The sequence below is a fragment of the Lontra canadensis genome, unplaced genomic scaffold (assembly GCF_010015895.1).
Source record: "Lontra canadensis isolate GAN:19392208 unplaced genomic scaffold, GSC_riverotter_1.0 scaffold23, whole genome shotgun sequence".
Taxonomy (NCBI): Eukaryota; Metazoa; Chordata; class Mammalia; order Carnivora; family Mustelidae; genus Lontra; species Lontra canadensis.
The window spans coordinates 1-144,179 of record NW_022631017.1 but is presented as its reverse complement, the minus strand read 5'-3'; the positions used below and the strand labels follow the sequence as shown (position 1 = coordinate 144,179).

The following is a 144,179-nucleotide window of genomic DNA, read 5'->3' as shown; positions in this document are numbered from 1 at the left end:
AAGCACAAACAAGTGACTTATGAAATGTCCCAAACAGTTCCTTAAGGGTGCCATTCAGTCAAAAGCCTGGCACATTTTGCATAGCTGATCATCAACATATGGATGAAAATTGGACCCTGGATTTCGGTGCTGCCAGCCAGGAAAAGTAGATAATATAGCTATTCACCTTATTATTTGTTGTAATTTATTTTTGTTGTTAATCCTAAAAGAGAACTTGTGCCCTACTTTTAGGGCAAAATAGAGTCCATAGAAATATGTGGAGAAGACTCAGATATAAAGATAGATTTTCAGTAGAGTTTCCGTCCATGTGGAAAGCAGGGCAAACAAGTATTTTATACAGAAGTTTGCTGTCCTCTATATTCCCAAGAGCATCTTTGTAAAATGAAAAAAAAACTTTTAAGAAGAGATAGAGAGGGACTTCACCTCTGGAAACACTAGGAGCTAGAAGAGAAATTTTAATGGAGATTTACACTTACATACTATAAAATTATTGGATATATATTTATATATGAAAACATATTTTTATGTATGGCTATATTATGCATATACATACGTAGAGTTTAGTGGTAGAGTCTCTTTTTCTAATTGTTATTCTCTTTCTCAGACAAGTTTCTTATTTTGACTGTGCGTTTTTACAAGCAACATAGAAGCAACGTAGAAGGAAGTCTCAACACCAAGAGTAACAACTTAGAGAGAAAGAAGCAGCAACAACAAAATTAGTTTATCCTTTTAAAGATTTCATTTATTTATTTGAGAGAGAGAGCAGACAAGCAAGGGAAGTGGGGGACAGAAGTGAACTCCCCACTAAGCAGGGAGCCTGAGGTGGGGCTCCATACCAAGACCTGGAGATCATGACCTGAGGCAAAGGCAGATGCTTAAACAGACTGAGTCACCCAGGCACCCCTAGCTTATATTGTTACTAGTTGAAGCAGTGATGTCTCAGATATACTTGGTTAGAATTGGAGAGATTTTTTGCAGAGTTTTTTATTTTATAAATCTTGAAGACAAAACTGCAATGAGTAATTGGCACATTTACTTCTATTATTGAAAATGGGGAAAATCCAACATCTCCAAATAAGGGAGTTCTGAACTTTGCCAAGACTTTCTCCTAGAGATTCCCATAGACGCATTTGTTCTTTAAGGAAAAAGAACATTCATATATAATGTAAGATAAAATTAAAAGCTCCTAGAATTTTGTTATGATTCTCTTACAAATCTTTCATAGAGAGCTCTGTAAAAGAGAGAGAAAGAGAAAGAGAGAATGAAAATCAAAATCTGACATACAGAGTTTATTTATTTGCTTAATGTTGGTAATATTTTTTATTTCATTTTGTTTGTGATGCTTATTTTGAAGAACTCTGAGTTTTGTTATATTACAGATTTTCTTTCAATAAATAGCAAAAATAGTGTCTCTTGATGGGCTTATTGTATTACTTCTAGGGTCTTTTCATCTATCCATCCATACTGTCAGATACATCCTTGATCTTTAATTACATCAGCAATATAACAGATTTCTTACATTAAATCCTATGTATAGAAAATGTATGGCAGTTTAAGATCCAAGCACAGGCAAACAAAGAAAATGTCACTCAGATTCAGTGACAATGGGGAGCAGAAGGCAAGTGAGGAAATTAGTACAGCCATGGACACTTATAACTATTCATCTCTTTTAGGAATAAGAGTAGGGTCCCATCCATTCTGGATGTCATCACCACCAGTGAAATGTTCTTCCATTCAACAATGTCCACAGATCACTAAAGATCACACATTCCCTAGCAACGTTGCACATTTTCCCAGTATGCTTGGTTTTCCACTGTCCAACATGAACATTTCAAACTCTTCTGTTGACAAGTTCCACCACACATTTCCCCCTCCCTTGCCCCAGCAAATGGCTTTGTCTCTCTTTCATTAGGGGGGAAAAAAAAAGCACCACGAGTAGTAACCACACACATACCAACTCATCTGTATCTCTTTTCATCTGCAACAGCTCTACCTCCACACCACACAGAGTATAGTGTGTGCTCCCTTCAAAGTCTCACACATCCTCTCTCATTAAAATCCCATCCCTCTGCTCAAGAACCTCTTTCAGTTTTCCTCCTTATATCCTACAATACCAGTTTCTCTGTCCTAATGGATCCTTCTCAATCACTGCATACATTATTAACTTCTACCTTAAAGAAAAAAAAATAAAAACAAGCTCAAAAATTATTCATTTCATAGAGCATCCTGCTACCATCTCAACTTTTCAAAATAGCTACTGAATAAATATAACTGAAAAAGAAAAAAAAAAAAAAACAAAAAAAACCCTCTTCCCATGGCAGATTTAAAACCATCTCTGCTGGTTTTTATATTACCTATTTTGCCTCCTTTGCCACCTTCTCTTCTGCTTGACATACTAATTTTGGGATGTGTCCCAAGCTGTCCTGGGTCTCTTTCTCTTCTCTCCATATATTACGCATCTCAGAAAGCCTATCTATTTCTCTTATTTTAAATGCTGCCTACATACCAATGAACCCCAAATTATTCTCTCTAGCACAGATTCTTCATAATATGTCAGAATCTTTCTAAAACTTCCTATTTCTGACAACATGGCCACAAAACTCCTATCCTCCATCACCAACAACTAGTCTTTTTTTCTCAAGAAATGCTTTCACTGAACATGCATTATTTGAAGCCAAATATGCAGAGATTCTTCTTGATTCTTCTTATTCATTCAACCCAGTTGCACTGTAGGAATCTAACTGTACTAGACTGCATAAGAGGTTCATAGACACTTTTTGACCAAATTAGCAGTAGGCATTAACTTAGATAAAAATCAGGCTAATTTATTTGGCCTCTTTTCCAGGCCAATCCACTAAAAAAAACTTCTCAATAATGCCACCATGACAGGAGTCAGATTCAATAAATGAAGATTGCAAGGGATATCACACTAAATGGAGGAAAGTCCATTTTTCTCATCATAAGCTTATTCACAATTACATCATTGATATGTCGATATATTATTGATGCTGCAGATAAAACTTTATGTGATCTATGCAGATCAGGTGACCCTGCCCATGCTCCTCGTTCTGGAAAATAGGATGAAGGAAAGGGTTTAAGGTCACATCAGAGAATAGAGCATGCTAGTCTCATTAAAACTCTCCAAATATATCAGCACAGACACATACACACACACTGTCTCCCTTTCTCTTAATTTTATTCTATTCACTATTTAATGGGCATTTACTTTGTTTTCAGATTGTTTTATGTGTTGGGTGATGGGAGGAGGGGTGTTATTGTCCCAACAGTGATACATCAACATAAAGTTATAATTTGTTGGTTTTGGTTTTTCTGAGATCTAAATTGTGCTTACTTTCTGGTTGCTTGTTTTTCATTCTTTATTCATGTTCAAAATTATAGAGTTGTCAGCTTTGATTTGTAAGATACAATGTACACACAAACTCTATATCTCAGAGTAAGGAGGTGGAAAAAACACACTGGGGTCAGGAAGTCATATTTCTGCCCCTGTGTAGCAACAACAACAACATTTACAGAATGTAATTGTGTTCCTGTGTCTCAATTTTCCCATCTCCCTCTGAACACTCAGAACGATAATGTGAAAATGAAAATATAAGATGTGCCCATAAAAATTGGTATTAAGATTGCCATGGGAAGGGGCAACACTTGTTTCCCTATCTGCCCTGACTCCAAAGAGCATAGACCTGCCCTAATTATTCATGACTTTGGTTTTCTATTTATATTTTAATAAAGATACTGTATAAAAATACACATTCCCCCACACATCTTTGACATTAGCCCTCCTAAAACATTTTTTTTTTGAAAATAAGTGTAAATTCTGAGAAATGGACACATTATATTTATGATCAGGGTTTTTTTGATGAACAGAAAACATATTGTGTGGCTCGTTTCCAGACTGCTTACTCTCCATTTGTTCTCCATTCATCTCTCTAACATCAGGTTGTCAGCTAAAGCACTATCGACATTTTGGAAGGGATAAATCTTTGCTGTTGAGGGTTATCCTGTGCCTCGTAGGTTTAGCACCTTTCTTGTCCTCTACCCCTCAGATATCAATAGCACATATACATGCCAGTTTTAACAATTAAAAATGTTTTCAGACACTGCCAAATGTCCTCTGAGGGAGGGCTGTGTGCAAAATCACGCATGGTTGAGAGCCACTGTTGTAACAGAATTAGAAATGGCCTTCCTTAGAGAGGACTTTCCTGGGAAATAAGGGATGAAATATGTTTCATTACCATTTATATGTGTAAGATGATGTCAATTTGGGAGACCTATTTCCAAAGAAGGATGGATAAGAGTAGTTGAAAATCATAGAGAATCTAAGTGTCAATATATGTTTCCTGTTCACTGTCATATTGAAAATATATCAAATATTTTCTGCTGAATAATAGGAACATAGAAAATTCTTAAGACCTGCACATGAGCTAAGAAGGAATCCAATTTATTGAAAATTGGTAGTCCAAGCACTGTATTTGGTGGTTTTCATATATTATTTGTTCTTCCATTCAGTATAGTAGGGAAAAGCATAGGTTCTATAGAAAACAAATCTGAGCTTGTTCCATCTTAGCAAGTTTCTAGTTGTGCAACATTGTACATGTTATCTAACTTCTTCTGAGCTACAATTTCCTCCTTTATTCATATGGTTAATAGTTTCTACTTCGAGGAGTATTGTGAAATTTGAATGTGACAATGCATGAGCAACATCACAAACTCTCAAGCTGTAAATATGCTCAAATGTTAAATAGGAAAGTTCTTCATCACAATGAAATAAAATAGAGCAACTTATAGGTCCTTTAAACTTCATGCCCTTTAAATAAAGTTTCAATGATTTCTCTCCATATCTATTTTTTTGTTGTTGTTGTTTTGCATACATTGCAACTCTTCAAGTTTTTCAACCTTAGAAGACTAACGCTATATGGCAAATTCTGTCAGATTAAAAGTGATAATATTCTTTGGCTTATCTACAGTAACAATTACTGAGCTATTCTGAGACCCAGTGTCATCTGTAAAAACAAAAGTCTGAATATTCAAGAGTGAATGTATTTTTAATGCATTCTATGCATAATAACAGTGGATTATAAACTGACAATATGTCAAAGAAGGGAAAGCAAGCATTTCACCATTCCTCTCCTGATGTTGTTTATTTTATCTTTGAGATCGTATTTATATAATTATTAAAAAGCAGAATTTTAAACACCATGTTTGATTTTATGAGTATAATACAGTCACTTGAAATGCTCAATTTTTGTCAATTTTGATATCACAATGACACAGAAATAAGTGGTGACCTAGTAATTGTAGAAGCAACTACTTGATTCTTACTTTCTTGAAAAGCTAAATTAAATTGGAAAGCAAGTATAATATCATTAAGTTAACTCTTCATATAGATGAATCTTGGATAACAAATTTTGGTAGGGATTCTAACATGAATTTGGAAAGGATCTAAATCACAGAACAATGAGGAACAACTGAGCAAATGGCATGCTGCTACATTGTGCACGTTGTGTTTCAGTGAGAGAAATCCAATGATAATAATAATTCCTACTATTGACTTAAATATGTCATTTAAGCTTATACTTTTAATCTCCAATATTAGATATTTTTATGTATTAGTTGTATTAAAGATAACTCAGGACCAGAGTCTATAGAACTACTAACTTTCATTTACATTAACACAGTATACAATTCCTACAGAACTCCTATAGAAAAAAATGCATCTTTGTAAAAAACAAACAAACAAACAACGTTATTTATTTATTTTTTTAAAAGATTTTATTTATTTATTTCACAGACAGAGATAGGCAGAGAGGAGGAAGCAGGCTCTTGCTGAGCAGAGAGCCCGATGCGGTGCTCGATCCCAGGACCCTGGGATCATGACCTGAGCCAAAGGCAGAGGCTTTAACCCACTGAGCCACCCAGGTGCCCCAAAAAATAACTTTAAAAAATTGAATCACTTTATCAGGAAAATATATACAACTTTTAAAGACTAAGTCAACTGCAATCATGGTAGTTAACCATTTCCCACATATAAAGAAATTATTTGATAATGGAGAATCGTTGCTAGAACAATGTGCTATTGGGGGTGTTAACTAAAAAGACTGGATTTAGACCACTGTATAATTCTCCTGTCGGTCTGTGAGACCTTTTCAGAATCATCTCCCATCCCACTGCTCATGCTCTTTCATTTGCAAATATCTGAAAGGGTAGGTTTACTCTCCAAGTGGACATTTATAGTGCCTACTTCTGCCCTGATTCATGGTGGCTCATTTCTGCACAGACTCTGTATCAGGATCTCACTGCCTCCAAAGGCAGCCTTTTTGGACAATGTTGTTTGAAAATGGCTCCAGGGCTGCTCTAATGCTCTGATCTCTTTAACTACACTATTTTGTATTCTCCAGAGAAGCTTCCAACTTTGGTCTTAATCCACTTTTTTTTTTTTTTTTTTTTTTTTTGTAAATAAGCTGAAGTAGTCTTGCACCTTGCTTTGAATGTGGGAATTTTTGATATTGATTGTGTGGTTCTGGTACTTGGTATTTGGGATCTTGGCCAAAGTTGCACAGTCACAAATTGGCTTCCTTTTTCAAGGGCAATAAAGAATGCGTTCATACATTCAACATACATCCAACTTAATTTATTGAAGATTGGCTAATGTTTGAGATTCAGAGCAGAGGAAGAGGAGTTAGCCATGGTTATAAAGAAGAATTCTTCCTCCCACCTAATAAGAAAAAAATACAGATGGAGGTAGTTTGTAAGTTTGATGACAGTTTAGTTTTATTTACCATCCCAATGTTTTGTCTTCCAACTGTATATAAAATTTTAGATTAAAATATTGTGTACACATGAGGAGATTCTAGCAGGAAAATTTCCGGAAATAGAAACAAAGTTATTGTAACAATTTTGATGAAAGATGAAATGTTTTTCATTTAACATTGGATGAATCAAATATATTATAAACCTATAACACAATCATTAACCACGCCATTTTATTACTGCAGTACAAAAATAAATTAAATTGGAAAAAATCAAAGGCTACAATTTTAGGGGTATGCAGAAAAACCAGCATACCAGGTACTATTAATTTATTATCCTCAACAAAGTACATTAAGAGAGCAAACTGGTTGTTTTAAGATACACTCCAATTTTTATTAAAGCCCTCTGAGGAACAATTAAGATAAAACATTTGTAATGTGCAATTGATGTCTTTCTTGTGCATTGTATAATTAAAACAGGGAGATCCATTAATTATCCATCACCATCTAGAATGTATAACTCTCTATGCTTGCTCTCTTTTATTTTGATTTGGCTAGAAATTGGAAGAATAAACTTTACTGCATTTTGTGTGCTGCAGAAGGGAATATTTAATATTGTCAGAGCATAGTGTAGTTATGCAGATGCACGAGATATTCCAGTAAGAAAGAAGATTACATTATGTCTCTGGCATGTGAATGGCAAAGGGAAAATTGCTTCCTACTTCAAAGGGAAAAATCACAAAATTATAGAATTTAAAACATTAAGATATCATTAAAACCATTTTCTCACCAGAAATGTCTAAGACTTCAGATTTTAGGAAAGCAATCATTTAGTCTTATTCATCTCACAGTGATGTCTCAAGCCCCAACTTCACCACACAGGTATGACAAAATATTCCAGGGTATGTTGTGACTCATACTTTTTTTTTTTTTTTTTAATCATAGTATCTATTTTTTTGTATTTTTCAGAGGCAGAAATGTGGTAGAAAACATAGACTCAGGAATAGAAGTCCCCAGGTTTACATTCCTGGCTCTAGAAACTCTCAGTTATAAAACCTTGAACTTGGGGTTCCTGGGTGGCTCAGTCCTTAAGCATCTGCCTTCAGCTCAGGTCATGATCCCATGGTCCTGGGATCTGATCCCACATTGGGCTCCCTGCTCGGCAGGAAGCCTGCTTCTCCTCCCACTCCCTCTGCTGTGTTCCCTCTCTTGCTGTCTCTCTCTCTGTCAAATAAATAAAGAAAACCTTAAAAAAAAAAACAAAAAAAAACCTTGAACTTAACAATTCTGTGTCTTTATGTTAGAATTCCTTTATTTGTTAAATATAATAATGCATTTACTCAGAGGGTCTTGAGGATTAAATTGAAATAGTGATAAATACATACCGAATGGGGTGCCTGGGTGGCTCCGTTGGTTAAGCAACTGCCTTTGGCTCAGGTCATGATCCTGGAGTCCCGGTATCGAGTCCCGCATCAGGCTCCAAGCTCAGTGGAGAGTCTGCTTCTCCCTCTGACATTCTCCCCTCTTGTGCTCTTGCTCTCTCTCCCTCTCTCTCTCAAATAAATAAATAAAATATTTAAAAATAAATAAATACATACATACATACCAAATACTTTTTATAAAATTCAACTATTATTATTAATCACAATTCATTAATTTCCCTGTACCAATTTTTGTATTTTCTTGTATTTATATTTTTATATTAAATCATGTCTCACATTCTGAAGTCAGATATTGTCTTTTTTTTCAGATATTATTTTTTAACCTCATCAAGCTCAATGCAGATATGATTGCTCAGCAAACTTGATCAAACAAATGTAGTTGTATTTAGAAACTTTTATATGTCTTGATCAAAAGTGGGAAAAATACATTTTGCACAAGGAGGTAGATTCACTATAAAATAGACTATAAAACATTACAATGATATGTTTTAAATCGATAATAAAATAAATAGCACTTCAAATGGCATGAGCTAAGGGAAGCAGATCACAGAACAAAGAAACCTGGATTTGGAAATTTTATGTGGACTTACAATGTGAAAATGTAGCATGATATTTTCTTTAACTTTGTACTTAGTCTCAGGTTCAGAGAAAGGGAACTTGAAGCAGAAAGCAGGCCCTTTACCCTAACAAATTTCTATGTTGAAAATAATCAAATATTTTTGGTAGAAAAATTAAAGAGAATTAGCTGGTTTTAGAGAACTTTTGAAGAAAATTTCCCTAAATCTCTGAAAAGTATTATGGTTATAAACAAAGACAAATATATTTGCTTTTCAAGTTAAAAGATTTAAAGTCAGTTTCAGGGGTCCTGGCTGGCTATCAGTGGAACATGCAACTCTTGGTCTCAGGGTTGTGAGTTTGAGCCCCATAACAGGTATAAAGATAACTTAAAAATAAGCCTTAAAAAAATAAATAAATAAAAAAGAAAGAAAGAAAAAAGAAAAAGAGATTTAGAGTCAGTTTAGTAGAAGGGCCACAGGATTACCTGCAGCTTTGTTGTATACCAAACATGTTCTTTTCTCCTTACATATAATCTTGAAGTCATCCCTGAATCTCTTCTTTTTCACACCTCATGAACAGAATACATCAGCAAATCTTGCTGACTCTATTTCTAAAATACATCCTATTTGCAATGTGTTCCTCAGCTGACCAAACCCATTCTGCCCCATGTCACTAACACCTCTGCCTGGATTGGCACAGCAGCCTCCTAAAGGATTTTCTTGATTTTTTCTTTGTTTCTCTTGACCTTTTTTCATGAGGAAAAGAAAGAGAGACAGAGAGGGAGAAAAGAATCTTTTGTAAAGAATGCTCATCGATATTCTTATTGAAAATGTCTTCTTAATCCTATTAGACTGACAATTTAAGAAAGTGGAAGTCTGTTTTAAATTTTTTTCCCTCATTTTAGAAATGTCTGTGAGTTTAGAAGGTGCTCCTTTTACAAAAATCCCTATTAAAAATTGAGAGAACTATATTCTGAGCAGAAGTTTAGATACCTTGAACACCTTCCTCATAAAACCAACTAAAAGTGCAAATAATGACTATGGAATCCAGAGAGTTAGAAAGCAAGCAAGCTGAAGTTTCCCTTTGATAGCCACATATGACATGGGAAACCACAAATAAAGCCTGTGTCCAATATGGTGAGACTTAACTGGAAATCCATAAATAAAGTTGGTAGCCTCAGTGAAGAGTAAATAAGATTAAACTACAAATAACCTGACATATATATGGAGACATCAAATAAATTATGTTTAAAGTAAGAGGCTCTCCCTTGAGCCTCAGGCCTTATGCCTAAAATTATTCGTAATACTCATGCAAGCTTATGAATCTCAGTCGGAATTTATCATAAAGTAGTTCAGAATGGTAGTGCTTCTTTGATCCTTCAAGCCCTCCACTCCTACCCCCACAAAAAGCCATAAGTTTTGTTTATTTGAAGGGATATTGAATGGAAGTACCTATAGGCACATACAAAAAAAAAAAAAAAAAGAAAGAAAGAAAGAAAGAAAAATGTCCTCTGAAGGAATTCATCTTCAAAAACAGCTTCAAAAAATTATCTTTCTAATTCTAAAAAGTCTAAGGACCCACAATTTAAAAAAATCATAAAACATATAAGGAAGCATAATATCATGGAAAAGAGCTTTTGAAAGTAACAGACAACAGAATTAGATCTGCAACATTTCAGTACTTAAAGCACCAAAGTACATAAATTAATGTGGCAAATATATTTACAGAAACAAAAAGGAGAGCTATAAAAATGAATGAGAAATAAGTAACAATAAAAATTGACCAAACATATTTGAAAAGAAACAAATATAGCTAATAGAATTTAATACTGGATTTGAAAACACAACGGATAAATATCAATTGGGAGAAAAATGCAAAGGTATTAATGAGTAGGAATTTAGGGGCACCTGGGTGGCTCATTGGGTTAAAGCCTCTGCCTTCAGCTCAGGTCATGATCCCAGGGTCCTGGAATCGAGCCCCACATCAGGCTCTCTGCTCAGCGGGGAGCCTGCTTCCCTTCCTCTCTCTCTGGCTGCCTCTCTGCCTACTTGTGACCTCTTTCTGTCAAATAACTAAATAAAATCTTCAAAAAAAAAAAATGAATAGGAAGTTAAACCTGAAGAGATGATGAAAAATAAGAGACAGAGATAAAAGGGGGGGAGGGGCAAATATGAGAGGCGATGAAACTGGGAGATAGCACAAAAATGTTCTAACATCTGTGGAATGGGAGCACTGGAAGGTAATACTAGAGAAATGCGGAGATGCAGGATCTGACCAGATAATAGCTGAGAATTTCTGACAATTGATGAAAGCACAAATCTATGAAGCTGTTAAATTTCAAGTAGGATACATTTTTTAAATTGGATAGAGAATTCTATATCCAGCAAAACTATTCTTCAAGAGGTGCCTGGGTGGCTCAGTCAGTTAAGCATCTGCCATTGACCAAGGTCATGATCCCAGGGTCCTAGGATCAAGTCCCACATCAGGCTCCTCCTACTCAGTGAAGAGCCTGCTTCTCCCTCTCCCTCTGCCTGCTATTCCCCCTACCTGTGCTCTCTCTTGTTCTGTCAAATGAATAAATAAAATCTTAAAAATAAAAAAAAAAACAACACTATTCTTCAAGAACGAGGATGAAGTGAAACTTCATGGAGAGACAAAAACTGATTTGGCAAGCTGAAGGACAATGACATTCTGCACTGGAGGAAAGTGACACATGCAATCTACACTCTCAAGTTCCAGAATGAATGTTGAGCCCCCTCACCTCCCCCCAAAATGAAGCTTCCCATTTCTGGTTCGATACGTAAAAAGATAAGAAATTGTCATTCCTGTCTCACAACCAGCAAAAATCTGAACGGACTGAAAATCAACCACTCTGCTTAGATCCATTGAGAATCAAGGTCACAGGGCCAGCTGTTGCCTGAAGAAACACAGGCAGAGCGGGGATCCCAGTTTACCAGGAAAAGAATGGAACAGAAACTGCCACTAGAGCCAGCAACCCATAGGAACACTTAAGGGGTCACTGACTAATGCTGGAGGGAGAGTATAGATGAGCTTAAAAGATAAATACTCAGAGCTCCCAGCCTTAGGGGCCCCCTCACTTTTCTGAGTTTCACCCCTTGGTGTCCCACCACATTCTCAGAATGAAGATCAGAGAATAATCTGTCTTCATGCCTGAACAAAGGCCTGCTCTCAAATGAGACTATTTGACAGAGCCTAGATGAACTCGAATTTTACAAGAGCCAAACTAACTGCACTGGAGGAAGAGAAATACCCAACCCCACGTCCCTCTAGTCTTCTAGTCTCAGCTACGAGGGGAAAAAAAAAAAAATCTAAGAAGCTCTTGTGACGGTCACAGCCCAGAAGCTCAGGCCCACCACAATCATGGGATGATATAACACTTCCCCTCTCACACTTTACCATCATATCAATCAGGCTCCCATAGAATCAACAGAGAATTACAGCTAAAAACACTGCAAGGCTCAGACCCATTTTAAAAGAATCTCTGGGGAAACCCAAAGACAACAGAAGAGATAAAAAGAAACACTGGAGGAGATTTTCGCCTCTGATACCTGGAGCTACAGCAAACAGTAAGCACAACCTAACACCTAGCCAGATGAGCATAAAACCTTACACTAAAGGTCTCTTTACTTCAACTCCTTATAACTGATATACCCTGTCCAGATTTCAACAAAAAACTTTTAAGATGAGCTAAAAGGCAAAAATACAGTATAAAGAGACAAATCAAGCATCAGAACCTGACTCAGAGGCATCGGTTTTGGAACCATCAACCCTAATAGAAAATAACTCTGATTAATGTGATAAGGACCCCAACAGACAAAGTGGATGGCATGTAAGAACAGGTGAGTAATGGAAGCAAAGAGATGAAAACTTTAAGAAGGAATCAAAATGTAATGCTGGAACTAAAAATAACATCGTAAGAAAAATGAAGAACAACTTTGCCAGTACATCAGTAGATACTGGTAAGTAAAACTAAAGCAATACAAAAGTCTGTATTCATTTTCTACTGCTGTGTAACAAAATGCCACTAACACCATCTTGAAACAACATACATTTATTATCACAGTTTCTAGGTGTAAGAAGCCTGGGCATAGTTTAGCTGGATTCTCAGATGCAGGATCTCTTAAGGATATAATTAAGGAATGAGTCAGATCTTCCATTGGATCTGTGGCTCAACTAGATCTGCTCCCACACTTATGCTAGTGACCGGGAAGATTTCATTTCTTTGCACTGAAGTCTTAAAGTTCTTGCTTGCAGTTCCTAGAGACTTCCTACATTTCCTTGCTACCTTGGCCTTCCCCGGCAAAGAGAGCTTTATCTCAAGATGAGATAGTGAAAAGAAGGGCCATCTGTACCCCAATGTTCACAGCAGCAATGACCACAGTTGCCAAACCGTAGAAAGAACCAAGATGCCCTTCCACAGACGAGTGGATAAAGAAGATATGGTCCATATATACAATGGAAGATTATGCCTCCATCAGAAAGGATAAATCCCAACTTTTGTATCAACATGGACGGGAATGGAGGAGATTATGCTGAGTGAGGTAAGTCAAGCAGAGAGAGTCAATTATCATATGGTTTCACTTAACCTGTGGAGCATAAGGAATACATGGAGGACATTGGGATATAGAGAGGAGAAGTGAGTTGGGGGAAATCGGAGGGGAAGATGAAGCATGAGAGACTGTGGACTCTGAGAAACAAACTGAGGGTTTTGGAGGGGAGGGAGGGAGGGTTTGGGTGAGCCTGGTGATGGTTATTAAGGAGGGCATGTATTGCATGGAACACTGGGTGTGGTGTATAAACAATGAATCTTGGAACACTGAAAAAAAATAAAATAAATTAAATTAAATGGAAAAAAGAAAAGAAAAAAAGAGAGACAGCAAGGAGGTCTTTAGAGCAAGCCCGCTGTGAAAACAGGTCTTATAGAACATAAAGTAATCATGGAAGTGACATCACATTATATTTGCTATATTCTATTGACTAGAAACAGGCCACTGGTCCCACCCACACTCAAGGAGAACGGATTATACAAAGGTGCAGACAATGAATCAGGGGCCACTCCAGAGTCTGTCTGCTAAAATAGCTAAAGATGCTAAAGAGGTAGAACTGAAAGATAAGAGCCATGTGTATTGGCACTGCGGTAATTGGGATTATATTTTCCTACACTTATATTGTTTGGGATAAAGGTAAATACACTGATTAATTTTCATACTTTGTGAAGTCAAGGGTGTATGTTAAATTCATAGAAACCATTAAAAGAGTGAAAACAGGAAAGGAAAAATTAGAATGAATAGAAAAAGGAAGAGAGAGAGGGAGAAGGAAAGAATGGAGGGCCCAAATATAAGAGCTGTAAGAAATCCAAGTAGGTCAGTAACCTGATAAGAATAAATAAACTAAAACTCTGCAGTAGAAATAGAAAAAGAGAACCAGAGCAAGTTTCTAAAAACCCAATAATATGTAGATTATAAGTAACATACCTAAAGTATAAAGGAAAAATATTTGGCACTGAAAATATAGAAAATGCGATCAAATGAATCAGATTAAAAGAAAACTATATTAACATCAAAGAGAACTTTAAGGCTTAAAAAAAATATATGTTAGACATATCGAAACTTTCCACAATGAAGAAAAGGTTTACTTCACCAGGAAGATACAAAAAATCTAAAGGTCTGTGCCCCTGTAACATAACTTCAAAATACATGAAGAAAAAAATAGAAATAAAGGAACCTGTAAGAATAAATTGGCAAATTACAACCCATTGGAGAATTTTTGAAATTACCTACCAGTCAATGATACAGTGATCAATTTAAAGATCATCAATAATATCAAAGAATTGAACTATAAAAGTTGGAAAACATTGAAGTAATTGACATGAATATGTTACTATACTGCATAAAAGCATCACGTTCAAATATAATAGAATATACATTTATTTTAAGTATGCATAAAGTGACCATATAACAATGTGTAATAATGGAAATGTAATCTATGGGAGTGAAGAGACTCACCCAATATAAAGAGAGATAGAAAAAAAAAAAAAAAAGAAGTTTTAGTCAGAACCCCAAGTATGAGCTTGAATGTAAGGGCAAATACTTGATTGTTTCTAAATCTATTTCCCTAGGTTTAACTTTTTTTTTTTTTCCAGCTCCAAGTAAAAACATCCATCTGGATTTCTATAGATGTATCAAGTAAATTATTTCCCAAACTTAATTATCTAATGTACTAAATGAATCATTTTCCTACATGTTCTATTTCAGAGGCTAAAATCTCTCCCAACTACGCTATGAAGCCTCTCTTACCTCTGACTTCCTGTTGGGTTTAATCAATAGGAGTGTCTGAAAGGAGATCAAAGTGGGGGAAGGAAGGAGAGGGGTTGGAGTATCTAGTGACCCAAATCCCATCGTGCTCCCAGCTTAATTCTGGCAATGGCCCTGCTGTAGCTCTAGCTGCTTCCTCCTAAAGACTGTAACAGCCCCATTACTGGTAGTATCTGGCTGTCTTTTGAACCATTGCTAATTCCCATCACTCTGACCACACCTTTGTACCTAGCTTTGTATTAAATTATTTTCAAGTAACTGAGTGTATCATCTTCTTTCTGTTAGAGACCCGAATGATCCGTCGCCTATAAATTCCAAACTTAGACAAAAGAAAAGCAATCATGTACCGGCAGCCAATCTTCAAAAATACAAAGATTATATATGTGTTGAAAGGCAGGGGTTTCACTCACAGAGAAGCATAAATAATTCAGAAATTACCATCCATTCCACAGCCGCAAACTGTGATTTATATTCTTTTGACTTTTCATACCAGTAACAATAGTATAGTGTTTCTTAACCTCTTTTATTTGAAGTCTGTTTAACTAAAAGTAAAATAGTAATATAGTCTCCTGATGTTTACAGTACTCTCATTTTATCTCTAAAAGATGTGTATCTTTGAATAGCAATTGAGAACACCAAAGCTATTTTCTTGGGGTTTTATTTCTTGTAGGCAACTTCTTCAATTTTTTTTTTCCTTTTTATGTTGTTCATTTCTCTTCCTCAGTGGGAAATCCTCAGTGTCATTTCTTTTTGAGAAATAATTTATCTCTAGTCTTCTGTCAGGACCCTTATCATCTATGGATTGAAATCAATGGCTCCCATAAATCAACCTGATTTAAACTTCCTCTCTTCTTCCTCTGCTTCTTCCCTCATTCTTTTTCTAATCTTACTCTCCCCATTGTCTTATCTCCTTTTGGCTATTAATGATACAAATATTTAGGACATCCATAAAGTTATATGTTAGGAACAATTTTGCCAAACTGATTTATTTTAGCCATTCAGTGTTCTAACGAGGCCAGACACACCTCAACGTCTTACTCTCTAGATAGTAGCCCTATCAATAGAAACCTGGTAAATCCATTATATGCAATCTTTAATACCTAAAGTGATTTGTTTCTGTTCCTTTGGGAAATGAGGATAATCGGAGTCATTTTTGGAAATGCAGGCAGGTTGACTGATTATAACCTGCCAAGAGGAAAATGTTGAAAGACCAGAAGTGGGTTAGTTCAGTGCCCTGACCTCTAGTCCCAGAAAAAAGGAGAAACCTGGAGAAAGACTGGGAGCATCTAGAGATGTCCTCCTTCCCTCTAAGGAGACAAACTTTTTATACGCTATTGGAAAGTATCCATAGCGTGAGTGCATGAGGCTCGCTTTTAAATGTGCACGTCTGAGAATGTAACATCAAATGGATGAACATTCTACCAAAACTCAAAACTCTTCCATCAACTTAATATTCCATGAAGACAGAATGGATGGCTTTTATTTACTTGGGCATTTTACAGTAATGCAGTGTATGATCAAAACAAATTCTAGTGCTTTAGAGTTCAAGGCTTTGCTGAAATGATTAGTCAGTTAAAACCATGGAAGAAATGGAAGAGGATATCATCTTGCATACCAGACTATTTGTAACAAAGTGCTTTATTATACTCTCAAATTTAATCATGGGCTCTGTAAAAAAGATTTTTACTTCTAAGTGATTTCTTATCCTGAGATTTCAAAGGAAACTTTTAATAATAAATGAAATAGAGCCTCTCAACTAAAGAAAGTCATATTCACAGCATTTAACTAATATTGCTACCTGTTTTCTGAGTACAATTTGTAATATTCTCATCTAACCAAACTCAACTGTCCTCTCTCTTTCTAATTTCTATGCAACCTTAAAGAATACGACCCAAACTGTATGGATCTTATTAATAGTACTTTGAGATTTTGGAGACCCACTAGAGAAATTAACAGAAGCAAATTTTTCTTTATTTCATGCTGCAAACCCCCCTACTCTTGGCAGAATATCAAGATGGCTCATTTAGTCACCTGGTTGGATACTAAAAATTCCTCTGTTGCCACACAGGCTGACATCCTCTCCCCGCATCCCAGCACCCTAAGCCCTGTTACTCTGGGATGGCTCCAACATGATATGGACTAACGTTGGCATGGTTTTGGTCTATGTAATAACTTACTCAAGATATTCATGTTATTTCTTTGATGCCTTTACTCAGCCATATGCCATTTTCCCCCCTTGCCATGCACTTTATTCTATCTGAAATTTCCTGATAGTATAATGGACTTGGTTATAAGTTCACAAAATGGTCTTTCAGTTCTTGAAGTGATAAAGGTACAATTCTTTTTACTCACTCTTCCAGCTCCCAAAGAGAAACTCCACTTCCCAAATCTATAAGAGATGGGTCAAAGAACAAATCACACTAGCTCTTTCAAAATGTCATTTTCTACTTATAATCATCAAGTCATTCTGGGCAGAGTTCTTCTCTACTACATAGCTTCATGGTGATGATTAGGGAAAAAAATAAAGCTTTCAGAACCTAACCTACAGTAAATGTATAATAAATATTATTGTCATCATTATATATTATTATATTCATTGTTATAAATAGCTTGTTGTAAGGACTAGAACACTGGATTTCAATCAAGATTTTAACTCTATTCTCTATGGAATGATATATATGTCACTTAACCTCTGTTTGGCCACCCTGGTCAAGCTTCATCTACATAAACACTTTAATAGCACCCCTCTTCCAACCATTAAAGTCCAAATTCCTGTACAAGGTATGAAAGACCCTTAATATGAGCCTTGACTTTCTACTTCATACCACTGTGACGTACCACAAAAACCCATCTCACACTCTAAACTATAAACCATTTGCTGTTCCATATTTGTGGTTCTGCACATGCCACCCTTCACTTGAAATGGCCTTAAACCTTACCTTTTCAAAATAAATTTTTAGTCATGAAGACTCAGGTAAAGTATTCTGTGGATCTCTCTCAAATTCTCCAATCAGTTACTACTTCTAATATGCTCACATATAGTTCACACATGTTAATATATAGTATATTAGCATATATTGGTATATTGTAGTATATATTAATATATATGTAGGTCTAAACTTGCTTATTTACTGTTTATATCCACACCACAATTAAAGTTTTCACTCAAGGACATCAATTTTACCTGTTATCTCAACAACTGATAGTACTCTCAGCACAAAATCAGTCCTAATCATTAGTAGAAAAGTCAGTAAATGAACAAAATGCATTATTGTAGGCCACAAAACTCTCATTTATAAAATCAGAAAGCTATGGTAATGATAATCTTATTCATAAATAATTTTTGTTTAGAAAGATAAATGTTTCAATTTTAATCAGAATCTGTTTTATTCAACCTAAAGAAATTTATTACACAATATATTATTTTTTCCACATCCACAGTGTTATTGCTGCAGAACAGATCATATTGAGAACAATTTTTATAAAGATGTCAGTTTAAATAATATGATTTGGAGAACTTCCATTTCAAAGTGGGATCAAGTAGTTTATAGCAAACCAATACTACTGCCAAGGGCAACCAAAAACTCCAGATACAACTTAAAGTCATCAGTTTCAAGGCACCATGGTCTGCAGAAGTAATAAGGAACACAGGGTCTAAAATTACAAAAAAGAGGAGCCTCAGAGCAGTTATCAAATGGACAACCACCTTTTCCCCATGAGCTCTTGCAAGTTCTGAAAATGGAGTAGGGCCAGAAAATTCCGACTTTGCTTGGGAATAGGACTGCCTCTAAAAGACATAAAAACTAACAAAGTTTTGATGATCTTGGGAAGCCAGAATGACATAACTATTGAGCTGAGAGATCGTAACATGTGTCAGGCTTCTCAAGAAATTTGCTGAATTACTCAACTATGCAAAACAAGGGTTTAAAGAAATGACCTCAAACAAACAAGAAAAAATTCTGAAAAGCAGAAGTGGAATTTTCCAGTCTCAGGGCACTAAGATAAAGACCTCCTGAGGAAATGGACACCAGTAAACACACAGATTATCAACTGGAGCCCCTGGAAGCTATGCCCTGGTAGCAGGGAATGGAATACACTTGGTGGAAGCATACAAAAAGGCAAGAAAAGGCACAGCCTAAAAACAAACAAACAAACAAAAAACAAGCCAACATCAGAACCAAACTCAGATACACCACATGTTTTGGAATTATTGGATGGGGATTTTATTATCACTATGGTTCATGTGTTAGGTCTCTAATGGAAAAAATAAAGAGCAGTCAGTAACAGCTGGATAGTATCAGCAGAGAGAAACTTTATAAAAGAATAGAAAGGAAATGCTACAAATCAAAAACACTAACAGAAATGAAAAAAAAGCTTTGACGCACTCATCAGTAGACTGGACACAGCAAAGGAAAGAATCAGATAGCTTAAAGATATGTCAGTAGAAACTTCCCAGACTGATTATCACAGAGATTATATATCCCATAACCAGCAATACCAGTTGACAGGCTCAGACAAAATGGGCTCAGGAAATGCATTGGACACAAGTTTAGTGATGGGAAAAAATGAATAAAAAGCAAAATTGGTGTGAAGTGGTATCTCATTGTGGTTTTGAGAGCCTAGATGTCTATCAACAGATGGATGGACAAAGAAGACGTGGTATATATGTACAATGGAATACTACACAGCCATCAGAAATGAAGTCTTGGGGCGCCTGGGTGGCTCAGTGGGTTAAAGCCACTGCCTTCGGCTCAGGTCATGATCCCAGAGTCCTGGGATCAAGCCCCGCATCGGGCTCTCTGCTCAGCAGGGAGCCTGCTTTCTCCTCTCTCTCTCTCTGCCTGCCTCTCTGCCTACTTGTAATCTCTGTCTGTCAAATAAATAAATAAAAATCTTAAAAAAAAATGAAGTCTTGCCATTTGCAATGACATGGATGGAACTAGAGGGTAATATGTGAAGTGAAATAAGTCAATCAGAGAAAAACAATTATTTCATGATTTCACTGATATGAGGAGTTTGAGAAACAAGACAGAGGATCATAGGAGAAGTGAGGGAAAAATGAAACAAGATGAAACCAGAAAGGGAGACAGACCATAAGAGACTCTTAGTCTCAGGAAATAAACTAAGGGTTGCTGGGGGGTGGGGGCTAGGTATAGGGTGGCTGGGTTATGGACACTGGGGAGAATATGTGTTATGGTGAGTGCTGTGAAATGTGTAAGCCTGATGATTCACAGACTGTACCCCTGGGGCAAATAATACATTATATGTTAATAAAATTAAAAAAAATAATATAAAATTAAATTAAATCAGTGGAAAATGGTACTTAATTGTTTAATTTATAATAAAACTCATATTCACCAGATAATTATGCAAGATACTGCTTCACTTACTTATCAGAGAAATGAGCCTAAACTAATCTTTCTTAGATGACAACTTAAAGACAATTTCATTTTAGCCCATCGAATTACCACAAAACATTTTAAAATTTATTAATTCTGTGACAACTCTATGTCCCTCTGTCTCTCTCCATTTCCTACCACCAGAGGGATCAAGGATTCTTCACAGACTGTATTTTTTTCTTCTCCAGAAGGGTCCTCCTATATTTTACATTTGTTGACATTTCAAATACCCAAAAACCTTATTCCTAGTTCTTTACAGCAACCAATAAAATCTCCGTTATGCAAATGAAGACCCTAAGGAGCAAAGGGGCAAAAATGTAGGACTTAAAAAAGGACTTAAAAAACTAGGACTTGATGACAGTAACCTTAATCTAAAATCTGTGTCATTTTCATCTCACTACATTGAATTTCACATCTATGGAATTCCTACTGTCCCTTTGTCATTCTCAGCACCATATACTAAGTTTAGATTTTTAAAATGCATGGTTAGCAGAAATGGATTCTTAGTTTTACCATGTCAATCAACCTGCATGGCTGTGAAAGTCGAGTATATTGGCTATTTTAGAAAAAGGTATTGAAACCTTACCGAACATATTTAGTTTTACCAATCCTTCATGCACACCAGGAGTGCCTAGATGACTTCTTTCCAATGTAAAGGGCTTGACATGTTTAATATTACTAGGACACCTCTATTGGGAGCTTAGGAGAAGCTAGCAAGACACTGCCTTGGTACCACCCACTTTGAAAATACATTCAGCTCCTCCTATAGACAGAAACATAGCTCTAATTGTGATCACAGCTTTTTCTCTCCTGTGGCTGAATGGAAGATCCCTGGATCTGAAATACATTTTTTACAACCTTTAGTTGGATTCAATGCTCCACCTTCTAATGATAATACTATATATTTTTTAATTATTTACTATATATAGACAATATTTCTGTTTATTTTGACCCAAGATCATAAAGAGTTTCCATTATTCATCATTATTTTATAAGTCACTTAATATGGTCTATATATTATATTCTGTAATATAAATATTAACAGATGAAATATAAACAGAGATCAGTCCTTGTCCAGAGGGTTCAAAATCTACTGGAGAAAATAGAGATATGCACAAATAATGCTAATATTGGATTATAAATTTGCTAGAGTGATAGATCAAGAATGTAGGGTTAATTTTCCACGTATTCTCTTATTTCCTTCATTTCAATATTGACTACCCTTGATGGCACCAAACTTAATTTTACATTTCAAATTTCCTTGGTTATTTCAGCATCAAAAATTAACATAAAATGACAATAAATAAAAACCAAGTGGCACTTTCATTACTTTACTTCTTAACCAGACTAGTTAATCTTCATTCCCATAAAGATATTACCAAAAGGGAGGGTTTCCCATATACATCACTTTAAAATTTCAGGAATAATTGTAATTAGAGAAATGTTGTTATCTCCTAAGCACAGCCATTTCAACTCTACCAGAGAGTCTTATCATTGGTTTGCTTAATAAATGCAATTCTTAACAGATGTGCAAACTAATTGAGTGAATTTAGTTCATATGTATATGTTTTAATAATAACACTTCAGAGTGATAAATGCAATTAACAAGAGCATACCAACAAGGCATGGAGTATCCTATAATTTCTGTCCATTTGTTATTATTATCCATAAAAAACACCTCAAAGTTTATTATCTCAAATTTGCATGAAACTATGTGATTATAATTAGGAGCTCAATGGTTCCTCCATTTGTCCATTAAACAAAATCTCATGGGCCTTGTTGAACGAGGCATGCTTTGAGAATTGCTTTCTTGGGAAAAATAATAGGCTGAGCAGATATGTATATCAAAAATTTCCAGAAAATGCACTCAAGCATACACAGAAAGAAAATAAAATACAATAAAAATTTAAAATATGTTTTTTAACTTCACTAATTATTAATTGCCACTTATAACTAGTATGTTCTGTCCTTTGATAAATATGAGGGCTATTTTCAAGAGAAATCCAAACTCAGCCAAACATGTGCAATGAATAACATTTGAGTCAATGGACAAAATTTATAAAACTGGAAAATTTACAAGAGAAATATTCAAGGCTGAAAGTCAGCTATAGGACAAGGGCCTTATTGAAAATTCATGACTAGTTTTTGGAAATGTATGCAATCTTCTCTCATAAATCATTCTAGGTTTCAAATGCTTGTGATTCTAAGCATTTGGTTGGCCTTTTCCCATACTCAGATGCTGCCATTTCTGCCATAATGACATTGCTGTTAGGCTAAGGACAAAAGGTTAAAGAAAGGACAGATTGGTAGGCAAATATTTTAGAAAGTACATAGCTAGAAATCATAGCTGAGAAGCAAAGAAGTAAAAATGACCTCTTTAAGGGCATACATACATAAAAATAAATGTATAACTAATAAATGAAAACTTAAAACTAGTAATCTTAATCCAACACCTATGTGACAGTCTCCTACAAAATGGATCCAAATAATGCCTGCCTCTTCATAGTCACATCCTTGTATAATCCTTGTCCACATTGTGCCATCGTTGTTCTGTGTGATCAATAGCACATGGAAGAATTGATGATATATCCCTTCTGATATTAGGCTACAAAAGACATCATGGCTTCCATCTAGATTCTTCTATATCCTAGATCATTTGCTTTGGAGGAAGCAGGATGTCACATCATGAGGAGCCCAGTGGAGAGGCCCATGTTGTGAAGAACTATAAGGGATCTTAAAAGATGATCCTCTAAGAGCTACTTATAAAAATCATTCAAATCTTAAACAGGTAAAAATATAACAATACATGTGAAAGTTCTCTATGCTGAGAATTACAGAACACTGAAGAGAAAAATCAAAGTAGATCTAAATAAAGATATATAATATTCATCGAATGGAAATCTCAATATTATGATGTCAAGTATTGCCACATTGATCTATAGATTCGATATAATCTCAATCAATACCCTGCTAGAATTCTTCGTAGATATCTACAAGCTGATTCTAAAATATTTGGACAAGAAAAAGAACTTCAAGACCAAAAGAATTCGTTAGATAAAGAATGCAGCTGGAAGACTAACATTACCTAATTCCAATACATACTATAAAGCTTCAGCCATTGAGACAGTGTGGTATCATGGAAAGACAGACATAGAGGAATGGAACCAAACAGAGGGTCTAAAACGGACCACATGAATATGGTCAAATTACTTCTGACAATGTTACAAAAGCAATTCAACAGAGAAAGAATAATCTTTTCAACAAGTGGTATGGAAACAATGTATATCCTTAAGCATAAGAAGAAAAATGACCTCAATTTATACCTAAAAACTTGTATAAAAATTAACTTAAATCATAGACTTAAGTATAAAACATAGAAATACAAAACTTTTAGAAAAAAATATTAAAAAATCCTTATGACTTTGGGTTATGCAAGGTATCCGTAAATACAACAAATCACAATCCATAAAAGAAAAAGTTGGTAAGGCGAACTTAATTAAAAAAAAAATCCTTTTGTTCTGCAAAAAACACTGTTAAGAGCAAAGAAAAGACAAGATTCATAGAAAAATATGTGCAAATCACTTACCTTACAAAACATTTTTATCCAGAATACATAGAGAACTTTCAAAACACGAGAAAACAAATAGTCCATTTTTTAAATGAGCAATATCTAATGCCACTTCAGAAAGGGAGATATATTGATGTTAATAAATACATAAAAAGATGTTCAACATCATTAGTTATGAAGGAAATGAAAATTAACATCAAAATGAGATACCACTATGCATATATTAGAATGCCTAAAATTTAAAAATTATAGTAACAGGTTCTGGTGAGAATGAAAGGAAACTGGAACTCTCAGACGTTGTTGATGGGAATAAAAAATGGAAGATCCACTTTGAAAAATAGTTTGGCAGTTTCTGATGAAGTTAAAGAAGTTGTTTAGAACATCTTACCTACTTGAATGGTGAAAGTGAAAAAAGGAAAATATAAGGAAAACTGAGAAATTAAAAACTCTAAAATGTTCAGTCACAAGGTATTACTAAGATGTAGCAAGATGAAATGGAGTGAATAAGAACTCCTACCCTAGAGGCCCCCTTTTGCAATCTCTGTCCTTATTGATGCTCTCTATGCCCAAGGTTTATGTCCCAAGGTAATATAAGCCACCCAAGAGTGTTATAAGATCCAAATCATTTAATAAATTGTAAATACATTAGTAGGGTTTTAGAATTAAATGTAGACTTATGATACTTTTATGATCATACTGAAGAAGTTGAAATTGGCTTTCCTATAATGTAAAGAGAGCTCTCTACAGTAAGAAAATTATTTCTTTTAAAATGTACCAGCATGCTCAATGGATATGCACTTTGTTTTCTCCAAAAGTATTGCCTAAATATCCACATCAGCAGAGAAAATTTAAAATTGGCCACCAAAAGGACATTATAGTATTGAAATGAATTGAATGGAATAATCATTTTGTATGAAATTACTACAGAACAAGGAGGAAAAATAAACATACCTTCACTCCCTAACAATTGTAGATAAAATCATTCCTGCTCTTTTACTTTAGTTTTTAGACCTTTCTGTGGGCATTAATGTGCACAGTGTTAAAACTAAGAAGCTGTGTGTGTTATAAAGAAATTCACTAAGATAGTGTACGGACAAACATTTTTCACATCATGTAATTATTAGCTATATTCAACCCCACAATGTGTTTCTACTTACCAAGTTTGTTAGTGTGGTGCATATTTCTGTGTGTGCGTGTGTGTGTGTGCGTGTGTGTGTGTGCATGTTTAAAAGCATCTTTAGGGGCACCTGGGTGGCTTAGTGGGTTAAAGCGTCTGCCTTTGGCTCAGGTCATGATCCCAGGGTCCTGGGATCGAGTCCCACATTGGGCTCTCTGCTCAGCAGGGAGGATGTTTCCTCCTCTCTCTGCCTGCCTCTCTGCTTACTTGTGATCTCTGTCAAATAAATAAAATCTTTTAAAAAAGGAAATAAATAAAGGCACCTTTATTCAAGGCACCTCTTCTGAGAAAAAAATTAAGCAACTGGATAATCTGCAAGATATGAAACTGTGAAATGGGATATCTTATACCTCAATCTACTTATTATGGAGATAAAGCAAATTTGTTACATTTAGGCTATAGAATAAAATGTAAGAAAAACTGAAATTTTCATAGAAAGAGTGCATAAATTGGAGGAAAAGAAAGAAATGTAGTTCTTATATTTCATTTGTTTGTTTCAAGACTTATTTATTTTAGAGAGAGAAAAAGAGAGCGTGCAAGCAGAGGAGGGGTAGAGGGAGAGATGAGAGTCTCAAACAGATGCCAGTGTGGGCTCGATCTCATGACCCTGAGATCATGACCTGAGCCAAAATCAAGAGTCAGTTGCTCAACTGACTAAGCCAGCAGGCACCCCCAAACAACATAGCTATGAAAAGAAATTATTGTGTAAAATTAGTAAAGAGAAAACTTCATTAAATCTTAATAGCTTTCTTTTTTTTTAAGATTTTATTTATTTATTTGACAGACAGAGATCACAAGTAGGCAGAGAAGCAGGCAGAGGGAGAAGGAGAAGCAGGCTCCCTGCTGAACAGAGAGCCCGATGCGGGGCTCGATCCCAGGACCCTGAGATCATGACCTGAGCTGAAGGCAGAGGCTTAACCCACTGAGCCACACAGGTGCCCCATAAATCTTAATAGCTTTCTAACAAAATTTATGAATAAGCAATATATCTGTAAAGAAATCTAAATATTATAACAGAAAACATAAAAATACATTGGACAATAATTAGAGATGACGTGAAGATAAATCTTACCTTCAATTTCTAGAATTTTGGTAACTTCTCTTCATCTAGACAACTAAGCTACAACCTTTCCTTATCAGTATTTAAGTTAACATATGTTCTTGATTTTAGCTTTAATATAAATTAAAAATTTCCTCCCAAAATGTCTTTAATTTTCTCTTAGCTAACAGATAAAACTAATGTTTCATTTATTTCATATTGAGAAATAGCTATCCTTTTTTAAAGATTTTATTTATTGATTGGTCTGTGTGTGAGAGAGAGCATGCCCAAGTGGGGAGAGGAGCAGAGAGAAAGAGAAAATCCCAAGACTCTGTGCTGAGTGTGCAAGCCAATGCTGGACCAACATGGGTCCAGTGCGGGGCTCGATCTCACAATCAGGAGATCATGACCCCAGTCGAAACCAAGAGTCAGACGCTTAGTCAACTAAGCTACCCAGGCACCTCAAGAAATAGCTATTTCTTATGAAGAAACTAACTTATCGTTAGTTTCTTGATTTTAAGATTGTTCTCATTTATTTAATACTAAGTTCAAAATTAACCTACAATATAATGCAAATAAAGATGAATTATAATTAAAAAGCAAATTCAACAAGTTCTCCAACACTAATTTTTCATTACAATCTCCAAGCCAGAATTCACACCTGTAATACTATAAAATAGTTTGACTCATGACATTAAAGTAAAACCATACTTCAATGTACAAAACAAGGTGGTAATAACCCTACTTAATAATAGCAAATATCAAAACTTCAAAGTATTTAGACTACAAGTAAAAGTTTCAATTATTTTACCACATACACATTTAATTTGGGTCCATATTCTACTCTTAATATTGCCACCAAGTTCTTCAATCTTTTAACATATGCTATGTGTGTTTTTGTTGTTATAGGCAATGTGTGGCATATAAAGAAATAGTAGGCTTGATTTTCACCCCAAGGAAGTTTACAATCTGTTTGTGAGCTAGACCTGCATGTGAAAAATCAAATATCAAGAGTAGAATTGACATTTGAAAATAGTAAAGGTAATTCTTAATTGCTAAATAAGTGGAACAGAAACAAACACATTTAAGTTTAGAAAGGTCCATCAAGCTGGAGTGTTATAGGGGCATCTGCTCGAGGCCAAGGATTATGTTCTATGCTAAGAATATAAGAAAAGCGTCCAATATTCCAGGAACTTCCAGTCTAGTCCGTGGACAGGCAAAATGTAACTGCAAAATAATGTGAGCAGTGTCTAAAAGTATATGTGAGATTCATCTTAAGGTCTATCATACACACTTCCATTCACATTATGTGTGTGCCCCTTCAACTTTCCTCTTTACATTAAATATAGGAAGAAGAGCAATTAAGAGTAATTTGGGGGTACTTGCCTATAACCTCTAGCTAGAGAGCAGGTTTAAGAGAAAGAAAAATGAAGCATTTTAGGTATCAAATTTTGAATGCATAGCTTCCATCAAAAATTACTGTAAAATTTGGATCCATAATCCCTTCTTTGTGAAACTCTAGCTTGACAGTAGGTCTGATGGAAGAAAATAAGAACATTTGGTAAAGGCAGATGCCAAGTGATAACTGTGTCTTAATTCTTAAACATGAGACTTGGGCAGTAATGAGACACCAGACACCATCTTATGAAGTTCTGGTCATGTACTAGTAGTAGCATATGAACGGAGCATCATTTGAACCTCAGAAGTTAGAACGCAGCCAGACTCAATGCTATGTGGGGTGCAGAAACAGTAATGGTAGAAAACATTCTAAATGCCCTATATCTACTAAGAGAGATAACAAGTGGGTAGCCATTCTCTAGATGACTTGTTTTAGTAAATTTCTCTGTGGGAGAGAAATCTGTAAAGGTTGCTTAGTTTGGGGAAAAAAATGCATGTAATGGACAATTGAGTCATATGAAGCTCATATGTTTTGCACGATGTTTAAATCTCTGGTTTGACTAATAAGGAACCCTAGAGGGGATTTTTCAACATTCACTGGCTCACTGCATGTTTATTACTACAGCTTAAGGGAAGCCAAACAAACCAATGAGCCACTACAGTCATGATCTGAAATCTTTGTTTCATGGCAACCCATAGACCTCATTCTAAAATGCACAGCAAAATTCCATCTGAGCGTAAAGCTGACTGCATCCTGAGATCAAACAAAACTAGGTCAACGGATGTGTGACATGCCCAGCTTGATCATTATTTTAGACCTAACAACACCTATTTTGTTCCATATGCATATCGTTTCTTTGCTTTGATAAGTATCTCCAATTCACACAGCAGAGATGTTGTAGACTTTTACTTTCAACAACTCTGATGAATTCACTCTGTAGGTATAAGGAAAGCCGACATTCATCAGGATCAGACATGTTACTTAGGAAGCCAAACGTACCGGGAATTCCAAGTCTTCTTCATGGAGTACATAAGCTAAAGGAGTTACTGTGATAACTCTAGACTACCTCTCGGACTGGAACACACCCATAAAGTTCAATTTCTCTCTCTAGCCTTGTATTTACTGTTGTAATGACTTCTGCACTGAAGAGGGACTAGTCCCTACACAGATATTTTAAAGTAACAAACATTAAGTTTGCAGTGTTCAGAGAATACTGGACTCAGTTACCCTATAGGCTTTATTAAACCTAATTTAAAACTCTTAAATTACATCTTATTCAGCACTCGCCCCTTTGGGCCTTCTAGATATACCTAATCCCCTGTCTGGTAGAATCCTCTTACTGAAGAATTATCAGGCTCCTAAGAGTTTGAAAGAAATTTTGCCATAGGGAGACATACAGCTATGATGGAGTTGTCCTAAAATATGCTGTCTTTATGTATTTCACCATTCCTGAAATACTCTTGGCTGTAAATCTCACTGAGCACCACTGGCTTTTATTAGGGAACTGAAATATACTGCTAACCTCCAGGCATAAGAGAAAATAACCACCTTTTCCAACTAAAATCCTTCGACAAATCAACCCCAAGTTTAAAACTCTGAAAGCCATTCCTTTTGTATTATGTCACACACATAGCCTTATTTATAAAGTGAATTTTTTCTCCAAATCCTCCCCAATTTCTGAAATTTGATTATCATAGGTTTATAACTTGAGGCTTTAATCATAGCAAAATGCAAATATCCCTAGGAGACCAAACACTTTGTTCTAATAGTTTATTTATTTATTTATTTATTTATTGTTTTATAGGAGCAGAGAGAAGATTCTGAAAGTCAATACAAGAAGAGAACATGAGGATATAGGGTACAGGATAAGAAGCTATTTATATCAAAGTTGTTACTTCTTAAATATATCTAGAGATGGAGGTGACAAATCTCTGGAAATTTATATTAGTTATAACCATTGATATTTACTTTATATTAATTAAGTTTTTAGAACCAGAAAGGCATTATCCAAGCACTGGGGATGAATTATAATCTAGTGAGGGTACATCCATGTAACAAATGAATACCTGAAATCAAGTCAGTTTGACTTTGCTTTGTCTTAAATGTTTACAAAATGTCCCAGAAAAGTATACCTGAGACATAAATAAAAAGAGAGAAATATTAGATATAGAGATAAAAACTGATGAGTCCTTAATTTATTAAGGTATTATAACTGGAGGTTAACATTCCAGAGCAGTTCCCTAGAGTAATATCCACATCACTTCAAAACCCACCAGTTTTATTTTTTTAATTAATCAAAACTTCTATAACAACTATAATTGAAGAGCTGTCAGTACTAAAAAAAAAAAAAAATTCTCCATGTGGAAAATATTTATAATGCTATATAACATATTAAAAACAATCTACCTTTTCTCAATACATGGCTGAGTTTACTTTAAAATAAGGAGTATCCAGGCACCTGGGTGGCTCAGTTGGTTAAGCAACTGAGTTCAGCTCAGGTCATGATCCTGGGAGGATCAAGTCCCGTGTCAGGCTCCTTGCTCAGCAGGAAGTCTGCTTCTCCCTCTGACCCTCCCCACTCTCACGCTCTCACTCTCTGTCACTCTTTCTCTCAAATAAATAAAATCTTAAAAAAAAAAAAAAAAGAATATCCTCAATTGAGAAATAGTAAGGAAAAACTGAATCCAGTGAGCTATGCAGAATTGTTGGGGGCTAGTCATCAAGAGGACATGATGATTGGTCGACACATGAGCTGAAATCTGGTAATTTGAAGCTTCTGATCTCTTCCTCTGCCATTAGAATGTGCATTCTGTTTGCCTTCCCAGTTCCCAGAAGCTCACCCAAGAGCATAAACTTGAAATAATGATGTGGTGTTAAGACCATGTGGATAGTATACATGACTAAACTGAGTTAAGGCCTCTGTAAAAACTTTTAAGATTTTGGTGAGCAGAGACCAAGATCTATTCATCTTATGGCCACCCAAGATAAGGCTTGTATGTAAGTTCCTTTGCTTATTAAACCTGCTACCTACCAGTCTGAATGGTCTGCTTCTTTCTGCAGTATGTACCAGCTTTCTTCATGAGGGCTGGTTCCAAATTATATACAGGGAACTCCCCAGGAGGTTGTAAACTAAGAGTTGGTGACCCAGCCTGGAAACTGAAAGAAATGGATTTTGGGGTCTCCAACATCTTTGGGGAAAACCCAGAGTTGGCCAGTAACTTCTACGTGGGGAGGGGTGGCCCATATTTTATGTATTTGTGGACTACTCCATGAGTAAGGGGACACCTTAGAAATGATGGCTGCAGTTATGTGCTTCTTTGAAAACTGTGCATACAGCACTGTGGCAAAAAGAATCCCTGGAAAAGTGAGGAGAGTGAAGAAGAGGATGTTGTGGTGTTTGACAGTGAAATGGACAAAACACACTGATACCCAAACCCTAATACAATGGAAAGCAGAAACAGAGCACAGTCAGTTCTGGTCCAAGATGGTGACCTAAGAAGACCCTGATATCACTTCCTCTATGGAACACACCAACTTACACCTATTAACAAAAACAATTCCTCCTGAGAAAGAACTGAGAGCTGACTGAACAACTGTTGAACAACCAAAAACAGAAAGAATAGCAAGGAAACAACAGGAGAGCTAAAGACACAGTAACAAAAGGAAACCCCCCCCCCTCCAGTACTGCAAAGGGCAATGGGCAGGAATACTACTGAAGGACCAAGAACAAATTCCCCTGTTCTTGGGCACAGGAAAAAAAAAGTCAGTTTAAAGGAACAACTAGCATATAAAAGAGAACATTAGAATTCTGCCAAGTGGCAGAAGAACTGCAGGAACACTCTCCAGGTAAGAGGAACTGGAGAATGACCGTTTATAGTCCCATTCTACCTTAAAAGCCTAGACTGGAGCAGGGTCTATGGACACTGAACAGACAGGTCTAGATGCCATAACTGGCATGTATGGTTGTCACAGGGAATTTGCAACCTCAGAAAGCCCAGGGTCTATAAGCCCACATCAGCCTGGGTCACATTGGGATAGGAAAAAAGCCAGGGTTTAAAGGGACTGAGGAGTTGCAAGGATGCTCTCTTCCTCTTTACCTCAAAAGGTCAAATTGGAACAGGGTCTGGCTTACAGTGAACTTGTAACGACAGCAGTCCCAATGTCCTCAAGCCCACATGAGCCTATATGGTGCTGGAACACAGAAAATAAGCCACAGAAGCTTAAGTTTTTTGTTTTGTTATCTACCTATTTATGTTTGTATGTATTATATATATAATTTTTCTAGTTTGTCTTGCATTGTTTTAATTTTTTGTTTTGTTCTTCTACCTTCTTTTTTCATTTTCTTCTTTTTTCGTTCTTTTTAATTTTATTATTATTTATTATTACTATTAGTTTATTTTTTCTGGAAAAAAAAAAACATGGTTTAAAAGAGTAACTATCATATATAGCTATATATCTATAGCCACAGCTCCAACTAGCCAGCAAAAGTCACCAAGCATATACACTCTGCATAGGAGACACAATACAAAAAGACCACTCTTTCAAGTTTAGGAGAAGTAGCCATTCTGACTAATCCATAAACACAAACACAGAGAGATCTCAGTGAGACCTTCAATAAAGAGATAGAATATACTAAGAAGAACAAATCAGAGTTGATGAACACAATAATGAAATAAGAAAAACACTAGCAGGAATCAATAGAAGATGAGAGGACATAGAATAATGTATCAGTGATCTGGAAGACATGGTAATGGAAAGCATACAAGATGAACAATGGAAAGAGAAAATACTTTTTAAAAATGAACATATTAAAAAAAAAAAAACCAACACAAAAATGAGTACATAAAACTCAACACCTTGAAGACACCTGGGTGACTCAGTCAGTTAAGCATCTGCCTTCAGTTTAAGTCATGATCCTGGTGTCCAGAATCTAGCCCCCATCGGGCTCCCCAGCTTCTCCCTCTAACCCTCTCATGCTGTCTCTCTCTGTCTCTCAAATAAATAAATAAAATCTTAAAAAAAAAAAAACCCTCAATACTCCAAAAATAAATAATGCAATTAACAAATGGGCAGAACACATGAATAGACATATTTTTCCGAAGAAGACATATAAATGGCCAATAGATACACGAAAAGATAGTTAACATTGCTCATCATCAGGGAAATAGATATAAAAATTACCATGAGATCTCACCTCACACCTGTCAGAATGGCTTAAAATTGACAACACAGGAAACAACAGATTTTGGTGAGGATATGGAGGGAAAGGTAGGCAAGCTCTTATACAGTTGGTGGGTATCCAAACTGGTGCAGCCACTCTGGAAAACAGTATAATATTTCCTCAAAAAAGTTAAAAATAGAACTACCCTATGACCCAGCAATTGCACTACTAGGTATTTACCCAAAGGGTTAAAAAACTGATGATTTAAAGGGATACATATACCCTAACGTTTATAATAATATTATCAACAATAGCTAAATTATGGAAAGAGTCCAAATGCTCTTCAACTGATAAATGGGTAAAGAAGATGTGGTATATATACACATTAGACTATTACTTAAACATAAAAAAAAAAAGAATAAAACCTTGTTATTTGCCATGAGGTGGATGGAGCTAGAGAGATTTATGCTAAGCAAAAAAGTACACAGTCAAAGAAAGATAAATACCATATGATTTCACTCATACGTGGAATTTAAGGGGGGAAAAATGAGCACTGTGGGATGGAAGGGTGGGAAACCAAGAAAAGACTCTTAACTACAGAGAACAAAGTGAGGGGAGATGGGTGAAGAGATGAGTCAAATAGGTAAATGCACTTGTGATGAGCACTGAGTGTTGTATGTAAGTGACAAATCACTAAATTCTATACCTAAAATAATATTGCACTGTATGTTAACCAGCTGAAATTTAAATAAAATTTAAATAAAAACTTGGGGAAAAAAAGGAAAAAAAAATGAGGCTAGATTAAAAAATCTCTTTGAAAACATCAAGAAAATAGGCATTCATATTATAGGGGTCCCAGAAGAAGAGAGAGAAAGGTATAGAAAAGTTCTTTGAAGAAATAATTACTGAAAACTTCCCTAACCTAGGAGAGGAAATGACACTCATGTCCAAGAAACAGAGTTCCAAACAAGATGAACTCAAAGAGGTCCACATCATGGCACATAATAATTACAGTATCAGTGGTTAAAGATAAAAAGAGAATCTTACAAATAGTAAGAGAGAAACAAAAAGTCACCTACAAAGGAAAACCTATAAGGTTATCAGCTGATTTTTCAGCAGAAACTTCACCAGCCAGAAGAGAGTGGCATGACATATTCAAGGTGCTGAAAGGCAAACAGAAACAAAAACAAAAACAAAAAACCTATAACCAAGAATACACCACTTAGCAAGGTCATCATTCAGATTGGAAGGTGAGATAAATGGTTTCCAAGACAAACAAAAGATAAAAGAGTTCATCACCACTAAACCAGCCACGTGACAAATGTTAGAGACTTCTTTAAAGGGAAAAGAAATGGCCATAATTAAAACCAAGAAAATTTGAAATAAAAAGATCCAAAATATGACAACATAATCATAAAATGTGGAGAAGAGTAAAAGGGGAAGAGAAAGAGGAAAAAAAAACTTCTTTATTTTCATTTTTAATTCTTTTTTTCTAGAATGTTTGAATTTAAATGACCATCAAATTAATATGGAGTGATATTTACTTTAGAATGTTATACATAAATGTCTTAATAACCACATACCCAAAACTTACAGTATATGCACGAAAAAGAAAAGGTCAAATATCACACTAAAAGATGTGAAGAAAGGGAGAAAGAGAAGAAAGAAACAAAGAGGAACTACAAAAACAACAAGAAAACAAATTTTAAAATGGCAGTAAGTACCTACTTATAAGCAATTGCTTTCAATGTAAATTGCATAAATGCTCCAATCAAAAGACACAGGGTGGCAGAAAGGATAGAAAAACAAAACCCATATATATGCTGCCTACAGGAGACTCAACTCAGACCTAAAAACACATACAGATGCAAAATGAAAGGATGGAAAAACACTCACCATGCAAATGGAAGGGGAAAAAGATTGAAAGAACAGAACTTATAACAGACAAAATAGACTTCAAAACAAAGACTGTAGCAAGAGACAAAGGACATGACGTAATGGGAAGGGATCAATCCAACAAGAGGATATAACAATTATAAATACCTATGCACCCAACACCAGAACACCTATATACATAAAACAAATATTAACAGACATCTGTTAAAGAGAGAAACTGATAGTAATAAAATAATAGTAGGGGACTTTAATACCCCACTTACATCAAAGGATAGATCATCCAGATAGAAAATCAATAAGGAAACATGTCTTTTACACATTAGACCAGAAGGACATAACAGATAAACACAGAACATTCCACTCAATAACAAAAGAATATACTTTCAAGTGCATATAGAACATTCTCCAGAATAGATCACAGAGTAGGCCATAAAGAAGCCTAAAAAAAAATTTAAGAAGATAGAATTCATATAATGTAGATTTTCTAATCATAACAATATGAGACTAGAAATAAAGCACAAGGAAAAAAAACTGGAAAAAACACAAACACATAGAGACTAAATAATATGGTACTAAACAACCAATGGTCAACAAAGCAAAGATGAAATAAATAAATACAAGAAGACAAGTGAAAGTGAAAACAGAACAGTCCAAAATCTTTGGGACACAGCAAAAGTAGTTTGAAGAGGACCACCTCAACAAGAAAAAACTCAAATAAGCAATCTAAAGTTACACCTAAAGGAACTAGCAAAAGGAGAACTAGCAAAAGAAAACCCAAGGAAAATAGAAGAAAGTAAATAATGATGAAGCAGAAATAAATGACATAGAAAGCAAAAAACCAAAACCAAACCAAACCAAAACAAACAAAAGCAGAGAGAAAGAGAGAGAGAATCAATGAAATGAAGACTTTATTTTTAAAGAATTAAAAAAAAAAAAATCGACAAACCCTTACCCAGACTCAACAAGAAAAAAAGAGAAAGGACCCAAATAAAACCAGAAATAAGAAAGAAGTAACAGCTGACACCACAGAGATAAAAAGGATTATATGAGAATACAGTGAAAATTTTAATAATTATAAGCCAACAAACTGGACAACCTAGAAGAAATAGATAATTTCCTAGAAACATACAATCTTTCAAAACTGAACCAGGAAGAAATAGAAAATCTGAATAGACCAATAGAAGTAACAAAATTGAATCAGTAATCAAAAAAATTGCCAAAAATCCAGGACCATATGCATTCACAGGGGAATTCTACCAGATACTTGGAGTTAATACCTATTCTCCTCAAATTATTCCAAAGCATAGAAGAGAAAGAAAAGCTTCTAAATACCTTCTATGAGTCCAGCATTACCCTGATACCAAAAGAAAACACACACATACACACACACACACACACACACACACACACTCCATGCCAACATCTGTGATGAGTATAGATGAAAAAATTCTCAAAAAAAAATGTTAGCAAGTCACATACAAAAGTACATTAAAAGATTATTCACAATGATCATGTGGGATTTATTCCAAGAATGCAAGGATAATTCAAATTTACAAATCAGTCAAAATCATACACCATACCAACAGAAAATGAATAAAAATTATATTATCATCTCAATCAATTCAGAAAAAGCATTTGGCAAGATTAAACATCCATTTATGGTAAATAATTCCAACAAAGTGAGGTTAAGGGAAATAACTCAACATAATGAAGGCCATAAATGAAAATCCCATAGCTAACATCATACTCACTGGTGAAAAACTGAGATTTCTCTCTAAGATTGGGAATGAGACAAAATGTCCATTCTTGCCACTTTCATTCAGAATAGTATTGAAGTCTTAGTCTCAGCAATCAGACAAGAAAAAGAAATAAAAGACATCCATATTGGTAAAGAAGAAGTTAAACTATCACTATTTACAGGCGACATGATACTACATATAGAAAATCCTAAAGACACCCCCCCAAAACTACTGAAAGTAATAAACCAATTCAATAAAGTGGCAGGATACAAAATTAATCCCCAGAAATTGGTAGCCTTTTTATACACTAATAACAAAGTAGTCAAAAGAAAAACACTTTTAAAAAATGTATAATTACACAAAAAAGAATAAAATACCTAGGAATAAACCAGACCAAAGAGGAGAAAGACCTATACTCTGAAAACTATAAAACACTGATGAAAGAGATTGAAGATGAAACAAACTAATGGAAATAAAATCCATGCTCATAAATTAGAAGAATTAATATTGGCAAAATAGACATACTATTCAAAGCAATCTAAAAATTCAATCCAATCCCTATCAAAAGGCCAACAGCACTTTTCAATTATGTTTATGTTAGTGTTGCAATGAGTACTGGGTGTTATACACAAATAATGAATCATTGAACACTACGTCAAGAACTAATGATGTCCTGTATGGTGACTAATTAACCAACAGCATTTTTTACAAAACTAGAACAAATAATACTAAAATTTGTATGGAACCACAATACACCCTGAATGGCCAAAGAAATCCTGAGAAAGAAGAACAAAGCCAGAGGTATCACTAGCCCACATTTCAAGATATGATACAAACTATATAACTGAAACACTATAGTACTGTTTGGTACACAAAAACAGACACACAAATCAATAGAAGAAATAGAGACCCCAGAAATGAACTCACAATTATATGGTTAATTAATCTATGGCAAAGGAGGCAAGAATATACAACAGGATTATGACAGTGTCTTCAATAAACAATGCTGGGAAAACTGGACAGCAAAATGAAAGTGGACTACTTTCTAATACCACACAAAAATAAACTGAATTAAAGACCTAATTATGAGAGCACTGAAACCATAAAAATCCTGAAAGAGATTATAGGCAGTAGTTTTTCTGATATTGTAACTGATATAGTAACATTTTTCTAGAGATGTCTCCTTAGACAAGAGAAAGAAAAGCAAAAATAAACTATTGGAACTACATCAAAATAAAAAGCTTTGTACAGCAAAGGAAACTATCAACAAAACAAAAGACAACCTACTGAATGTGAATATATTTGCAAATGACATTTCCAATAAAGGGTTAGTATCCAAAATATAATGAACTTATATAACTCAACACTAAAACCAAAACTAAGCTAAACCAAAACCCCACAAATAATCCAATTTAAAATGGATTAAAGAGATGAACAGACATTTCTCCAAAGAAGACATATGGATGGCCACAGACACATGAAAAGATGCTAAAAATCACTCATCATCAGAGAAATACAAAGTAAAGTCACAATGAGCTATGACCTTGTAGCAGCTAAACTATCCTAAAACAAAAACACAAGAAAGAACAAGTTTTGGGGAGGATATGGAGAAAAAGAAATGCTTGTGCACTGCTGGTGAGAATGTAAATTTCTCACCATGGAAACAGTATGGAAGTTCCTCAAAAAATTAAAAATATTAATACTATATGATCCAATAATTTCACTACTATTTACCCAAACAAAAACACTAATTCAAAAATATATATTCATCCCTATGTTGTTTATTGCAGCATTATTTACAATAACCAAGACATGGAAGTAACCTCACTGTCCATCAATAGACAAATCAATAAAGAAAATATATATACATAATGCAATATTATGCAATGATAGAAAAGAATAAGACGGTACCATTGAGACAACATAGATCTAGAAGGTATTATGCTAAGTGAAACAAGTCAGGCTGAGAAAGACAAGTATTATGTGATTCTACTCATAACAGGAATCTAAAAACAAAATGATTAAACAAACAAAAAGTAGAATCAGACCTATAAACATAGAGAACAAACTGATTGCCAGATGGGAGGGGGCTGGTGAGTTGGACAAAATGGGTGAAGACAAGAGGAATGCACAGGTTTCCAGTTATGGAATAAATAAGCCACAGAAATAAAAGGCACAGTGTAAGGAATATAGTCAATGATATTGTAATAGTGAGGTAAGGGGACAGATGATTATGGACACTTGTGTCAAACATAAAATAGTGCATAAACTTGTCAAACCCCTAAGTTGCACACCTGAACTAAAGTAACATTGTATACAAACGGTACTCAAATTTAAAAAAAATACTAAAAATAAAAAAAAAAAAGCAAAACCAAAGCCCAACAACAGCAACCCCAGCCAGGAAGGCTGCCCCCAGTTCAGAAAATGTTCATGATGAGATAATATACTCCCACTGAGCTTATTGGTATAGTTGCCACATTCTAAGGAAAGGCCAACAAAAATATCCAGGCATGATTTTTTTTGTTTAAAGATTTTATTTGACAGAGAGAAAGAGAGATCACAAGTAGGCAGAGCAGCCTCAGCTGTTCTGAGAAAGGGAAGAGAGAGAAAGGGAAAGAGAGAAAGGGAAGCAGGCTCCCTGCTAAGCAGAGAGCCCGATCCCAGGACCCTGAGATCATGACCTGAGCCAAAGGCAGAGGCTTAACCCACTGAGCCACCCTAGGTGTTCCATATCCAGGCATGATTAATGCAGCTACAGGATAAAGGCAGTCATGCCATTTCTCTGACTGGGCAAGAGACAGAACAGAAACCTCATGGTGCTCAAGGATGGGGGAATTGGCTCAAGTATTCATTCCCTTATACATTGAAATATTCTAGCTTTCAGGGAAGCTTGGCCCAATGAGGGAGAACTTTGTGAACATGTGGAACCCTAAAAAATCTATACAAGAGGTACAACAAATTCTTAGGGAATTGGAAATGAGACAAGGAATCTATGCCCCTATCTTTAAATTTCCTGATCAGGCCACATTCACTGCAGAAACGACAGCCAAGATACTTCAGTGTGCCCTCACTCTTGGTATGGAAAGCTGAGATCCATGCTAAGCCCAATGGTGGGACAAGACATTAATAGTGTTGGATAAACCATTGATTATATGGGAGTAAATAACAAATCCCAGGAACAGGAACAGGCTATGGGAAAGACCTGAGAGGGTGGAACTCAGAGAGCAAAAATGCTATCCCAATGGGCTATAAAGTGTCCAATAAATATAACCTGGAAGCAAATGTAATTTGATCTCATTGCTGTGGGAACCCCACCTAACCAAATAGATTGACAACCCAAGGCTGTGTTGGTCAACCTGTGGAAAGCCTTAAAACCTAAACAATAGTTTAGACTCCCTCCATCTGATCCTACCATCCCTGACACTCCACCTTCTTCAGTAGAGGTGAACTTATATAACTCAACACTAAAACCAATATAAAATTATATTATCTATTTGTGGTGGGTATCTCCCTATTTGTGGTGGGTATCTCCCACACCCCAGGTACAGACACAATCCAATATTGCCTCCAGGTAAAGGCCATTGGAAGTGATCAGAGGTCTCATCGAAACATCATTATTCACTGGTCCTCCAAAAGTAAATAAGCACTCTGATGGATACTGGACCTGAATATACTCTAAGAATGATAATCCTCAGAGGTTTCCTGGCCCCCTCAGCACCACTGATGATAATGGGTGGGCAAGCAGTTATGGTCAGGAAGGTCCTTTTAACATTGCAAATTGGGCATCCTGCTTCCAAGAATATGAAGTTTGTATTTCTCCAACACCAGAGAACATATTGGGACATTGATATCCAACAAGGCAAACTCTGCAAACCTCTATCAGCAAATTCTACCTCTGGGTTAGCATAGTCAAATAGTGCTGAGGGGAAACTGGGAATTGGTGAGCCTGCTACCCCTTCGAAAGCAGTAACCGTTAAGCAACACAGACTGCCTGGAGTCATGAGGAGATAGAAAAAGCTATCTAAGAACTGCACCAAATAGGTATTGTACTTCCTGTTCATAATGTCTTCAACAGCCTAGTATGAACAGGAAAAAAAAAAAAAAAAAGCCAGATGGCTCATGGCAAATAATGATGGGCTACCAAAAACTGAACAAGGTAGTACCCTCATTTATGCCACTGTGCCCAACTCTGCCACCATCTTAGACGGCTTAGCCACAATTCTAGGATTATAGCATACCGTGCTGGACTCAGAAAAAAAAAAAAATTTTTTTTTTTTCATTTTACTCTTGACTACTGAGTCACAAGAGCAATTTTCTTTCACATGTAAGGGTCAACAGTGTAACTCCCAAATGCTTCCCCAAGGTTACCTGCAGAGCCCCACCATGATGTGGGATGGTTGCCCAAGTTCTGTTTCTGTTCTTCTCCACATCAGTAAAACAGACTCATTACATTGATAATGTACTGTTAACATGTGACTTTGTCTGCTGCAGGAAATTCTGGAGATTTGGCTGGAAAATTTTCATGGGAAGAGGATAGGTGCTGAATTCACAGAAAATTCAAGGCCCAGGCACCACCAAAAGGTTTTGGGAGTCCTTCAGTTGAGTAAGACACATATTGTTCCAGAAGCTGTGACTGATAAGAGACAAGCTTCTCCAATATCTAAGAATGTAAAAGAGGTGCAAGCCTTTATAGGGATATGGGAGTTGGGAGGACTTTTATTCCCTACTTGGAATAGTGCTGCTATCCCTTCTGTCTCCTAGTAAAGAAAGGGCAAGTGTGGTACTGGGAATCAGAGCAGCGAGTCATCTTGGGAAAGCAAAAATACTAGTGAAAAAAATTCAAATTTTGAGCATCTTCCAAGCAGGGCTAACATTTGAGTTAGATGTGCCTGTAACTCTGGGAAGTATGGGACAGGCACTATGACAAAGACAACAAAGAGAGTACAACAAGGATTTTAGTCCCAGCTCTAGAAGGGGATAGAATGCCCCAATGTGTCCCTATAATGTAACAGCTCCTAGCCATGTGCACAACACTGCTCCAGGTAGAGCCTCTTAGGAAGGAATAACCACAGCAGCCAGTGGGATGAACTCAGAGTACTTTGGCTGGTTAAACTTAACACTGACAATTGGGCCATTATAAAGAGCTTAACCCTATAGCTTGGACAATGGGAGGCTGAGGGGTAGATGAACATGAATGAGTCCTTGTGGAGGTCAGGATATGTGGGGTCAAAGATTTTTGGGGCTGCCTATAAAAACAAAAAGGAAAAAAAAAAAAAAAAAAAAAGAACCTGAGGCATTCAATTATTTTCCACATCCTGAATTCATAAAACATTAACACCCCTGGCAGTTAGGAAGTTGATATCTTTTCTTGGGTATAAAATCTAGCAACTGACCCTTCAATAAATACAGTAGAGTAGGTACATAGAAAAAGCAACCACTGCTTTTAGCCCAGGTGGGAAGGCAAATTGCCAAAGATGCTGGATTGTCCTTGAAATACGGTTACTTGATTAATGTAGTGACAGGTCTTGTGTGTTCTAAGCAACACCCAAAGCAACTGTCAAAGGAGTCTGGGACTATCCACTGGAGTTTCCAGCCAGTTAGAGATCATCAAGTTGAGTATATTGGCCTCCTGCCTCCAAGTGAGAGATCTCAGTGCCTTGCTTTACATGGCTACCATGTTTGGCCTAACCCAAGCTTTATTCTGTCACTGTGCACACCAGACTGTCAACATTATGGAATTAAAGAAGCTGAGTGCCATGTACCCTCATCAACTAGACCATGAGCAAGGTCACACTTCAAAGGCCATGGTCTGTCTGCAAGACTGGGCAAAAGAAAATGTTTTTGAATGGAGTTTCCATATCATCCATATCCTGCAGGAGCAAAGTTAGTAGAAAGGAAAAATGGAATATTAAAGCAGCAGATTTATTTATGGACAGCTAAAACCCCCTTAGCCAAGTGGATTAAAGTCCTTCTTAGGTTTTTAATACATTTGCATGATCAGCCAGTGGAGCCTGTTACCCCTTATGTCAGACCAGGGACCCCTGCCAAGGCACCTAATACTATAAATGTAACTTGCCCCTAACGCTCACTGAGGATCAATAAGCTGTGTTGCTGGGAACATTGAGCACTATCAGGCCTGAGAAAGGAATTATATACTGGAATTTTCAACGGAACGTTCCACTGGAATATGAGAGTTACTTCATACCCTTAGGTGAGAGGCATCTTCGATCTCATTGCTCAGCTGCAAGCTGGACCTGATGAAACACACTATGCCTGCAATGGAACACACACCACTGAAAGAAAGGAGAAGGTAGAGGTCCCAGTATGGCATAGCCCATCTCCAGTCATCTCCAGTTCATCTTCTCATGTCTGATGGGGCTGACTCTTCCAGCCAATATGCACAACTAGGTCAAGTATCTATAACTGCCAACCTCTCTTTCCCCAAGACATGGTGGGAATGTTCTGTTTTCTATTGGTATGATCATTTGGCCACCATTTTTGTCATCTCTACTGGCCTGGAGGACATCATAGCACACAAAGAAACCTTTATTAATTTCACACAGCCAGCCTTAAACAATAGCCAACATAGCCTGCCCTTAATGAACACTGTAATACCTCTAATGAGAAAAGTAATCCTGCAAATAACATGGCCTTAATCATTATTATTGCCTCTCAAAAAGGCACTTATGCCATCATCCAAACAGAATGTTGTGTGTTCATACCTGATGAGCCTGCTAATGATTATCTTTATTAGATCACTTGAGGATACTGGTGAATGCCTTGAGTGACCTGAACCCCCACCTAGAAGACTTAGTAAATCAGTGGTTTGAATCATGGGGCTCTTGATGGAAAAAAAATTATCACTGACTTTGGGAATCATTTTCTTAATCTCTATTTTCTCTTGTACGAGCCTATATTGTTACTGTGGCTTCTGCCTCCAAGGCAACCAGAAAGCCACCAAAGGAGCTATTTCCATGCTAGTGAAACCTCCTGCTGACTGCTCAGGGCACATTGTGGAAGAAGGGGATGTGGGAGATTGTAAGAGCTAGTCATGAGGGTTGGAGATTTGGGGGAGGTCATCAAGAAGATGTTACTGCTTATTGACCTGTGAGTTGGATCCTGGGCAGTCAGAAGTTCCTCATTCCTTTCTCTATACTTGAAATGTACATTCTCCTAGTCTTCCCATTCTTAGAAGCTGCCTTAAGGACAAAGCCTTGGCAAGTAAAGTGGTGTTAAGACCATCTGGCTGGTGTACGTGTCTGAACCCAGTTAAGGCCTCTGTATAAACTTTTAAGATTCTAGTAGAGAGGTGCTGAGGTCTACTCATCTTGCTGCCATCCAAGACAAGCCTCATAAACTTCCTTGTTTATTAAAACTGCCACCTACCAATCTGGAGTGGTCTGCCTCTTTCTTTAGTCTGCTGCTTTCCACATATGAGGGTCAGTTTCAGTTTACACCGAGGACGCTGCCAAGGTTTCAAACCAGCAAGAACACTGAAACAGTCATTTTCCCTGGGTTTAAGTATAGGGTGCAAGGGACAACATCTAAAGACAAAAGATCATGGTGACTATCTTAATATGCATGAAAGATCCCTGAAAGGAAGAACAATACTTGCACAAAGTCTACTAACTAAATACTGGTCCATGGAAGAAGAATGTAAACGTACTTGCCCATCTAGACCTTCACTCTGGGGGGAGCTGGAAAAATGAGTTCATCCTGCAGGTTCCAACTCTAGATAAGGAGAAGTAGGTACTCTGTGCCCTGTCTTTCACAGTGAATGCAGCTATAAACTTTGGGCAGAATGCATGGAGTCAAAGAATAAATAATTAACAGGTGGATTGGAAAAGAAGATGAAAATGTGAAATCCCACCAAACTGATGGTGAGTTTCTCCTTTTTGTCCTAAGGTATCACCCAACCCTGATGCAAAGCAGCCCAACACACCAAAGTGCAGGTGCACAAGAACAACAGAGGGAGTTCAAGGAACCCTCAACCTAGGTCTTGAGGGGAACAAGAGACTCTTAATACTCAGAGAAAGTGCAGGAGGGGGAATTCTCCCACTCTGTGTTCACTCATATCCCAGCCCCCAGCCAATCTCACTGCACTGGTCCAAACAAGAGTGCCATTGGCAATTGCCAGGACCTGTAGGAGCCTAAGATGTGAAGAATGGGAACCTTTCCCTCCCTTAGAAGGAGTGATAGTCTTAACATGATAGAGCAGGTAAGCTTCCTTGCTTTTCTCCTTTCTCTGGCTTCTCTCCGTGTCTCTCCTTTCTCTCCCTTTTCTGCTCAATACTTGGACCCAGACACAGGCACAGTGACCAGAGGTGACAACAGAGCAGGATAAGTAAACTCCTGAGTCTAGACCAGAAGGCTGAAAGAGAAGTACCAGATAATCTTTCAGGAAATAAGAAATTAGGGAACTTCCTTAACCCGAGAAAGGGAATTTGTTTAAAAAGAACAAGTTATTACAGCAAATATCACAGAAAATTATAAAAATGTTAGAGCATTATATATTTAAGTTTAAAAATTTAGGTCTGTGGATATCATCACTTGTTTTTAAACTTAATAGGTATGTTGGTGTTTGCCTTATTATTATTACTATATAATGTGTACATTGTATTTTGAACACTTTTATGCTGATGATGTATTTTAGCTAAAAAAGTAAAAAATACTTTAAAGCAAATAAAAATGTGTATTTGTTAACTGTATATATAAAGTTCATGTTGTACCTAGGGAAATGATTAATACAGGAAATATGAAATCAAGGTTTCTAGCCTCTATTATCATTAGCTGCAGGGCTTGTATGAGTAACTTAACATTTCAGAGCCTCAATTTAGTTTTTAATATATTACCTGAGTTATATTCAATATTATTTAATATATAGTGGCACATATTATGATTCTTTTAAACCAACTGATGATCATGCTCTAGGTTTTCATTATTTAACCTGAGTACCTCCATCGATTTAGGGTACAGTTGTGTATCCTTGCCAAAAATCACAAAATAAAAATTATGCAAAATCCAAACTTCAATGTCCACAAAGTTATATTGAAACACTCCTGTGTTCATTATTTATGCTTTATCTATGGCTGCCTTTGTACTTTAACAGCAGGGCTAAGTGCATGCAACAGAGACCATATGTGGTACTCGTGTACTTTTCACTGTAGCTCAGTGCAAAAAATCACAATAACATAGTTATAACTTGACAGCTCTTTATATAACATACATATCACCATGTTGGGACTTCATTTTTTCTTAGTACCACTGCATATTTATCATGTAAAAATAAAAAAAAGAAAGGTAGGCTTTGTACTTCTAAGGCACAGGTCAAGAGTGCAGTGTTTTAGTTCAACATGAACTATATTTATTAGGCAATGACTCTGTAGCTGTGCTAAAAGATTACAATATATATTGACATTATCAAACTAAGTACTTATACATTATTGATTGCAACAGCAGAAGAAATGTGTCAAGAGAAAATAAACTCATTTGTGAATATTGGCCTTTCTGTAGGAACACTTGTTCAAAGAGTGGAAGACATTGTGAGAAGAATCAAATAGTCAATTTCCTAAAAAGGAGACATGTTGCCAATACTACTCAGTTGTTTAAGATGTCAATGTTGAGTTTAAAGTGGCTGAAAAAAATCAGTTTCTGTGAATAAACTGAGTGGAAAGACTGCCAAGGAGAATATTTTAAAAGAAGTTGAGAAAACACTAATTGGGGACAAACTGAAATGGAATCTGCTAAGATGTGTTGCAATTGATGGTAGTAAAAACATGCCTGAAGCCAAAAACGTGTTTAGTTAAACAAACTTACAAAGCTTGTAAAAATGTGAAGTGTTTAAAAATCAATGGTTGTTCATGGTATTATTCATCAGCAAGTACTTTGCAGAACACATTTGGATTAGTCATGTTACTGAACCAATAGGTCAATAGTAAACTTTACTCACTTTTGTCAACTTAACAGTAATCAGTTCTATAAATTTTTGTCAGACATAAGAGCTGAATATCATATAGAATTTGATGGCCTTAACTTTCACTGTAATATTTAAAAAAAAAATTCAGGCCAAGATGAAATTTTTTGTAAATAAGACCTAGCCTCAACCATTATTATTGAACACTGAATGGATGTGGAAATTAGCTTTTTTATAGATTTCATCTTTTCTTCATGAATTCAACCTAAATTACAAGGCAAACAATATTCATATGCAAGACTTATGCTATGATAAAATCATTATAATGACAGATAAGGTTTATGGAATCACATGTAATGTCCTATTATTTTATATACTTCCCATGCAGTCAAAATTTAAAACAAAAAGTGAGATATCCATTTCCACACAAAATTGCAGCTAATTTATTTTATGAGATCACAGTACAGTTGAGCAAATCAAAATCACAATAAGCTATCACTTATACCTGTCAGAATGGCTAGAATCAAAAAGAGGAGAAATAACAAGTGCTGGGAAGGATGTGAAAAAAAGGGCACACTTGTGGACTGTTGGTGGGAATGGAAACTGGTGTGACCACTGTGGAAAACAGTATGGAGATTTCTCAAAAATGTAAAAATAGAAATACTATATGATCCAGTAATTCCACTATTTACCCAAAGAAAATTAAAACACTAATTCAAAAAGATATATGCACCCCTATGCTTATTACAGCATCATTTACAATAGCCAAGATATGGAAGCAACCTGCCCATAGATTAATGAATGGATAAAGAAGATATCATATACATAGACAAAGGAATATCGTTCAGTCATAAAAAAAATGAGATCTTGATTTTTGCAACAACATGAGTGGACCTAGAATGTATTATGCTAAGTGAATTAAGTCAGAGAAAGACAAATGCTATATGATTTCACTTATATATGGATCTAAAAAATAAAGCAAATAAATAAACAAAAACAGAAACAGACTCATAAATAAATACAGAGAACAAACTGGTGGCTGCCAGAAGGGAGAAGGGTAGGGGGATGTGCAAAATAGGTGAAGGGGATTAAGAGATACAAACTTCCAGTTATAAAATAAATGTCATTTCATCAATTGAGATGTTATGAAAATTTATTTTCTTATTGTATAGGTACATATCTAATACCCTTGATTTGGTCTCTTGGCCTGCAAAGCCTAAAGTATTTTGCTATCTGGTCCTTTATAGAAAAAAATTGCCAACTCATAGTCCAAATTATAAAATGAACCATACCCAACATAGCCTAAGAGGACTTTATTCACATTTCCTTTTACATATTTATTTAATCAATTAATGTTGCTGTATCTTCCTCATCAGGGAACTATCAACTCAATACCATCAACATAATTAGTAATATAGCAGAGAACTGGAAAGTTGCTGTAACATTGAGGCAAGATGGAGGCACACTTCTATGCCAATAAGATGAATACATTACCTCCAATAAAAAAAATTCTTAAAAGTTTCCACCAGATCAAATCACATAGTTACCACTGGAAATATTTATTTGCTTCACCAAATATACAATATCTGGATTAGCATATGCAAATTTCATTCATCTCTTGATTAAGATTATTATAATCCACTCTCCTACAGTATCTGTCTTATGTAAAGGTCAAGTTGTCAATTTAAACAGGTGTATAAAAAGATCCTTATCCTTGTATATATCTTTTAAGACTTTGTTGGTGTCACTACTCTAATTCCCACAAGGATCAGATGTTGATTTTGCTTTATTATTTAGGTAATAGTGGGAAATTTCTAGAACTCCCACATGGCCTTCCTTGCTATATGAGACTTCATCCAGTTCCTTAACTCTGTATTGATAGATCATGTATTGTGCCCCCCACAAAGAAAAGAAAAAAAGAAAAGAAAGGAAAAGAAAAATCAATGTGAACAAAGGTCTGTGTGTATGGGTTATTCAATAAATTGATATTGGGGTTGCCATCTGTCAATTTTCAAGGAAACATATTCAGATATCCAACTTGTATCATACAGAAGAATTTCATAGAATTTGAGATACAAATGTAAAAAGTAAACTATAAAGATATTATAAGAAAATATAGGATATTTGTATAACTTCTCTTTGTTTTTCTAAATGTTTTTTTTAGTGTCCTGTTTTTATTTGATGTTTAAAATACCTTAGAACTCTGAAAATAATAAAAGTTTCATTCTTTCAAAAAAAAAAAAAAAAGCTCTTCACAGCAAAGGAAAGAGTCAGCAAAACTAAAACGTAACCTACAGAATGGAAGAAGATATTTGCAAATGTCTTATCAGATAAGGGGCTAGTATCCAAAATCTATAAAGAACTTGTCAAATTCAAAACCCAAAACCAAAAAAATCCAGTCAAGAAATGGACAGAAGACATGAACAGACATTTATCCAAAGAGGACATATAAATGGTAAATAGACATATGAAAAAATGCTCAACATCACTCAGCATCAGGGAAATACAAATCAAAATCACAATGAGATATTACCTCACACCAGTTAGAATAGTTAAAATTAACAACTCAGGATACAACAGATGTTGGCAAAGGATGTAGAGAAAGGGAAACACTTCCACACTGCTGGTGCAAATGCAAACTGGTGCAGCTACTCTGGAAAAGAGTATGGAGGTTCCTCAAAAAGTTAAAAATAGAACTACCCTAGGACCCAGCAATTGCTCTTCTAGGTATTTATCAAAAAAATACAAATATACTGATTCAAAGGGGCACACACACATCATTGTTTATAATAGTAATGTCCACAATAGCTCAAATATGGAAAGAGCTCAGATGTCCATCAAAAATTAATAAAGAAGATGTGGTGTATACACATAATGGAATATTACTCAGCCACCAACAATAATAAAATCTTGTCATTTGCAATGACGTGGATGGAACTAGAGGGTATTATGTTAAGCGAAATAAGCCAGTCAGAGAAAGACAATTATCATAGGATTTCACTCATATGTGGAATTTAAGAAACAAAGCAGGAACAAAGAGGAAGGGAAGGAAAAATAAAATAGGAGGAAAACAGAGAGGGAGGCAAACCGTAAGAGACTCTTAACTATAGGAAACAAAGTGAAGGTTGTTAGAGGGGGATGGGTAATTGGGTGGTGTGAATTAAGAAGGGCACTTGATGTAGTGAGCTCTGGGTGTTATATGCAACTGATGAATCACTGAATTTTACCTCTGAAACTAGTAATACACTATATGTTAACTAAATTCAATTTAAATTAAAAAAAAAATTTAAAGAGCCTTCACTAGTTACTCAATGAGGAGACTCTGTCAGTTGCTGAAGATATTCATTCCTAATATTAACTCAGAAACTTATAAAAATAACCACAGAAAATTTTCCCAGACACTAGGCCCACTGAGACATAGATTTGTTCCAAAACTCCATTTGCCTGAATACCTTAATTTGCCCACTCTGACCAATAGTACTTAGTAGAATTCTGAATCTGTTACTTTGGCAAAAAAAAATGTTGTTAGAAATATGTAAAGGTCTAGGTGTATCACTTTATCCAGTCCAATATTACTTCAGTAAATGGCTGCAGATTTGTAAGAAGACAAAAGGAAGATTTGAAATATGTATATGTAATGGGCCCTCCTCAAGTGTTTCCCATTAGATAGATGAGGGTCTATGAACTGGCTCTCATTTTCATTTGAGGAGAGGACCTAATTAAATTTTGATGACTCAAGTCAGCTTAGAGTACTTTACTTTAAACAGACCAAGATAGGAACTTTGTGGATTGTCCCTCTTTTTCAGTCCTTGATACTGCATGATCAATTACTACCTCCATAAGTCAGTGAAATTCAAGTCATTCTGATTCCTCAGATTATGCCTTATCTGTATAACCATGTCCACCTAATCAGTATAAGTTAAGGGTTCTTTAAATCAGGTAACTCATTTACTGGCAGCATCTCTTACCTTTTTCCCTCTTTCCAGGTCCAAGACAATGACTACAGAATTCTTCAGGGAAGGTGGTGTCCTCCTAATCAATGTAGTTCTTGATGTTTTCATAAAGGAAAAATCTTCTGAGGCTTCTCTTCCTAAACGTTTGGATTCCTTCCTCTACATCATGTTAGCAATTTCTGGAAACCCAGACTTCATTAAATCTAGGCTTCCCTTTAACCTAGTTTTAACTAACCAAGCTTCTTCCAACTGCTCAAACTAGGGCAGAGTCTCTTTTAAGACCCTCAGATTAATAAACCCAGCCTTATTTAAAACCATGTTTCCCTCTCCCTGGTCTAGCATTCTCAGCATTTTTTGCAACACAAATCCACCCTATTTTAGAAGTTTTACAAATCTTTTCTTGGTAAATTTTTCTTCTGGGGTTTGAATTTACAGCTGACCTTGTTCACTTTAGGGATTGTTGGAGGTCATTAAGAGGATATGACTGCCACTGAACCTCAAGCTGAATCCAGGAAACTGGAGGTTCCTCAACCTCTCCCTTATTCTTGGAATATATGCTCAGCCCAATGATCCCGCAGCTGGAGCCATTTTCAAGGATACAACCTTGAGAAAACAATGTGGTATTGAGATCATCTGGATGTTATACATGACTCAGCCCTATTAAGACCTCTGTGTAAATTTTAAGAATCTTGCAGACAGGTGTGGAGGTTTACTTATCTTGCAGCTGCAAAGACAGCATTGTCCGTTAAGTTCCTTGTTTATTAAATCTGCCATCTACCAATCTGGAGTGTCCTGCTTCTTTCTTCTGTCTCTCCTTGCCCTCAGTATGGGGGCCAGTTTGCAAAAACAGGCATTCCTGATTCTCGTTACAGGAGAAGGCAATAAGGAATTGACGAGGACTAGAAATGACAAGGGCATCTGCCTGCCAGATAACAAGATCAGGTGAGTTTAATAGAAGGTCTTCAAGCAATGTACACCAGGTGCTCAAACAGATGAATAGCTTCTACTGACATAGAAAGTTCCATGAAACTTTGGAGTTTGAAGTACTCAGGTGTACTGGAATCTTCCAAAATACCTATTTCTATATCTCATTGTCCTACCCTCCCAATAAATTTTAAGTTCCACAAGAGATATGTTGAGACTGTAAGACTAATCTATGTTTAAATTTAGGAAATGACAAAATCAGATTCCATACCTGAGAATTACCTACCTAAACACTATGGCTATGATAAAAGAGATTTTTCAGTGTTGTCACAGAAAATCTCTTGTTCTTTGATACTGCCTTAAGTGACCTAATTCTATTGTTCTTTTTTTTTTTCTGTAGCAGAGTTTTCAGGAATTATCTTACTCCATAGTCCTTGTATATTTTTATGTTTATCATAATATACTGAGACAATCACTACCTTGTCTTTAATATTTTAATGATTGATGTCATGAATTAATATGTCATATGCCCACCTTCAAATCCAACTGAGTCAAAGAACAAATTTCTACTTCTATTATTTAAGGTCTGTTGCTTATTTTTCTAAAAGCTTATTTATTTATTTATTTATTTGAGAGAGAGAGAGAGAGAGAGAGAGAGAGCCGGAGTGGAAGAAGCAGAGGGACAGGGAGAGACAATCTCCAGCAGACTCCATGCTGAACATGGAGTCTAATGCAGGGCTCGTTCTCATAACCCTGAGACCACAACATGAGCTGAAACCAAGAGTCAGCTGCCCAACCAAGTCTGCCATCCAGGCACCCAAGATCTGTCACTTATAATGTTCTCTACTACCAGACCCTAAATCCGCTCACTGTAACAGAAAGCACTCCAGGTATTCTAAACAGCATGGAGTATAATATAGGGAATTGGGTGTTTACAAAATTATTGTGAGGATTGGAAGTGTTGTCTGTGGTACACTTTTAGAAAGGACTTCCAGGAGAATAATGCAGAACCGGCTGATGAGTAGACTTCTATTCTGCCACAATTAGGCTGCCGCCATCCCGTCTGCTTCAAGATTTCAAAGTCCTGCTCTGATGCAAGATCAGGAAGTGACTCCTACAATTATTTACTGGATGAATAAAGCATCTGCTAGGAAGACTCTTGTGTGGGGATCACTGGGAAGCTAGCAGGCAGAAGAAGATATGAAGAACAATACTTGTATGATATGGTATGATAGGAATACGGTATGATAGGAACCCCAAAAAAGAATTTAGGGGTATTCACTTAGGAAATAAAAGCATGAGAAAAACAATGAACAAACATTATGCAATGTCTCATTCTGTGGGGGAAAGTTCTTATTCTGAATACTTGGTTTACATGGCAGAAAAATGGGTGATAAACCATTAAGTGGGAATGTTTATATGTCTTAAATGAATACAATCACATCAATTTATTGCATAGTGACATTTTATTTTTTCATAGATCTTGCTAGTAAAATTATTAGATTAGACAAAATGGTAAACAGAAATGAAAGAAAAAATAGTGGATATTGTTCATTTTATTCTTCATAAGCATTTACCCAAGCTCTCAATTTTTTTTTTCACTAAATAGGAAATGAACATATATAAACAAATACTGCACATAAAAGTTGGGACTCTAAAACCAAAATGAAGAATTAATTTAATTGAATAATGTCAGTAAAAATAAAATCATGACAGTCAAAAAGAAGTTTAAAAACAGCGTTTCTTTCTATAAAAGTCAAGTAATTGAGGGGCGACTGGGTGGCTCAGTGGGCTAAGCCTCTACCTTTCTGCTCAGGTCATGATCTCAGCAGGGAGCCTGCTTCCCAACCCCTCACTCTCTGCCTACCTCTCTGCCTACTTGTGATCTCTCTCTGTCAAATAAATAAATAAAATCTTAAAAAACAAAAAAAAAGTCAAGTAATCGAGATTAAATGGGATTAGGAGAAGTCCTCCAAGTAGACCCTGCAATAGGAATTACTGGGCAAGTAGTTTATTTGCCATGTGATCTTCAGAAGCACCAGAATAGGAGAGGGAAAGTGAAACCAGGAAGGGAAGGGAGTCAATAGATTATGTACTAAGGAACCAGTTACTACGCTTGGCATCTTGGCCTTGATTATCTTAGAGAAACTCTGGAAGAAAGTGTAAACTGATTAGTCACACCCAAGGAGACTGAGGGATTTATTGTTGGACTTTCTACATCTCCTACTCAGTCACAGGTGCTTAGCATAGGAGGCCAGGAATTTGTCCAGCATTTGCTACTATATGTGTGTGTGTGTGTCTGTCTGTGTTAATTATCTTAAAAGCTCTTTCAATTACTTACTTTTTTTTGACAATGAAGACTTTACCTCTAGCAAAAAGTCTTAATTGACAAGTTTTTTGATGCTCTCAGCTAAGATCTATTGGACCACTTTATGCATTAAATAGCTGTTCAGGGAGAGAGTAAGTGGTTCATTTTACTTAACTCACTGTGTTAATTCTAAATGCCTGAGGATTTTCTAAGTTATTCCTTTTTAAAAATGTTTCCAGTGTCTGCCCCCAAATGTCAGTCTTTCTCCTCAGTTAAATATACTGCTAGTCAATGTCAAGAAATGACTGTGAAAAAATAAAAAGCTGTGTGAATTTAAATTATTAAGGACAAAGTAAATCAAATTTCACCTAAGATGTCTTTTTTCCCTTTATCTTTTTTGCTTTACCTCCTGCTGCATTTTCTTACATCTACCATTCCTATATACTTTTAAATACCACTTTATTTAACAACAACAGCAAAATAACAATCCTAGTGACTTTCTTTTAAAAAAAAAAAAAATCAACATTATAATCTGCTAAAATGTCCATCAGGACACATCCAAAAATATTCTACTTGATTAATAATAATAAGCTAATTTTAAAATTACATTGTTTTAGTTGCTACAGTATATTGCCCCTAGATTTTTCTTCTGTTGGTAAATAAGAAATCAATGACAGTCTCATCTTTGGATTTGAAAATATCATGAATATCCATTTGATTTTTTTTTTTACATTTCCTTCTGACAATAGAAGATGATAACAGTAAATAAATACTGAACTTTTTTTCAAGTTGTCTCCTTCCCAGAGGACTCTTTTTAATGAAATTTAGCAATCTGGGAAGTTTGTCCTTTATAGCTTTCCTCTTTAGGAAATTCAGCAAGGAATTAGCCATTAAAAAAAAAAAAAAAAAGGCGTTCTATTGCCAGTGAGACCAGAGATACCACTTTTGTAACTTAACTATGGGAGAGTTAAAATTGCCCAAACCAACCTGAGTATCATCAGATGCAAGAAAAAATACATTTCAATTATTTAAAATATAGGCATATAATCACATATGATAACAATGATTTCTCTGGTCCAAGAAAAAATCATTTACATGGCATTGATCAAAAGGTGACCTTTCAAAGCTAGTTAATCAGGGATCATGCTTAATATAGTAATTTCCTTAGTAGTGAAATATTATTATATATTTGACAGTACTATTAGGGAGATAATTTGGCAAACTCTTCATTAAAAATGGCTCCTCTCATAAAAATGAGTACCCAGAGAGATTTTTATGCATGCTCTAATTTTATTTTATATGCAAAGAATTACTCTAGAGAAATATATCACTAACTCTTTAGTATTTAAGTAGGCAATGATGCAGGTAAAAAAAAAATCTAACAATGGTGGCCATAGTTTGGGGAAGAAAGGTAAAATAGCAATGGAAACCCATTTTTTTAGAATTACTATTTGCCTATCTAATATCCATTTTTCCCCTTCATTCTCAGACTTTGTAGATACTGGCAATTTGCTAACTAAAATCAGCATTTTTCAGCCTCCTTTGCAGCAGTGATAACTATGTGACACATTTCTGGTCAATGAGAGATAAGCCATATTCTGCCAGGAGTTTCTGGAAATGCTTTTTATTACCGACATAAACAATCCCCCTACTCTTTCTTGTTCCTTCTATCTTTATGCCTGGCATATGGTCTGCATCTGAAGCAGCCATCCTGAAAGCGTAAGTATTGAGAACCACACACCAAGAATGATGGGGCATAAGGCTATATAGGAAGACTGAGACATGGGTGTTTTCAAGAGGACTGGACCACTTGTTTCAATAATTTTTATATTATACAAAAAATAAATTCTTTTTTGGCTAAAGCACTGTAGGCAGATTTCTGTTACATCATGGCAAATGCAATCACTAATTGAGAACCACCTTTAGTGTAACTACTATATGAATTATAACAGCTTGAACGAGGACAGCTATTCATGTGAGCATTTATCCTGGATTTCAAGTCAGATTGGTGGAAAGAAATGCTATCCATAAGAAAACCATGAGCTTCTATGATGGCATTCCACTGATTTTTCTGGAGAATGTTACAGAATCTATTATGGAATAAATAAATTAGGATAAGTTAATTTAAACTGAAAATGCCTCCCAGCAGATGTTCAAGGTCAATTTGCTATAGCGCTGAAGAAATGAAGAGACATCATGATGAAGCCTCTTAAGTGGTCATGACTTGTATTTCTTCCAGCATTTTTCATAAAATACTTCTTCAGCTAATTACAATACTCTCTCTCCATCCATACATTACAACCATTTGGATCTCAGCAGCTCTGAGAGCATAGACTCTAATAATAATAATAATAATACAGGTACTTCTCAGAACTCCTGGGAATGTTGATCATAGGCAATGACAGTGAAAGGACAAGTAGCTCTACTTTCCAAATTGTCAGATTAATCTGTTATGATCCCTATTTCTCAGCTGGTTGAAATCAACAATTCTTACTGCATTTGCAACAACCTCTTTTAAGCTTATTTAAAACTTTCCTCATTTATTTTGCCAACTTTGCAAAATTGATGCTTACAAACTCGGGTGCAATTCGTAAACAAAAAGCTAATCCTTTACAAGTAGATATTTCTTTTGAACCACCAGATCAGCCTTACCCAAATTACAAGACCCATGTATCCATCATCAGTCAAATGGCCAAATATGTGTTATTTGCTAACTTGACATAAAATAATTAATGCAAACGAAATAATAAACCTCTTGGGAAAAATATTTAAATCTTTATATCTGTGGCACATTTACTTTGATAATTCTGAAGAAAGAAACTACAGTTTCAATGGAGTCCTCAGCAAATTCTACAGAGAGCCATATATTTGGGAATCTTCAAAGTTTTCCTAAATTGAGGTGAAGGATCAGGCTTTACCACTACATCTACCAGTAATCAGATGTGGTCTGTCCTAGAGAGAGTAACTATTCTTGCATCAGTCCACTCCCATCAATGCAGATAAATCTGAGAAAAAGAAGCAGCCATGATCTATCCACAGCCACCACTCCAAGTAGTTAGCGGAATGAGTGTCATGACCTGAAGGAGGGTCTGGACAGCATACCTCCAAACCCTTCTTATCAATTGAAGACTTTTGAGAAACATTCCTATGAAACATAATCCCATCACATTCTGTGCCTGTACTATATATCCATCACCCAAACATCTCCACTGTCAATTTTCATGCCTTTAACCATTGTATCTACCTGTAAGTCTCTACCCTTGAATCACTATAGATTTTTACCTCAAGCTGTCTTCCTAGTTGGAGTAAATGAGCAAAGTACATGGGTAAAGTTTTACCCATTTGAAAGATTTCTTACACTACTTTCAGGGCCAATCCTGCTAACAGATTAATGCAGAAACTGTAAAAGCTAGGTCTTACTTTTCCACAGCTGAAGGTGGAGGGAAAAACAAGGGAGCAGTAGGAGCTAGTACAGTATGAGTCTGAATCATTGGTGTTTACTTCTCAACCTTCTGGATTTGCTCACATCCGGTCTCATTACATTATTTCCATTTTACAGTGGAATACTGCTGTGCATGTTGAATTGCATGGGTCTGTCAAACAGATACCTTCCAGTTCAAGACAGACATAATCACTCAACTATGTACCAATCCAAGAGCTGCTTTGTAATTGGTTGAAGGAAACAGAAAGGAGAGAGAGAAAGGTTGGAGTTATTCCAAACTTGTAGGAGATGATGGTAAGGATGATTGGTATCAAACAAGATGAAGAATGGAAGGAGGTTAGTTAAATGAGGCAATGTTGGATGGCAAGCACGGGGATGAGGTTACTTTGATCGTAGTCTTCATGGATCTTTGACAGATGACCATTTCTCTCTAAGAAGTCCATACTTTTGAAAAGCTACATAGGAACAGAAAAGGAGGGAGGGGCTGCAGAGACAAAACAATCACACAACAGGGGATATCCACAGAACACTCATAACATTTACTGAAACTTATTTGCTGGCCCACTATTGGGTGCTCTACACACTTGATATCATCAAATGCACACAACAAACCATTTTAATTAATTATCCAGCAGTCACAAATAAATGACTGACATAAATTTGAAACACAGACCTACTAACCCTAAAACGCACGCTGCCCCTACCATGTCGCTTTCACATTCAATTTTGCTGACTTCACTTCACCTGGGGCCGAAATGCATTTCAATCATAAAAGACATTTTTAAAGAATTCTCGTTATCATGCAGTTATCTAGGCAAACCTGGAATGTCTGAAGTCTAAGAGAGGCCTGGAGACCTCATTAAAGTAGATATATGCTGAGGTGGAGAAAATTAAATTTTATCCTTGATTCCTCTAGCTAAGGAAAATTTCAAGGCTCATTGACATGAAAAGCACTAGGGTACAAGCCAGAAAAATGTTCACTGAGATTAGTAACTTGCCCAGCTGTTCTTCTTCATATTCATGGACTTCAGATATGTCAACATATGTCAACTATATAGTTTAGATTAGGTTTGGGAAAAGAGAAAAAATCTTCCAGGCTGAGAAAACATTTGTGTATTGAAAACATTTCTTTCTGATTAATCTACAAAACCTGTTCTACTTTTCAATGTTATGACTTCAATCAGTTCGTAACGAGAAACACTGTTTTTATTAAATTATGTTTCTGTGAGACAAAAAGGATTAGAATTATTTTTTTAAAACTTACCAGTTTCATAGAGTTTTACCATAGGGTTAATTAATTCCTGCTTTTAGCTAATACACTGGATCTGTACAGAGCACATAGTATTATTGAAATGTTTTCCTCATTATTGCACATGAAACTTAATAAAATCACAAGAAATTCTTTTAAATATGTTCTATGTTTCTTCTATTATATTGACTGACAATGATACATGAGGACTGGCTGGTCCTAAAGAGCATGAAAAAATTCACCGTAACTTAATGTGTCAGGGAGTGAAATTCCACCATCTCCTTCCTAAATGAGGAGACTTCAGATGTGTGGGTCCAAAAGCCTATTCAGAGACCAAGCCCACTTTTTTATATGGGCTGTTGAATAGATAACCATTTAGAATGATTTGGAAGACAAGAACATTGGGGCCAAATATGTTTCCACTGGAGACCCTTTACATTAGCAAATTCAAGCTAGTGTATTCCACCTCAAACCTGAATTTTATCTGGCTGTCACAGTGTTTTGAATTGAATTTGATAATTTCATGCTAGCCAGGCCCTCTCCACTTCTACATATTACCTACCCTGCGGTATTGTTTTATATCCTGATGCAAATAAGGATACTCCCTACTTCACTCTAAAAGCAATAAACTTTGTGTAGAAGATGACACTTCAGTTTTCAAGAATTGTCTGCCAAAATTTCAAAGAATAATGAGATCTAGTTTTGGCAAATATGCATAAAAACAGCTACCTAAAAGAAAAAAAGAAAAGCCTTTTTGGAGAGGAACACAGTTTGGTTATAATAGCTCTCAAATTTTAAAAATGTCTACCTTAAACTTTATAATTCTAAATCTAAGGAATATTTTTCTAAAGAAACACTCAAATAGGCATAACTTTTATGTACAAAAATGTGTTTGGATGCATTATTCAAAGTAGCAAAATCTTGGAAACAATATAGATATGCATTTATAGGAGAATATAGAGATTATGATATAGTCATTATATATTTATATCTATAGATCACATATTGCACATGAGTTTTATGCGTATATTCAATAAATGCTGTATGCTAGATGTACTGGCAAGGAGAGCTCTCAAGGCACACTGTTAAGTAAAAAAAGCAAGTTGCAGTTGAATGGGTATAGTATAAGCCCATTGTATAAAAAAATAAAAGTAAAAAGCACATATGCACATGTATAAAACTTATTTATAAATTCATTAAATTCAGTAATTACCATTAGGAAGATGAGAGAGCAATTTAAGCAAATATAAATGTATATAATTCCAGGTAGTATGAATCATCGATAATTAGAAAAAGTTCATAGACCACTTCTATTATCATAATAATAAAGCCCATGAGAGTAGAGGGCTTCTCTGTTCACACAAAAAAATCCTTGAAGGAATACAATATGATTCATTAACCACCAATATCTTAACATCTTCTCAGCTCGTACTATTTGTTCCCTTTACCTGAAACACTTACAGAATTACTACCCCATCCCTGCCTCCTCATCAAGTTATTATCTACTAATTCTTCAGATCTCACTTACATATCATCCTCTCATAAAAGATTCTCTAGCAAACCCAGTCATATTCCTCTACAGTTCTTATCATGTTTATAATTGTATGTTCATTTGGGAAATGATGTGTTTTTTATTCATCTCTTCAACTAACTTGTGAGCTCCATGAGGTCAGGGAGCATATCTATTTTGCTCACAATTATATATATATAAAACTAGGAACAATGTCAGGCTTGTGACAGACATTCAAAAAATATTTATCAAATGAATACATTTTGAATGAATTTATTATTTAACTGCTATTATCTGAAATCCTGGATTTTTTTTAAAGGTATGATTTTTTTTTAAAAAATCACATAAAATGGATGAGAGGAAAATCAGATTTGGAAAAAAAAAAAGATAAAAAGATAGCTTAACAATTTCAATAAGTTTGCAAATTCACCAGCCTTGATAAACTAATCCTTGCAGATATTTAGAATTATTTCTGTGTATAAGGACTTGGCCTTAATTCAATCATTCAATTTATTTATTAATACTCATTTTTTAATCTTTGAGTCCTTTCAGAAAAAATTATAAAGGCAGTTGTGGATTCAACGTAGTATTTCTTCTTTGGTTCATAATCAGCTACCTAAGAAGAAAATAAAGGCCTTTCTTTTCCTCAGCTTTTAAAGCCATGCATTCCAACTCTTATGAGCCTTATTCACATTATCATCTTCTTGGGTTTTTCCACTAATAGCTCTACACAATCCAAAAGGTGTTTTACTCAGCACATCTCTGATTTTATTTTCCCAATCTCATCCTTTTTACTGCTGTTTATTTCAAGATTTTATCTATTTTCAAACTGGCTTTTTATTGCTGTTTTCCTGGTCTTGCATATATTTGAGGTTTTAAGATGGTCATCATTAGATAATAGTTAAATTCTTAGCAATGTTTCTGTCTAATTTCAGAAAATCTGGTGCCATTTTGTAATAACTACATCTCGTGCCACTCAGGGCAGGTCAATGCATGACTTTCAGGTAAGGTCACTTGATTCTTTTGAGGCAGAATCCCTCCTCTATTCACATTCACTCCCAAGTGGAACTCACCCATACATCTGGAATGTTGAATAATTTTCCTTGTTAAAGAAGATGTGCCCCAAAAGACACTTTCACAAAATTATTTTTGTGGAAAATTTTGCTGTTCTGTGTAATTTGTTGAAAACACAGTAAGTGACAAATATTTATTTTCTATTACTTTGTAGGTAAATTATTTGTTAATAGTAATCTTTCCTTTATAGGTTGTCAAACAGATAATGATGATATCTCATACTTGCAAAGTTCTTCATAATTTGTGAAACACTTTCACTTCTGGATTTTGTCATAACTTTTCACCTCTAATTCTAGTTTGATAATTCAATCACACAAAAATAATCATGTGATGAGGGATTTCTATGTTTAAACATTATACTAAGTCTTGAGAGGCTAGCAAGAATGAGATATTGTCTCTACTTCCAAACCCTGAGAAACTTGATAACTGATGCATTTGAAACAAGGAGAAACTATTGTTGAAATATAGGATACTACAACTTAGTGCAATGAAGCAAAATTGATATTGATATTCAGTGCCAAAGATGATCAAGGATAGATTTATATTTGGCTGGGATTAATGCTAAAGGCTAGAGAAATGTGAATCTGACTGCCTTGCCTTTGGCTTTTAGCCCCAACTCTCTTCTTGAATTATGTCTGTGATTGCTATACTTAATTCTTGTTCAGTATTCTTCTGCTTGAACCATGATATCAACTCTAGCTAAGACCATGATATCAATTCTTAATATCTGACTTTAATATCTCAAATCCAACTTTCTCATTTACTAATGTGTGTGATGATATAGTACAAGACTGCAATGCTGATAATATTTTTCCTGGTCATAATCCTTTCATTACCAATACTTTTTTTGACCCATTACAAAGTGCCCAGGATTGTGCCAGACCCCTAGGGTTATAGAATTGACACACTTAAAGACTTTAAAGTCAATCAGAAGGGTTTGCAACCCAGATATACTTACTTAGAAATTATTTTCATCAATTAAGAAATACACTGGAATTTAAAAATAAATTGGAATTTTCCTGTTCAACTTTCTAACAACCTTTAGTACATAAAAGAAACAAATACTATTCTTTGTATTATATCATAACCTACCAAGGTACTGGATTAGCCAGTTAATGAGGTGTGTGGTAAATAAAAACCCAAGTAAAAGTATCTAAGGGGGCGCCTGGATGACTTGTTCCATTAAGCATCTGCCCTTGGCTCATGTCCTGATCTTAAGGTCCTGGGATGGAGCCCAGCATCTGGCTCCCTGCTCAGTGGGGGAGGCTGCTTCTCTCTCTCTCTCTCTGTCCCTCCCCCCTCCCAGCTAGCTTGTGCTTATGCCTATGTACTCTCTCCTCTCCCTCTGTCTCTCTGTCCGTCTCCCCTCTCTCTCTCTCTCTCTTTTGTGCTCACTCTTTCCCTGTGAGCGTTCTCTCTCAAATAAATAAATAAAATCTAAACAACAACAACAAAAAGTAATAAGGACGATGAAGGAAAAATGAATTTGAAGTTATAGAAAGGTAAAGGTTTATCTAATAGAAAAATAAAATACACCATAGCTCAATACTGAAAACACACTAAAAGGAAAATTAATCAGGGCTAGCCACAACATTGTCCGAAGATTAATGTAATTGCTTCCCCTGGAACAACAGGAATTCCATTCATTGTTGGTGAGAATGTAACATAAACTGTAATAAACTAATATACATATTTTAATCCCTAGCAATGTCGTAAAACAGTAAACAAATAAGGAATTACAGTTAAAGAGCCAGTATAGAAAAAAAAGGAGTACAAAATTTAACAATAATCCAGAATAAGAGAGTAAAAAAGGAAAAGGAGAATAACAAATGTGATGAAATGAAGACAAATAGCAAAATGTTAAACTTAAAAACTAATCACATAAGTAATTTAATTAAAATTATAATATCTAAATATTCTAAATAAAAGAAAGATACCATAAGACTGGATAAAAAAGCAAGACCAAACCAAATTCTGTGTTTTTGTTTTGTTTTGCTTTTTCTTTTTTCTTTTTTTTTTTTACTTTAAAAGATTTTATTTACTTATTTGGCAGAGAGAGAGATAGAGCACAAGCCAGGGGAGCAGCAGGCAGAGGGAGAAGCAGGCTCTCCATTGAGCAGAGACCCTGATGTGGGGTTTGAACCCAGGACCCTGGAACATGACCTGAACTGAAGTTACATGCTTAACCAACGGAGCCACCCAGGTAGCCCCCAAGTTCTGTTTAAAAGATATGTGCTTAAAGTGTGAGGACAGAGATAAAAGCAAAACAATAAAAATTTTTAAAAATAGAGAAAAAATTATATCATATAAATATTAAACATAAAAATGTTATAGTGGCTATAATATCAAACTATGTACATTTGAAGAAAAATAATATTATCAAATATAAAGAGGAATATTTTATAGTATTAAAAGATCAATTCATCAGCAACACGTAACAAACCTAAATCAGGTATGCACCTAATAGCACAGGTTTAAAAACAGTAAGTGATAGTTATAAAACTAAAGAGAAAAACAAAAAATACACAATTGCAGTTAGTAATTTTAATATCCTAGCCTCAGGAATTTATAGAACATGTAATGACTAAATATGGAATATTAAAAAACAAATTGACCAAATTATTCTAGTTGACAGTCATAGAACTCTACATCTAATAATGACAGAGTGCTTAATCTTCTCAAAAGCTGATGAAACATTCACCAGAATGACTATAAATTAGGCTTTTTAGAAAAAAATTAGTAAATTTCAAAGAATTAATTACATAAAATTTTCTAATCTAAATGTAAATTTGATATTAATAATAAGAATATTAGGCAATACAATGCTAAATCACCATAAATGTTTCCAAAAATCACAATGGAAATTTTTTAAAAATTCAAAATAAATGATAATGAAAGCACAACATATCAAACTTTGTGGGATGCAGCTAAAGCAAGCTTAGAGAGAAATTTAGACAGAAAACTAGTATTAGAAAAGAAATGTAATTTGAAACCAGCTACATAGCCTTTTACTTTATAAGTAGAATAAAAGCAAGACAAACACAAACTAAGTTGAAGAAAGAAAATAATAAGAAACACAAATGAATGAAAGAAAACAAATAATAGAGGAAAAAAATTAATGGAACTAAATTTGGTTTTTGAAAAGAAAAATTTATAACCCCTCTGGCTTAATATGTAAGAAAAAAGACAGAATGCAGTCTATCAATGTTACAAAGGAAAGAGGAAACACTACTATATTTAGACAATAGCAGTTAAAAATTACAGAATTGTTATTAAAAACAATAATCCAAATTTAACCAACAACCACTAATGTTTATACATTGAAAGACCTAAACTAACTAAATTTTTATAGGGAGAAAGCAGAAAAATGCCAACAGTCCTATATCAGTTAAATAAGTTGAATATGTAAAAATACAAAATACCTAGCCCAGATACTTCACCAGTGAATTCTATCAAACATTTAGGGTGGAAAAAATAATTTTATTCTGAACAAGGGCTTAACACAAAGAGAAGAGAAAAAATACTTCCAAATTTATTTTGTAAAGCCCAAATAATCCTGATCCCAAAACCTGAAATGAATAAGAAAATGAACAACATACCTTATAACAGAAATATTAACAGCAAATTCTAGCAATATTTAAATAATGATCAAAAAGGATTAACCCTAAGAAAATATTGTTTTAACATTGGAAAATCAACCCATGTAACTCATCATATTAACAGAACAAAAAACAGGAATACTAACTTTGCCTCAATAGATGAGAAAAAAGACTTTTGATTATTCAAAATTCATTCAGGATTTTGAAATGTTTGTTTTATCCAAAGGTACTTGTTTGAGGAATAAGAAGATTATTTATTTACTTTTTGAAATAAATCCTACAAATAAAAATGATTATGACCTAAGTCCAGAGACCTTTTGTTATTATGTATATGTATCATCAAATATGGTGTTACTGGCTAAATTGGGTACTCCCCAAAGTAGTATGTTTAAGTCCTAATACCTAGTACTTCAGAATGTGATTGTATTTGGAGATAAGGTCTTTAAAGAGGTAATTAAGTTGAAATGAGATTAGTGTAAGCTGTAATCCAATATGGTTTATAAAAAAATATTAGAACATATACAGAGGGAAGACAATGTGAACACTCAGGAGAGGGCAGCCATCTATTAGGCAAAGAGGTAGAGGCCTCAGAAGAAACCAATCTTTGTGACACCTTAATTTTAGACTTCTAATCTCCATAACTGCAAGAAAGTTAATTTCTACTGCTCAAGCCACCCAGTCTATGATCCTTTGTTACGGTAGTCCCAGCAAACTAACACACATGGTAAAACATTTCATTTGGACTGATGAATGAAATCTGGGGTTTTTGACACTCTTTTTCTGATTTTTAAGAAGTAGCTTAAGCCAAAGAGGTAAAGGAAGGGAATTACTGCAGAACCATGATTTGGTTTTTGGAATAAATCTCAATGTACATAACGTTGGGGTCCATTATCAAAGGAATGAGACAGAGACAGAGTGAAAGTTATGTAAATCTTTATTCTATGCCAAGCATTAGAAGTCAGACTGACAGGCCAGGGCCGTCTCCGAAGAGAGCGACCACCCCCAGCTTACAGGCTCAACAATCAACTGACCAGTCAGGGCTGCCTCTAAAAAGAGCGACCCCTCCCAATCTTACAAGCTACCTTTTATTGGGTAAAACTGCAACCCATATCTTGGTATCTCAACTCACCGGGTTTGTGTGTCTCTTGTTGATTGGCTAGTTCCATCTGGTCTGGTGACTTGTTATTCAAGATTACCCCGTACTAAGAACTGTTACAAACAGTACTTTCCGGGAAGGCTTAGTCAGCTAACATATTCAGTGTGAATAATAAGATGGTTGTCCTTCCCAAGATGGAGTCATTTTGGTTTGGGCAAGACCTTCTTACTGTTACAAACAGTACTTCGTACTGATTAGATGTTTCCATCTGGCCTGGCTCGTCCTTGTATTTTGCGCTCTGTTATCAGGAACTAGCTGACTACATTTTACTGGTTTCCTGGACTTGCTTTTAAGTAAGTTTCTCTGGGGGGCAGGTCAATTTAAGTTTACTGCACAAACAACAAAATGGCTATTTAACTGAGATGGAGTTGCTCAGGCTAAATAGGTCCTTACAATAACTTGCATGTAGTTCATAGATTCTGAATATGTAGCACAAACTGGAAAAAGATTCTGAAGTTTATTTATCAACATCCTTAATCTTCTGTTTTTTGTTTACATTCTTCTCTTGACAGACAGTAATATGCCTTTGCCTGTAAATAAAATACCTGGATTTCAGGGGAGGGAGAATGGGAAGACCTTGCATATTTGATCTTGTCTATTTGTTACCTTCATTTATGACAGAAATGGTCCAAATTTGTTCTACAGTTAGTGGTAAGAAAGAAAAGCATTGCACAGAATCCCAGATGTTTCTTGACAGTTGAGAGTATCTAATGTGGTTGTGACTTCTATGTGGGAATCAAAGAGACTTCTGTGACTTTGCTTGTTTCTTATTTTTGTCTTCAAAGACCTTTTGAATTATGTACTATACAATAGAATATTCTCCTTGACATTGAAAACTTTGGTCTGTCAGTCAGTATTATCAATCAAAATATATTGAACCCCTTCTGTGTAAAGCAGTCAGAGAAAGGAAAAGTAATTAAAGATCAGATCCTGGCTTTCAACAAAGCTCCTAATCTAAACACAGATAGGCCTAGAAAAACCTTTCGCCAATAAGATAATGGAAAGTCAAAAAGAATACCAAAGGAGAAGTTATGGAAATAGATGGGAAGATCCTCTTCCATCTCCCACCACTAGAGAAAGAGAACGAATAGTTGCATTTGACAATAAAAAGAAAAGTGTTGTACTGATAAGGTCACTTAAGGAGGGAAGGACAATTTGAAACAACAGCCTGTCAATTACTTGAAGCACTCTGTAGAATAATTGGGAAAGTAAAAAATTAGAAACTAAACTATGAAAATTTAGTGTTTGAAATACCTCTATTAATCAAAGTGAGGAAGGGAAATCATCTTCCCTTATCCTTAAATCCCATTTCCCCCAAGTCTTCCCCTCCCTTCCTTCCTTCCTTCCTTCCTTCCTTCCTTCCTTCCTTCCTTCCCTCTTTCCTTCTCTCCCTCCTTCCTGTTTCTCTTTTTCCTTCCTTCTCTATTTCTTACTGTGGTAAGACCACATACCATGAGATCTATGCACTTAACAAATACAGTATTCTTAACTTCAGGCACCACATTGTATTGTAGATCTCTAGAATTTATTCATCTTGCACAGCTAAAACTTTATATACATTGAACAATAGCCTGGCTCTTAAAAATACACCTAAGTCTCAGATCTTGCTAGTATGTTTCCTACTCTCGTGTTGAGCAGAACCTAAAGTGAACAGCAAGAATGGAAAAGAGAACCCTAACCCTTTGTCGCCACTGACTTCCTCAGCTCTGAGCTGGGCCTGGAGGAAAAGCACTTCCTGAAGCATCTAGGAGAGCGGAATGGGGAACATACAGCTCCACTGAAGACCTTTGCAAACAACTCCACACCACTTTCTCCAGCCATCCTAAATCAGAATCGGGAAATGGGAATTCACTGAAAGTAGACATATCAGGTGGGAAATTGAAGTGTCCAAAACACATGTACTATATAAACGATGTTTGCACCTAAACAATGTCTCAAAAAATATAAAAATAATTTTCTTCTCAAGAATCTAAACTTGTTATTAATTTTCTCTGTAAAAATTTTTTTGAATAGACTCTGAAAAAGAATATTTCTGCCCTGTTTCTGTGTGAATTCGTTTAGAACGTTAGTTAAGTGGGGCCAGTTAATAAGATTTTTTTTAGAACTGTAGATTAAAGTGGGGCACCTGGGTGGCACAGTCAGCTGAGCACCTGACTCTTGGTATCAACTCAGTATGTGATCTCAAGAGCACGAGATGGAGCCCCTGAGTCAGCACTGTGTCTGCTTAAGACTCTCTGCCCCTCTCTCTCTGTCCCTCTCCATCCAAAAATAAATAAATAAATAAATAAACAAACATTACTTAAAAAAAACCTTATAGACTACAGAGGTTACATTTTTTTTTTTTTCTCACCATGTTCTGTTTTAAGTGATACAGTACTAAAAATGGTAGAACCTTGGGGAATGAAGAACAACCTTGTCCTATATATTTCTTTTTCTGGCAAGGGTCCACCAACAAAGCAGATGTTAAAAGTGACATTTAGAGTTCTGGGAACAAAACTTGATGTTGCTCCCACAATATGCCACCACCAAATCCTGGCAAGAATTACCTCCGTGAAGAGAACACTGAATTCCCCGTGGAATGCTTTGAGAAAGAAAACAGAAACACTTATAAAGTAGGGGATGAAATATCCAAAAATGTAGCATTTTGGCTAAAAGAAAAGGGTGTTTAAAAACTCTAGCTCTGGAAAGCAAATCATAGTCCATTATTGAAAGACAAAGTAAGGTCACAAAATGCAGTATTTAATGTGTGCCCCTTTATTTACAGAAGTGTAATATATGGATATAGATATATCTATATAAATATAATACACAGAAGAAAAATATCTGAAATTAAATACCACAAGATATCAACACTGCTAAGAGTAGAATATAATTTCTTATATTTTGGTTACCCTTTTTAGTTACTTTAATTTCTAAAATTTATGATATATAACAATTGTTAGAATTTTTTTAATTTTTTGAAGTTTTGTTTAAATAATTATGGATAGTCTGTTGAACCGTTACTTGTTCATCAGGGCTTTACTGTGCAGAGCCCTAGTAACAAACATACCAATCAACACCTGTCTCTCTCCTTCAGTAAACTCTGAGAAACTTGAGGTCACGGACAGGGTCTATTATACCTCTGGATATCCAATTACAAAAAAAGAAAAAATGAAAGAGGTATAATTAACATGTAGGTACTTATCAAACTTGATTATTTTAACAGCTCTGTAATCATTATGTTCTCCGATTTTCAGACGAGAAACTAAAGCTTAGAGATATTAAGTAACACAACGAATGTCCTTCAGTTAAGACATACTAGGGCCAAGATTCAGGTGCACATCTGTCTGATCCCAAACTAAGGTTAGTGTTACAATTTGATGCCCAGTAAATGAAAGACAGGAAGGAAGAGGGACAAGCCATGAAGACCTAGGAAAAGTTTAAAATTATGATGTAAAGCAAATGAATAGAAAATAAAATAAAATTCATAAGAAGCAGTCCTTTAAAAATTTGCATTGAAAATATACACATCATCAGCAAGAATGGTCTCCCTCACTTACATGCATGTGGCAGCTAAAATACTAGCACTTGACACAGTTATAGCAGAGATTGCGGTCATGAGGGGAGATGACACCAGGGCCTTTCCTACTTGGTTCTCCTAGACTATCTTATTAGGGCCATCTCTTGGTTTTTAGTGAAGCCCCCAGGTGATTTTTAGGGACGGATTGTTTCTTCCCCTTGACATCCTCTTTCGTTTGGCAGCAGTGCCTTCCAGTGTTACATGAACAAAACAGCATCAGAGGAAATTCAGCAGCAGTGAAAGATCTAATGAATCACAAGAGAGGGGCCCTGTGTTGCAGTATGTTAACCAAAAATTATGGATGTCAATTTAGTCCCACAGGTTTTGTGGAGCTTTTTAATAGTTAAAAATTATACCATCAGTATTATTTCTGGGGCCTTATGCTTAACGTCTTTGATATCTTTAATTAAAGAAGATATACCCAGAGGTGAATGCTGAGGTAGTCTAAGAAAGTAAGACAAGCTCAGGTCATCCAAAACTGTGGGTGAAGTAACTGATTTCCTCTCTGGAACTTACATGTAGAAGAAGTTTGCTGAAACCATTTATCAGCAACTCAAGAATGTGGGTATCAACTAGAGAGCCCTAACAGATATTATAATTTAGTGTTACCCATTATCTAAGTACACAGGCCTAAGTTTGCCCTGACTTTAAGGTAAGTCCTAAGGTGTACAGTGTGAAGTTTGGGATGAAAAATGAGAGAATTCAGGTTGTTCGTTCTTTGACTGTTTCTCAGGTTCATGGCTAAAGAAAACTATTTCATCCAAAGAATAAAACATGATCTTCTTTCCTACATCATGAGTCTTTGGGGCACAAATAATAGAAGTACTACCTATAGTATTTAACAAATAGAAATATCATTATGTCCTGACTGTTTCTAAGTTTTGGCATTCCAGAGTAAAAGAAATACCTTGTTGTCTCACAATATGAATCCATAGAAAATAGTATATCTTTTCACCTATTTTATTTTTTTAACCTAATTTCTTTTTTCTTATCTAGGTCCTCAAAGCCTTTAATCCCTACAGGTAGCACAAAATAAATAAGTCTGGCAGAATTTCAGTTACTAAATTCGAAAGGTTCTGCCAGAATGAAACAAAGAAAGATGCTTTTCTCCTGAGAAGTCTTTTTGGGAGAGATTATTAAGGGGATTAACTAAACTGATGTTCTAGGCACTCTGCTGGGTTCGGGGTAGAAGAATAAATAGCTTCTGCTCACAAAGAACTTACCGTCTATAATGAATACAGGCCCATAAATGGACAATTTAAAAATTTTTGTGGTGGGTATACTGATGGAGACATGCACACATGTTAAATATGCACTAGGGTGGGACTCCTAACCTGGCCACTGGGGTAATGGGTCGGCTTCCTGAATATACATTTGAGCTCAGACCAAGCTGTGTAGATGTTAACCAGGCAAATGGGGGGATAGAAGGAAATACTGGAGGGAAGGACAAACCAGGCAAAAGGGGGTGTATGAACAGAAGCAAAACAGTGAGAAATGGAGAGGCTCAAAATTAACAGGTTGTAAATTACAAAGCAGAGAATAATATAGGGCTATGGAATTGGGCAGGGATAGACAAAGCACATATGAGAATATTTGTACATGAAGGAGTTTATCCTTGGGGAGTTATTGAAGGATTTAAAGTAATCAAGTGGTATGATTAAACCCAAATTTTAAATGGATTCCTTTGGTGGTCACATAGACAATGTATGGGTAGACTAAGAGCTGTGGGTTGAGCAAGACACTTTGGGAAATAGAAAAAAAAAATTTAATGCAAAAAAGGCAAGAAGAGAAAGAGAAGTACTGAGAGAAACTACAGACTATGTCATGGCTGTTAAAAAAGTAGAACATCATTTTGAAAAGTCAAAAGAGATAAACAATAGCAAATGAAACAGGGCTACCCAAGAAAGACAATTATCAGGAATGTCCATTGAATTCTAATCAGAAAATCAGTAAGGCCTCCAAGAAGAGCAGTTCTGTTGAGCAAGAAGGGCAGAAGCAGAGAGCCATGGGTTATGAAGCAGATGGGGGTGAGGAGGACCTGGTTTCAAAGAGTGAAGAAGATTTAGAGAAGTCTGTGTGAGAAGGGAAGAAAAAGGACCCCTTAGCAAGGGTGTGCATGGTGTCCAAATTAAGAAAAAAATGAAGATATGGAACAGAGGTGTCTATGAAGGCAATGCCCCAGGGGAGATGTGAGAAGATGTGGTCTTAAAAGGTAGAAGAGTTGAAGGAGCAAACCTTAAGGAATGGGGCAAAGGAGCCGCATGTTTATATCATCAATAGGGAAACAAGAATTTAAGGCTCGATTTCTTGGTAAAGAGGTGACATAAGTAAAAGGACTAATCTGATATCAAGACAACTTTAGTTTGTATTGTTAAGTCTTTATGGAACAAAATATTAGACTGTCGCAAGAAAATTCTGTTAACAGTTTTAAAGAGCATCCAGAAGATCATTCCCTCACCAATAACACAACCATTCCTTGATGGGAAGGGTCTGAATATGCACCTTCGCGTGGGAAATATACTTACCAAATTCTATCCAAGTACGTGCTCATTATCACTGGTTCTTTACATGGGCTCAAAACAGCTGGACAGTCATATCCCATACTATGGCTTGACATGCTGTCCGTAAGTCTGTGACAAAGGGTAAAGTCATGTTTTCCCTCCTCAAGGGTAACACCCTCAAAAGAACAGCCTGTTCTTGTTTAATTGGCATCGATTTTCTTGAAACTGACTGTTACTCTCAAGTTGTAATTTTTTTTTAATTGCTTGAGATGAAAAAGCACTTCATTTGGTAAGTCTTGTACAAGGAGCACTCTAATATCTTTTGTTAATTGAGGATTTCACTACTTGTCTGTATCTCACTGACTTTGTGTTTAGATCTGAATATCTTTCTCATTGTCAGAAAATTTTGATGAGTGATGTGCAATTAATACCAGGGTTGAGAGGGTAGTAGTATTATTAAAACTTGAAGTTTCTCAAACCAGTAGATCCATACATAATGCAGCTCTCATCCCCTAGCTTTAATGAAAAAAAAATAAAATCCCATCCCTAGAATCATCCTTACCCTTCTAAATATCTCACACCTTCACTCTGTTAAAGATAAGGATAGCACCAAATTTACCGCAAAGGTTACACAGAAGATAAATGGATCTAAATCATACATGATGAAATAGGCCATTTTTATTTTCAAACATTCTTTCCACAGATGCCCCACATTGTCATTGTTCTTTCTGGAGCCCACTGCTGTGAGTACTAACTGTTACATCCTTCTTAGGAAGACACCAACTCTACTTTACTTTGAATGGCATTGGGATCATCCATCCAGATTAAGAGATAGGGGTCCTGTAAGTGATCAGGTCAGAGAGTTAATAAAGAGCCACATCATCTAGAGCTTTGTAGGTCATAAAAAGAACATTGGCTTGAGAAAGATGAGAAGCCATTGGAAGATTCTAAGCAGAAGTGTGACCTGATCTGAATTACATTTTGAAAGGATACTCTGGCTGTGCATTGAGAATAGATTACACAGGGGCAAGGATAAAAGCGGAAGACAATTAGATACTATTCAATAATTCAGGCAAGTCCTACCAGTGCAGTGGACCAGAACTATTGCACAGGAGAGGGGTGAGAAGTCCTGGGGCATGTTGCAAGTGTAGACAACAGCCCAGGGTGTGTTGGATAAGAGGTGTGACAACAAAAAGGAGTGTCAAGGAGGATTCAAATCTTCGGCCTGAGAAATCAGAAGGATATACTGGCAAGTATGATGCCTTTAGTTTCTTCATTTTGCTGGCCTCAGTTGATACTGCTGCTTGGGCTCCAGGATTGTCTGGGATGGGTTCACTTGCTGTGACATTTTCTGATGGAGACCTGCAGTGCTTCCTTCCAGTTCTGGACAGTTTCCATGGGCCAGAAATCCACTTATAAGTGCCTCTGATTTAGGTTCTCTCAGGATGTTGCAGTGGAAATGGTCATTTTTTAGGGAGAGTGAAGATTTTTTTTTTTTTTTTTTTTGACAGAAAGAGAGATCACAAGTAGGCAGAGAGGCAGGCAGAGAGAGAGAGGAGGAAGCAGGCTCCCCGCCGAGCAGAGAGCCCGATACGGGGCTCGATCCCAGGACCCTGAGATCATGACCTGAGCCGAAAGCAGAGGCTTTAACCCACTGAGCCACCCAGGTGCCCTGGGAGAGTGAAGATTATTAGACTTTGGATTCCTTATTCCTAAGAAGTTTAATAATAAGTAATTTCACATATCTTCTTCCCTACCCCAAAACCACAACTTTGGGAAGATGTGTAGACTCATTTGAGATCTTTATTTCTATGTTCTAGACACTGTCCTAAAGAATTTACATATGCCACTATATTCAGTCCTCACAGCAGCTCTGCGATATATTTGTCACATTTTGCAGAAAAAGAAACCAAGGAGGTTTAAAAATTTTTCCAACTATCTGTAACTAGTTAGTGGCCAAGAAGGACCCAAAAAGTTTGAAGGACCAACTAGTTAAAGGCAGAGACAAATATAAAACCTAAGTTCCTGACTTGCAGGCTAGTGCCACACAGCAGGCTCAAATAAATATCTAACCCCTTGATAGATTTACAAATTTAAAATCTCCAAAAGAGCATTCCTGTCATTGATTGAAACTGACATTTTCAATACCGAGAATGCACTGTCTTCTTTCTCTGGAGACCGAATGCTCTGAAGTAGGAAAATGATCAACCACAGAGCATGTCTGGTAAACCTGAGTGATTATCCCCCCAAATACACTATCCCAGGCTGTCACTGATACATACCCATACCCACCCTGCTGACAAATATATGTTCTCTCCCTCTTTAGGGACTTCACTTTCAAAATCGTTTCAGTCACCTCAGGGATGGTTCCATGTGTAGCCTGGAACACACTTATGCCCCAGCTGTTTTGACTGAAGCTAATGGTAACTTCCCTCCAACATTCCCTCATGGTTCTTTCCTCACAGAACCAGGGCTGTGGTCCCTCTGCCACTGTTGCCCAGATTGCTTGTGTTTCTTCTCAGGACCCAGCCACCTTCCAGCAACAACCTCTGACTACGGACCTTGTCCACCTCTGGTTTCTTCTCTCTGCCTCAGTCTCTCTCAGTCTCTGTGTCCCCACCAGAGGGAAGTTCACAACAGAATGCAAGGAACAGGTTTTGTTGCTCCATTTTTCTTCCCCTGTGGGGGAGGGGCAGATGGTGCACGAAGCATTCATAGGGGTTAGAGTGTTCTAGTACAGTCTCTCCAATCACGACAGCAGCACGGACACACAGGTCAGGCCAGTCCCTCATGTGACTTTTATGATGATTTTTTTCTTCTCATTTTCCCCATAATTTATGTTTGTGTTATGGCTGAATTGGAGGCCAGTGCCATTTGAAAGGGAAACTTACAAATCTTGCAGGTGTAAATAACAAGCAAATAAACAAAAAGATATGTATGACAGCCTTAAGTAAACAAAAAAGATTAATTTGTTCATGTCTGACATCTGACTTCAGGTTCCGCCTGCTTCATCTAGTATTCAAAAGACATCTCCAGAATCTATCATATGTTCTCTTCCTCAGATTTAGCTCCTTTCTAGGATTCTACCTTATGGCCCCTGACAACTCCAGGCTCTTTCCCTTGGGGCTGTAGTACTTTAAGTTTCTCTCAATACCAGAAGAATCTTATTCTCATCATTTCAAATAAAATTCCCGAGATTTACTCTAATTGGATCCTTTTAGCTTTCTTTTTTTTTTTTTAAGATTTTATTTATTTATTTGATAGAGAGAGAGAGATCACAATTAGACAGAGAGATAGGAAGAGAGATAGAGAAGAGGAAGCAGGCTCCCCACTGAGCAGAGAACCCGATGTGGGGCTTGATTCCAGGACCCTGGGGATCATGACCTGAGCCAAAGGCAGAGGCTTTAACCCACTGAGCCACCCAGGTACCCCTCCTTTTAGCTTTCTAATTGGACCCTTTTAAATCACTTGCTATTAGTATGACTATGGAGAGGGCTATCTTGATTTGTTCTGACCAATCATGATCTATTCTTGAAAACACAAGTTTGAAGACTAGAATTCTGGGCAGAAGTCGTTCTCCAAAAGAAAGCTGCGTTATTATTACCAAAAAGTAAGGGGACAATAACTGGCAAACCATACAGTGTCTGCCATGGAATTCCAAGTGTCCTTAGGCATAATTATATACATCGACCTCCTCAGCACATCTTCTAGTGGAACTCTAGCTTCAGCCCAGGTATCATTCTTTTCTATAATTCTAATTCAAATATTTAGATGTGCATCTTGTCTCAGTTGTTCTTCCTGATTCATTCAGAGGTGGGTAAAATACCTATATCCCTATATCCTAATCTCTATATATTCCTATATATTCCTATATCCCTGATATCAACACTATTCTAGACTATCTCTACTAAATGCTTATGTAAAGTTTGTAACTAGTAGTGATGAGATAGCTTTCCATTTTGTAACCAACACCTTAAAATTTGTTAAAGCCATGTGTATCTGGCCTAGAAAAAAATAAGGTTCAGAAACTCATTTAACATGTGTTCCCTGGACACGACTGCCTCACTGATTAAATGAATACCAGCAGGGAGACAGGTCACTGTAGCGAGAACATTTAAATAGTGACTCACAGTCAATCCTCTCACTCTGTCTCCTGGCACTGTAAAAATCCCTCACCCAAAGGAACGAATTGGCATGAGCAAATTACAGGGTTATTTTCCTCTGAATATTTCATCAACTGCTCATCAAAATTCTAGATCACATCTAAGGAAGTTCATCTCTTTATGGGGACAGCACATGGTATCTAAACATATCTGTTCACCTATGCCTTTTCACATTTCATTAGAACTCACCAACTTCAATTCATAAAGGAGATCTCACTTGAGACTAAATTAGTATGAAGTGTACCTTTAAATTACCAACAAATGCCTCCAGGTAAAATATGCATCTGAAGCCAGTATCAGAGAAGCCACATGTTTCCAATTCAAATTATTAATTGGCATATCACACAGCTCCTTTAATTCTCTTCAGGTAAATCTCAAGCCCAGCCTGTGTTAGAGGTTATGCCCAATCACAAGGAAGACAAATTGGTATCGTAGAAAGAAAGTAGACTTCAGCATCACTCACCTGAGACTTCTGAATACTAAGTCTATATTTAAATGCTGGTGTGGGAAAGTTTTTCAACTTCTCTCAATATCAGTTTCCCCAACTACAAAATAATGATGATTAATACAAAATTCTTAAGGTGATTGTGAACATTAAATAGGCAATAAAGGAAATAAGTAGTAAATACAACAGACCTAGCTAGTCATTCAATGAAAGTTGGTTCCCTTGCAATCCCCTCAAAGGGGTACTTGCTGTCCTCAACAACAGTGATAAATCATGTTGATAGTAGGTACCCTTGACAAAACATAATGAAAATTATACTTGTTTCTGTAGCATTCCTCCCCAAAACATATAACCCCAGTTTAATCATGATAAAAATATCAGACATTGAGGGACATTCTTCAAAATGTCCAAACAGTAGCCCTCAAAAGTGACAAGCTCATCAAGACTAAGGAAAGTCTAGGAAGTTTCACAGTCTAAAGGAACCTAAAGAGACATGACCAGAATATCATGTGGTTTCGTGGATGGTATCCCAAAAAATTTTGTAAAAAGGCACTCAGTAAAAGCAACGAAATATGAATAAAATATGGACTTTAGATAATAATTATCAATTATAGTTAATGCACTGTAATGAATAGATCATAATAATGTAAGGTGTTGATAACAAAGCATATATTAGAAACCTCTATAGTATCATTTCAACTTTTCTATAAATCCATAAATGTTTTGAAATAAAAATTTATACAAAAGGTGTATTTAAATAAAATACCTGTGATTTTGAAACAGGAATGCTAAGCAATTCTGAAGTCACCTTCTTTCCATACCTATTTATTCCTTCTCCTTTGGTTTTCTTTCCCTAAATTTAATTCCTGGGGCACCTTAGAATCCATAAGAGCAAGATGTGAGTTTCCTGATGCTGATGGAGAAGGATCCATGAAAAAATGGCATGCACAGTTCACACACAAGATGCAGGGCATCAATTAGGGAGGTTTGATTCCAAGCAAAGCTCTAAACAGGGACTATATCACTGCTGGGTACGGTACTAGATATTTGACAAACATGACCTTGTTATATTTATACTCATAGCAACTGTACGGAGGTAGACACTCATCTAAATTTACATAGGAGTCTTAGTCAATCATAATCCCATGGCTCACAGGAACCAGAGTGAAGCCGCACACTTCAAAGACCACATTTTTAACCTCTGCACATATTGTCTCCCAAGGACACAGTGGGATGATCATCTTGCATTCAGGGACTCCTACTCCCATTTTGGTATACCTCTCTGACTAGTTGCCCAACAACACCAGATGCCCACTAAGCCATCCAGCTATGCCTCCTCTTTTATCCAGAAAGAAAAACAAGAGCAAGGAAATAAGGTAAAAGAGAGAAAGGAGAAAGAAAGAAAGTTAAGATTTATTGAGGAGATACTATACACCAAGACATTTAGTAGGCATTTTACCCACGTTCATTAATGAAGCCCTCATGATATCCTCATAAGAACATAATTTCCATCTTTAGGCTCATTCTTAGTCAGTGATTTTACCTCACGGTCATGAGGGGAAAGTTCTTCTTTTGTTTTTATTTTTGTTTGTTTGTTTGTTTTAATCACTTTCCAGAATATTCCAGGTATACTGCTCACTCCATCAGTACTTGATTCCCTAGGTGTACTCGTCTCCTGCTTCATCTTGCCCTAATCTCTCCAGCTTTTATACTATACTCAGAGAATGTGTCAAGGGCATTTTTGTTGCCCTATTTTTTTTTTGTTGTTATTGTTCCCTCTGCTCTTCTCCTGGTCTTTGTCCAGCTAACTCCTCCTCAATATTGGATCTTTACTTACATGTCACTTTGACAGAGAGGCCTTTCCCAACATCCCAGGCTAACTGAGGCCACCTTATTACTCCTATGTAGAGCAGATTGTTTTCTTTATCTGGAGCTAACACACAAAGTGTAGTTACATATGCAATGATGAACTTACATATTTAGTCTCTGTCCCCCATCTAGACTGCAAATTCCATGAAGAGAGGGACTATGCCTAATTATTTTCCCATATGTGCCTACCACAGTGCCTAACACATAATATGGCTCAATAAATATTTATTGAATAAAGTTTTTTAAATTAATTAATGGTTGTAAGACTAAAGTAAATTTTTCTCCCTTTTGAAATCTACCTTCATTTTGTTCAAGGTATAATCACTGTGTGCCTTATATTAAAGTGATTTATGCACGTGTGTTATTTTCTTAACCAGACTTTAAGCTCTAAAGAGGAAAGGCTCTAGAATGTATCCTCTATCTCACATACACACACTACCGAGAAAATAGTATGTGATAGATGCCAAATAATGATGACTTAAATAAATGAGGGGAAAAAAATGTTTCAAGTTAAGTGGAGAAAAGCTGACTATGGTTTCACATGTTTCTTTTCCCAAGAATATTTTAACTTTAAAAGAGCGTTACTGAAGAGGTATGCTGAAACCCACAAAAATGGCTCTTAATGATGGTATTACAGTCGTTAATAAAGAGCTAATAGGGTTTTACAGAGTTCAGAGGCCATTTTTTTCTTCTTTTAAATCCCAAACCATGGACAGGCTCCTCCTATTGGCCTGAATATGAACTTGGCTCTGTTTGCAAAGACTGAAAATGACCATAAAAGGTTTTTTCACAACCTCCCACTTCCCTGTTCTTCACTTCAGAATGTGATAATGCCCATCCATCCACCATCTGTCCCCAAAGCCTAAGTCTCCTGATCATCATCTCTCAGCTATCACTAACAACTTCCTGCTTGAGTCATGACCCTGTCCCCTATTCTATCTTGATTACGAAATCCTCATCTGATGTCCCTCCAGCAAGATTCAGAAGCATTTCCTATATCAAAGAAACATGTACCTGATTGTTTGAAATTAATTTCCAAGGAAAAAATGCAGGATTTAATTTAAAATGTAAGAGTACATTTAGCTTGCCTTCTTCTATAATCAGAGAATGACTCATTGAATTTACTCTGAATAGCATACTGGGAGACAAGCTAGTTGGTAAGCAACATCAGCCTGTTGTCAAGAGATACATGTGTACAATTATCAGCGATGGCTTGCCCTCAGTAGATGTAAACTGAAGGTTAATGGATCTCTTCTCAGAGATCTGGTAGTGAGTCAACTCAAGGGTGAGTTCTGCTCAACACAGTATGTAATGTCTTGCTCTCTCCTTAGTGCTATGGGAAGGCAGTCCTGTGTTAAATCATGGACTGTACATAATCAGTTCATTAACATGCACTGAGCACTTCAGTGATTTCTCATTGTGCTAGAGGGACCCAGGTTTGGCACTTTCCTCTCTCTAACTCCTCTTCCAAATCCCATGTCAGAGCTGGTGAAGGTCTCACACCTGCTCAGCCAGTACCCTCGGCTATGGGTGCTGAGAGTGGAAGGATGATGTATGGAAGAAGAATATACAGATGCACGGGACTGAGTGGGGACAAAAGGGGACCTCTGACTTTCCTGAGATAGCTTGTTACCATCCTCACCCAGCAGCAAGCAATAGCTTTAGGAAGAAAAATAGAAAGAGAGGCTCTTCAGCACTTGAAGTATATTTATTCCACCAAAAAACACACCCAGGCTACCATTGGCTTCTGTAATGAAGGGAGTAAACCTCTCCCTGAGCTACACCTGTTAGCCCAAAGGCACTGAAGAGGCTGCACATCAAAGTGAAAATGCAAAACAGTTTACCTTCTCAAACCAAAACCCTGCCCCTTTCATGGTATTTTATCCTGTATGCTCATAAATATAAATATTAATTTATAACACAAAATAATAACTTCCAACATGTGGATGTTTAGAAGGAATGTTATAATGAACATTATCCCTTTTTTTTTTCTTTTTTTTTGGATGGCTAGTATGGAAAAAGCTTTTCTTATTTGATGGGAATCTCAAAGTAGAGGTGGAGTTCTAGCTCTTACTCCCTAAAAAACAAACAAACAAAAAACAACAACAACAACAACAACAAATCCTTGTCTTTCCCCGCTCTCTGGTAGCTGTGGCCTGAGTGTCAGGCAGAGCATCAGCCAACAGACATTCCAAATGAGAATTTGAGCCTCTGAACCTTGAAAGAGTAATACAAAATATTTCAGAGAAAATTGGTACCTCAATAAAATCCTAGCGAATAGAATACACAATATACAAAAGGAATTGTACCCCATAACCAAATAGTTTTGACACATGAAAATCAATGGCATACACCAGAATCAATAAAGGACAAAAACCACATGATCATCTTAACAGTTGGAGGAAGAAAAAACAAAACAAAAGAAACAAAAACAAGCTAAACATTTCACAAAATCCAGTACCTTTTTGTTATTTAAAACAAACAAACAAACAAACAAACAAAAAACAAGAAACCAGGAACAGCAGGAAACTTCCTCAAGCTGACAAGTGGCATCTATGGAAAAACTAAGCTATTATCACACTTAATGGTGAAAGACTTAACACTTCTCCCCTGAGAACACGAACAAGATGAATTGGTCTTGCCATTTTATTTAACATTGTATTGGGGGTTCTAGCCAGGATAGCTAGGAAAGAAAAAGGCGGCGGAGAAGGAACCAGATTGGAAAGGAACGAATGAAACTATCTCCATTTCCAGGGGCGCCTGGGTGGCTCAGTGGGTTGAGCCTCTGCCTTCGGCTCAGGTCATGATCTCAGGGTCCTGGGATCGAGCCCTACATCGGGATCTCTACTAAGCGGGGAGCCTGCTTTCCCCTCTCTCTCTGCCTGCCTCTCTGCCTACTTGTGATCACTCTCTCTGTCAAATAAATAAATAAAACCTTAAAAAAAAAAAAAAACTTTCTCCATTTCCAGATAACATCATCTTGCATATAGAAATTCCTAAGAAATCAACTAAAAATACAAATGAACTAATAGATGCATCCAGCAATTTTGCAAGGTTCAAACAAGATCAATATACAAAAACCAAGTGAGTTTCTATATACTAGCAATAAACAATCTGAAAATTAAATTAAGGAAACAATTCATTTAAGATAGCATCATAAAAATAAAATACTTCAGAGAACATTTGACAGAAGAAGTACAAAACATGCACTCTAAAAACTACAGGAACATTGTTAAAAGCAATTACAGAAAGAATTTGTGTTTACTCAGAGCAGCTGAGATGAAGTTGAGTCAGGTAAGCACTGAGGGCCTAAGGCTGAGGATGCTGGTGACAATAGGGACTGATGTCCTGGAGACCAATGTCTTGTGGCAATGCAGCGAGAGATTGCTCCTATTTGCAGAATAAAATGTTGGTTGTGACATGGCTCTAAATTTAGGCACATTTTCTAAGTCTATTTCATCAGCCCTCCCCTAAATTCAGAGATTTATGTACTGTCCTCTCAATAAATTCCATTTAACTAGAGCTGGTTTCTATTTTTTTTTTTGTGACCAGAACCCTGACCAGTGTATTATTGCTGCTTGGTTTTAGTCCTTTCCTAATGATTTTGCTTAGGAAAGGAAAAGTCCTTGTAATTCTTAGAATATATTTTTTACCACTTTCTAACTGCCATTGCTTTAAGGTTTAGCTCATTTCTATAATAAGTTTATAATATTACAACTTGATAATAATAACCATATAAGCTATATATATTATTAACCCTGTCTTTACATGTGAGAAAACTAGGTAAAATAGGCTATACAGTTGTCTAAGAGAAGGTAGAGTACAGATGGAAATCCAAATCTGTTAAGCATAGATCCCAGGCAGTTTCTACTAGACTAGGTTTCTTCCTGGATCTTGTGTCCTCTAAATGAGCTAATATATTAGCTTGCCTCTCCCTAAGGAGGACGCCACGGAGGTCAGGCAGACCCTACACTAAACAATAGAAAAGCTCAATGACGGAGTAGTTACATGAATCACTTATATCCTATTAATAGAATAGGGAGCAGTCATTAACAGTTACGTTTTCCAAAAGTATTTAATGGCAAGACAAAGTAAGGTGATATTAATTGGAAATTTTAGAATAAGCACTGTCAGAAACAAATCTAATTGTGTTGTGTACAAACAGGTACGTGCTCTGTGTGTGTTTGTCTTATATGTGTGCGTATATGTGTGCCAGGAGACATACATAAATACTCTGTAAAGGGCTAGCCATTAATAGCAGAAAGATGAGAAAGGAAGTGTATAAATTTTGAGGAGAAATAGAGGTAGCAGGAAATAGTTGATTATAAAGAAAACAAGTATAACTAATCTTGGACTATGAAGGAAAAGACTAGGCCTACAGCAATCCTACTATGCTGTACCTACAAAAAAATTATCTCATGCTCAGATCCATGAAAGAAAACTACACGTATTCTTCCTGCGTCAAAGATATCTGCCACTTCTTGATTGCTTAGGACTGTCCCAGGCTGAGTCCTCCCATGGCTTCCTGAATGCTGACCTCTCCTGGCCACTTCTGTAACTGCAACCTTGGCACACAACATCAAGGCAATAGTCAACCTGTTCTCTTCACTGTCACAGATGAGCTGATATGACCAGAGGTGCCTGAGATGCTACCCCTAAAATCCCTCTGATGTCACTATTTCCATATCCAAATCCAAGTTTTCAACGGTAGGAGTTCTCTCAAGTTTTCCCAAGAATTCTCTCACCGTCTAGCCCTCAGCACTGAAGATTGCCCTGTTGTGGACACTTTTAGACTAAAGTCACTGAGTCTTTTCTCACTCTCATCTATGTTCCCTGGTTTCACACCTTTCTGCTTATACCTGTGTCCTCCATCCTCCTCGATGAACAATAAGACTCAATTCAATAATTGTAAGTCTCCATGTTAGACAATAAAACAACTGAATTTGGTAGTAATACCAATTATGAGAGAAGGAAGCCTGGGCTCTTGGGGCACTGAAATTGCCTCAATCACTTCAGGGAACTTTCAGCAGAAGGGGCTCTGTCCTAATATCTGAAAAGAGGCTCCCGAGGTCTCCAACTGTGATTAAAAACAGAACCTTTGCTTTGGTCAGTTCTTATGGACCATCACTCCACTACTAAGCAATTTCATGAGTCATAAAACAGTTGTGGCCACTAATGACCGGCCCGCTCTTTGGCCAGACAAGTAAAATCACTTGATAAGGGCATTTGTCAGTCATTCAAGCAAAATTTCCTCTTCATGCTGAGAGTAAATCGTTGGCTAGGATAGAATTAGAAAGCAAAGCTTTAACAATGAAGGTTATCCAACTGGTAAAATGCATCTGATGCCATTTATATTATGGTTGTAGCCTGATAAACAATTTTAGATGGATTATTTTAGGTGATACAGAATTGGATTTTTCTTGGATTTTTTCTTGGATTTTTCTAAGGGCAGTTTCCTTAGAAAGCATATACACAGTTTTGAGTGTTTCTGAGCATATTTGTGGTCAGTCTTTTTCAGTTAAATTATTATATATCCCATGAAATTATATAAATATGATACTCTGGCCCCAGGAATGAGAAAGAGGGGAAGATAGAAGTAAAGAAGAGCCGAGTAATTACACAATGAAGCAAGAGTAGGGGTTCTTTAAGCAAACGTCTCTGGAGCTTTGCACTGCTAGTCTGCAGAGCCACAGTTGGTAGCACTGTCCTTGATCATAGTTTTCATTTTCAGGAAATCTTTGTATCTTGCCTACAACATGTCTGCTTTCAATTTAAGTCTTGTTTATTTCAGGCCTTGGGTTTGTGGAGTCCTGCTAATAATGTGGTCAGATAATCTGAACAATCTGTCTTTGTTTTCCTGGGATGCAATTTCTTTGCCTTTCCAAGGAGTTTAAGAACTTCAGTTCCTTAGAACAGCTTATTTCACAAAAATATGCAATGAAGATAAACATAATTATAATCAAACAGGGAGGATTTAAGAACCTGAACTTGGTCTTGACAGTGTGAAGGATACAACAGAAGTATATATTAGAATGCATGGGAAGTAAGGAAGAGAATATGCAGGTTTAAAACTTGTTTAACCGATAAGAATAAAAATTATTCTACTTCATAGCAGAAGTCCTAGAGGTAAGGCAGTGTAGGACGTAAGCTCTGTGTAGTTGCTCAACAATAGAACCAGACACCCATATTCCTGGCCGCTTTCCACTCTGCCACCTTTAGATTACTGCCTCTCATTTCTGGCTATTCTCCTTGCCATGGCAAGATAGCCATCATAGCTCCCAGCAACCACAGCAAGGCAAAGCAGAAAATGGGATTTTCTTTTCTTTCTTTTTTTTTTTTTTTTTTTAATCAGGGAGTTAAATATTTCCCAGAAATCACAGAGCTGATTTCCATTCAGATGATTTCCATTCAGATCTCATTGGCTGAAATTTTGTCTACTGCCCAAGTCTTAGCTGCCAGAGGTGTAGCAGACAGAGTATGTAAACATTTTCAACTTCTACAGCAGGATGAGGATTCTGCTGGGAAGGAAACACAAAGGAGCTTGTAGGGTGTAGAAAGCTGCTGGATGAGCAGTCAACACAATCCACCAAACAGCCATACAAAATAATCTTACTCTCAAAGAGCTTCCAATTGACTGCTACTAATAACATCATTTTGTATGCTGATTGACCATTCACAAAGCACTTTCAAATAAATTAACTCACTTATCCTCACATTACCTAGCAAAGTAAATTAAATTACTCTTTCCATATTTTTAATGAAGAAAGTGAATCTCAGTTTAGAAAAAAGACTATTCATATAACACAAATTAAGCCTTCTTCAACTTTGTAAATGTAGTAGTATACAAACTTAGAAATCATGGACACCGATTAGAACAGGACTGGAGACGTTAAAACTGGAGACTGAGCCAGGGAAAACCAAGTGCTACATAGTTCATATCACTACCAAAGGTTAGCTCATGGTCTGGGAGAAGAGGAAATTAGCAAACAAGGAAAATTAGCACCCAATAAATGGGTAAATTCTAATACAGGGACCACAAATGCAAGATGAGCCAAGAAGTCTAATTCCACAGTATTTACTGGGAATCTACTCTTTGTGCAAACTTTAGAGTATGGAGAAAATCAGTGTGAATTAGACTTAATCCCTACACTGTAAGAGCAGAATCTGCTACAATACCAGTTAGTAAATGCTCCAAGAGCATATGAAGCTCAGTATTCCGCTCAGTATTCCATGAGTATATGGGGAAAGATGGAAGAAGGCAGGCATGTTTTAGAGAGGAAGCAGCATCTTTGTGTAACATTGAAGAAATAGTACAGATCAGGAGAACATGTATTATAGGTAGAGGCAACACTTACTGGCATGGAAATGACAATAGGAACTAGAGCATGTGGAAGAATAGAAAAAAGGAACCTAAGAGAACACTTGACTGGACAGGTAGAAACTGATGAGTGAGAGACGTCTGGGAATGGCATCTTGCGTGTTCCACCATAAACATCAGTTAATGTTCTTGAAATTAAGTGACCCAGACATAGAGTCAAGCCCTCTGGTTGACGGAGACAATTCCATGGAACAAAATATACAAAAGAGCCAAAATATACAAACAGCCAAACAGGAGTGAGGCATTTAACTATACCTGACAGTGAAGTCCCTGGGAACTGATGCTGAGGTGTTGGACTCTGCTGGACTACAGTCAATTCTGCCCTACACAATTCTGCCAATCCACTTAGATACTGAGTCTCTCCACTTGCATTTACTCTCTGAATAATATCATTGACTTTAGAATTTGGGTCTTCTTATGAAATAAAATCTCTAGCACAAGCTCAAAATATCATGAGTAAATTGTCTTGATGTTTTGGAGAAATTCTGGACCAAATGTCGGGAATGTCAAACTCCCTTGTTTTTGCCAGTCTTGTTGTTTTGCTGATTCTTTCCATAGGGCAGAGAATAAAATTTGCAGAACTTCAAAAGACAAATATCAGACCAAAATGTGTTTCCAAAACAATTCCTTTTGTTTCTAAATCAAGGTAGTATTAAAGAATAATCATATTTGGCTTGCACTGGTTTTCTGGTTTTTCAGGACTCTGTAAGTGAAGAGTCTTTTACTTCCAAGGTCTGGGCAGTAAAGACCATACCCATCTCAGGAGAGATGGACACAGATAAAGCCATCTGAAAGAAAGCTCCAAGGAGACGCCCTGGCCATGGCTCACCTGAGGCAAGACCATCTCACCCCCTCTCCTATGACTAAGATGAACGACCATGCTGGCATATCATTACAGCTTTTCCTTTCAAATTTAAAGCACTAATATTAGGCTTCTATTATTAGTAGAAGAATGATTAGTAATGCTGAAAACCATTAAACCAACAATTCCAATCTTGGAACTTAATTTCAAATAAACATTAAGATTGGTGCTCATATTGAAACAACCCAAATGCTCATCCATTGAAGAGTTGTTCCATAACTATAGATCTGAAATGCCATGAACAATGAACAAGAATGGGGTAGATCCACACACACTGATATAAGACATAATACATGTTTATAAAAAGCAATTCAAAAAACCATAATATAGAATTGCCCCACTTATAAAATAAAACATATATAAGTGATACACATATAACATTTTATAGAGAACACATCTAGAGACTGGAATGAAGTAGGATTTTTACATTTTCTCTACACATTTCCATATTGTTTGCATTTTATAGTGTATAATCATCTGTTTTCTGTGTGATTTGAGAAAGGTTCTATGTACATAAGTAGTGGCATAGCAAGAAGGACCCAGAAGGGCCATGTCCCCGAGTCTGCCTTGTCTGAGCTCAAGTGGGAAAGCCTGAACTAGAAGATTAGGGAGAAGATAGAAGGGGAACGAGGGAGAATTTCCTAGGATGAAGAGAAGACACAGAGGTGAATGAGTTCTTGCCCCACTGCCAAGCAAAGACTGGCAACAATCTGTCCTATGCTACATTGCCAGCTGAGGGTCTCAGATAGCTGAGGGGTTAATCATTATTTCACCACAACTGGGTTGTGAAACTTTCAGGAATTTACTTTACCTTTTGAAGTGTTAGTTTTGTCATCCTTAGGAAAGGGGAAAGGATCAGCTATAAGTAAATGTCACATACCTTGGTAAAGTTGAATTCAAGGGAGCTGTGCTTATTCATTTCAGCTCTGTTGCTCCATCTGACCTTGTGGTACACAATCCACATCTCCCCGAATGAATGATAGACTTTCTTCTCTTCTAAGGATATTCAGAGTATCATGGGCCTACTTCACTGTGCTTTAGTCAGTTCCTTATATCTTCTGGACTATACTCCTGCTGGGGGAGGCCATTGAGAAGACATAACCACTAATTGATTCATAAAATGGGCCCAGGCAATCAGAAGCTCCTCCCCACTCTCTTGTCCTTGGAATGTACATTTCACCCACTATTCCCATACAAGGAATCACTTCAAGGATGAAGCCTTGAGAAAATCATGTGTTATTGAGACTGCCTGAACCCCATTAAAGATTCTATATAAACTCTTAAGATTTTGATGGCAGATAATAGAAATCTACTAGTCTTGCTGGGGATAAGATAAGCCAGGGATACCCCATGATAAACCCAGGAACTCCCAAAGTTGCTAACGTGCTAACAAGCACCCACCTTCCCCTAATTCAGACAGACAAGAGGGGTCGATTCCATTTTGACAATTGAATCAGTGAAAAATGCTTTATTTATTTATTTATTTGGCCTCTAAATGGCTTTAAATTTTTTATGAGAGGCTTTTGGTACAAGGGTCATCTAGATCAAGGAACAAAACAAAGTAGGTGAGGGAGGACAGTCTCTATATACTTGGGGCAAATGGGAAGTAAATCTCAATCGATTCAACACAGAAAAAATAGCTCAGAGGCAAGCTCTGGCTCCAGCTGAAATAGCCTAGCTGAGTCCTGAATGGTTCCGCAGGGAGGAGAAGAAGGATGGGAGTGACATGGGGAACAGAGCGATAGTCTGCGGAAATGGAGAGAAAATCTGGTGTTGCCACTGGTTTCAATGTTTGATTCCTCCGCCTGAATGAAAAGCCATTTTAGCACCCTAGGCCCCATTTCTCATCTGTAATTGAGGATCATAACACATCGCTCTCAGAGTGGTTGTGATTATTAAATGTACAGTGGCCAGCAGGAGAAGAAATGCCATTTGTTCCACCTCTGCTCTAGTTCCTCCTCCCACTCTCCTCCACATCTCCTCCTTCTGATTGAAGGCTTCATCTCTACAGGATATCACAGCCTTTTATCCAGTTGTCTTCTCCCTCCACGCGAGATGTTCATTGCTAATGAGAGTGTATTCTCTTATGACAGAACTATTTTTGGTTACCAGATCATTTGATGTGAACACCAACCAGTCAGCAGAAATACTGGTCACTGCGCCATATTCTTAATGCCCAAAGAGTATGAGTTGAGAAAGCCACATTCCATGCCTCATGTAGGCCCCTTAGAGGACTGAACGACTAGTCAGAAGAGTCCTTGATGTCCATTTCATTAGGTACATTGTTCTCGATCATCTTTAATTCCTCCTATTTAGATCAAGGGCTTACCATAATCTGGCTCTCACATCCCTAATAACCCTTTAAATCAACACTGTCAGGACTTAGTTTCTATCTAAAAATTTACCTGAAATATATGCATTAAGCCCTAACTCTTCTTTATCTTCTTCTTTTTTTTTTTTTTTTCCCTTAAATCTGTGCCACTAGGAAACTCTGGTTGAATTTGCTCTAAGCAGATTGTTATTGAACTCTTGCAACTAGAAACATAGAAGGGCACTGGCAAATGGCAGAGAAGTTCATGGAAAGTACAGAAAGATTTCCTGTAAGCTAATGTAAAGTAAAACTGTGAGTTTCCCTTATTCTCAGTATTCTTAATAAAATTAATTTGACTTGCTGTTACAAAGGAACTTCTAGTTTTAAACATTTGGAATGTCCTTAGTTAAATAAAGTCTCAGTAATTTCTTTCTTCCCATTTAAAATTCTTATGATACATCCCATTTAATGGAACTCTCATAAAAGAGGTCAAAAACAAAAATAGTTTTTTTAAAAAAATCACACACACAAGTGAACAAAAAGGCATGCACTGACATTGTCTGTTGGGTGAGGTCATAGAGAAGACGTGACTGCCAATTGACTTGAGAACTGGACCTGGGCAATCTGAGGCTACTCCCCGCTCCCCAGTTCTCAGAATGGATGTTTGCCTTCCTTTCCCACAGCTGGAGCCATTTCAAAGACATAGCCTTGAGATTAAGATGTTGTTGAGACCATCTGGACTAAATTTGTGACTGAACGGAGTTCAGACCTTTATATAAACTTTTTAAGACTTCGGCAGGCAGGTGTGGAGATCAACTCATCTTGCAGTCACCCAAGACAAGCCTCATAAGGAAGTTCCTTTCCTTATTAAAACTACCACCTACCAATCAGAGGTGGTCTGCCTCTTCTTCAGTCTCTCCCTGCCCTCCAAATATAGAGGCCAATTTCATATTTCATCCGGGAAGCTCCTGAGATTGCAAACCAACACTATCTGACCTTCGTGTAAATAAAGCAAGTTCAGATTTGTGCTCATATGAACTATGCCATACACATGGCATTTCAAAATATGTTTCAGGGACCAGTCCTCCATGTGTCATTTAGTGTCTCATGCAACAATGACAGTTTATTGCATATAAAGACGAAAATTGTTGCTGCAATGTGCACAGTTCATGGAGAATAGAAGCAGCCTCCTCAGTAGCTAATAAAAGACCATCTGGAGATAGCCTTCAACACTAATGTTACATTTCATTTTTTTAATGCTCTAGAGATTGCATGGAAAATTAGGTTTTGTGAAAGCTAGCAAAGTGGCATGTCTGTTGCCTTTCCTTGGGACTTTGTCATTTATATTTATGATATTGTTTCTAAACTGACAAGGTGACTCAAATCAAATCCATTAACAGAACTTTCTTTGGATGTGCTGCTGTAGATCTCTGTATATCACAAATCCACACCTTGAAAACAGACTAAATATCATACCTTGTGTACTGGTGTCCTCTGATGATCTGTAGTAGTTAAGGTAAAATACAAAATCTGATTTTTTTTTTCCTTCCAATCCTGAGTGAAAAATTTGTCCATTGTCTTATTGGATAACCCATACATTTGTTTTCTCTCTAAGGAAAATAAAATTAATAATCTTCAGACAGTTCTCTGTCTGAGACACACATTCATATAAAAAACACTCAAGAAGAGTATTAAGGTATTAAGAAAACTGAGGCTCATTAAGATAAGTAGATAGGATAGCTTGGCCAGAATCCAACAGGTCAAAGAGGCTGAACTGGAACCTAGGTCAGTCTAATGCCCAAGTACGTGATTGTTCCACATCTCCATATAACTCACTGAGCTTAGGCTGAGCTGCTACATCCTGCAAACACAACCATAAAAGCCTACAGAGGAAGCGTGATCAATGGGACAGAAAGAAAAAAGGAAAATGTATATTCATATTGGAACCAGAACCTTAGAAAGCATTATACCCATCAATGCCCACAATTAGGTTATTTCCACAACACCTGCACATCTTCACCACTGCCTAGTGGATCTTCAACAGACCCAAGAAGTGAACATATTTTCTTTTAGCCCTGTGTGCACACATATGCACACACAAATACACACATAAGCTCCTGTTAAAAATACTCAAATTATTTAATGAAAATAAAGAACTTGACAGAGGAAATGTATCCATATAGAGAAAGGATACCTTCAGCATTCTTTAGCACACATCTTTCCACTCGTGGTTCCATACAGAGTGCAGAGTTCCTGTTAACGTCTCTTCAGAAAGTGTTCTATCATACACGTGTTGGACTCTCCTGGTTCTTCAACTAAACTTGACCTCCATAAAGCTATATTTACATTAGGAATAAGGGTGGGTGGTAGGATAGATGAGAGCATAAGGTATGAACAGGTGACTAAAAATATACCTCAGCTGCCAATTTCCTGTTGTGCGGAAAATCCATTGCAAGAATATGCCTCAATCTGCACTTTTTCTCTGTGTCTCTCCCCATCTATTACTCACACAAATACCCTTTTTACTCCTTTAGCTCCTTTATATTCTCTTCCAGATCAAAATGCATGTGTGTCAATCCTGACATGGATTGTCAATACTTCTCCCAGAGTTATTTGCAGTTTACTCTCAGACCTAACCGGAATTAAAGAAGCAGTCTACTGTTAAAGGAATTTCTAGTACAAGCATGCAGGAAAGTGTATTTTTGGGCAACATCTTTGGAATCATAGTAGTTATGGATAGCAACTTTGAACACAGTCAGAAGTTTTGAATGTGTAAAATGCCATCTTTTATCAAGTAAATCATGGTAATCCGAATTAGCCACAACCTCAGGAAAAATACCTCACTGAAAAACTGTTACGCAAGTGAGGAGTGATTCATACTCACAAATTCGCTAAAGTACACTTTAAAGAACTCTTAGCTGAGTTCTTAGCAAATGTAAGTCTAAAATTATCTCAAATGTCTTCTATAATAAGCATTTTGGAGGGCAGAAAGGACACTTGGAATCCTGAGACCAAAAAAAAAAAAAAAAAAAAGCCTTTCTATTCCCGGTTCTTTGCCTCATAACCAAAATAAATATTGTAGTCAAAAAGCCTGGGTTTTTTTGGGGGGGGGTGGGTGGGAAGAGCTGTCTTTCTGTTTGGGCAAGCCAAAACAAGAAGTGATTAACTCCTCTCACCTAAAAAGGCACGGAACACAGCTTGTCTTCATTTTTTGGCCTGTTGCAGACACCATCTCTCTGAACCATTTTATTTAAATGATGCTGCCAACATACTTATATATAACATCACATATCTGAAAGTTTTGCTTTCTCCCCCAAGCTATGGAATGATTCGCTGGTGATGCCAGATTCCTTTGTGACACATATTTACTACAATGATCCTGGATGAATTGAATTCATTCAATCCATGAATGAATTGAAACTAAGGGGTCTATTGTGACCTAAACTGCATTTTTAGTGAGAAATCATTAAGGATTCCAAAACAAGAAATATCTCCCTAATCCCCACTGCCTTGGCCAATCCTAGGCAAAAAGGGAAATGCAAAATGTCTCCTGGCCTCCTATCTCATTGGCATTTGAAAAAGGTATTCTCTATCACAAAGGCCTTAGTTATAGAAAAGGATGTGAGAGAAAAAAAATTCATATAGCTCAGATAAGAAGAAAAAAAAGAAATATATAATTGTGTGGCTGCTTCAATAATATACAAATTCATCTTCTACTAAAATCAGTGAGCTACCTGGAGGAAATACATTTTTTTTTAGAAAGATTTCATGGTAAGATGTTAATAAATGATAAAATCCATATCCTATTTTCAACCTTATCATGAATTACATGCTTTAAGCACATTGACTGTCCTAATTTCCCTGAATAAGCTCTGTTTCCACCCACCTCTTTTACATACTCACACTTCTGCCCACTTAACCTCTCTTATTGTTTTAGGCTCCTGGTGTTGTCTCCTCTTTGAAGCTTTCATTTCCCCCACAGGAGAACATTGGTGACTCCTTTTATGTTGTCACAGCACTACGTGGAGACCTCTTTTACAACACACAGTCACAGTCTCCTTAGGAGTTCATCTGCTGCAAACTGGCTAACAGCCCCTTCAGAATAAGAAGCATGTAATATGCATATATTAGTTTTATTTCCAAGGGCTAGAAGTGAGGCTAGCATAAAGCGTAACAATAATAATTACTATAGAAAACATTTATTGGCCTTTGTCTGCCGCAGAGTTCAAAGCAGGTTTCACGCATTATCTCATTAAATCCTTAAGACAAACATTTGATGTGGGCTCTATCATCATCCCTCTTCGAAGACAGAAAATCGCAGCAGAATCCTTGCAGTTCTTGTAGGACTGACAACATGAGATTACACAGTAAATGGCTCCCCCTGGAGTTCGGTAGTGCGCCCAAGCTATGCACAATTAGCAATGGTCTCTCAGTGTTTTTAGAATCAAATTTAAATGTTTAATTTAATATTAGGCTTTTACCAGATGAACCTGTAATTAAAAAAAAATATTTTTAGAGGTCTTGGATGCCTTAAACGGAAGAACATGGTTGAGGCAAAGAGGATCATCTGTCTAGTGTCCTTTTAAACTTACTGTCTACATAACCATTTATTCTGACAGAAAATTGTCACTAAATTGCTCGGATGACCATATGGTCTAATAAAATGACAAAACTAAAGGAGACAAAAGGACAGACTCTTTGAAGTCAAGTAAAAACAGTCCAGAAAACCTAAGAATGTTATCACTGTTACTCTTCTTTTTTTTTTTTTTTTTTTAAGATTTTATATATTTACTTGACAGAGATCACAAGTAGGCAGAGAGGAAGGCAGAGAGAGGAGGAAGCAGGCTCCCTGCTGAGCAGACAGCCTGATTCGGGGCTCAATCCCAGGACCCTGGGATCATGACCTGAGCTGAAGGCAGAGGCTTTAACCCACTGAGCCACCCAGGTGCCCCACTCTATTCTTTTACCTCAACCTCCACCCCAAGCAAGCTCTATTCATTCACAGAAATAATTAAACAGCAAAACTGTCTTTTTGCTATAGACGTATGTAATGCTTACTGTCTCTATGCAGCGTTGCTAAAACACAATGAAATCTCATATGTTTAGAATCTAACAAATGGTAACCACCCAATGAAAGTACATAATCACATAAATTCATAACATTTATATTTTCCCCATGACCTCAGAACCAAAAGGATATTAAAAGAATAACCCTGAAAGAAGTTATTAAATTCTGCATTGCTCTTTTTTAAGGGGATTCAGGGAAATTTGTGTTTTGTGTTGTGTGTAAAATACTCTTAATATCATGCCCTGATCTCATGTTAAGTGCTAAGAGGAGGTCAGTATAACAAGAGGTTTGAATGCAGAGGGAGGAAATAGGCCATGAAGAATTAGTAACTTAAAATGAGTTAATGTGAATTAAGAGACAAATTTACTAAATAGAATAATAATCTCATATCTAAAGTCATATTCTAGCTTCACTGCTAATGAATGAATCATCTTAGCACAAATGCAGCACAGTTCATGAACAATTATCAACATGTATAGTTGTACTGACCACAAATCACAATCACAAAGGATAACATTAGGTACATCTGGCAGACTATTAAAGAGATGAGCTTTTCCGAACAGTGTTTACAAAACCTATGGGTCTCTAAGATGGGCTTCTTTTCAAATGTTTTTTCAAGGAAATAGAATAATCCTGAACTTAGGGAGACACCTACAGGTACAGCAGAAAAAAATAAAAGGAAGATCAGGGAAACAAAACAATAGCATTATGTTTATTCCGGAAAACCAAAATGATTTTTCTCTGAAAATTTTTTTGAATGCTGAGAATTTTTCATCACGTTAGTCACAAATTTTTGTCTAATGACCTAAAGGATGGTTCATAATTCTTTGGAATTGGAGTCAGGATTTGCCTATTGGTAGAAATAACATTAGCTGTTACCATCATCAGCATCATTTTTACTATATCTTCCGGAGTAATAAGCATATTTACATATTCATCACTTTGATGTTTTCCCCCCCTCATTTAAAATAAAAATATCTGTAAAAAAATTCTTCTACATTAGCAGTGCCTTAACATAAATGGTTTTATTAGATCCTTTTTTTTTTTTTTTTTTTTTTGGTAAAGGAAAAGTTATTGAATAGTATGAAGTGGATAGGAATTTAAAGATGCTAGTGGAGGGTGGGGGGGACCCATGGCATAACCTTGTCTTGTGGGTAGATAACCTAGAGCTATTTAACAACCTCCTCAGCTCTCGCCTCCATTGTATGAATCCTCACTCCCTAAAATGGAAATCAGAGGAAGAAATTATCCTGTTTCTTTGGTTTTGTTGCTTTAACTCTTCTACTACTGAACAGCTTTTGTTCAGAAAGAATGTCTCTTCAAAGCCTATACTATAGGCTATACTATACTATGATCATATTAATGTAACACTGACATTTTCATTAAGTTGCAGGGAAAGGATTTTGATGTCTTCATAGTACCCTAAAGACATCATACTAGTGTGCTTCGAAAGCCAGAAAAACTCTAGTGCTGACAGAAGGATCACTGGAAAACAAATCCCATGATTTTCCTTTCCTCATTTTGAGATTATGCCAGTATAACCAGTCTCAAAATCACTGCACATCAAAAACAGCCCACAAAAGAATAACCCAAATAGGTGAGGGGATATAGCAGATGCCACACAGTGAATAATACCCAAGGAGCAGGAGCTTTTTTTTTTTTTTTTTTTTTTAGATAAAAGACAGATTCTGACAATTCAATCTACCCAAAATAAGATCTTACCTCTCCATGTTTGTCATTTCTGAGCAGTACCTGAGCAGATAAGTTTAGATACTGAGAATTTCTCTAATACATTATTCTAATAGTCTTCTCTCATAGACAGTCTTGCCCCCATTAAAAGGCATCTTCCACACAGCTGTTGTGCTAAACACAAATCTTATCAGATTATTTCCATAGTGAAAACCCTTTATGATTCTGTCTTTATCTTTAGGATGAAGTCCAAATCCCTTAACTTGCCTCTAAACATAATCTGGCTCCTGCCTGCCTTCCCAGTTTCCTGCCTTACCACTCATTCTTTTTCAACAACAATAATACAATAACAACATTATTAACATTTATAAAATAAATGCTACATGTCAAGACTGTCCTAAATACTTTTACTGTGGTGAAATACATGTAACATAAAATTTACCTTACTTAACATTTTTAAGTGTGCAGTTCTGTGGCTCAAAGTTCATTCATACTGCTGTACAACTATTACTACCATCCATCTCCAGAACTTTTCATCCTCCCCAACTGAAATTCTATAACCTTTCAGTTCCTTAATTTCCCATTCCCTCTCCTCAGGCCATGGCAACCACCATTCTACTTTTCTGTCTCTATGAATTTGACTATGCTAGGAATCTCATATAAATGAAATATTTTGTGACTGGCTGATTTCACTTAGCATATTGTCTTCAAGTTTTACCTATGTTGTTGCATGTACCAGAATTTCCTTCTTTTTTAAGGCTGAATAATATTCTAAGTATATACCACATTTTACCTATCTATTCATCTATCAAAGGACACTTAGGTTGCTTCTACTTCTTGGCTATTGTGAATAAAGCTGCTATGAACATGGGTGCACAAGTATCTATGTGAGATCCCACTTTCAGCTCTTTTGGATATATACCTAGGAGTGTAATTATTGGGCCATTTGGTAACTATTCAGTTTTTTTGAGGAATCCTATCATTTTCCCCAATGGCAGCAGCATTGTACATTCCTCCCAGCAATGTACAAGGGCTCTACGATAATTTTAAGTAATAGGTACCTATAATAGGTAATCCACTTGACTGGCCATGGGATGTCCTGATTATATATTATTTTGGTGTGTGTATGTTCTGGTGTTTCTGGATGAGACTAGCATTTGAATCAGTGGATTTAGTAAATTGCCCACTCCAGTGATGTGAGCATCACCCTATCTTTTGAGGGTCTCAGTGAAATGAAAGGCAGAGGAGAGAGGAATCCACCCCTCTTATTTCCTGCCTCACTAATTGATCTGGGACAGTCATATCATCTTTTATAGGCCTTAGGGTATGATTTATACTATAGGCTCTCTTGATTCTCAGACCTTCAGACTTGGATTGAGTTATACCACTAGCTTCTCCAGACATCATAGCCCTTCTACACTCCCAGCTTACATCATTATTAATCTACATCATTATTCCTACACACTTTCATTTTAGGGACTATTCATAAACATCCAGTCTCCTGGGTCTTGAGACAAGCCCAGAAATAACAAAGTCATATGTTCATGCCCAGGAAGAAAGTAAAGTCAGATTTAAAGAAATATTCTGCCATTTCATCCTTATCTGATTTAATATTCTTATTGAAGTGATTCTAGTAGAATTTGGTTGAAGATTACAACCATAATATATTTCTCTACGTAAATACTCTGCCTTATTTTTTCCAAGATAGGTGTAATTATTTTGTTCATATATGGATTTTGTTTTTGGTGTTTAAGTCAATATAATACTAACTTGAAGAATGGGACTAGTTAGATTTTTTTTAGGTAAAGTTTAATTTTTAAAATAGAAAGAATAGTTTTATAAGAAATACTTCAAATAAATACCATGACTTTTTAAAATCATACATTTGTCTAGAGTTTCTGATGAAGTATTAAACATGTAGAGCTTTTAAGGGTATATATATATTTTTTTTAATTTTTAAAGTGAAACTGTATATATACAATTAGAACATCACAAAATTTTTATAAATCAGGTATTTTAATGTAAAGCTTTCAAGACAGCACAAATCAAGTGTTGAATTAAACTGAAGACATGGTTTTATGCTCTGATCATCACTGAAAGACTATTTTAGAAAAAAGCTAACACAAAAACAGGATATTACATAGATTGCTGCTTCTTTTCCAAACACTTCTCAATATCATCAAGCACTTGAATGGCAGCCTTTGGAATTCGAGTCCCAGGACCAAACACATTGGAAACTCCAACTTCAAACAGAAATTCATAATCCTGTTGAAAGAATTTGTTTAATTAATAGAAGAGACAATATTTCTAATTTCAAGGAAATGACACCAGGACAATGAACGCTGTCCTTTATTCTTTGTCGCCAATGCCCCCAGCTTTCTCAACTGGTACACCATTTGCATTTGGAGCTGAAAAATTCTTGCTTCCCCAGGACTGCTAATAATAACCCATCTATCACACATTTTCCAAATTACCCCAGTGTGTGACATGTAGTAAGAAGCAGTATGACCCACTGACCAAGAACTTCTAAGAACAAAACCACGTAATTTTCTCTTGCCTAAATTTTCACTACTTGTGACTATTAACTTGTGTTAAATCTAGTTTCACATTATAGGTTTGAGTTTACTAGGCTATTTATTTCCTCTAAGATGTTTTGTCTGCAGTTGGTGAATGGTGATACTTTGGGGGGGGGTTGTTAAATTTTTTTATTTGAATATAGTTGACACAAGGTTACATGGTTTCAGGTTACAACACAGTGATTCCAGTTTATATATATGCTGTGTGTATGCATAAGTGTTGGCTGCTACAATTATAAAGGATACTCATATTACATGTGTGTCATTACAGAAAATAATCTTTAGTCTTTAAACTCATAGGGAAAAAGGTATGGAAGACGTCTATGGATGTTTTGAGTAATTCAAATATCCAGAGGGTTAATACAACTTCTGTGAAATATATTTCTTAAAAATGTGAGCTGACTTAGATAACAGGCCTGTGTTTTTTCTCAACTCATATTTCAATTCTGATATTTTGTGAAGCCTAATTATTTTGGCTCTTAAATTTAAATCACATCTAACAGCTTATATATTACAGACTCTAAAACTGCAATACAGATAAAAGTTTCCAAGACAGACAATAAAGAATAAACACCCTTTATATTCCCATATAGTAAACTGTATTTGCAAAAATAATAGGCAAGTATGTTAACAAAAGGAGTTTTGTGTTGACTCTAACACCTTAAGTACTGTGTTGTTAGAAAGAATAAATAATATATAGTTTGCTTGCTAGATCTGCATGATTATCAACCTCACAATTTCATATATATATTGTCTGATCTCATAAGTGGTACATAAGTCACTATTTTATATTCTGAGTGGTATGCAGGAAAAATTATAGACCTCGACATAAGATCACACTTCACTGATAGACTCCTGCTCTCGTGGAGGGGTCTTTGTAGCATCTATCAATTATTTACTTAGAACAATCTCATATACACTTCTATTTTTTCCATTCTCAATAAAAAAAGAAAACTTGATATGATTAAAAACGGGATTGGAGAGGGGGGTGGGGTTATGGACATTGGGGAGGGTATGTGCTATGGTGAGTGCTGTGAAGTGTGTAAGCCTGACGATTCACAGACCTGTACCCCTGGGGCTAATAATACATTATATGTTAATTAAAAAAAAAACTGGATTGGAAGCAAACCAAATTTATATTTTAACTAATTATTTTAACTGACAGGTAAGGTAGTATGTGGAAGATATCCTCCCACCCCATTAATAAATTAACTGACATCATTGATTGTTACCTAGCATTTATTTCTCCTTTTCTAAGATGATCCATATTTTTGTTCAAGAATCCAACTGTTCCCCAATCGGGGGAAATTCAAATTATTGAATTTCCAGAACAAGCTGATTCCATTTATTTCTGAATTAGGATATTTTTGATCTAAGAAAACTATGCCCCAATAAAATTAGCTTTAATGAAAAAGAGGTTTTACAAGACCATGTAACTGATAGAGCTCTGAGTCAGGACAACATCCACGGATGGAAACACGAAGAACAGAACAAGGTAGCTACTCGGAAACAACAAAAACAAGTGATGCTGACTGGTTATCAAAGGACTCACTTCACTACCATGACAAGTAGTGGACACTGTCTGTGTCTAGGGGTTGATAGATGCAATGTGTTTACCATTCTTCTCTAGTCTAGCTGTGAGATTTTATTACTTTTATCCTGTTCCTTTTCCATCATTCTTTACTGAATATGAAGAAAGTAGATCTCTATCTAGGTTATTAGTTTGCAAGGAGGTAATTCCCTCATAGAAGCTTTGTAAATTGTTAAATCATACAAAATGAATTACAATATAGCTTGAATAGAAAACAACATTGCCCACTTTTTAAGTAAGATTTACTTAGTAAAATTACCAGGAAATAATTTAAATCAACATCTACAGCAAATTTATCTTTAGTAAATGTATACAGTAAGTGGGAACCACATATAAACTAACATTAGTCAGGATTCCCATCATAATACTAGAAAAATACAGGAAATGAACAATACCTGTGGTGGTATCACTCCTCCACACATGACAAGAATATCTGGCCGTCCCAGGGAGTTGAGCTCTTTGATGAGCTCAGGAACTAGGGTTTTATGACCAGCAGCAAGTGTGCTCACACCCACAGCGTGCACATCTGCATCCACGGCCTGCTGGGCCACTTCATGGGGAGTCTAAGCAATCAGAAAGTGAAGAAACAAATCATCATTTATTCCAAAGAGTATTTTAAAACTATTATCTACTTAATTGGCATTCCACGGTTTTTCTCATTAAAAATCTTGAAGTGAATATAACTTCATTATGTCATCATTCTCAAATCATAAATCTCAACTCATCCTTGATAAAATAAACACCACTCCTGTCTTTGCTTCTAGCCCTAGAATTTATCGATTAGATTTAAGTTACACCAAATATAGCTCCCCCAAAAACCTTTAGGATAAGGAATTATCCTTAGGCAAAATATATTATCTCTTCACATTACAATTTTTGTAAAATACATCTGTTGTCTTATCAACATTTATTGAGTGGTTGAGCAGTACAAGCCAACATATCATAGTATCTATGAAGAAGTAAAAGACTAAACATAAAATTCAATGTGAAAAGTGAATTTTAGGTTTTAAAATAAAATGGGTGGGAAAAAGTGACTTTAGTAAGACAGTACACTAGGAAGCTCAGGACCTCAGTCTCCCATGAAGACACTGAATTGACAGCAACATATGAATCAAAATAACATGAGAACTCTAGAAACCAGTTAAGGGGCTAGCTACAAAACCCTGGCAAATACATAAACAAGAGAAGGGATGGTGCCAAGAAGGCTGTTCTTCATTATTAACTGGATTTAACCAGTATGCTATACAGAATCATAAAGGATATTTTCAAGTATTCAATTATGAATTGAGTTACCCAAGATCATATTCATTTTCTGCAATGAGTGACATTTGCTTTGATAATTTTCATGTATTTAAATAACTTCATATAAAAGATACCTACAAGTTTTGCATTGTAAATATAATGCAAATCGAGAAATTTGGGGGGGATAAAGTTATCTCAGAAACTGCTGAACAATTATAAGCTCAAAAAAATTATTATCTGAAAATTTCCTAGTTCGGCAATATTTTAGGGCTCATTTCAGTGTGAAAACAAAAGATCCTACGCATCTTGGGAATGAAGCCACGTTCAAGAAGATCTCTAAGTAAATCACATAGCATACTGCTAAAAAAATCAGTCTGTGAAAAATATAACCTATGAAATTAAAACGTTTAAGAAAATGTGCATATTCTTGGTATTGATGCATTAACAAATTTAATTGACTTATGCCTGACTGGTCATTCATATCATCCCTGTTACCAAAATTCATTAGATTAAAATTCCATTTAAACAATTCAGTTCCATGCTTTATGTTTATACACAATAAATTGTATTTTATGTTATCAAATACTGAGCATTCTAAAACTTCAAATCTAATTTTACCTAAATCAAGACACAGAACTGAAGGAAAGTACCTTCATCTACAGGAAAATGTTTCTTTTTTTTAATGATAAAGTATTATGTTAACAAAGTTGGTGGTATTAAAAGGTATACTATATTTTTATAGACGGCATGTAAAGGAGAAATGAACTTGCAGCTCATTGAAAAATTCTTTTAAGTGCCAATGAATGACAATAATTGTTTTTAATTACTTTCATTTTATAAAAAAATATTTCCTGAAAGCTAATTACTAAATATCAGGAATGTATTATATTTGGTCATTATTTAAAACAAACAAAGGGGCACCTGAGCGGCCCAGCCAGTTAAGTGTTGGACTCTTGATTTCAGCTCACATCATGATCTCAGGGTCCTGGGATCAAGCCCCGCATCAGGCTCCCCGCTTAGCAGGACATCTGCTCGGCTCTCTCTCCAGCTGTCCCTCTCTCCTCTCTCTTTCCCCCCCCCCGCCTTGTAAACAAACAAACAAAAATCTAAAGTAAAAGCATAGCAGAATGTAAGTAAAAAACTAGAATGGGAAAGTATTCAACTCAAAGGAAGAATGAAAACAATCTAAATATATGTATTTATTTAAACTAAAATATATTTGAGGTTCTTAACAAAACCTAGCTTAAATGTATTTATTAATTTACCTACCAACACAGTTCAAAGATGTTATCTCCAGAAGTTCAGGCTAGCGCTTCATAGTGAAAACTTCTTCTAGACTTTCTATAGTAATATTTAAAAATTCATCATTGAACACTATATCAAAAATTAATGATGTTTTTATATGTTTGCTAACATAAATAAATAAATAAATTCAGAAAGGGAAAATCTTACAGATTCTACAGAGTATGGACCTCTTCAGAAAGGCTTACCTCTTTGCTGGTAAAAATGCAATGAATACTCTTCAGGCTTCATCTTAGTTGACCCATCCACAGGGTGGAATAATAGTATTTCCTTTTCCCTGAAACTCTCCTTCTTCCTCAGTTTTTATCTCACTCCTCACCCCATTCCCTTTCCCTCCTTTGCTATATCCTCCCCTTTTCCCTTTTGGTGTTCAAGTTCTCATCTTGTGATATACATTTCTGATGGGAAGTTACACCGGTTTTCATGGTTTTAAGTACCATTTACATACTGCAAGTCTCAAAATCTTATTTATAATGGAGACCTCTCTTCTATGCTCCAGACATGCATATCCAACCTATATGGTCATCTTTATCTGAATGTTCCATAAGCTGGTTCTCTTAAGCCTGCCTCCTTATCTGTAAATAGTCCCTTTTTTAAATTTTCTTCACAATCCTAGCTGACTTCTGCTAAGACCCTGATACTGCCTTGGTTAAGGCCTGCCTTGCTTCTCACTCAGATTTACTGAACATCTGAACTGGACTCCTTGCATCTAGTCACGGCTCCTCTCAATCCACTTCAGAAAGTGATTTTCCTGGAAAGTGAGCTTTCTAAAGTATACATTTGATTGTCACTCTGCCTAAACACCTTTGGGATATGTTCTAACTTCTTAGAATGGCACATATAAGGCTATTCATCATAATCTACATACCATCCCATGCTCTGTATTCTAATTGCACTGAACTTCATAGTCACTTGAAGACATCATGTCTTCATGACTCTATACCTCTGGCCCCCTGCCCAAGCCAACCTTTCTTAGCATGCCCTTCCCTGCCTTGCTTTCCAGGCTTCCAGAAGGCACAGCTCAACCATAAGTCCCTAGAATATTTGGACAAGTTCCTTGTTCAAAACTTAATTACATTATTATTCTGCTGTGATTACTGGTAAGTAAATCTCTTTCTGTTAGGAGTCTGCAATCTCCCTGAAGACAAAAATCATATCTTACTCAACTGAGAACCTAGCATTTGGTAGATGATCAAGAAGTATATAATAGATGAAGCCTTTAATATGAAACTTATTACAAACTTATTACAACTTATTATTATAATGTACTCAACCAAAGATATTTTGTAGGGAATGATTATTATACCACTCTATAGAGAATTTCAGTTTCATTTACTTCCAACAAATTATTACTCTGCTGGACCAAATATTCTGTGATTAAATAAAATACTACTAGAGAGTAAAAAGAAGAGAAAATCTAATTATGAACTGAACCTCTCACTCTAATGCTTGATTTCTCTTTCAAAACACTTCCCACCAATCCACTGTGGGTTATGTTTCCCACAAATTATTAGTCAAATCTCAATAAATTATTAGTTGAATCTCAAAAGAATAAGATTTTTCAAAGTAACCTTCAGTCTCAGACACCTAACAACAATCTGAGTTACTGATTTTTACCAAGTCTGAGAAATAAGTATATTAACATAAATTATACTACTTTCCTATTTCTGTCATAATTAACTGGATTATATACATTCAAAAATAAATTTGGGAATCTGCCTAACTCATTTTCTTCTTTAACAACTTGAAAAACATCATCATGGTTTATCATCTTATCATTATTTTTTCTAAATATAAGTGATTAATGACATTCTTTTGAAATTCTCCCAGCAATTTTCAGTACCTGAAAAAGAGGACCTATGTCCACATCAAAACCAAGATCAGCAAATCCTGTAGCGATAACTTTTGCTCCTCTGTCATGTCCATCTTGTCCCATTTTTGCCACAAGAAGACGAGGCCTACGACCTTCACGATCCTTGAATTTATTTACCCTAAGAACATTTCAAAATACAGCAGTTATTAAAAGTAATAATAATAAAATAAAATTTATATGTTGTTAATTGTCCAAAGATAAGATATAAAAACTATAATTTATTCACAGCAAATCCTTCAAGTTTATTTAAAAATATCTTTTTGGATCTGTTTACTCATATTTTGTGAAGATCTCTATTTTAAATTGAGAATTCCATTAAAGCTTGGGTATGCTTAACACATTTCCCTTAGAGGAAAGTCTGCAAGATGGCACAACCAATAAGCCCATAACACCTGAGAACATCACAGTGAAGCAAGATGAGGAAACGACAACTTTTCACCTTCGTAAGCCAGTCTCCAGGGTATAATATGCATAAATATTTAAATATAACCTAAAAGGTACCTTTCAGAGTTTTTTATACAAATGTGACTCACTGGTTGCTTTGAAGTGTCTGTATCTCACCTACTCATCACAAGTGTGAACTCCTCCAAGCTGACTGCAATGTGGTACTTTCTAATGACATATAATCAAAATATCTGTCTGCTTAAATCAATAAATTTATACCCCATATGAAAAAGTACTACATTTGTTTTTATTAAAAGAAAAAAAAGTTTCATTTTGATGACTTTCACCTTGGATGTTTTGATATTTATCTCATATTATAACTAGTGATACAAAAAGAGGGAAACTACAAAGGTTGAGAAAAAAAATCAGGAAGCTACATTTACACCTCGGAACTATGATCAATTTCTATTAATTTATATTTCCTAATCATGTTTGACAGTGCTATATACTGTCAGTTCGGAGAGTTTGATTTTAATTTATGCATAGATGGCAACCAACTACTTATTTTCAAATAGGAAATTATTTTATAATTATTTAAACAATTAAACAGTTTGAATAAACTTAGGAAAATATGAAAGTATACTATATTAAGGAGACTGAAATATAAGCACCCAGGGGATAGGAAGCAGTATCAATGTTAGTTAAAAAAAAAATTTGATTTAAACGAGAAACTCCTAAAGGGAACTATGGTGAAAATTTAAAATATGATATTAGTAAACCTACAGACTAATAGGAAAGTCAATTCAAATATTTTCCAAATGGTATGTGAGAAAAATAAGCCCAAATTTGATTCATAAGGATTATGTTAACAGAAAAGACATTCTGGTGAAAGAAATCTCATATATTACCTCTTGATAGCATATGATATCTCTTTACTTTCTCCAAATTCCTGGCGATAGGCTCCACTCACCATACGATCATTAGCTTTATGTTCACCAAACACCTTTTTCATAGCATCTGTGATTTCTCCAACTGTACATCTAAAATATGAAAATAATAAAATAGAGGTTTTATTAACATCATCATTTGAGATAAAAATATTTACATAAATATTCAATATAATTAGACATACTTTATTACCTAAGTAAAATATATGCTACCAAAAATCTTCCGGTATTCATCTTTCTCTGACCAACTTATTTTACTTGGAGTATTTTTTTACTGCATTGATGAAAGTATCTTTCCTCAGAATACTAGTGAAAAATGATTCTGGATGCCTTTATACACAGTACTCTCTTTTTAACATTTGTTAACTAAAAAATAATGGAATGACTTAAAAAACTATAAAATTATATGAATAATTTACCACCTAACAATACAAATAGGCAAAGGGAACAAGATTCCCACTGATACTTTTTTTCTTGTTCTTTTTCTTTTTTCCTTTTGAGAGAGAGAGAGAGAGCGCGCGTGAGCAGGGCCTAGGGCAGAGGGAGAGAGAGAATCTTAAGCAGGCTCCACATCCAGGTTGGAGCCCAATGCAGGGCCTAATCTCACAACCCTGAGATCATGGCCTGAATTGAAATCAAGAGTCAGATGCTTAACTGCCCAGAGACCCCCTCCTGCTGATACATTTTGATAGAAAGTAAGTCTTCTGGCATATTCCATCCATTGTTTACTAATTCATTCAACAATTACTGAGAGCCTAATATGGGAAAAGCTTGGTAAGTGCTAGACATACGATGATAAATAAGACTTGGAGGGGGAGATACTGCTCTTACAGAGCTTATCATTTAGTCAGTGGACACAAACAATACACATGCACACAAGTGAATGAATAAGAATTTCATGTGATAATAAGCACTATGAACACACTGGAACAGGTGAAATGGGATCTCTGGGAAAGCTAAAGAACTGAAGACATGAATATTTAACTTTAGAACTAAGACCTAAATGATGAGAAGGAGAAACTCAAGGGAGCATAAGGGGGAAAACCATTTGAAAAAGGAAGTACTAAATGCAGAGGTTCTGAGAGGTAGAAAAACATGCTCCTTGTTCTAAAACTAGAACAAGGACACTGGGGACACAGCCTAATGAAGGAAGTAGAATAAGGTGAGGTCAAAGAAATATGCCAGATTCGTATCTTACACAATCTTGGAGGCCATGGTAAGATTAGGTTTTAATTTAAAAAGGCAGGGGAGACCATTAGAGGACTATAAGCAGATAAGTTTTTTTTTTATTTCTTATAAGAAATAAAAACTGGAAAACAAACAAACAAACCCAACCCACATACTATTTATTCTACCACTTAAGCACTTAAAACAACATGTTAAAAAGAAAAGGTTATTATATTAAGCAATAAATAACAAAAGCAAAAATAATTCACTTAGTGACATCATGTATTGGGAGATAATTTTCTGCGGTTTATTTGCTTTTCTGTATGTACTATGAGACAAAGTACTGATTGCCCTTTATTTTTACTGTCTATTCAAAGTTAACTACACAGTCAATAGCTTTGGAAGACAGAGAAGCCTTGTCAACCTCTGAACAAAGAGTAGGTTTGTTTACTGTCAAAAATAAAAATGTCTCCCTATATTTGAAAGTACATTAAACTTCTCAACCTACAAATGAGTGACATGGGTTCATTACAATAACTTAAAATGTCCCAAGCCATAGGGAAATTAAAGTATTAATATACTTTATTAATATACTAATATAATAATATAAATATAAATAAATAAATATAAAATATATTTAAATATATAATATATAATATATAAATACATAAATATATAAAAATATAAATATATGAAATATATTTAAATATATATAAAATAAAATAATAAAGAAATATAAAATAATATAATAATAATATAATAATATACTAATAAAGTATTAATATACTCTCCACCCATCCTGGTGGGAGTGGTGAAGGAGGCTTAATGAGTTTTTCCTCTGAAGGGCTTCAGCAAGTTTTTCTGTAATTTCTTATTGCAAATCTTAAAAGGCTGGCTCATCTTTTCTCATCTATAATTCTTCTGACCCTTTCCCAAACCTTGTTAGAAAGATTTAATAACCAGTGTAAACAGAATTTCAGCCAGCTGCATGGATGCATTAATGAACTCTAATACAGGATCTATTCAATGATTTTTAATACATCTTTAAGAGCTCCAGATGCCTACAGGACAGTGGCACTTAGAGTATCATGAATAGCACTCTATCTGCTCAAACCCTGGTGATATCCAAGTACTGTACATGAATAAAATGTCTTCGGGAACCCCACTGTTTGGCTAGCTGGCTGCCTGGCTGCACTATGTCCTGCACCACACTGTGGCGCATGGGTTCCTAGGGCTCTCAGCATGCCACCTTTCACCTAGAGAAGGAAAGGGGAGAGCTTAAACATGTTTCCTGCTCAGAAAGGTTTCATGATGCCCTTGGTGAAGAACATATGTAAGGTCATTTATAATTCATTACCATATAGCTGCTAAAATAACAAACCTCCAGCTTTTCTCTGGAGATGGGAAATGAGCACATGTACCTGAACAGTTCTCACTACCTTATTTTGCTAATAACAGAACTTGACAAAAATCAATCACTTTTGCTGTTTTGTTCATATATTTACAGAAATACTTAGATCTACATTAGGGAGTTACTAGTGACCTGAGGGTATTTTCCCTCGTAAGATGGACTTTCTCAAAACAAGATGACTTCATTCTTGATATATTTTAAAAGTTAATGTTTCATTTTTAAATTTTAAGGAGAGTAAAGTCTCTTAATGTTTACATGCTTAAAAAAAAGACATGAATGTTGTTAGTGCGCTGATATTTAAGAAAAATAAAAACTAGCTTCATTTGAGTTTCCAATATACTTGTTTAGGCTCACATGGTTTATATGATCAACCTTTCATTTAAGTACACTTTGAGAAGCAGGTCAACTTCTGGTATTTGGCAATCTCCAAACTTAAATACCCTCACCTTGCACGAGTTGCTTCCACTGCAAGAGCCAGGATATTCCCGTCTCCACTGGCAGCACATTCAGTCAGTGCAGCAAGACACCGTTCAGCCAAATCTTGATCCCTGCTGGATTTGACCTTAAGAAAAAGGTCAAGAAAAGGGACAATTTTCATGAATAGAGAATAAAAGAGAGATCAGGAAATCAGACACTGATACTACAGCACACAGAAATTGTTCCATAATCCTAAACTCAAAAACAAAAGGAAAAAAAAGGAGAGAATAGTATGTAACCTAGGACTGATACTCATTCAATTTATTCATTCACTCATTCAATAAACATTTAAGGATTTCCTAAAATAATACTGAATTCTGCATAATCCTGATAAATCAGAAACAAGTAGGGCAATAATAAATAATAGTGGTGACTCTACTTAGGCTTTACTTATGTAACAAGATATCAAAAACAAGTAGATGTTTTACATGTGTAATTTCAAAGACACACTAAAGAGTAAGAGTCACAAGGAAGAAAAAATGATAATAATAGATTACAACTTAGAGAATACTTCAGTTATATGTTGTTTTCCTTTGTTAATTAACAGATATATTGGTAATAATACATATGTATATGGTTTTTCTTTACTTAAAAATAACCCAAAGAGGAGCGCCTGGGTGGCTCAGTCAGGTAAGCATCGGACTCTTGATCTCAGCTTAGATCTTAATCTCTGGGTTGTGAGTTTAAGTCCCAAGTTGGGCTTAAAAAATAAAAATTAAAATAATCCAAAAAGAGAGAAAAAAAGACAAGAGACAGTGAGAAATATTGCAGGAGACAAAAAGACAATGAAAAGCATGGTAAAAAACTTTTCCTCTCAGGTCTTGCTCTATCTTGCTCTACCAACAACCTGCCTAAACAAAGTTATCTAAAATCCAATTTCTTACAAGATTACACCATCTATAAAAGAGTCTAAAATATGATACTGCTCAAGATGCTACTAAAATTATATAATATGTATAAGCAGAAGTGGACCAGAAATCTTATACTAAGGGCAAGGAAAAAACCCAACTCCATTATCACTATTGAATTTCTCTCTTGCCCAAAATGAAGTTTAACATCATTTATGGCAAAATGAACTCCTCAAGCAGTGAGGTGCAGAGTTAATAAAAGCCTAAAGTATAAGAGAGGAGAAAAGGAGTTTTCCAAATATAATAAAGGTTGAGATATTTGTGATGACTGAAAATAACATGCTACACCCTAAATAGGACATTGTAAAAAGCATGACAAAAATGAGAGAGGGGTCCTTATCTCCTCATTAAGGGTGAAAATGGAAATAATTTCATTAAACATCTGCCATTAAAAAAAAAGGAAGATGATGGTTGTGCATTCAGTCTAACCAAACAAACTCTTAGATTCCTAAAGAACATCTAAACTGAGAAGGGAAAAAAAAGTCAGATCTTAAACTATCACAGGGAAAGTAAACCAATGAAAACCGTTAAAGATCGCTAAATAATGTCAAATTCCTTACCTTAGAAATAACAGTAATTATAAAAGCCAAAGATTAAGAGACCACGGTAGCTTCTCACAATAGAAATATATGTTACGACTATAAGACTATGTTTCATCTTAGCATTTCATATACTTTGATTCATCTTGGCAAGAAATCAGAAATAAAACTACTACTCTAGTTTCAATCAAAATAAATGTTTCATTTATAAACTGTATCTTACTAAAGCACCATTAAAATATATTTGAGTTTAAAAAAAAAACAGAAAAAAAAATGATACTTTCATAGTAGTATCAGAAACCATGGTCTAGTGGAAACAAATTATAGTGAAAAATCCTGGGTTCAGATACTCTGAACTTAATTTTGTTTTTGAGTGAGTAACATAATCATTTAAGCCTTTGTTTTAATCTGTAAATAACGGCAGGTATTATTATTATAGTGATTTTTAATAACAATATGTAAGTTTCACAGATGCAGTTGTCATGATTTAAAACATGAATGTTTGGTGTCAACAGACAGATTTGAGTCTTGGCTGTTCAATTATTTACTCCTGGCAATCTTATCTTTTATTTCCTTAAGTTCAAAATGTTGGGATATAATACCCACCTCATGTGGTTGTTACAAGGATTAAGCAAGATAATGTAAGTGCTTACACAGTGCCCAGAAGACAGAAAGCACTCAAAAAATGATAGCTATTATTACCTTCTTGAGTTTTTCAATCTGTTTGTTACGCACTGAAGTATTATCAATCGCCAGAACTTCCACAGATTCTTCTTTTTCCAACTGGTACTTATTTACTCCAACAATTATTTCAGAACCTATTAATTTTCCAGAGGAAAATAACATATAGATTCTATTCATAAATAATTGCCTAATAGTAATGCTCTGATCATCACCTACTTTTCTTATAAGCTTAATATTTTTAAGTAGTATTCTTAAATCTTTTTAAAATTTTGTTCATTTATTTAAAAGAGAGAGAGAATGAGTGAGAGAAGAGAATGAACAGAGGGAGAGGGGAAAGCAGACTCTCCTGCTGAGCAGGAAGCCCTATGTGGGGCTCAATCCCAGGACCCTGGGATCATAACCTGAGCCAAAGGCAGTCACTTCACTGACTGAGCCACCCAGAAGCGGCAGTATTCTTAAATATTAATGAAACTTCAATATACATCAGTAAAGCAAATCCCAATAAAATGGGGGTGAAAGGGGAAAGAACAGATATGTATCAGAATCTCTGTAAGGAAGGACTTTTATTATTCTCCTACACTATATGCTTCCCCAGAGTTTCTGATAAACCCTCTTTTAACACTACAAAATTAAAATAATAATAGCAGCTACATCAAGATTTTTAAAGAGGATTAACATTTAATAGCATTTCAAAGTTTTCTTGAATTCTTTTACAGCCAATCACTTTTAACAAAAAATACTTTTAATATTTGTAAGTAATAAACCAGAATTATAAAGACATTTCCTTGACACAATAAAAATATATTTAGCCTCAAACTACCAGATTATTACTGTATCTAAAGACATCCTGCCACCCACCCCGTCCTCGTATTTCCTTTATAGAACTCATCACAATTTATAATTATCTTGTTTATTTGTTTACTTGTTCATTTTCTCTCTTACTAAAATGTAAGCTCTGAGGGTGGAGAGAGCATATTTGACCTATTCACAATTGTAAGCCCAGACACAGCACAGTGCCTCAAATGCTAACTACTAAAAGTGTTGACTGACTGAATGAGTAAATAAATACTCCAACGCAAAGCACAATGACCAATAATAATACCATCTTTAAAATGTTGGAGATACCCACCTACACACGTATATATAAACAATGGGCATACCTCCACACATACTCTACACATGCTTACCTGTGTGCACCCATGCATGCAAAAATACAAACAGGGAGATAGATGGATGGATGGATAGATGGATAGAAAGACAGACAGACAGAGATGAGAACCATTCTATCCAAGTTTCATTTTTCCATTATCTTTGTTTTATAACTCACATGTGTTTTCTTCAAATAGAAATTAATATTTCTTTTTAAACACTGGATTTCACACATAAACGTTTTCATTTTATCTTACCAGAATCTATTCTTGCTTGCCTTCGGGCAGCACATTCTTCAATTCGAAGTTTAGGTATTCCTTCTGCCACAGCTTTGGCCATTCCACCCATCTCTTCAATTTCATCAATGAGCTAATAAGAAAAATAGATTAATAAAACTGGAAAAGAATATAAAGATATTTTTATAAACTATACAAATTAGTTATATCACATAAATACTAATATTAATAAAGTAATAAGCTATTTTAGTGGTAAGTTTAACACTTTGTAAGAAAAGAATCAAGTAGACTTCAAGAGCATTAATTAGAAATTCTACAACAGTTAGGGGTGCCTGGCTGGCTCAGTCAAGGAGAGCAGGCAACTCTTGATCTCAGGTTGGTGAGTTTAAGCCCCATGTTGGGGGCAGAGTTTTCTTAAATGAATAAATAAAAACTAAAAAAAAAAAAAAAAAAGAAAGAAAGAGAAATTCTACAGAGTTAACAATACACTACTATGTATTTGAAAGTTGCTAAGAAAGATCTTTTTTTTTTTTTTAAGACTTTATTTATTTATTTGACAGAGAGAGATCACAAGTAGGCAGAGAGGCAAGCAGAAAGAGAGGGGGAAGTAGACTCCCTGCCAAGCAGAGAGCCCGATGTGGGGCTCGATCCCAGGACCCTGAGATCATGACCTGAGATGAAGGCAGAGGCTTTAACCCATTGAGCCACCCAGGCACCCCAAGAAAGCAGATCTTAAGAGGTCTTATCACAAGGAAAAAAATTTTGTAACAGGCATGGATATTAACTAAACTTATTCTGGTAATCATTTCACAATTCATACATATATCAAATCATCATGTTGTATATCTTAACCTAACACAATGTTATGAGTCAGTTATATCTCAGTTAAAAAAAGAAATTAGGTACTTAAAGGTACTTGAAAAGAAAACAGAAAAACTAAGATGTAGATTCTGGAAAACAGAACCTCACTCAAGTCTTGGGAGAAAACTAAAAATAACAACAATTATCTCATCTTTATTTTTAGTTACATAAGTAAATAAATTCATGGTCACATAAATAAGTATTCTTTAAAAAGTATATTTCAAAATGCAATTTTATTTTTTATTTGAGCAGCAGAGTAATGATGTAACTCCATCTTACTGATACCAGGGAAGATCTAAACTTTTAATCACAGCCTCATATATACATATATATGTATATATGAGATGGTGGGAAAATGAATGGTGGAAGGGTATGTGACTTTGCAGAAAGGAACAAAGTTAATTTTATTTTATTTTATTTTTTCCGAAGAAGTCAAGAATAAGAATTCATGTTGGATATAAAAGAGGCCAAAGGTAAGATAGGAGGCTAAAAAGATGGGGGACTAGAATTTAGAATTTGCAACTACCCCTCTCCCATTCAGTCAAGAGAACCAAAGTTTACTGCTTACAGAAAATGGACCAAAGTTTACTTCTGCAGAAAAGCAATGGGCTATATCAAACAAAAAGTACAGAAAGAGGCATGGGTAAGATGTCTTGTTGAAATAAAAACCTGCATTCTGAGTAATAACACTAAAGACAAAGGCACATAGAGAAAACAGACAATATAGGATATAGAAGGAAACTTCAAAAAAATAATTAATAGCCTCAGAAATAATCAGATTCTGTATTTTTTAATGAAACAAGTAGTATAACATACAAGGAAGAAAACACAAAAACAAAAATGAGCTTTTGAAAATTAAAAATATGATATATGAATTTTAAAGTAAATAGAAATTTAAAGTTGATGACTCTGGTCCAAGAAAACAAAACAGAATCTCATGGATAAGTTATAGAACAGAGAGGAACATCAGGGTACCTAAGGAGGTCCTTACCCAACAACTACGAGCTCTAGAAAGAGAAATCACAGAAAACTGGCAGGGAGGAAATTATCAAAAAAGTAATACAAGACAATTTCTTAGGGCTATGAGAACATGAAAAATGGGGGAGATGAAAAATGCCCACCGAAGGTCTCATGAAATGCAGGAAAAAGTAAACACACCGAAGTCTAGCAACTCAAAAATAAAGAGATCCTGCAACTGTTAGAAAGTTCCTGAGAGTGAAAATAGCATCAGATTTCTAAACAGAAGTAGTGGAAGCTAGAATAAAAAGCAAGGATAAAAGGTAGATCAATGCTTACACACTCAAAAATGAAAATAATTTCAAAGTCAGACTATCCATCAAATACCAAAGTAGAATGAAGACATTTTTGAACACCCAAAGTTTCATATAAGTAATCTGCCATGTACCACTTTTAGAGGAGGTTCCTATGCGGTATGCTTCAAGATAACAAGGGATAAATCAATAGAGGTAGACAAAGGATTCGAGCTGCAGATTCAACATAGCAGAGGTAAAAAGAATTCCCAGGATAACGGTAAAGGAAAGTCAAAGGCCACAACAGTCAGCACGTCTAAAGAGAAATCAGCTGAAATCAAATGAGAGCACTGGAGGACTTCAGAAGGATATCTACTATTGAGATATAATTTTATTGGTAGTAGTATCAGACAAGAGAAAGCAGAGGTAAGAATCAGCTAAAATACTAAACTACCATACTACAAAGCAATAGATAATGCCTAAAACTGATGGAATTAGACCTAGCATACATGTGTAATTCTAAAATATGGAGATAAAACAAACAAAAAAGATGTACTGATTCAAGGAAGTGGGAAAAAAGCAAGTAGAAGACAAAGGACTGCTTTTTTATGTTATAGCCTTTTAACGGTCAGTCTTTTTAACTCTTTGAAGAAAATATTTAATACAAATACAAGTGTATTTTTAAATTATGTTTCTATTTGTATACTATTAAAGTTGAATCATAAATTTTTTCTCTCATTTTATAAATCTTGATATAAATCTATAAATGATTTGATTTATAAATCAAAATATCTATAAATCTTAATAAATCTGTAAATCTTAAAACCCAAGTTTTAAAGAAGAGAAACTGACCTTCAAGGCAGCCTCATAAACATCATTTGTGAGAGATTCCATCATATAGGAACCTCCCCAAGGATCAGCCACTTTGGGAATCCCAGATTCTTCTTGAATAATGATCTGTGTATTCCTGGCAATTCGAGCACTTTTCACAGTTGGCAAACCCAAGGCTTCATCAAAAGAATTTGTGTGCAAAGACTGAGTACCTCCAAACACTGCTGCCATTGCTTCTACTGTAGTACGAATAATGTTGTTATAAGGGTCCTAAAACATTCGGTGAAAAGCAAAAAGTCAAAACAAGGCAACAGTCGATAAGAGATGCTACTATGGTTAAGCAGTGGCTCTTGCATACTTATTTTGCCATGTCTACATTAGGCTTCAGAATATCCAGTAAATTTAGACAAATTAGTAAACAAGCCAGATTTAACAAGCACTCAACAAATGATTTATTAATAAGTGATCAGTGAAACAGATGAACAATGTACTATGAGATAAAAAATCTGGAATTCATTCTCTTCCTGATTGTGATTTGGGCAAATCCTTGGATCTTCTGAACCTTAGCTTCCTTAGTTATAAAAATGAGGAGGTTAAGCCAACAACTATTTCTGCCAACCCTGAAACTGTATTCCTCCATTTATAAGTACCTAAAGTCATATTTAATGTGTATACTAGTTTTTATTCACTTTTAAGTATATAAAAGCAATGTTAACTTTAAAGTTATGAATTATTTTTAATGTATCAAAATAATACATAAAAAAAGACATGGAAAAAGATTATCACACAATCTTCTAATAGAATGAATTTAAATTACTCAAATCATTAGAGTCTTTAAATGGGTCTGTTTGCATGCATACTTAAAACAGGTAACTAAAATAAATAACATATATATGCACAAAACTTTAATCAGGCAATTTTATATTAAGAATTTTAACTCTTAAAATAATTTAAGATAATATTAACTAAACTCGGGTTTTTACTTGTTCCTAATCATCACGTTCTTTTTTTTTTTCTTTCACTTTTAAAAATCTAAAACTATAGTAAGTAGTAAAAAAAAAGCAAAACTATAGTAAGCCAATTTATATGATTTCCATAGTTAACCACTGGAGGGAGCCAGTTTTATTTATTATAACACATGTTAAAACACATAAATGTGCATTATGCTTCAGAATAATTATAATTTTCAAACATAAATAGATGGGTTCTTAAATCTACTTCCTGACTGTGCTATGTTGCTTGTAAGACAATATATGAATTTGCTAAACCTCTACACTTTAAATTATATATATACCTGCTCAGTAAGTGACCATCCTGATGTTTGACAATGAGCTCTCAGAAGAAGGGATTTAGAATTTTTAGGCTGAAACATTTTCTCTATTAAGTGAGCCCAGAGTTTTCTCCCAGCTCTCATTTTTGCTATTTCCATATAAAAGTTCATCCCAATTCCCCAGAAGAAAGACAACCTAAAATAGTAATGTTAAGTCCATTATTTGATTATACTTGGCAATATAAAATGGAAAATAAAACTAATTGTATCACACACTAGATTTTAATTTTAAATAATTTAATTTGAACTAAAATCAAAGCATATAAACTTAAGTAACTTTAAACCTAACAGATAAAAGTACGGTTTAAGGCACACAGAAGAAAGAGCTCTGATTATTTGCTTCAGGTGGGAATTATTCACTTTACAATTGGTTTTTCATTTTTTTGTTTGTTTGTTTGTTTTGTTTTGTTCTTAGGAAAGAAGTTCCTCTTGTGCCCTCAAATAAAGAATGAATCACTATCCAAAATTAAAATACTTCAAGAATACCCAGTACGTAAGTCAGGGGTCACCTATGAAGGGAATAAAACCACCAACTTGTTTTCTTTGGATAGCAAGAAAGTTTTCCTGTGTTTGTTTGTTTGTTTGTTTGTTTGTTTTTATATAGGCATATATTTCTCCAATTGCCCTTAAACCCACTAATTTTTTATTTTATATCCTGCAGCTGAGTTACACATTTAGTTTAGTTTACTTGCATGTGTCTAGAGGCACAAAAGCTGTGTTTCTTTATATAAGACACGGTGCGCCTTAAGTAAAGAAACGAAAGACTAATAAAAATTCGTGGTATGCCCTTGGACGTTCTTAACACTGCTGTTCTCAAATATTTGTCTCAGAATACCTTTTCATTCTTAAAAATTACTAAAAACCCCAAGTAATCTTTATTTGGATATTATCTGTCAATATTTACATATTAATTCATTTAGAAACAACAATCAGATAACATGTTAATATATGTAACATTTTTATGAAAAATAATTATACTTTGCTAAAATAAAAAATTATAATAAAACAGTTACTATTTTACATTTTTGCAAAACTAATATGTGGCTTCAGGGAAGACAGGTGAAGTCAATATCTGCTTCTACATTTAATCTGCTACAACATCACATATCATGTAGTTTCTGGGAAACAATACTATAGACTTTTGAAAGAATGGAGGTGAAAAAGGCAGATAAAGTCTTAATACAATCATGAAAACAATTTAACCTGAAAGACTCCAGGAAGGGTAGTGACCCTGAAGAGTCCTTGGACCACACTCTGAGAAATGCTGTCACATTATGTATATAACAGCCTCTGGTATAAAGAAGTATTCACTAATCTATAAACAATCTGAGGACAGAAGTCATGTTTTTCATAAGTTTGTTTTTTTTTTCCCCCAACACATAAACTGGTTCTCAGCCTAGAGCAAAACTTAGCAATTAATTGCTTAACTGACCAATTTTTGATCACCGAATTTAAGCACTTCATAAACTTTAGTTAAGCTTTTCCATACTTCTTTTTTAAGATTTATTTATTTAAGAGAGGGAGAGAGCACGAGTAGAAGGAGCTGAGGGAAAGGGAGAATCTCAAGCTGACTCCACGCTGAGCACAGAGCCCCACACGGGGCTGCATCTCAGGATCCCGAGATTACAACCTTAGCCGAAACTATGAGTTAGATGCTCAACTGACTGTACCACCCAGGCACCCCAAGCTTTTCTGTATTCTTCATACAACTTCATTAACAAGCTATTTTGAAACAGAAATGTTTTAAATAGCACTGTGCATTCCAAAACATTTATATTATGTAAGTGCAACAGAAAAAAAATGAAATACGCCTATCCTGGACTTACTTTTTAAAATGGAAAATTAAAAGAATAAAAGCTAATATGCCTGAAATAAGATGTTTACAATTTTAATTGTCAAAATATGTCAGGTAATTGTGTTTTCTGAATAGCTGGAAACAAGATTCCTCTAACTTACCAAGAAGTAGTCAAATTTAATCCTGATTTTTAATCATCAACAGTATTGGCTTATTCTCTCATTATTACTCCAATAAAACGTAAAAGGATTGAGGTATGACATTTATAAATACAGATTTATTTTGTCACTAGATCTACTGTACACTCATAAATTGGTCCTAAAAATTGTCTATTAAGACAATCTCTGAGTCAATTTACTCACCTTGGTGCAAATTCATCAATTGTCAGACCAGCTTGGAGTCCAGTTCTACAATATTCCAACCCATCAGCTATAGTATAGGCCAGTTCCAGAATGGCATCAGCCCCTGCCTCCTGCATATGGTATCCACTAATTGAAATTGAATTAAATTTTGGCATGTGCTACATAAAATATTAAAAAAAATAAAAGTGAATAAAAATTTTAAAAGGTTCTATTAAACCCATTTTCTAAAAGACCATTATTTTTAAATGATGTTCAACTTAGATATATAGAGTAGTCTTTAATATTAACTGAAAATATTTAATGCTTACTTTGTTACATTTAATTCACTCCTCAATTTAAGTAGTGAGTCAATGAACCATCATAAAAATTGCACCTGTTTTAAAAGCGAAAATGAACTTTTGGGACTTCATCAAGATCAAAAGCTTCTGCACAGCAAAGGAAACAGTCAATAAAACAAAGAGGCAACCCACGGAATGGGAGAAGGTATTTGCAAATGACAGTACAGACAAAAGATTGATATCCAGGATCTATAAAGAACTTCTCAAACTCAACACACACAAAACAGATAATCATATCAAAAAATGGGCAGAAGATATGAACAGACACTTCTCCAATGAAGACATACAAATGGCTATCAGACACATGAAAAAATGTTCCTCATCACTAGCCATCAGGGAGATTCAAATTAAAACCACATTGAGATACCACCTTACACCACTTAGAATGGCCAAAAGTAGCAAGATAGGAAACATGTGTTGGAGAGGATGTGGAGAAAGGGGAACCCTCTTACACTGTTGGTGGGAATGCAAGTTGGTGCAGCCACTTTGGAGAACAGTGTGGAGATTCCTCAAGAAATTAAAAATAGAGCTTCCTTATGACTCTGCAATTGCACTACTGGGTATTTACCCCAAAGATACAGATGTAGTGAAAGAAAGGCCATCTGTACCCCAATGTTTATAGCAGCAATGGCCACGGTCACCAAACCGGACAAATGGATAAGGAAGATATGGTGCATATACACTATGGAGTATTATGCCTCCATCAGAAAGGATGAATACCCAACTTTTGTAGCAACATGGACTGGACTGGAAGAGATTATGCTGAGTGAAATAAGTCAAGCAGAGAGAGTCAATTATCATATGGTTTCACTTATTTGTGGAGCATCACAAATAACATGGAGGACATAGGGAGATGGAGAGGAGATGGGAGTTGAGGGAAATTGGAAGGGGAGGTGAACCATGAGAGACTATGGACTCTGAAAAACAATCTGAGGGTTTTGAAGGAATAGGGGGTGGGAGGTTGGGGGAGCCAGGTGGAGGGTATTAAGGAGGGCACGTATTGCATGGAGCACTGGGTGTGGTACAAAAACAATGAATTCTGTTATGCTGAAAAGAAATAAAAAAAAAAAGTAAAATGTCACAGACCTCATAAAAATTCTGTATTTTCTAATAAACATAAATATCTGAATGCCAAAAAAAAAATTGTACCTGTTTTATTTTTCTAGTGAAAAAGAATCTGCACTAACCATTCTTTAGAGTCAAAGTTTAAATTCTGAAATTAGTTAGCTGAGGTTAGGAATGCAACCTTTAGTCTGAGAACTGAATAAGACATCTTTAATTCCAAACCAATGACTCCTCACAAGGTCCTAAGATCTCCTAACTCTGGGCTAATCTGCTGAAGATATATAAATTTAAATTTTATTTCCATACTTGAATGAAGTCATTGAAGATGAGTAAGTACATGGCGGGGGGGAGGGAGAAAGAAAATGATTCAATCCTTAGTACTATAGTTTTAAGGATTAGTACTTAGTACTATATATTGAAACAAGCAGGATAAAATACATGGCTTAACAATCAAAGATTTCAATTTGATTTACTGTGACATTTTTAAAAATTTATTTAAATTCAATTAACATATAATGTATTTGTTTCAGAGACAGAGGTCAGTGATTCATCAGTCTTACATAATACCCAGTGCTCATTACATCACCGGCCTTCCTTAATGTCCATCCCCCAGTTACACCAGCCTCCTAACCCTCTCCTCTCCAACATCCCTCAGTTTGTTTCCTATGCTTAAGAGTCTCTCACGGTTTGTCTCCCTCTCTGATTTCGTCATTTTATTTTTACCTGTCTTCCCCTATGATCCTCTGCTTTGTTTCTTAAATTCTACATATCAATAACATCATGTAACTGTCTTTCTCTGACTGACTTATTTCGCCTAAAATAAAAAATAAGTTTCTGACTTTTAATGCTAAGCCTATCCTGGACAGGTTTTTTCTACCAAAATCACTAAGCGAATGGTATTTCAGGGGGCACCTGGCTGGCTCAGTGGATGGAACATGAGACTCTTGATCTGGGGTTGTGAGTTTGAGCCCTACATTGGGTACAGGGATTACTTAGAAAAACAAAATAAAAAAGGTTGAGAAAAAGAAGATGGTATTTCCAGCATTCTCCTAAAACTTTTCATTAGGTAGGGTACATATCACACATATTCTGACAAGCCCCCAAATTATTATCCTTCCCAAGAGCTGGCCAAACATCAAATAATAAAAACTAGTTCACTGAAATCAATATGGTAATAAAGAACATGGGCTCTAGAGTCAGAATGATCAAAATCTAGCTGTGTCATTTAGCTAGCCATATGACTTTAGGCAAGTTTCTCACCCTTGTTATTTCTTGGTTTCCTAAAGTATAAAATAGAAATAATAATTATGCCTTCCTCATGGAGTTTTGTAGGATTTAATGAGAGGATTCACCTAAACCACTTAGCATTATGCCAGCATGTAGTAAGTGTTACTTGTTGCTAATATATGTTATAGATCTATAATTTATATTTTGAATATTTTATTTATAATTAACCAAAAGCACCTAAAAAATGTTCCACAGCAAAAACAATAAGGGGATTGAATTCCATGGAATTCAGAGACTACTTGAGTATATGCAATTTATAAATAAGAAGCAATAAAACAAACAGGTGCTTCTCTATAGAGAGGAGTCCAGCAAAATTTCTTTAAAAATAACAGAAATACTGGAATATTGGAATATTATTCAGCTTAAAAAGGAGGTTAATTCTGACACATGCTATAACATGTATAAACCTTGAGGACACTATGCTAAATGAAATAAGCCAGTCACAAAAATACAAATATTGTATGATTCCACTTAATATAAGATAGCTAAAGTAGTCAAATTCACAGAGCTAGGAAGTGGAAAGATAGTTTCTAGGAGCTGAAGGGAGAGGAGGTGGGGGAGTTATTATTTAATAGGTACAGAGTTTCAGTTCTGCAAGATGCAAAGAATTCTGGAGATGGATGGTGGTGATGGCTGCACAACAGTATGACTGTATTTAATGCCACTGACCTGTACACTTCAAAACAGTGAAAATGGTAGATTTTATGTTATGTGTATTTTGATACAATTGAATTAAAAAAATATATAAAGGTTGACAGTTCACAAAGTTCTTCAGTATAACATTGTTAGATCAGTATATGAAACCTGCACTTTTATCACTTATGTGAAGGATTATATAAGGCAATTTCGAGCTTAAAGATGACATTAGGAGCTTTCGCAAGGTGAAATGCCAAAGTACATAACAGCACAAACTGTACAAATTGCTACTAGCTACTCAATTCTCCACTCTCCTCCTGTAACATCTGAACCATAAATGCAGAGTGCCACTGTACAAGGACTGTACTTTTAATCTCTCACTACTATGGGTGTCCACTGAAATACAACTGGGATTAGGGTTTCTTCCTTCTGGAAATTTACCTTAAATCAGAGGAGCTGGGTCCTTCTGCCACCTCAAACAAACACATCCAGCCCACCCAATTCCTCAACCCTAAACTGGCATACTAACAACAGAGGACAAGCTAGATTAAAGGAGCCTGGAACCCTAATGACTATGGAGCTACCATACAACCAAGCTCTTGACAGCCTACTTTCCAAATTTTTTCAGATGAAAGAGAATCGATTCCTATTTAGTTTAAGCTACTATTTGTGTATGTGCATTTGTCATATGCTGCAAAATGTAATCCTATGCATACGTTCTTGAAATTGAAAAGGGGGATTAAAATATAGAATTCCATACAATACAGTTCACATAGGCAAATGAGATCTATGAAAAGCAATAAAACTGCCAAGCATAAAGGCTGAATATCAATGAGGAGAGTAGGCAATGCTTGCAAGAGTTCTGAGACAACAGAAATTATAAGAAGTAAAAGAGATTTAAAAAAAAAGTTTCATGGTGGAGGAGAGCTTGAGCCTTTGCTGTGAAATAATATAGTCTAACGTCAAGGTAAGTTAAGAAAAGGAGAGCATTGCCAGCAAGAAGCAAAATGTAAGTGATGGGGGAAAATACATAGTAATTACTCAGAGGGATTGCTATTAACATAGGAACACTATAAGATCCTTCTTTTCCCACCTAATTCAGGGGTGAAATACCAGGGACCTCACTATAGATGGCAGATACAAGTGATATCATACTAAGCTGATATTTTGATCCCCTACTGTCTGGCACCAATGCATACTTCATAACTGAGTATGAATTCTGGAAAGAAATAAGAAAGTGTAAATTATGAGCCCTCTTTGATTCTAACAATTATCAGAAGATAAAAATTTTAATAAAGAAAATACAGTAAATGTCTAATACCCAGATTCCTATAGATAACAAGAGTATAAAATGAGTACATTAAAAGGAAAAAAATACAAACAACAACACACATACATATAAAACCTTCATACTAAAGTTTATACTAAAACTATGATTCAGACTCACTTATCAAATTCAAATTAGGTTATGATATTTTATAAAAAATTCCTACATCCAAAGAAATAAAGCAAAACCCATAAGAAGCAGAAAATACCTGTGCTGTATATTGGAAGATGTCAGCAATAATTCTCATGGATGGTTCTGGAGGAAAAATGTAAGTATTTCTGACCATAAACTCTTTCAGTATATCATTCTGGATGGTACCAGTAAGTTTCTCTTTAGGTACACCTTGTTCTTCTCCAGTTACTATAAAAGTTGCAAGAACTGGAATAACTGCTCCATTCATGGTCATGGAAACTGACATTTTTTCTAAAGGAATTCCATCAAAAAGAATTTTGGTATCTTCCACGGTGTCAATAGCAACTCCAGCCATTCCAACATCACCACGAACTCGAGGGTTGTCTGAATCATATCCGCGATGTGTTGCCAGATCAAAGGCAACTGATAATCCCTGCTGACCAGCTAAATACATAAAGAAAAACAATTAGGATTAAGGAGGCTGACATCAAAGCAAACTGATTTACATTAACACTACTAAAGTGTTGATTCATCTCATCATTGTATACTTTTATAACAGACATTTTCATACTCATACACGTCAAAACAAATTAATGAAAAGTACTTCATTTCCTAAGCTATTTCCCATGTGGTAAAATGCACAAATTTAGTTGCAGAACAGAAAATATAAACCATCTCACTTTTCTCAGGTCTGAGGACTTTTTTAACTTAGCATTTTTTTTGAATAACTGAAAGTTTGTACCTCTTAATCACCTTCACCTATTTTGCCCTTATCTTAACAATTTCAGGAAGAAATATTTTTTAAGATTCTTGAAAAGATTTGGCTGTTTACAAATACTTAACATAATTTGGTATGCTTATTTATTTTCATTTTTGTATTTAATATGGTAATAACAAGATGTCTTGGCTCTTCAAATATTTTGGGAAACAGAATTAGGAACACCATGCCAAAAACTAAAATAGTCTAGACTAAATATAAGATCAATACTCCATGTGCAATATAAATTTATAAATCCTCAAATTTAGCATTCAAACAACATGATTTTAATACAGACCAGATAGAAGAAATAGTAGTTAATATAATTTTCTGAGACAAGAATGCCAGACTGCACTGAATATATTTGTACATTATCATTTATTACTTTATTTGGGCATCTTTTAAGCCATTTTCCCCTTCAATTCCTATATTAACAGTGTTAATTAAAAGCTTCTCAAAGAAAAAACCAAGGTCTGTTTTTATCATACAATTTCACCTAATTCCTTTTAAATACGCAATTTTTAAAGATTTATTATTTATTTATTTATTTGAGTAGGGGAGATGCTGCTAGTTTATACACTGATCTGACATTAGAGGTATATATTCCTGATAACCAGAACAGTGTTACACTAAGTGAGGTGGAGTCTTTTTTAAGTAGACTCCGCACTGAGCGCAAAATGTGCCTGACACAGGGTTTGATCTCAAGACCCTGAGATTATGAACTGAGACAAAACCAAGAGTCGGATGCTCAACTGACTGTGCCACCCACATGTCCCCATAACCTGCATGTTGATTGTTGGCATTTAAGAATTTAACAACTTAATCTGGCTCACCCATCCTTTTGACCACGGAAGTTGAAAAACATTCATCTATTTCCAAAGTATAGTCTTGACTACAAAATTATAAAGTGACTATCATCTTTAAACAGATTAAACAGTCTCCCTTCAAAAGAAGCCAAGAACAGGAAATGATTATAAAATACTATGTGTTGCATTAAAATCTCACCCTTAATATTGTCTTTATAGAACTTATTGCTTTCTTCCACAGTACTAAAACCAGCATACTGGCGGATGGTCCAGGGCCTAAAGGTGTACATGGTGGGATATGGTCCACGTGTGAATGGCTTCACTCCTGGAAGTTCTTCAGGAAAATCCTTGGTATCCCTGCTAGAATATAAAGGCTTTATGGAGATCCCTTCTGGAGTGTGCCATGTTAAGTCTTCTGGGTTTTTGCCTTTCAACTGCTTTTTAGCCAGGGCAGCCCATTCTGGATGAAGGGGTTGTCGCTGATGCAGAAGTCGCCGCCACATAAGCCTGGATCCTGGTGACTCTTTGAGCTGCTTCAGGTGGTGTGGTGAAAGTAAAAGAAGCCGAGTCTTAGCCCTCAACATGATGGAGCATGAAAAACACTCAAAAAGAACAAGAACTGGCCTAGAAAAAGAAGCAGAATATACATGTATTTACAAAAGGCAAAATGGGAACTACTGGTGAGAAGGGAACAAAGGCAGTATTTTAGTATTATTTCATCCCTTCTCCTTTTCTGGTTTCTATACCTGATGTTTTAGAACTTTGGCCCCTCTTCCCCACAACCATTATCATTGTTCTAGTCTTCTTCCTCAATACTTTCTTGACTGGTTTTACTGGAGAGTCTTAGGCCCTCTAATCCATTCCACACACTGACACCAATGCAAATATGACCATGTCACAGTTCACACTTCACATTTCAAAGGTTCTGCATTATGTACAGGATAAAATACAGGCTCCTAATTTTTTCACTGAAAATATTTGTACACCTGTTTTATGAAAGGCATTGTGTTGGGTGCTGGAGAAAAAAGTGGCAAACAAGACAAATATGCATTCAAGGCCTCTATGACCTGATCTCTGCGTACCTCTCAGACTCATAACTGCTTTTGTCCTCTATACATTTTGTTCTAGAAATACTGTATAACCTACCGCTCCCTGCATATATCAAAGTTCTGTGACTTGCTCTTTCATCTACCTAGAATGTTTTTCTTTGGCTAATGTGGCTAAGGCATCATCTCCAATACACAGGGTTGTCCATGTGCCCGGCACTGCTGTATGAACTGTACACAGAGTAGCAATTTTAATCCTCATGCCACTACCAAGACCAGTACTAATATTATCCCCATTTTACAGATGAGGAAACTAAGACACAGAAGAGTCAGCATTCAAGAGTCCTTGAATTTAAATAATATATTCACAGCTTCTCCCTGAATTCACAAGCTGGGCTAAATGGGCTCTTCAGTAATCTGTACCACAGCACTATTTCTCTGTTTACACATCTGTCATCTCCCACACTACAATATATTAGAACATTGTTCTTTTATGTTTATATGAAATATATTTAAGATGCATTTTATATTTATACAAATATATGTCTAAAATTTTATATAAATATATATGTATATATTTTTCTGCTAGTTTATACACTGATCTGACATTAGAAGTGTATATTCCTGATCACTAGCACAGTGTTACACTAAGTGACTAGGTCTGATTTCATCATTTTACAGATACAGAAATTAAGATCCAGAGAAATAAAGGAATAAAGAAACTTAAACAAAATTCCATTCTTCATCTGAATTACTAAATAAATGTCAGAGTCATACAGCCTCAACATATAGAGCCTGGTATTTTAAAAGATTTTGAGATGCAAATTCTATCAATATATTCATCATGCCATGTAATGTATAAAGTAACAAGTAAAGTGAGCTTAAAACTGTATTTTCCAGGGACGCCTGGGTGGCTCAGTGGGTTAAGCCGCTGCCTTCGGCTCAGGTCATGATCTCGGGATCCTGGGATCGAGTCCTTCATCGGGCTCTCTGCTCGGTGGGGAGGCTGCTTCCCTCTCTCTCTCTCTCTGCCTGTCTCTGTCTACTGTGATCTCTCTCTGTCAAATAAATAAAATAAAATCTTTAAAAAAAAAACCTGCATTTTCCATACCATCTCCTACCTATCAATTTAATGAAGCTTAAAGAAACATAAGAATACCCAACATTTGTTAGGGGATTATGAAACAAAAGACATAAACCATTGGTGGGAATATTAACTGCCATTACTACTTTGGAAAGCAAATTGGTAGTATGTACAAAAAGTGTCAGAATGGATTATGCCGTTCCACTGAGGAACAACACTCCTAAGAAAGTTACTGTGTAAAAATAAAAGTTTCCTATAGTTTTACTTGTAATAAAGAAAATTTAGAAACATCTTCAATATCTAACAATGTAGGAATAAGTGAATAGTCTATACAAGTGATAGAATTTTCATGTAGCTATTAAAATATATTTTAAATTAAAATATATAGACAAAACTAATCTTTAATGGCAGAAGTCAGAAGAGTGGTTACTTGTGATGGCTAGTACAGAAAGGGAGTGAGAGGTGCTTTGGGGTGATAGCCTTCATCTAAATGGTAATTATAAAGATGTACTAAGTTTGTGGAAATTCATCAAAATGTACAATTGTGATATGTACACTTATCGGTAAATATATTATACCTAAGTCAAATTTAAAATATGTTCTGCATAGTTTAAAAAGGAGATAGGCTCAAAAAAGTATTCAGTAAAAGAATCAGGATAAAACACTGTAAATGCAATATGTTCAACTGGGTAAAAAGTGCACAGAACAAACTCTAAACAGAAATACAACAAGACAATTGCCATTACTCTTTTAAAGCTACTATGATTTTTATTCTATCATATCCATGGGGTCCTTGTCATCCATCTTCTTGCAAGCATAAACTACATGTACTAGCTTAAAAAGTAGGTGAGAAAAATGATACATGACTGAACAATTACAGTGGTTTTGTTAGATTCGTAGACAGGACATATTACACTCATCTTCACAAAATACTGGTTCCCCAAATCTGGACAAGTGATAGGAAAGAGCCCTCTACTAGGTGACTTCCGGAAAATCACATGGCAAGTTGAGAAAGGCTGAAAATAGCATTTTAGCTAAGAACACAACTACTGTTGGTAGCAACAGGACTTCTGAATTTTCTCAGAAGATCCATGAAAATGCTTCAAGTATCCAAAGAAGCAAAATGTAAAAAAATACAGTTACTGACGATTAGAATGTGTTAATAATGATGAAGCTCACGCCCACGGTCCCCCAAAATATGGGTAAAATACCTACAGTTCTGAATCAAATAACTTTTCAAATAATGTGGTTTCACATTAATACTGCAGGAAAGGTTAGCCACCTCCAATGTTCAGCCAGTGTGGGTTGGAGATGACAACATCTTGAGCTCTTTCAAGATAAAACAGAAGTTAGTAATTTAGTTTTATGTCAATTTAGACCTGTCTTTCCTATTTCACCTCTCACCCTTACCTCTACCTGTATACAGAAAGTCACCTTCAGTCCTGCCACCTCTTACCAAAAAAACCCTCACAGTAACAAGAGCCGCAGCCTAGAGCGGAGGCGGCTGTGGAGCCAGAGCACCCTTGTGTAATCTTGCAAGCCCACTCTGCCTAGCGGAACCTCGGGGTGTTGGGGTGACCAGGGAGGATGACGACATGGCCTCTGAGGCGGATCTTCTTTCCAGCAGTACTTCCCAATTCCCATACACCACGGTAAAAGTGAGGGGTCGGTGGAGAATCTAAATCCAAGGAGAAGGTAGAGGAGGGCTGAGTGCCGTCACGGTGGGAAGCTAAATATGGAAGCTGGCAAGAGAAATAGGACAGGCTCAGAGGACAGAGTAAGTGGGGAGAGAGGAGCCAGAAGAATGGAGAGAACTGAAGGACCGACGTATCCCGAGGTGCACAGTCTTACTCACTGGCCGACCTGTCTTGGCCGTCGGCTGCGGGAGAAGTCGGCTGGACTTCGAAGACCCAAACCCCGCGACGGAGAGATCCACACAGCCCAGCTCCCCACTGAGCTTGCGCAAAAGCCGGCGCAGGAGTCAAGGGGCGTAGGCCGACAACGCCCTCCCCGCAGCCAATCTCATCGCGCTCCCATGGCGCGCTTCTGATGACGTTAGGGCTGTAACGAGATGCCCGCCTCTCCCCACAGTTGCTTCCGGTTTCTACCCGCCCACTTCTGTCCTCCTTCGCTTTCAAAGGGTTGGGCGGGAATTGGTCTCACAGTAGCTCCCTGGAGGATTGAAGAGGCGTCTTCGGTGAGTAGTGAAAGCTTTTAAACTGCTGGTGGGTCCAGCTTGCGGCATGGGCTTTGTGGCCAACGCGATTGTGGCCGACTCCCCGGCTTGTATCTCAGAAGGGTGAGGTGATTTTCCAGATCTGCCCTTCGGGACCAAGGATTGAAGTATTTGATTTCGCGAGGAGGCAGTGAAGCCCCGCACCTGATTCCTGGGGTCTTCCCTCCTTTCCCCAGATCATCCTCATCCCGGTTCTTTTCCCTTAATCTCCCCCGGCCGCCCGTAGTGAGGCCAAGTGCAGCCTTAGAGGTTAGTGTCTTCGGGCATTGACGTGATTGCGGTCGGCAGCGTCGCTAGCCCGAGGCATGTATCGGGAGGTAAACATCGCGTTATTTGTGTTTTGCCAAACTTGGTGCTTGCTCCGTGTGCTTACATTGAGGCCTAGGTTGAGCGACTTGGTTCCCATTTATTTCAGTAAGCCGATAAGAAAATTAAGAGAATTTAGGATGCCTCCCTGTTTCTTACAGACTAAGGAGTAAATTCTTTGCTGTAGTACATAGTCTGGCCTCAAACTACCATTCCAATCTTGTTTCTGTCGGTTACTCCCATACACGTTCGAGTCTCGTTGAATTTTCCCTGTGCCCGAACAGAACAGTTTCTTTTCCGCTGTTCTGCCATCTGGCTTTTGCTACTTTCTCTTAAATACTTCATTCTTGGTCCTTCTGGCTAAATATTTAAAAATGTAATTCCGTGTTACTTTTTTTTTTTTTCCTGAGTACCATATATCATTACCCCCCCACACACACATACACATCAATTTGAGATAGTCATTCACTCATCTTTTATAACTTTTTTCACATAATATATAACTTTATATAGTAATTGTTTTCATATCTGTCTCTACCCACTGTCACCGGGTTGTGGTTTCCTGTGGATCTAAAGCAGGGTAAAATGTCTATCCCTTTTACATTTGCATTAAAATTTCTATTTTAGTTCCTCTACAACTGGCCGGGTAGTGATAGAAAATTTTGACTCCTATTTATTGAATTCTTACTATGTCCTAACTGTTGTTCTAGGCACTTTATGTATTCTGTACAAAATTTTAGCTTCACAAAAGCCTTTAATGTTGGTGCTTTTAACTTTAACCCCTTTTACCAGTGGGGAAATTGAACAGATTTACTTGCCTAAGGTAGTACGGCAGAGCCAGAATTTGGAATCAAGCCATTTATCCTTATCCCTGACTTGCTCTTGGCAGTGGTTCTCAATCTGAGGTGCTTTAAGGCCAGGAGACATTTAATAATGTTTGGGTTGTCACACCTTGGGGAAGGGAGGGTACTGGCAACTAGAGAACAGAACTGCTGCAGAACACCTTACAGTTCATGGGACAGCCTCCACAACAAAGAGTTATCCCATCCAAAATGTTGATAGTATCAAGCTTTAGAAACTATTTGTGCTATGGTTTATTGCCTCAAGTAGGTATGAATGAAAATGCTGCATCTTGTATTGCCGGTAGTAAAGGACCAACCTTTTTTTCTTTAATTTTTAATCAGCCACAACTGATTCTTTTGTACAATTCAACTAAAAATTAATTGCTAGTCAAACCCATAGAGTATATAACACCAAGAATGAAGCCTTACTTTAAGCTATAGACTTTGGGCGGTAGGATATGTCAGTGGAACTTCATGAATTATAGCAAATGTACCACTCTGGTGTGGGAGGTTGGTAGTGGAGAAAGTTGGGATAATGAGGGGGTACAGGGGGTAGGTGAGAACTCTTTATACTTGCTGCTTAATTTTGATGTGAACATAAAACATTTCTTAAAAAAAAAAAAAAGTGGTGAGTTGTTTGTTTTGCTTTGTTTTAACGAATTCCTGGGGGTTGGGGCACCTGGGTGGCTCAGTTCGTTAAGCGACTGCTTCAGCTCCGGTCATGATCCTGGAATCCCGGATGGAGTCCGGCATTGGGCTCCCAGCTCCACTGGAAGTCTGCTTCTCCCTCTGACATTCTCCCCTCTCATGCTCTCTCTCACTCTCTCTTTCTCAAATAAATAAATAAAATCTTTTAAAAAAAATTACTGGGAAAATGACATTTAAAAAGAAAAAAGCAAACCCAATTATTTTATAATAAGATGCAGCATACATAAAATTGTTGCCAAATTACGATAAAAATTTCTAAATGAATACTGTCAGTTTCTATATTTAAAAGGACAATAGTAGTTTGTGAGTCATATTTAGAGTAGCACTAAATTACAGGTTATTGAATAAAGAGTACCAAGAAAAACTGATTAATAGAACCAAACTATAAATAAGTGCCAGGTGAGAGTTAGACACCAGAAGCACCCACAGACTTAGAGTAGAGTGGAGTGGTTAGGAGGCATGGAGAGCGGGCCGCTCATGCTCTGAGAGGGTGGGCAGAGACAGGAAAGGAGAGCAGTTCAGGTAGAGAGCATAGTGTATGCGTTACTCAACGTGTGTTTGGAGAATCATCAAATCTAGCTAGAGAGAGAGAGAGAGTCTTACAAGGAGTAGTGAGAGAAATATGGAACACCAGGCAGAGCTAGATTGTTAAGAACTGTAAATGGCATGGTAAAGAGTTGGATGTTGTATCGTAGGTATTGGGGAAGGATTTTTAATTTTTTTTTTTAATTTAAAAAGAAGTCATTTATTTTGTTCCAGAATTTGGAATCAGAAACAACTTTGGTTGTTTGGTAGGGCTGACTAATTTCTTTTCCATGCAAGGTCAGCTGTAGCATACTGGCTCAGGTATATGTACCAGGCTGGCAAGCTGGTACTAGCTATTGGCTGGGAGTTCAGCTGGAGCTTTTGCTGGGGCTTTTAGTTCCTCTACATATTGGCCTTCGTCATAGCATGGTAGCTGGGTTCCAAGAGCAAATACTCCAAACATGAGCGTGTTGCGGCTGCTGGTCTCTTCATGTTTAGGCCAGTAAACTGGTCCAGAATCATTTTCACCATATTCTACTGCTCAAACAGCTACAGAGTCTGCCAAGATTTAAGATAAAAGGACATAGTCTCCATCTCTCAATAACAGGAATAAAAAGGAATTTGCAGCATTTTTAATCTACCAAATGGAGTTAGGACTAAATTTCAGCCCTCATTTGCTGCCTCACCTTCTTCATTGAACAACCTGTACAGCTATATGTATGGTAGCCCTTCAAGAACTGTCATGTGGATTGGTTTTTAAGTCAGGGAAGAATAAGGGCATGGATGCCACGTTGAAAGAATTAGGCATCTTGGGAATATAACACAGGCTGGGTGTAAAGTACCACATTGTTCAAGACCAGGGTAAAGTGTAATTTACCAGGGCTTTTTGTAACTGATCTTACATGTAGTCCCCAAGTATAGTTGGTGATCTTTCAATTAATTATTTACCACTATTTTCGTTAATGTTACTGAAAAAAAAGTTGAAATTTTACCTTTCAAAATTTGAAGAAATAGATTTATCCAAAGTATCTCCTTTATTGTCTCTCAATCTGCATATATAAATTATTAATCTAATTATCTCTGAATTTTTAGAAAAGGAATGGTGACTGGTATGTATCTAGTTGTATATGCTTAGAAAACATATATATGTGTGGGGGGTGTGTATAAAATGTATATACTACATATATGTATGTGTGTGTATACAGGCATACCTCATTTTATCACACTTCACAGATACTTTGATTCTTATAAATTGAAGGTTTGTGGCAATCCTACATCAGCAAGTCTTTTTTTTTTTAAGATTTTATTTATTTGACAGACAGAGATTACAAGTAGGCAAAGAGGCAGGCAGAGAGAGAGGAGAAAGCAGGCTCCCTGCTGAGCAGAGAGCCCGATGTGGGGCTCGATCCCAGGACTCTGAGATCATGACCTGAGCCGAAGGCAGAGGCTTTAACCCACTGAGCCACCCAGGCACCCCAATCATCAGCAAGTCTTTTTTTTTTCTTTTTTTAAGATTTTATTTATTTGACAGAGAGATCACAAGCAGGCAGAGAGGCAGGCAGAGAGAGAGGAGGAAGCAGGCTCCCTGCTGAGCAGAGAGCCCGATGTGGGACTTGATCCCAGGACTCTGAGATCATGACCTGAGCCGAAGGCAGCGGCTTAACCCACTGAGCCACCCAGGCACCCCCATCAGCAAGTCTTTTGACTCCATGTTTCCAACAGCATTTGCTGACTTTCTGTCTGTTACATTTCAGGAATTCTTGCAAGATTTTAGAATCTTCCATTATTATTATATTTGTTATAGTGATCTGTGATCAGTGATTGACTTGCTGAAAGCTCAGATGATAGCATTTTTCAGCTTTATGTATATTTTTTAAACATAATACTATTGCACACTTAGTAGACTACTGTATAATGTAAGCATAACTTTTACACACAAATCAAACAAAAAATTTCATTTGACTCACTTTATTGCAATATTTGCTTTATTGTTGTCGTCTAGAACAGAACCTACAATATCTCTGAGGTATGCCTGTACATATGCACACACGTGTGCGCACGTGTGCACACACACACACACACACACCCCTCCATGTATTACAGTATAACTTCTAAGCTTTCTATTCCTTAAGGTCTAATGCAAGAATAAACATCCTATTATTCTGTTCCTTTTAACAATAATGAATTTTGTGATAAAGGACTATTAGATATGGAAAAGGAGTCATTTTAAATGTTGTCATTGACAACATTCACACTTCTGTGCCTGTTTTGTAATTTGTGGAAGGACAGAATAATCAGTATACTTCTGTGCTTTTTAAAAATGCAATGGCAGGGGCGCTGGGTGGCTCAGCGGGTTAAAGCCTCTGCCTTCAGCTCAGGTCATGATCCCAGGGTCCTGGGATCAAGCCCCGCATCGCATCGGGCTCTCTGCTCAGTGGGGAGCCTGCTTCCTCCTCTCTCTCTGCCTGCTTCTCTGCCTATTTGTGATCTCTGTCTGTCAAATAAATATATTAAAAAAATCTTTAAAAAAAAATAAAAATAAATAAAAATGCAATGGCAAGTTTTAGCTTAAATTCTTATGAGTGACTTTTCCACTTGAATATCCATAGCATAGATTCGTAGTGTGGATCCTAAAGATTATCACCTTTCATCTTTGGCATAAGTCGAATGAGAAATCTATTAGGCTTAAAATAAAAAGACCTGAGTATTAATATTCAAGTTAATATTATCTGTGACCAGAGTAAAATAATTTAATATTTTATATTTCCATTTTTTGGATTGAAACATGGAGATAATGTTATTGTATGGGGGAGTATAAAGTAAGAGATGCAAAAGAACTTTCACATGATTTTTTAAAAGCCATAAAAATAGAAGAAATTTCTAGGAATGAAACTGAATTAGATACATTTACTTTAATAATAAGCAATGATACTTGTTTTAAAATATGTTTAAATGTTCTAAAAACAATACCTCCCCAGAACTTTCATTATGATTTTTTTAAAGAATATTTGGAACATTTATAGGTAGTTCTTTTTTTTTTTCTTTTTTTCTTTTTTTTCATCAGAGAGAGAGTGAGCACAAGCAGAGGAAATGGCAGGCAGAGGGAGAAATAGGCTCACCACTGAGCACTGAGAGCCTGATGTGGCACTAGATCCCAGGAACCTATGACCACGACCTGAGCTGAAGGCAGCCACTTAACTGGCTGAGCCACCCAGGTGTCTCTATACATAGTTCTTTTTAACAAAATATTCGGCAAGCTTAAACTTATTTTTGTGTCCTTTTTATCTTCACAGATTTTTTTGAAGCACTGTTATAATTGTTCTGTTTAGATCAAGATGTCTAGCAAAGCAAGTTCTTCCAAGAAAAGGTCTCAACAGTTAAAAAGAAACCCAAAAAGAAAAATTGATGATGAGGAAGTGGAGTTACCAGGGAAAAAGGTAATGAAAATACCGAGTTAATCTTTCAGACCTTTTTGATTAAAAATGTCATTTGAGGAATATGTGAAGACTAAAGGTCAGTTTGAGTACAAATTATAGTAATTCATATCATTATGTGGGAGCTATTGCAACATAATTTATAAAAATTCTTAGATGAAAATTGTTTATTTCAATTTCTAAAGATACTGAGTATAGAATTCTTTATTGAGGAGAGGGACATGGAACATTGCTAAGGTGTTTGAATGTGAAGACTAGGAGTAAAGTGTGTACACTTTACTTGAAATCTGTCAATTGGTAGAAGAGGTTTTTATTAACAGAAAAATTACCTTGGGAGGAATGAGCTTCTTTCTGCTGTAATTTTGCCTCTCTCGCAAAAGAATATTTAAAATGTAAAAAATTTTGTTGTGATTTATCCTATATTAGGCAATGCCTGTGTTTTTTGCAGGTAAAGTATATAACACTATATCATAGGCAGAATGACTGAAGATTTCTTTAACATATTCTTAGACACAGGGCACCTAGACGTCTCGTTCAGTTAAGCATTCCACTCTTGATTTTGGCTCAGGTCATGGTTTCCTGCATAGTGGGATCGAGACCTGAGTAGGGCTCTGCACTCAGCAGGGAATCTGCTAGAAAGATTCTCTATCTCTGCTCCTACCCCCAATTGTGAGCTCTCTTACTCTCTCTAAAATAAATAAAAATAAATCTTAAAAAGAAAATTATTGGAATTCTATTGTACATTATTACCATTGTCCAGAAATTGTTTTAGTATATCCTCTGCCTGTGAAATACACACCCTTTCTCTGTAAAAGTGGCAATATACATTTTCTGTCTAGCCAGAAGATATATGAATACGCTTCAACATACATGACAAATATATTGCAAAAGCAGTGTCTTTTTATCTGATGTTTAATTATGTGTGCATGTTTTTTTTCTAGGTTAGAAACACAGCAAAGAATAAAAATCCAAAGCATCTGCTTATTGAAGGTATTTATTTTCCATATCTTATTTGTCTGTCTCAAGCTGCCTGTATTCATGAAAAAATTCTCAGCTTCTTGTTTATGAGTTGTACAAAAGCAAAAGATAGTAGGGGCTCCTGGGTGGCATAGTCAGTTGAGTGTCTGACCTTCGGTTTGGCTCAGTTTGTGATCTCAGGGTCATGAGGTCAGAGCCCCACGTGGACTCTGCGCTCAGTGAGGAATGTGCGAGTGTGCTTGGGACTTTCTCCCTTTCCCTCCCCACCCCACCCCACATGTGTTCTCTCTGTCTCAAATAAATAAATCTTTTTTTTAAAAAAAGCAAAAGATAGTAATAAAGCTATATTCTCATTTTTGCAAGAATAAGTAATATTGGTTAGTCAGTAATTTTGGTCAGCTGAAATTTTACTTACCACCTCAAGCAAAATATTGAGTAAGGTTCTAAACTGATAAGTACTAGAGAAAAATCAAAGTGTCCCACAATCTGAATTATTACTGATCTATGATATATAGACACACCTACTGATTTCTCTTTAAAACATATACTTCTGTCCTACCACTATTGCATAGATTAGTTTGGGGCTACTGTCTACTTTTGTTGTAGTAAATTAATTTGGAGTGGTCATCTTTTCTTAGGCATCACTTCATTTAGGAATTCCCTCTCTCTCCTCACCAACACCAAGCTAGGAAGCTATACATCCATAGTTCACAGTGTCCTTTTTCTTTTGTAATGTTTTGAATACCTGTAATGATAATTATTTAGTTTCCCTTCTCTCCAAAACTAATCGTAATATGAGCCAATAGTGTATCTCCTTTGTTTATCCCTTAGAAGTAGAACAGTACCAATAACTAAGTAGACCCTGAATATTTTGTTCCAGTTGCCATTCAGTGTTTGGTAGAAATAGCTTTCTAGTTTTCTTAGTGAAGCTCTTTAATTTAGGTCATTTCTGGGAATCAGACTTTTATATTGAATCCTAATAATTGTAGCCTGCTTCTTCATTTAGAATTGCCTTGGGTTTGTATATGCAATCAGCTAGTAGTATTTTAGTTAACATAACATTAGACAGCATAATCATGCTCAACACCTGGCATAGTATGTCTATGCAATAAAAAGGAAATTTAACAGTTTATGCAGTTTCATAATATTTTGGTTCTCATACTTCTATTAGCTTTTTAAAATAAATTTATACTTGAAGCACTTTTTAAGTAAAAACATAAAACTTCAAGGTTGACCTAGTCTCTTCTTTTACCAGTAACAGGACAAACAGAGCATACTAATCTAAAACAGGTTAGGATAACATCCAACAAGAGAAAAACCTGGCAGCCTCTTTCAAAGAGTAGTAGAGAGCATTTGCAAACTATGATGGATTCAGTAATAATGTAAGTATGAAAGTTTTCCATTTCGCCCTTGATCTCTACTTAATTTGTTTCCCATAGAAACATATTTCCTTAGAAACATTTCTTTTTAAATGTCATTATTTATTTTATGGTGATAAGGTGTTTTTCTGAAGAATGTAATGTCTTTTGATGCTGTTAGCCTTAAGCAGGAAGTCATTGTTAATTTCAGAAGCTTAGGATTCCATCAGTAAAAGAAAAGTGAAGTCTGTGTTGCATGACCTGCTACCTGTAAACTTTAAACTTGTTCTGTCACTAGGGCTACTTTAAGAAGTTGAGTTCCAGTTGACACTTAATATGCAAGCTACCATAGTGGGGATCAAAGAAAATAAGACAGGATTCTGCCATCAAGAAGCTGAACTCATCTAAATTAATTACAATTATAGAATGTAATAAGAACTTTGATTGTACCTTTGCTTAAAATTGTATTTCAATAAATAAATGTGTGAAACAAAAATAAATAAAATAGTAGCAAGCTATTTTCATTACGTAAAATTATAATCCTGATATCAAAACCTGAAAAAATAGAATATATGTACAAATACATACCCTGAAAACTGTTAAACCCCTTTCACTAATAATATAGATGTAGAATTACTAAACTAGAAATAGAATCCAAATGTATATCTAAAGAATAATTAACACTAAACAAATAAAATTTAGTTTAGGAACCCAAAGATTACTTTAGGAAAACTGTCAAAACAACATAACAGATTAAACTAGAAAAACATAATGTGATATTTTAATATCTGTTCTAAACCATTTGCTGGATTCAATACTAATTCCTTATTTAAGAATAAAACAAAACAAAACAAAACAAAACAAAAAAACTCTTTAAAGAACAAGAATGTAAGGATGCTTCCTTAATATGACAGAGATTGTCTATCTGGAGCCTACAGCAAGTATTCTACATAATGACAAAATCCTAGAGGCTTTCTCAGTAAAATCAGGAATAAAACTTGGGGAGGAAAGTGTATTTGATATAAAATAAAAAGTGGTTAATTCTGCCTGGCTAGCGAGGAGGGGCACTTGAAAGAAAGCAGGGGAAAAAGTAAACACATATTCACTGTGTTTCAAACTAGTATTCATTCAATCTTTTTTTTTTCTTTTCTAGAGCAATTTTGAGTAATAATGTTAGAGAAAATGAACAAGTTCAGTATCATCTTAACTATCTGAAGAAAAGGTAATATAGTTATGCAATAGAATTTTTTTATAAAATATAAAAATATACTTTTAAAATAAAATTAGTGAAAGTCTGATCTGTTCCTATGTTACCAGAACAGACAGAAAAAAGAAATTTTTTCTTTCATGTTGGGGTTTTGTTGTTGTTTTTGTTGTTGTTTTAAGAAGGTGAATGACTTGAAAATATATATTCTAAACTGCTGCTGCATGCAGTTATGAAGTAAGTTAAGAGAATTTATTAAAAAAATGAGTCTGAAAATCACAAATGCCTACTTCTACAGTTCATTTTTTTATATTGGGATTTGAAAAGATATTTTGTCAACTTTAACTCCGTCTTCATTTTTAGCAATTTGAAGTTAATGGTTTACCATTCTTATCTGAGATTTACTCCATTACTGTTTTTTCACTTCATATATTATATTAGATTATTTTCATAAGCAGCAAGTGTAATTTTCCAGGGTATTACTGATCTTCATCTTGTGGCAATTCACAAATGGAAGTTTCTTTTCAAGTGCTTTTAAAGTCACGCTGCTGCCAAAGATATCAGTGACTACTATTTGCATAACTTCTTTTCTTTTCTTCTTTTCTTTTCTTCTTTCTCTTTCCTTTTCTTCTCTTTTCTTTTTTCTTCTTTTCTCTTTTCTTTTCTTTCCTTTTCTTTTCAAGATTTTATTTATTTACTGGAGAGAGAGAGAGAGAGAATGAGCGGGGAAAGAGGCAGCGGGAGAGGGATAAGCAGGCTCCCCACTGAGTGAATCCCAGGACCCAGAGAGCATGACCTGAGCAGAAGCAAAGCTGCTTAACTGACTGAGCCACCCAGGCACCCAACTTTTTCTTTTCATATCTTAGTTTCAGGTTTGCCTGAAACTAGTAGACTAGTTTCTAATCTAGTCTAGTTTACTAGTTTCTAGTCTAGTCTAGACTAATTTCTAGTCTAGTAAACTAGAGCTAGTAGACTTCTTGGGAAGTCTGAGCAAAAATTCTCCTTACTTTAACTATAATTTCAACAATAACAAAACAGAAAGGGTGGAGGGGAAGGGGAGTTTGTATAGAGATTGAAGAGATTGAGGAAGATTGAGGAAGGACTGCTAGAAGCGGACCTGCAACCTGCTTATGGGAATGACAGTCTAATATTAAAAGGGAAGGAGTGTACTAAAAAGCCAGTGTATAAGCTAATACATAATAAAAGTGTAGCTATTTATTGACTTAATAGAGAACAAATAAGTCATATTTGGTGTATAAATGAGAATATTTTAGTACAATTAGATTTGCAGGATTCTTAAAAAATCTTATTAAAATAGAAGTGTAACATGAATACACCCTACTATGTCAACAACACCTAATCATCTTTCATAACATTTTTCTATGGTGCAGACTTTCTTAAAGTATGTTTCTCTAAAAACTGTAGTGTCTAACCCATTCTGTTTGACTAGCAACCCTGTTTTGTTTGTCTGATCATGAGTCTGCCCAATAGAAAAATGTTATGAATGATGTTTAGGTGTAGCTGATGTATTCATGTAACACTTTTATTTTAATAAGATTTTTTAAGATTTCTGCAAATATAACCTCTGTTTACAACATGTAGAATAGTGAGTGACCCTTTCACAGATTTAACTTGATAAACTTTTAGAAGAAATTGTTCATAAATGGATCATTATTTTAGTTAAGAAATCAAGAACTTATCCCTCTTAGGAATGGTTATACACACACGTTTTTATTATTATTATTTTGTAAAGATTTATTTTAGAGAGAGAGAGGTCATGGGCAGAGGGAGAGAAACCCAAGCAGACTCCATGCTGAGTGCAGAGTCATACGTAGGGACTTGATCCCAGGACCCTGAGATCATGACCTGAACTGAAATCCAGAGTTGGGCACTTCAGCGACTGAGCCACCCAGGTGCCTTACAAGTTTTTATTCTTAAATGTGATGCCCTTCCTAATGATTGGATTACTGAGGTTTGTCCCAACAGTTTGATGAAAATTATGATTGGTACAGCTTTATATTACCTGCTTCTTTCTTTTTTCTTTACAAAAAATAATATTTTGAGTAAGATCCTAGAAAGATGAGTTTTGTTTTCCACTATTTATACCTGCATCTTAAATAGTAGGGTTTTTGAGAACCCCAAAATGTTGCTATTAAGAAGAAGCAACCAAATTTAGATTTTCCTCCTTAATCTCTTCCTCCTGGAATCTAAGAATTAAAGCTTTTAGGAAAGCTGTATTGCTTCCTGCTACCAGTGAGGGTAGTGATAGGTTAGTTTCCATTGGCAATCTAATCAACCCAGTTTGAAGGAAGATTTTATAACCTTGCTATATTTTGTTAACTTTTCTGTTTTTAATTTGTTTTTTTCTTTTCTTTTTATTTTTTCTTCTATTCTTTCCTTTTTTTACATATTTAGAGAGGATTCCTTAACTTTTAATATTGCACACTATTCATGTTGATTGTCCTTTTTTTTAGTTTGACTAATATGCAGTTTTCTTTTTGTTTTCTTTTTTTAAAAAATTACATATAATGTATTATTTATTTCAGGAGTACAGGTCTGTGATTCATCAGTCTTACACAATACACAGCCCTCACCAAAACACATACCCTCCCCAATGTTCATCACCCAGCCACCCTATCCCCCCCACCTCCCTCCCCTCCAGCAACCCTCTGTTTGTTTCCTAAGATTAAGTCTCTTATGGTTTGTCTCCCTCTCTGGTTTCATCTTGTTTCATTTTCTCCTCTCTATGCCAGCTATCCTCTGCCTTGTTTCCTAAATTCTGCATATCAGTGAGATCATATGATAGTCTTTTTCTGATTGACTTACTTTGCTTAGCATAATACCCTCTAGTTCCACCCATGTCTTTGCAAATAGCAAGATTTCATTTTTTTGGATGGCTGCATGATATTCCGTTGTGTTATCCATTCATCTGTTGATGGACATCTGGACTTTTTCCCTAGTTTGGCTATTGTGGACATTGCTGCTGTAAACACTGGGGTGCAGGTGCCCCTTCGGATCACTACATTTTTATCTTTGGGGTAAATACCCAGTAGTGTAATTGCTGGGTCATAGACATGTTGATTATACTTTTAAACAAAGCACTTTAATCTTAACATTTTATTTGCCTTAAACTCTGTGGGACTCACTTATCTTTAAAATCATTTTTAGAGTAACTAATACAGAGTTTCTTTTCATTGGTCATATTATCTAAGACAACTAAAATATAGAGTTCAGTGTCATAATTATGACTTACAGCATAGTGTTTCATCTCTTAACCAGCTATTCACAATCAATGATAGAATTATGTGCTATAATAGTCTAGGAAATATATTCAGAAGATACAAGGAATGTTTTATTTTAAAATATATTTAAATGAGGGCGCCTGGGTGGCTCAGTTGGTTTAGCGACTGCTTTCGGCTCAGGTCATGATCCTGGAGTCCCACATCGGACTCCCTGCTCATCAGGGAGTTTGCTTCTCCTGCTGACCTCTCTCATGTTCGTTCTCTCTCTCTCTCTCTCTCTCTCTCTCTCACAAATAAATAAATAAATAAATATCTTTAAAATATATTTAAATGAAATTATATAAAAATGAAATTATATAAATATATATAATAAAATTGATTAGTGTGTAAAACAGAAATTTCTCCTTTCATGAAACAACTTAAGTGCCACATGATTTGAGGTAAATCTTAATAACTCAAAAGGCTAAAAGATAATGTGTCATGGCTTTTTAATGGGAGAGTCACTGCTAATGTTAGCTACTGTTAATAAAAGAATATGATAGCCCTTGAGAATATGAGGACAGAAAAAAGATGGGAGCAAACACAATTCAAAACACAACAAAACAAAACAAAATAAAAATAGTTCTTAAAAAAGTAAACATAATTTTTTTTTATTATTCCTAAGATTGCTTCAACTATGTGAAACCCTTAAAGTACCTCCCAAAAAGCTGAAAGATTTAACTAACGTGTCAAATCTACTGAAAATGGAAAGAGCACAGCACAGAGCTAATGAAGAAGGTCTGTCATTATTGCAGGTATGAAATTTGAACAGGGAGTCCATAATTAGAGAGTTAGGAGAAAGAGGAAGAGAATAAGAAATTTTTTTAACTATCATGATATTCTCTGAATAATAAATACTAGATCTTAGAACAGGGTTTTCATTAAATTCTTCTTTTATACTAATTGTTATTATCGTATGGCTAACATGTAACCAGGGCTTTTGGTGTTCTAGGCACTGCTGTAGGCACTTGTAGTTATATCCCTTAATTCTCAAAACAACTTCAAGAGGTGTGTGCTGTATGATCTCATTATACAAATGTGAAAAAGAGACCTATTTTTAGCTGAACCTTGTTAGACAAACTGCTTAAAGTTATGATGCACACCTGAGTCCAACTGCAGATTCTGATTCTTAGTCATTATCTTGTAGAAGATAATGGTAGATAACATTAGGTATTATGACTAACTTCAGACTTTTAGTTAGTGGATACTTGAACAGTTAAGAGAAACAAACTTACAGGGCTTATTAAGTAGTTATTAAGACTAAAGTTGATTAGACCATATATCCCTTAGCCATTTCAAAGTAATGTGTAGATGATGGTCCTTAGGTCTTTGTTAGCAATTTAGAAACTGCAGGATTGGTAGTAGTTTATGCAAGGAATGCATCCCCAAGGATTTCTAATAATTCAAAAATCACAATTTATTCCAGTTTTTGCATATGATTGAGAATAACATTGGGTGCATTAGACTCTGAGCAACAAATTTACATATATTATAAATTAATTACATATATTATAACTTATGTATATTATACATTAATAAATTGCATATATTATAAATAGAAACTCACTTCCTAGTGTGAGGTTATATTGAATTTTTATTCCTGTTACTACTTTTCAAGAGTATATTTTTAGCACTGACACTAGTTCCACCATGTAATTGAACAGTTGGATATCACTGACATAGGTTTTTTTAAAATTTCAGCTTTATTGGCTATAATTATAAGATATTCGAAGTGTACATTGTAGTGATTTGATATATGTACACATTGTGAAGGATTCCCTCATCTGGTAAATTAACACATCCTTCACCTCACATTATTTATTTTTTATTTGGTGTGTGTTAAGAACATTTAAGTTCTTTCTCAGCAAATTTTAAGTATACAGTACAGTATTACCAGTTACAATCACCTTGTTTTTCACATTAGATCATCACACATCCTTCATCTTATAGCTGAAAATTTATATTTTTACTAACCTCTCCCTATTTTCTCCCCTCCCCAGCCCCTGGTAACCATGTTCTTACTCTTTTTTTGTGAATTTGACTTTTTTTAAAAAGTGATTTTAAATGTTTTAAAGTGTGATCATGGCAGTTATCTTAATATTTAATACTTGAGTAAGTCACTTGAAAGTGGTCAGAGATAGTAAATGATAGTGTGATCTTCTGTAATACTGAGGGGCATTTGTTTTCTACCAAAAAGCATAAATATAGTTAAATGAAAAAAATTTTTCTATCCTCAACACTTCTGACACCAAGTGTGTGGATTTTCCACATATAAATCAGGTGTTGCCATTACCCGTTCCTCATGTTCAATGATTTGCTAGCCTCCCAAGGTGTTCCACTAACCTGAAAGCTCTCTGAATCCAGTGTTTAGAATTTTTATGAAAGCTTCATCACGTAGGCAGAATTGATTATTGACTAAATCTCCCCTTCCCAAGAGACCAAGGAGTGGGGCTGAAAGTTC

General features: G+C 35.7%; 2 protein-coding genes across 6 annotated transcripts; one reads left to right on the top strand and one right to left on the bottom strand.

The window, feature by feature from the left end:
• Nucleotides 1-97,450: 97,450 nt before the first annotated feature.
• On the bottom strand, nucleotides 97,451-128,751 carry MMUT (methylmalonyl-CoA mutase). Of its 4 annotated transcripts, none has more exons than XM_032861971.1 (13): nucleotides 128,710-128,751; nucleotides 124,916-125,340; nucleotides 123,230-123,597; nucleotides 118,369-118,526; nucleotides 116,176-116,347; nucleotides 114,903-115,151; nucleotides 111,961-112,072; nucleotides 110,573-110,688; nucleotides 108,393-108,508; nucleotides 105,330-105,461; nucleotides 104,008-104,155; nucleotides 100,016-100,183; nucleotides 97,451-97,718 (listed from the first exon to the last, which is right to left on the bottom strand). In XM_032861971.1, exons 2-13 carry the CDS (start codon nucleotides 125,298-125,300, stop codon nucleotides 97,590-97,592), a joined length of 2,253 nt encoding a protein of 750 aa, XP_032717862.1. In that variant the 5' UTR covers nucleotides 125,301-125,340; nucleotides 128,710-128,751; the 3' UTR covers nucleotides 97,451-97,589. The 4 variants fall into 4 exon arrangements, with proteins under 4 accessions (XP_032717862.1, XP_032717860.1, XP_032717861.1 ...); XM_032861969.1 differs by having other exon boundaries at nucleotides 128,702-128,744; XM_032861970.1 differs by lacking the exon at nucleotides 128,710-128,751 and adding an exon at nucleotides 126,132-126,193.
• Nucleotides 128,752-128,976: 225 nt separating this feature from the next.
• On the top strand, nucleotides 128,977-142,749 carry CENPQ (centromere protein Q). 2 transcript variants are annotated; one of them, XM_032861967.1, is made up of 6 exons: nucleotides 128,977-129,043; nucleotides 134,757-134,900; nucleotides 135,839-135,887; nucleotides 137,131-137,257; nucleotides 138,387-138,455; nucleotides 142,344-142,733. In XM_032861967.1, the coding sequence occupies exons 2-6, from the start codon at nucleotides 134,799-134,801 to the stop codon at nucleotides 142,477-142,479; spliced, it is 483 nt and encodes a 160-aa protein (XP_032717858.1). In that variant the 5' UTR covers nucleotides 128,977-129,043; nucleotides 134,757-134,798; the 3' UTR covers nucleotides 142,480-142,733. The 2 variants fall into 2 exon arrangements, with proteins under 2 accessions (XP_032717858.1, XP_032717859.1); XM_032861968.1 differs by lacking the exon at nucleotides 138,387-138,455 and having other exon boundaries at nucleotides 142,344-142,749.
• The last annotated feature ends 1,430 nt before the right edge of the window (nucleotides 142,750-144,179 follow it).

Bases quoted from the DNA above. Each gene is read 5' to 3' on its own strand.
- MMUT (XM_032861971.1), bottom strand. From the start codon at position 125,300: ATGTTGAGGGCTAAGACTCGGCTTCTTTTACTTTCACCACACCACCTG. The intron at 116,348-118,368 runs GTGAGTAAATTG...TTACTATTTTAG, and splicing joins ATTGATGAATTTGCACCAAG to GTTGTCTTTCTTCTGGGGAA. The intron at 100,184-104,007 runs GTACTGAAAATT...CTGATTGCTTAG, and splicing joins ACATAGGTCCTCTTTTTCAG to ACTCCCCATGAAGTGGCCCA.
- CENPQ (XM_032861967.1), top strand. From the start codon at position 134,799: ATGTCTAGCAAAGCAAGTTCTTCCAAGAAAAGGTCTCAACAGTTAAAA. The intron at 135,888-137,130 runs GTATTTATTTTC...TTCTTTTACCAG, and splicing joins AAAGCATCTGCTTATTGAAG to TAACAGGACAAACAGAGCAT. The intron at 137,258-138,386 runs GTAAGTATGAAA...TTTCTTTTCTAG, and splicing joins ATGATGGATTCAGTAATAAT to AGCAATTTTGAGTAATAATG.